Source organism: Ostrinia nubilalis, chromosome 19, assembly GCF_963855985.1.
Source record: "Ostrinia nubilalis chromosome 19, ilOstNubi1.1, whole genome shotgun sequence".
NCBI lineage: Eukaryota > Metazoa > Arthropoda > Insecta > Lepidoptera > Crambidae > Ostrinia > Ostrinia nubilalis.
The window spans coordinates 11,548,110-11,692,288 of record NC_087106.1 but is presented as its reverse complement, the minus strand read 5'-3'; the positions used below and the strand labels follow the sequence as shown (position 1 = coordinate 11,692,288).

At 36.7% G+C, this 144,179-nt stretch overlaps 2 protein-coding genes and 2 long non-coding RNA genes across 6 annotated transcripts; 3 read left to right on the top strand and 1 right to left on the bottom strand.

Moving 5' to 3' along the window:
* The first annotated feature begins 6,876 nt into the window (after positions 1 to 6,876).
* Positions 6,877 to 8,437, top strand: LOC135081307 (uncharacterized). Its single transcript, XR_010259180.1, has 3 exons — positions 6,877 to 7,465; positions 7,603 to 7,671; positions 7,772 to 8,437. It is a non-coding gene; the product is annotated as an uncharacterized LOC135081307 (long non-coding RNA).
* Positions 8,438 to 63,682: 55,245 nt separating this feature from the next.
* On the bottom strand, positions 63,683 to 108,701 carry LOC135081349 (uncharacterized). The gene is made up of 9 exons (XM_063976068.1): positions 108,278 to 108,701; positions 107,231 to 107,427; positions 106,636 to 106,674; positions 96,640 to 96,750; positions 69,010 to 69,174; positions 68,561 to 68,647; positions 67,678 to 67,769; positions 66,774 to 66,921; positions 63,683 to 65,937 (listed from the first exon to the last, which is right to left on the bottom strand). Exons 2-9 carry the CDS (start codon positions 107,340 to 107,342, stop codon positions 65,660 to 65,662), a joined length of 1,032 nt encoding a protein of 343 aa, XP_063832138.1. The 5' UTR covers positions 107,343 to 107,427; positions 108,278 to 108,701; the 3' UTR covers positions 63,683 to 65,659.
* Positions 108,702 to 109,704: 1,003 nt separating this feature from the next.
* Positions 109,705 to 112,574, top strand: LOC135081196 (uncharacterized). 3 transcript variants are annotated; one of them, XR_010259147.1, is made up of 8 exons: positions 109,705 to 109,964; positions 110,253 to 110,281; positions 110,362 to 110,453; positions 111,413 to 111,492; positions 111,777 to 111,812; positions 111,899 to 111,966; positions 112,134 to 112,257; positions 112,361 to 112,574. XR_010259147.1 is itself a non-coding variant. In XM_063975942.1 (8 exons), the coding sequence occupies exons 1-8, from the start codon at positions 109,898 to 109,900 to the stop codon at positions 112,509 to 112,511; spliced, it is 591 nt and encodes a 196-aa protein (XP_063832012.1). In that variant the 5' UTR covers positions 109,705 to 109,897; the 3' UTR covers positions 112,512 to 112,574. The 3 variants fall into 3 exon arrangements, 2 of the variants coding, with proteins under 2 accessions (XP_063832012.1, XP_063832011.1); XM_063975942.1 differs by having other exon boundaries at positions 110,362 to 110,441; positions 111,899 to 111,922; XM_063975941.1 differs by having other exon boundaries at positions 111,899 to 111,922.
* Positions 112,575 to 113,521: 947 nt separating this feature from the next.
* On the top strand, positions 113,522 to 116,218 carry LOC135081306 (uncharacterized). The gene is made up of 3 exons (XR_010259179.1): positions 113,522 to 113,671; positions 113,758 to 113,897; positions 114,180 to 116,218. It is a non-coding gene; the product is annotated as an uncharacterized LOC135081306 (long non-coding RNA).
* The last annotated feature ends 27,961 nt before the right edge of the window (positions 116,219 to 144,179 follow it).

Sequence of the window (144,179 nt, the reverse complement as noted above, 5' to 3'; positions counted from 1 at the left end):
TCTCCAGTAGCCAGATATCTGAAAAAAAAAGTATGTGCTGAATACTTGAACAATATAATAAAACTTTATATATTATAGATAACTGCTGGTTTTTGTTTCAGCCAAAACAGTAAAAGCAAGATGGAAAAATCTGAGGGCGTATTTTTTAAAGATTGTGGAAAAATTGATAAACCAAAAAGTGGAGATGGTGCTGAAAATATGTAAAAGTACATGGCAATATTATGATCAATTATTGTTTTTAAAGAGCAAGAGGATCCAGAGCGAGAGCTCCGCAAGAGATTCAAACCTAAGTAAAGATAATGATGATAATTATTCTACAACCGACACTACAATAGAGGAGTTGCAGAATCCAGGTTCTGTGCAGAATAATATTTCTGCTTCAGAAACAATTATAAGTGATATTCTAGAATCTCAAAGTTATATTCAAACCAGGGATGTTACGGAGCTTCGACTCCGGTTCCGTTAAGTCGGAACATCCGATTATTATTACACCTTCGGTTCCGACTTCGGCTCCGACACTTTTAAATCGGAGGTTTGAATCTTCATTGAAGTTAATTCAGATTCCGCAAAGTGTAAACTGTGTATGAAGACGTAGGTATTCAAGAAAGGGAGGTGCGACAACGTCGTTAAAAGGCCATTTGAAGTCTGTTCATGCCACTGAATATGAAGAACTAATAAAATTAGAAATCGAAAAAAAAAACCGTACAGCTTTCGACTTCGACGCCCCTTCAGGATGCTAAAAAACAAATAACTTTAAAAGAAACTTTGCTGAAGAATACAAAATGGTGCACTTCTAATACTAAATCTATGGAAATGGACAAATTGATTTCTGAAATGATTGCTTTGCAAGATCTAACCTTCAATTTTGTGGAAGGTATAGGATTTCGGCGACTTATGCAGTTCACTGTGCCGAATTATCACTTAAAGGGAAGACATTTTTTACTGAAAATATTTGTGGTCATTTATATGAAACATTAGCAAAAAAAATTAAGGATTTTTGCTCACACAATTTGAAAAGATCTCATTTACAACAGACATTTGGACCGAACCAAGTTCGAATGTGTCTTTATTGAGTCTGACAGCGCATGGCATAAATAGAGATTTCAAAAGGCTAAAAGTTATTTTAAAATGCCACACATTTGACGGAAGACACACAGGAGACCTAGTTCTAGAAAAAAATAAGAGTATGTTGATGGAATGGGGTATCATAAAAGAGAAAATTCATTGTTTTGGACGCGACTCTGGATCTAATATGATACGAGCAATGAAACTCGGCGACATACCTGATGTCAGTTGCACTGTACACACGGCCACACTGTTAACTATCCATTTCCGTTTCTGCTCTCGCTCTCATCAAAGGTGATTCTTTGCGATAGAACGAGACGACATGACAGGCAATGGATAGTTAACACTGTTGCCGATGGTACATCAGTTGCAACTGTGTGTGCGAACATTGTTAAGATTGTGATGAAGAAATTAAAGCCTTAATAACGAAATGCAAAAAAATTTCGACGCATTTTAATAATTCCCAAATAGCTCTGACTGAACTGTATAAAATACAAAAGGAACAACTCAACCAAGAATGTGTGAGTGTAATACAGGAGTGTAGTACGCGGTAAGTGGTATTAATTTGTGCATTTATTTTTACCTTATAAGTATCTCCTTTCAGCTTATGCGTATGCAGTACAAAAAATGAATATTAAAAGTATTACGCATAAATTTCTAATTCGCGGTCACTCTCAAATTGACGGTGACAACGTACACAATGTCATCGAGAGGCAAGTAAGACGTTTTGTTAAATCTGGTCCTGTGTATGTTCCATCCCAATACATAACATTAATTCAGGCCGCTAAAAAACAGGCAAACCCTATAGGGTGACTGAAATGAGTTACGATAAATTTTATAATCTTAAAGTTCAAGAAGAATGGGGTAACAATTTTAATATAAATGAGGATAAAAACCAAGTAAAATGGCACGACGTTAAGGTGTATCGTCTTGAAAAAGAACACCCACTATCATTTTTTTACAAAAATTCTTACGAAGATCAAAACTACCAGAAAGTTTTCGTACGTAACTTGCGACGAACTGGTAATCAGACTTTATTATTCTCAAAGGGTTTGACCCAAGAATACACAAGCAACCTTTAACTCAGGCTGGAAGACGTAGCGTGGGCAGGCCTCCTACTAGGTGGACCGACGATCTGGTAAAGGTCGCGGGAAGAACCTGGATGCGGGCAGCGCAGGACCGTTCATTGTGGAAAACCTTGGGGGTGGCCTTTGTCCAGCAGTGGACGTCATTTGGCTGAAACGAACGATACCTTTAACTCAAAATACGACTGTTATTCATCTTATTCAAATGTATAGTGTCAACCCAAGCAGAGTTTGATCAATGGATATTAGGAAATGGATAAACATACATTGTAAAAACTAAGTTAAAACCGTAGCAAAAAAATATGATTCAGACTGTAACAACACAAAATATTTCACCAATAATGATTTAACTAATGATAATGTTTCATTTTGAAAAAAGTTGATGGACGAAGAGAGTCTTAACTCAAAATTGCTAAATAATTAAACTACACTCGGCATCAAATAAATCGCACCTCCCGCGACAAGCACTTCTCAAACGTATGCATCCCCACTTCCCACCAACATTGGTTGCATTTGAAAGCCTAGTTCTAAACCTTCATTTCATTAAAGGAAAGGTTTTTATCACAAAAATGTGTTTTTAGAAGGGTCCAGAGTAGAGATGTGCCGCTGAGAAAGTTCTCGTTCCCGGCAATATTCCCAGTGAGAATATTCTCGAGAACCGAGAACGCTCCCGGGAATATTCTCAGTGTTCTCGACAGAATACATTTAGTTTTAATTTAAATTTTGTTGTTTAAATATGTGATATGATTTGTAATGTTTCGATGTTTTATTAACTGGGCGTTAAGTCTAGTCTTTATGAACAAGGCATAAAACGTGTGAGTGAGATATTGCAGTCTTGCTCACTCTTTTCGTGGCGAACGCGTGCCGCGGCTTTAGGACTCGACTACGGTATTTGAACATCAGTGTGCCTCTAAGTTTTAAGGCCCTTGCCACCCTGACGGATTGCAAGCGGATTCAAAGTGGATTTAAAGCGGATTCAAAGTGGATTTAAAGCGGAGAGGCGACGCGACGGAGAAGCCGCGTGAAAATATCGTGAAGCTTCCCGAAGGCTGCCCAGCCGAGCTGGATTCGATGATTGACCTATTTTTCGAAGTTGGACCTACCTAACTGGACTGTTTACCCCAGGTATACATTATATTCAACAACTTCGAGTATAGAGTCTCCAACTTTTAGAGGAGTGGGTGCAACACGGTTTTTAGACATGATTTTTAAATCTTGTCCTTGTTCATTTTGAGACCCACTTGTTGAGAGACTCTATTGAGACCATCGAGCATTGTGCCTAGATCTTCCACGATCTCAGCCATGACTACGATATCGTCTGCTGTCTGGGTTATGTACTTGCCGTTGATATGTATGCTGAATCCGCTCCAGCCCAGAAGCTTGAAAACATCGTCCAGGGCGGTGGTGATGACGTCTCCCTGTCTCACCCCTCTCTGCAACTGGATAGGTTTCGGGTCCTGATCTTAAAACGGACTGTCACTGTGGCGTGTTTGTACAAGCCTTTCAACACTAATGTATCAATAGTCAATTTGGCACAGTCGAAGAGACTGAAGCACTGCCCATGTCTCAATCGAATCGAAGGCTTTCTCATAGTTCACAAACGCAAAGTGGCTGATTATACTCCTTGATCTTCCGTATAATCTGCCGTAGCGTATTTATTATGGTATGTGGTACTAAAGCCTTTTCGAAAACCGGCTTATTTGGGGGGCTGAAAGTCGTCGAGCCTGCTAGCGTGACTATCGAAAACAGCTTGTAGACATGGCTCAGAAGCGAAATGGGTCTATAATTCTTCAACAAGGTTTAGGGCCTTTAGTACCGGCGTTCCGCCTGCTTTTAGAAGCTCAGACGTGATTACGGTGCCTTGTTGGTTTTCAGCTGTTTGAGAACCATTCTAATCTCGTGCAGACTAATGTACGGGATATATTCGTTAAGTTTCGGTTCAATCTAGCTAGCACGTATTTTCTATAAAAATGTGTCAAATGATCCGTCAGACAGGCTATCCACAACTTATCCAGAAGTGGCGAAACAGCCCCTTACTAAGCGATTGTGAAATATGCCCTTAATGTCAAATAAGAATAGTTTAAAAAACTAAAAACACGCTTTTAATTACTAACAACACTAAAAAGTCAAAAATCATCAGGACCTTGGACATCATCTAGCATTAAAGTGCTCGAAAAGACAAATCCAACGAACCCAAACTCGATGAGTTTCCGCCGTTTCTTTTAGGAGTTCCTATGGCTACATCCTGACTCCATCATTAGGACCCTGGACATTATCTAGCACTTAAAGATCTCGAAAAGACATCCAATCAACCCAAACTCGATGTGATTCTGCCGTTTCGTTTAGGACTTCTTTTGGCCACCTTCCAGTTCCATCAGACCAGCTGGTACCACAATATTGTATTGTCATTTCTAATCTACATATAATTGCCAAGTTTCATAATGATACAAGCCTTAGAAGTGCGTGTAATTCAGATTCTAAGATTCCATTACATAGTTAGTTACATACACGACGACCTAATAAGAGCGTGTTAAAAACGAAAAAAATTACAGTTACATTATTTAATTACGTGTAAAAAGAAATTTCTGTCATCTTTCATATCATTAAAACGACATTTCACGACGAAAAAATTAAAATATAATAAAGTTGCAGTTGCCAAGAATATTGCCGAGAAAGTTCCCGAGAATATTCTCGGGAACACTGAGAATATAGCCTTTCACTGCAAATAGCGTGTATTGTTTAATATACACTTATCTGTTGACTTAATTTAATACTATTTTACTTAAGAAAGTTTGTTTATTCCCATTTTATAAACATGATTCTCAACCTTTCTCACTTAGGAGAACGCTCCCGGGAACGCTCCCGAGAATATTCTCAGCTGAGAGAGCGTTCTCGGGAACGGCACATCAATAGTCCAGAGTCACTTCTTCAAAAAATAGGTAGTTACGTTTGAGCCAACTTTTATGGCTATAAAACTGTTAAATTGGGATTAATCGCTATCTATCTGTTAAAAAGGACACGTAAGATCATTATTTGGTTCTATAACCACAAAAACTGGTCTAACTGATCCCAGGGGTGAGCCCAAAGTGAGGCCTTTTTTCAGGTCACATTTATGGTACCTGTTAATTGTTTATAAAAAAAATTAATGTGTTTTTCTTGAAGTTTATTTATTGGGCTTTCAAATAACACCAATATTGTTAGGGCACCATGATTGTGTCAGAAGAAAATCTTTAAAGTTCGCACCGCGGAAGGTGCGATTTATTTGATGTTGAGTATATTTGTGTTTTTTTTTAATTTTTTGTAAACATATTATTTATTTCAATTCAGTTTAATGGCTCATATGGCAGTAATTCAATTTGCAACTATTAGATATAGGAAGTGAGTAATACATTTTTTGTTAATTTTGTAAAATGATCGATTTTGAGTTGATACACTATTGTATTATTAGTGCGATATGTAATAAGTATAAATATTTTTCACAGACACAAAACCAGAGAGAGAGAGAGGATTGTCAGGAGCATCAAAATTTTAACACCAAAGTGTAAAAAGATGTATAAAAAGTGTCGCGACATTATAAATTCCAAACGGCGTCTAATTCGATCATTTGAATAGAATTTGGAAAGGCCTACACATTTGAGTAAACAATATTGCTTTAAGCAATTGATACAAAATTTAACCCCTCAAGCAAAATCGTTTTTGATGATGCAAGTACGAGTAAGTAAATCAGCTAAAGCCCGGTCTGTGAGCACGTAGAATTTTGTCCAATGACCCCAAGCTACCCATCCATATCGCTCGCGCGTAATAAACTGTCAAAACGAAACTCTCCCATAGATTTTGTATGGCACTACAAGCAAGTGACGTCACTATTTTGTCAACCCAATTAAACTACTTTTTTCAATTATAATTCGAACAAAAATCAAAATTTACAGGTAATTTAAAATAAATTAGGTTTTTAAGACCAGAATGAAGTCTTTTTAAAACAGTTGTGGTTTCGAATTATTGGGGTATGGTGTCAAACTGTCTATTATATTGCTGTCGCGACTGTGCGACAAAATTTTACGTGCTCGCAGACTAGATTATCCCAACTAATATTATAAATGCGAAAGTAACTCTGTCTGTCTGTCTGTCTGTCTGTCTGTTACGCTTTCCCGCTTAAACCTCGCAACCGATTTTGATGAAATTTGGCATAGAGATAGTTTGAGTCCCGGGAAAGAACATAGGATAGTTTTTATCCCGGTTTTTGAAACAGGGACGCGCGCGATAAAGTTTTTCTGTGACAGACAAAATTCAACGCGGGCGAAGCCGCGGGCGGAAAGCTAGTAGATTATATCACAGAGCATGGAATCGTCGCGCGCCGCCCGCTTCTAGAGACGGCAGGAATAATAATAGCCGTAGCTGCAATTGCAATCAGACAGCGCCTATCAACCACAGTTCAGTCACGCATTTTAACCTTTTTTTTGCCATGTATCTCGGCGCAGTAATGACTCCATAGAGCGTCTCGTAGTGCAGGGAAAAGTTGAGGGCACCAGACCACGTGGTAGATCACCAATGAGATGGACGGACCGGATCAAGGCCGCAACTAAGTGCTCGGTTAGCGAAAGTACCCGGAAAGCTGCAGTCCGCGAGGAATGGCGCCGTATTACGAAGAACATCACTCTGAATCGTGATTCAAGATGATGACCACGACCACTCTGACAAGAGTGTACCGACTGAGAAGAAGAGCTGCAATTGTGCGTTGCGCGCAGAGGTGCGCTCAAGCGGTCGCCAGTATCTATTCGATCGTTGTGGAGTGAAAGTCAACGAAAAAAGCATTAAAAATGCCTCATTGTGCTGTTATTTGGTGTTACAATCAAAGTAAAAACGTTAATAAACATAATTCTGGCGTATCATATTACAGGTAAGTAAGAAAACCCTACTTTTAGACTTTTTTAAAACTGTAATCCAGATGACATGTGTCCAGATGGTCAAGACTCGCTGTCATCCTATCTGGCCATGCGATAGTGATGTGGTTATGGTTGGGTGGCGTCATGTCGATAATGTGTGTTGGTGAACATGCAAATATAGACTTTGAATTTTTTTTTAAATCCAGACAAATGCATGTTCTAATTAACGCATCTATAACAGAAACCTTACTTTTTTTTAGATTTCCTAATGATCCTTATATTAGCAACAGGAAAGTACAACTGGTTTCCACAAAAACATGATACGATATGCTCTGAGCACTTCGAGGCTGTAAGTTTCATAAAAAGGACTTCCAGAACTTACTTAACTTCTGATGCTATCCCAACATGAAACTCCACCCCATTATTAAAGAGGTAATAATTATTGCATATTTAATAACTAATTTTATTTTATTTTGTTGTAATAATGGAGTCGCGGATAGAAGCTATTATAAGGAAGGATTATTATTAAGCTATAATGAAATTTGTGCTAAAAAATATATATCTTTCAGATTAATTCACATTGTTCCACAAAGACTGTTGAAATTCATGACATTGCTGCACCAGCAAAACGTAGAAAGGTAATTTTAAGTAGACAAACAAGTATTTTTGAAAATTACATTATTCTAATTACTAATTTTTAGTTATTCGGAACTCTTCATTGATCTGTACTATTTTTAGATGTCTGGTGAAGATTCACTCGTAGAACCAGCCAAAGAAGCTATTCAAGATGGTATATCAAACACACAAGAAGAGACAACACCAAATATCCAAGACACACCACGCAGACGTAAATTGAAAATGTCTATATTGAGGGCTCAGCAAACCATTAAAAGGCAAACACTTCTAGTAAAACGACTGAGAGCAAACAATATAAGGTTATCAAAAAAAATTGCTAAAATGGAAAATATTATAAAATATCTACGAGAGAAATCTACTTATACATGATGAGGATATATTGACGTTACAGAGTACTAACGTAAAAAGTAATAATTTAACCTTCAATCTAAAAGGTGTTTACTCAAAGGAAGTTAAGTCTTTTGCATTAACTTTGCATTATTATTCGCCAGAGGCGTATAATTATGTGCGTGAAAAATTTAATACATGTCTGCCTCATCCAAGAACCATTCAAAAATGGTACCAAAGTGTCGATGCGAATGCTGGTTTTACTACAGAATCGTTAACGGCAATTACTTTGATACAGAAACAATCCGAACATAAGATTGTATTATGTAGTTTGACGTTAGACGAGATGGCTATCAGAAAGCGAGTTGAGTGGGAAGGGAAACAATTTCACGGCTACGTCGACATTGGTAGCAATATAAACAGTGATGACTTAAAAGAAGCAAAAGATATTTCTAGTAAATGCAATAAATGCAAATTGGAAAGTTCCCGTCGGTTTTTTCTTTGTGTGAATGGAGAACAAAGAGCAAATTTAGTTTTACAGTGCCTAAAACTGCTGCATGATACGGGCGTAGAAGTAGTTTCTCTTACATGTGATGGATGTCCAGCAAATGTCAGCATGTTGAGACAGTTGGGATGTAATTTTAATCCGGACGATATAAAAACACATTTTGAGCATCCGGAAACAAAATTAAATGTATACGCTTTCCTCGATCCCTGTCACATGTTAAAATTAATAAGGAATGCCTTCCAATTTAACGAGATAATCGTAGACAAAGAAAATAGAAAAGTAAAATGGCAACATTTGAAAAATCTTCACGAGATCCAAGAAAAAGAGCAATTACATCTGGCGAATAAATTAGGCAAGGAACACATCAACTTTGAAAAAAACAAAATGAAAGTTAAGTTAGCTAGTCAGTTATTTAGCAACAGTGTAGCGGATGCTTTGACATTTTTAAATATTAAAAATATAAAAAAAATACCACAATATTGACTACTTTTTCTTTACTTAAAATAAAAGTATCGACTCCGTACTGCAGCACTTGTAATAAACTCGTAAGACAATACGGATACGTAGTCTATGTAAGCGTAAGTGTATTGGTGTGAGTAAATGGTGACGCTCACTAAGTGCCTATTCACACGTCCCGGTTGCCGGCTAACCGGCGCCGGGTATCCGGTGGTGAAGTGTATGGGCATGGTACGTAGCTTTCACATTTTCCAGCGTAATTAATCCGGCATGCCCATACATTCAGGACCGGCTATCTCAAGACAACTTAAGGAAGTTGTACATAGTGTACAAATTTTTTGAAAGGCGAAAAAATGACCACACGTCGGCCGAATACGCAAACTACATTAATTTAGCAGAAACTGTTTCTGAAGCCACAGGTTTGTCTGAAACCAGCGTTAAAAAAATTATAAAAGAAGCTAGAACCATGGAAGCACAAGGCAGCACAGCAGTGACTTTCAAATCACAACGGAAAAACCGTTTTCCTAAAAAAAGGATTGAAATGGAAAGTTTTACGGAAGGTGTCATACGAAGAAAAATTTCACAATGGTATACTGTCAAAAAATGCATCCCGCCGTTGAGAAAGTTAAATGCGGAATTAAAACAAGAAAATATACTTCATTGCTCACGTGAATACTTAAGAAGGACAATACGTAGGCTTGGTTTCAAATATTTATCAAGCCAGTCAAAGAGGAAATTATTAATTGAACGTCACGACTTAATGCGCCTGCGATGGCATTACATCAGAGACATAGAAAATACCGCCGAGAGGGTAAGGTAATAATTTTCCTCGACGAAACCTACGTGAATCAAAATCACGTGACACAAAAACAGAGAGTGAACAGGAAAGTGATATGGAAATTGATTTATAATAAAACATTCTATCATAATTTTAGTTTTTATAATTATTTGCACTCAAGCATAATAAAAAATTATAAACAATAAAAGTAGTTCTTTCTATCTTTTTATTTACTCCTATATCACGTCACAAGCAAGCACAACTTATCGCAAGATTTATTCTGGCACACTTCTCTTCGTGTGTAGCCGTGTGCTAGAATGAAATTGCTACCTCGTCCCCGCCATCGTCTGTCACCTCGCGGGAAGGTCGCGCATGAGATTGTCGGACTATAGTAGCGGGCGGCGCGCGACGATTCCATGCTCTGTGGATTAAATACTACACTCGGCGTCAAAAAAATCGCACCTCCCGCGACCAGCTATCGTTATTAACAATAATTATCAATTCCAGGTCGAGCTTGCAAATAAACCGATAAAGCAGAGGCGGTACACCACTAAACAAAAGGTGGACTCGTTGGTTTTTTTAAAATGAAGTCCGAAAGCTTACGAGCTTTTGCGACACATATTTATTTTACCTTCTCGACGCACTTTAAATACATTCTTAAGTGTAAAAGAAGTAATTTTTCAGGCTTTTAATCCAGAAATTTAAGATTGACCGTAAAGCATAAAATGCATAAATACTCGTATGAAAAAAATAATGCATTCCCGAGGTTTCCACTCTAAGGCGTCGATATACTATTTCAAAAACAAAAAATGAAGGTACGACTTACAACGCAGCTTCTATTTAAAAATCCCAGAATTTCAAGGTGAAGTCACAATTAATTTCACAAGGTTATTAAACAGCATTTTCGATGTCTTAAACAGCCGATCAATAAGACCACCAGGGTGGAAAAGGGCTATATTTTCGGGAAACATTGGTTTGATGTATTCGGGCATATCTTCAGAATCTGATGCTGCCATCTGGGCAGAAATTCGTCGATTCCAGAAAAAGAACCGGCTTTGTAGGTCTTATTGTGGACATGACCAGTGCAATCCAATTATATAAAAATATTTGATAGATGGTACTAAACTTTAAAAACTAAACTGATTTCTGCTCCTCAATCGCGTTACAATCGCAAATCGATTGTGGGTTAAAATGGTATTCTACTATTATTTGACGTTTGTTTGACATTTGGACCAATGAACTCTCAGTGTCAATTTTGCTATTGAAGTACGATTGAGCAACAATACGTGTATAATTGTAACAATACGTGTAATATCTGTGGTGTTACCCAAGCAAATTGTTGGTGTTTGGATTAAAAAATCGACATGAGACCATCAGTGGTGTCTTTAACCTTCGGAAGGCAACAGGGGTGACCAGTCACCCCACTAGTTCAAAAAAGTCTTCATACGTTTAGTTGCAGTTGTTGTGTCTTTCTGTCGTTTGGTCTATTCTCTAATTGGAGGGAGAGCTATCAGTCGCATGCGTCAACATATCGCGTTAGGTTCATGTTTTTGATATTTTGACACTGCTGGGGTGACTCATCACCCCTGTTGCCTTTTACGTATACTTTATTTTTTCGTGTTGCTAAAGTAAATGGTTGGTTTTGGAGTAAATATGGCTTTGTTTTCGGATGATCAAATAGAAAAATACTTTCATGGACTTGCTGATGTCAATTCCTATGATAAACGTTGCTCAGATGATAATAAGATTTCTAAAATTGAAGACAATAATCTCAGTTCAGTCGGGGGAGGAATACTTTATTTCCAATAGCGAAAATTGTTACGACGATGACGTTCTACTAGCACAATTCAAACAAAATGTGCTATGTAAGAACAGACATGTTTGGTCTTCTTAGTTTCATCACCTTGGAGTCAAACACCTTGACGAAATATAGTAACTCTTGCGAGAGATGCAAGAATTATAGAGCAATTACACATGGCATTCTAAATATGAACTAGGGACCTCCTGAGGGTGCACCTTCAGCAAAGTTATAGAAGCAGGCAAGGTGAGTGCTGTGTCAAAGAAAACTGAACAAAAAAGTTATGACATCTCGTATAAAATGTCAACTACCCTCATGCCCTGAAAATCGAAAAGATATTTGCTTTAACTGTGCTTTATGTTAAAAATTAATTTATTAAAAATATATAAACTGTTAAATGAAAGCATTTTAAGTTTTATAATGAAACAAAGTAATAGATCTAATCATTAATAAGTTTGATTTTTCATTACAAAGCTATTTTATTTCAAATTATATTTGTGGGGTGACTGGTCACCCCTGTTGCCTTTTACGTATACAAAAAAAGTGTTGCCTGCCGAAGGTTAAGGTGGCGTATTTTGGCGCTAGCAAATGCCAGAGAGCGAAGATGCGCCGTAAAACGCGTGCCTATATAAGGCGTACAGTGGATGCCTTAGAAGATTTGCCCGAGACGGAATTTATAAAAACTACTGTACTCACTCCGTATCTGACACAAGCGAGGACGCGAAGGGATGCGATATCCCCCAATTTAAAGGTTAGTAAAATGCTATTATCGATTTTTTTAAAACCAAGTGAATAAGTAGATAAACAAATATAAATCTATTAAATAGAATATGCGACGTTTGTTTAATATAATATTTCGATTGCAGATACTTATTGCTCTCAGTTTCTACGGAACTGGGTCATACCAGACTCTGGTTAGCCAAAGTTTATTCCACCATATGTCACAGACCACTGTCTCAAGGGCTGTGAGACAAGTGGCTGAGGCACTGAATAAGCCTGACATATTTAAAAGATATGTTGTCTGGCCCATGCAAAGGCAAGACAGGAACAAAATCAAGGCGAAGTAAGTAGACATCTTCTATGAAGATTTACATTTATTTATTGGTGTTTGAAATAGGCACTTACTTTATACTTGATGTTATAGGTTTTATAGATTCGGGATTCCCGGAGTGTTGGGCTGCATTGACGGCACTCATATGGGTTATCCACGAGGAGAGATATTTCAACAGAAAGGGATACCATTCCCTAAATGTTATGATTGTAATAACAATAAACATTTAATTTAATTATAACTACATTCTAATTTAACAATTACTTATAGATATGTGATTCTGAATTGAATATCCTGTGTGTGGATGCAAGCAGCCCTGGGTCAGCCCACGACTCGAGTGTGTGGCAAAGCCATCCGATATATTATCACATGAAGGAGTTATGTGATGCTGGAGAGCACGTGTTTTAATTGGGTAATATATTGACATTCAAGAATGAAGAGCTTTATTTTGAAATAATTTGCCAACATTATTGATATTTTTAAAATATTTAAGGTGATAGCGGATATCCACTAAGGATGTTCATGATGACTCCGATATTAAATACCGTGGAAGGGACACCGGAGCATCACTTCTATCAGTTGCATGTGACTGCACGCAATTCAGTGGAGCGCTGCATTGGGGTGTTAAAATCTCGTTTCAGGTTTTATATTTCAATAAATTAACTTAAATAACAATTATGCAAGGTCATACAATATAACGTTATTTTGTAGATGTCTGCTAGTTGCACGAGCCTTGCACTATAACCCGGTCACTGCTGGGAAAATAGTAAATGCTTGCTGCGTGCTGCATAATATTGCAAACCGAAGCCAATTGCCGGTGACACCTCTTACACCTGAGGAAGCCCATGTAGAGAGGGTACGACAGCATCAAGTAAGTCTTCACAAGATTGTTTTATTCCCATACACAGATCACCTCCAATAGATTCCGTATAGAAGGCCGTCAATAGTCACCACACATGGTTGCATTTGCTCCTATAAGTCCCGATCGCTGAGAACGCTGTTTCAGTTGCGACCAAGTAACATTGATCTTGATTTACTGCGTTCAAGTGTACATAAATGGCAACATGTGCAATAAAATGGTGTGGAAAATCAAAAAGAACATCTCAAAAAGATGGTATCACATTCCACCGGTAAGTAAAATAATTTTATAATATGACCAGTCCCAAGCAGCTCAAGTTATAATGGACATTAAAAGTAATCGTGCGTTTTAAAACAAGCACGCGTTGATATCTTTTTGAAAAGTCTCTTTCTCTCATGTGAATTTTACAATAAGCCATATCTTTCTTACAAAATACTATGTTAACACCAGCTTTGCATTTGACAAAAGGTTCCACGCTGCTTACCTGGACACCTGAATTACTGGCTAGCCCTTGTCACTGATGCCTCAAACTCAGCCCTGAGTGCGGTCTTGCAACAACTAGTTGACAAAGAATGGCAACCTTTGGGTTTCTTTTCCAAGAAACTTAACAAGACTCAACAGCAGCTCGGCATTTCATTATATTCACTGATCACAAACCCATAACTTATGCGTTTCAGAAGAAAAATCAGCAATGTTCACCGAGACAGCTCAATCATCTGGAGTTAATTTCACAGTACACAACTGATATAAGGCACATCTCAGGAAAGGACAATATCACTGCCGATGCCTTGACACGCATAGAAGCTGTCCACGCACCACCAGATTTTGAAACAATTGCTCAATCTCAAAAACACAGTGAAGAACTACAGCAAATCCTCAAAGATCCCTCATCTTGTCAGCTAACGTGACATGTCGCTATCGTGCCGACAAACAAATGACCGACGTACCTAGCGACCCACTACCACCACTACGCAAGCCACCTTAAGTGCGGCCACCGTGTATACTATGGCCTTCACCAGTGCTGGCCCTCAACTCATAAAAACAATATGTAAGGATAGATGCACAAGAACTTGCGTGTAGTCGCACCAAAACCACAGCTATTATTAAATCTGTTACAGGAGACACTGAAAAAAAAAACCTAATTGCCGATTTAAAAATTCGAAAATTCTCTCTTCTTATTGATGAAAGTACGGACAGAGGATGTGTCAAGCTTTTATGCATTGTTGTTAGATATTATAGAAACAAAAAAAATAAAGATGCGTTCTTTGCACTAATACCTGTTCAAGATGCGACAGGCGAAAAACTTTACGAACATCTAGTAAAATTATTTACAGATAATGATATTCCATATAAAGACAATTTGGTTGGATTTGCCGCCGACGGAGCTAATGCTATGATGGGTCAGCATAATTCTGTAGCAAGCAGATTATTAGAAGATATTCCCCATTTGTATGTTGTAAAATGCATTTGCCACTCATTCGCATTATGCGCGTCCTATGCATGCACAAAATTGCCGCGTGAACCTGAAGGCCTTGTAAGGGATGTATACAATTATATCAGTACGAGTCCGAAACGAACAGTATGTCGATTGTATAAAATTATAACAAAAACTCACTTCTCGAAACAATATTCACGGTACAAAATGACCTTGATTCGGCATTCTATAAACATTTCTCAGCGCGAGTGAAGACAAGTGAACAGTGAGGTGGGCTAGAGATTGACACACGCAACAAAATGTTAGTCGAGTTTTTCGATTTAAGTTTTTTATTTAAAATATTGGGATTTTGGTTCAAATCTTGTAATGATTAAATGTATCTTTAGCTAAAATTTCATAATCTAAATAATTTAAGGCAGATTTTACGTTTAAAACCAAAAATCTTTAATTCATAGCACGAACATAATCTATGCACCTCAACAAAGATTTAAAAAACAAAATGTCAAATCAACTTGTTGATTGTTGCACAGATTGTTTGTTTACGTTTTCATTTCGTACGAATTAAGTGCCGAAAATAGTGAAATTAACATGAAGTAAGTATTTATCTGTATTTGTGAAATTTATAGATGATTTATGAAAGCTACGTAAGTAATAATCTAATTAGTCAAAAACTGTTACAGTCCAAATGAGACACGTTCCTTTCATCCATCGTCGGTCCAAGTTGAAACTGGTCGAGTTCATGGAAAGGAACCCTGGCTTGGCGAAGGGTTTCTTGAGAACTCAACATGCCAGAGAAAGAAGTAGACTACAGTGGGAGGAATTAGCCGTGCGCCTAAATAGTTTAGGTGGCACTATAAAAAGCTACAAACAATGAACCAAGGTTAGTATCGCTTTTGTATACCTGCATGTTAGATCCACTTAACATTCTTTAGCAAACCACTTGAGATATGAAACGAATGGTGGTCTGAAATGTGGTTAGATTCATGATTTCATTATTGTTTATTTTACATATTGTTTTTTTTATATCTGATTGTAGTATTGGGCTGACAAAAAAAATGCCACAAAAACGAAAGTTGCAGCACGCGCTGCTGCTAGGCGTAGGACTGGTGGAGGAGTGGAGGAGGTGGTGGAGCTCTCTGAACTTGAAGAAAGAATAGTTGCTTTGTGTGGCGGTGAAGGGTTTTCCACAGGAGATGCACATTTAGCAATAGAGCCGTTTCCGGTAAAAACATATAAATATAGTGGTAACTTTTTGCATAAATTAGCCTAAGCTAATGTAGCTTAAAGCTTAAAAATCAAACTAACCTGTGTCTTAAAAATTTACAGTGATAGTCACTTCTTGTTACTCATTTACAATCCATTAATATTTTTCAATACATTTATTCTATTTCAGGAAAGTAATACACTATCGCCATCGAATCAAAGTCAAGAAATACAAAATGTGAGAACCGACAGTGTAAGTATTTCAGTTTAGGTGTTTCTAACATGAATCTGTCCCAGCAACATACAGTAGATATATGTTATTGAATTTCTTCTTAGCTGTTTTTCTGTAAAATAAGATCACATGGGTAAAAGAAGTTTCTAATTAAAAATTGCTTATTTATATTATTATTAAAAATAATTCTTAGTTAAAAATAGCGTAAAGTATTGTGCAAATTGTAACTTTTATACTTATTTTTAGGGCTCTCAGGAGATGGCCGATAATCAACAACATAATATCAGATCTGTAGATAGTATTAATGTAGCAAGAAGGAAGAAAGGAAAGGAAGGAAGGAATTTCAAGAGTTTCTTGCACTAAAGCCCCATAAAATCATAATTTTATTTTAAATAATTATTATCTACCTAATTTGGTATGTGTAATGTAATGTATGTATATGTGAGTTACATACAGCTGAAACGTGAAGGAAATTTGTGTATAGTAAAATGTAAAGTCTGCCCAGAACATAAAGTCCATGCAAAGTTGTATGGAGTAACTTTAATAGTAGATGAACAGGAAGAGGTACCTAGTGAAATCAGTAGAATATAGCGATTGTGTGGCTTCACTGGCTTCCGTAGCGGTTGTAAACACGCCAGAGCCTTCTTATTGTGGGTCCATTGCAGGAGTGAGGAGCCATCCTGCATATCCATTCAATGCTATTGGATGAAATCCAAACTTTCAAGGGTTGGTTCTACCATTAAATCTACAGCTTAATTCAATTCTGTTTCTGAATGATATATTTAAGCGATTTATGACATACAGCCTTGGCCAAAAGTATTGAGCACCCCCTAAATACTGCTTATACATGATAACTATAAAAGATACTCAAAGATATTTGATAAAAACCTTTCTTTGACAGGTTTTGAAACATAAACTCACGGCACAACGTGCAATAAAACACGTTTCGAGATGTTTAGCTATGATATTGTAGTATTGTTAGTCTTTGAAAAATCATAAAAAAACTTCTTCTGACCTCGCTGCTGAGTTATCAGCTGAAATTAATACGCCAATTTCTGCAAGAACAACTCGCAGAAGACTCCAAGAAGCTGGGCTTAAGGGCTATACAGCCAGAAAGAAGCCATGGCTCTCAGTAAAGACCAAAACAGCTCGTTACGAGTAGGCTTTAAAATACCAAACTTTTACCGAGGAAGATTGGAAAAATATTGTGTGGTCAGATGAATCAAACTTTGAGGTAAGTTAGCCAATATCATGTAATAACAATACGCGACAATAATATTATAAAACTATATTTGTAAAAATAAATATTGGACCGAAAAACACTTAACAAAATTTCGTTACTTTACGATTGTTGGCACACCTGGTGTGACATTTGTCCGTCGTCGAGTAGACGAAGAATTTACCCCGGAGTGTATGGTACCTACCGTCAAACATGGCGGCGGCAGTGTGATGGTCTGGGGGTGCATGAGCGCCGCAGGAGTTGGGGAAATGTTTGTGTGTGAAGGACGCATGGACTCTACAAAGTACATAAACGTTCTTGAATCCGCACTTCTGCCCTCGTTTACAACACTTTTTGGTGACACCAACATGGAAAACGTCAAATTCCAGCAGGATAACGCACCTTGTCACAAACGATGGCTTGGTTTAGTGACAATAACATCGAGCTGCTTGAATGGTCTGCCCAGTCACCAGACCTGAACCCCATCGAGCATTTGTGGGGTCTATTGAAGGACAAGGTCCGGCGCCATTGAATAAAAACAAAAGAAGACCTAAAACGTCGCTTGCGGGAAGAGTGGAACGCTTTAACATGTGACGATTGTAATAAATTAGTACAATCTTTACCAAAAATAACTTCGGCAGTAATTAAGGCAAAGGGTGGTCCAACAAAGTATTAATTTTTTGTTGTTAATAAACAATATAAAACTGTTAAAAACTGTTTTGATTCAGACACATGTATAATTCCTTCAAAATAAATAAATATCATGGGTGCTCAATACTTTTGGCCAAGGCTGTAGATAAAAATATAGCAAGCACTTACATACCCTAAATTTAGCGGTACAAGACGCTTAAAAGATAAGGATTTTACCGATATTTTAAACAAAGTAAAAACGGTCGTCCGAATTTTTAAACAAAGCAACGTAGCCTGGGAAAAACTGAAAAAATATCAGGAGCAGGCCGGTAACGTACCAAAAAGATTGATCCAGGAAGTGCCAACACGATGGTACTCCACGTTCGCTATGTTCAAAAGGTTCGTGGAACTTACAGAACCACTTAAGAGTGCCATTGTAAATTTAGGTACTGGGCTAGAAACATTGAGACTATGAATGGACAGTATGCCAAGAACTGTGCATAGTCCTTCAGCCTTGCGAGGAGGTGACTCGCGAGCTGAGTGGGCAAAAATATATAAGTGGAAGCCTTGTTATTCCCCTAACCCAGAGCCTGACTAAGGCATTGGAAAACATAACGACTGTACTGATGCCATGCGTCGACTGTCTGCGCCAAGACCTCATAGGCAATAGTAAAGCGCGATTTGTACATTTGGATCGAAGCAGAACTTTCGGGAACTGTATGTTTCTGGACCCGAGATTCAAGTTTTATTTCAAAGATCAACGGGTGGCTGATGAAACAAAATGGAAAATTGGACATTTAGAAACCATTGTCAAATAACAAGTGGATGGATCTTTATACAATCGGAACCTAACAAGATTTCAATAGACTGTCATAATGCAGAATTATATGAAACAAGTATTATTGGTACAGGCTTAGTCAGTATCCCCAAGGATTGCATTGGCTATTGTAAAAGCACGACGCTAATTCCAAAATACAATGTTTTAAATATCACATCACCAATCAATCACGTACCAGATTTTAATTTAATGAACGATACTTGCTGTAACATAAATAAATTAAAAGATGTAAAGAATAATGTGTTTCACAACAATTCACCTACATGACATAGATTTAGACGATTTTAATTCCGAAAACAAAAATAAAATAAAATCTCTTCTAGACGACTTAAAAAGCATCGAACACCCGCCAAATCCACATATTGTTAAATATGGGACACACTATTCCATTATTATAATCCTAATGTTTATTGCTATAATTGCTACATTATGTTATTGTACCGCGAAGCGACTATTTTGTAAATCCGGAAGCAATCGTCCCTTTAAATTTAAAATCAACCTAAATAGACCTTCATCCCAAACACCCCCCGAAACACTAGACAGTACAGACAGACAGGACCCTAACAATTTTGATATAGAAATGACCAGCCCTGTTGCCCCGCTCAGAACCAAAATTTAACAGATACTTGGAGTCTTCAACCCCAAGTCTCCTCTAGAAGGGGGAGGTGTTATATCCGGTATATGTATCCCTTATTGCTGCCCTGGCTACCCATCCCGCCATGTCAGCAGTTTGGCATCCAAAGCCCTATCCCTTAGCCGTTCGAGTCTTCAGTCCGTGTACGATCTCGAAACCGGCGGTTGCTCTCGGATAAATAATCCAAAAATCTATTCTAAATCCAGTTCGAATTAAAAGTTGTTTTTTAAAAACTTTATTTCACCCCGCGTAACAAGACGTTCAAGCAAAAAACAAAAAAGCAAGATGCTACAAGATTTCGCGATTCGAGACCGAAACCTGCAAAAGCAACGTATCCGGTAACAACAAAAGTGCAGCCACGATGCTACAAGTGCGGTGACAAAAGCCCATTTCTAGTCCATTTTTCTCATGTGGAATCTTCTAAACCTCTATTTTCACAATCGGCAACCAAACGTCGTCTCGATACGGCAGTTGACTACGAGCCGGCCAAAAGAACTAACAGGGACGGTTCAATAAATCAATCAAATCAAGAGGTGCACAATCACCTCTTGATTGTCATTGCACCCTAAACGTATCAATCAAATCAAGAGGTGCACAATCACCTCTTGATTGTCATTGCACCCTAAACGTACAGTGACCAAGACAAAAGCCCATTCTAGTCCATGTTCTCAACGTCTATTTTCACAATCGGCAACCAAACGTCGTCTCGATACGGCAGTTGACTCCGAGCCGGCCAAAAGAACTAACACGGATGGTTCAATAACTACATCAAATCAAGAGGTGCACAATCACCTCTTGATTGTCATTGCACCCAAAACGTACAGGGACCAAGACAAAAGCCTATTTTTAGTCCATGTGTCTCATGTGGAATCTTCTTAACCTCTATTTTCACAATCGACAACCAAACGTAGTCTCGATACGGCAGTTGACTCCGAGCCGGCCAATAGAACCAACACGGATGGTTCAATAACTAAATCAAATCAAGAGGTGCACAATCACCCCTCGATTGTCATTGCACCCAAAACGTACAGTGACCAAGACAAAAGCCCATTCTAGTCCATGTTCTCAACGTCTTTTGTCACAATCGGCAACCAAACGTCGTCTCGATACGGCAGTTGACTCCGAGCCGCCCATAAGAACTAACACGGATGGTTCAATAACTACATCAAATCAAGAGGTGCACAATCACCTCTTGATTGTCATTGCACCCAAAACGTACAGTGACCAAGACAAAAGCCCATTCTAGTCCATGTTCTCAACGTCTATTTTCACAATCGGCAACCAAACGTCGTCTCGATACGGCAGTTGACTCCGAGCCGGCCAAAAGAACTAACACGGATGGTTCAATAACTACATCAAATCAAGAGGTGCACAATCACCTCTTGATTGTCATTGCACCCAAAACGTACAGGGACCAAGACAAAAGCCTATTTTTAGTCCATGTGTCTCATGTGGAATCTTCTTAACCTCTATTTTCACAATCGATAACCAAACGTAGTCTCGATACGGCAGTTGACTCCGAGCCGGCCAAAAGAACCAACACGGATGGTTCAATAACTAAATCAAATCAAGAGGTGCACAATCACCCCTCGATTGTCATTGCACCCAAAACGTACAGTGACCAAGACAAAAGCCCATTCTAGTACATGTTCTCAACGTCTATTTTCACAATCGGCAACCAAACGTCGTCTCGATACAGCAGTTGACTCCGAGCCGGCCAAAAGAACCAACACGGATGGTTCAATAAATCAATCAAATCAAGAGGTGCACAATCACCTCTTGATTGTCATTGCACCCAAAACGTACAGTGACCAAGACAAAAGCCTATTTCTAGTCCATGTGTCCACAGCATTTCATAAAAAAAAATTAATCGCAAATAAGAACTAGAAATCCTATTGAAAGAAGTTAGGGAGTATGGAAAAGAACGAAATTTTACAAAACTTAAGTCCTCCAAAAATCTTTCCCGGCCACTTTCCCATCCGCAACGAATAAAAAGCAGCCAGGTGAAAATTGTGCTATACGAAAACAGTGAATGCGTGCACCATCTATAAGTGCGAGGCGTGTGAATATTAATTTATGTATTCTTGGCTGCTTTAAAGAATACCAAAACATATTATTATGTACTTACATAAACCAAGGCGGATGTAAACATACAGTAGCATTTTTTAATATGACTTTTTAAAAGACGTGAGCAACCTGCAATGATTTAAACAACGTGCTACTGAACAATACCGGCGCTAACCAAAGTTGGAAGTACGTAAAATTTATAAAAGCAAAAGATTTTAAAAAAGATTTTAAACAAAGTAGATGACTGTAAGCTAAAGTAACGTGCAATTAATGAGTTACTTTACAGATCCAACAATAGAGATGAAAGGATCACTTCATTATCTTATTTGTAAATATAAAAATGAGAAAGATGCTTTTAGCATGAATGATTTCATAGAATTTTGCAGAAAAAATATTACGGAAGTACTAGAGAACGCAAAAAGATCAATCTGCCACCGCTTTATGGTTTGAGCTACGGTGTGGCAGGATTACTGCATCTGTAGCACATGAAACACCCAAATGTAAAACGCCTGAAGGAGTATTGACAGAAAAAAATTTAGGAGCAAATGAATTTAAAGAACCGTTAGCTGTACAGAGAATATGTAAATAAAAACAGAGAAATTTGTTTTATAGTAAAATTAAGGTAATTTTAGTGTATCCGCATCTTTAAATAAAAATACAACATACTAGTATTAAGTCTTTCAAAATCGGTTAATTAGTATAGTTTCAGGAGCAAATTGGTGTGGAAGATACAACGCGGAGTTCAATTCCGAGTAAAATGAGAACAATGCCGGGGGTTGTTCTGTCAAATGTCTAGTGAGTGATGTAGACGTTGTTACTTTAAAATCGATTTGCCCGATCGATAACCGACAATGACGAATTGACAAACTGGAACTGAAAGTGAGAATTACGTCGCATTAGAACATATTACAAGTAAAAACAGTGGTAATGTCTCTAAAAAACACAAAAGCAGAAGGATTTGATGAAATATGTACTAAAGTTCTGAAGGATTGTGTGAGTGAACTTATTACTGTTCTAACTCACCTAATTAACTTGTCTTTTTCCTCTGGCGTATTTCCAGAACAACTTAAACTCACTACTGTAAAACCTTTGCATAAAAAAGGTAACGAGGATGAAATTGATAATTATCGTCCTATTGCCATCATATCAGTTTTTTCTAAAATATTTGAAAAGTGTTTCTACAAACAGCTGGTTGAATACTGTAACAGGTTTAATTTATTACATAGAGATCAATACGGATTCCAAAAAAATAAATCCACCACTTTGGCCATACATAGGTTTTTGGAAACTGTTTTAACAGGTATAAATAATAAAAAATTGACAACTGGTATATTTATTGATCTGTCTAAGGCATTTGATCATGTATCACATCAACTACTAGCACAAAGGCTTGATATCGCCCATGACTATTAACATAGTCGGAACTGCAAAATTGCCATTTTTATTTTATTGCATAATTTGTGCGTAAATAATCAAAGCTATCATCAGGTGAAAAAAATGTATGATTTTATGCATAGTTTTTGAAATAACTACATTAAAAATGTCGGATATTGCCTAGATAGTCCGTTAACAATGCCGGATAGTTGTTTCCGACGTATTTAACGGTGCACGGAGGCGGGAGAGCGCGTGCGATCTCCCACTTCTGGCTATGTTAGCGGGATGAACGGACGTCGTGTTTTCATTTGTTTTTACGGCAGTTATATTAAATATAAATAATTTTGAATGTAATACCAACTTGCATTAACATTTCCTAACACGTAACTTAACATTGTAGGATGTACCATATCCGACATTGTTAATCTTATTTTTGTAACACTTTATGTCAGTAGTACCACATACGACGTTGTTAAGCTTTTCTTTGAATGGGATAAATGTCGGAAGTACCATATTCGACGTTATTGAATGTTTCTTAAATAATTTAAATGTCGGTAGCTCCACATCCGACATTATTATAACGTTCTACAAATGGGTTAAAATTTCGGTAGTACCTTGTTAGCCATTGTTAGTTGTTTTGTAAAATACTAAAATGTCGCTAGTATCTTGTATGACGATGATTGACTGACTGTAAAATAAAATAAGCATGTTTGGTATGAATAATTTTTGTTCGCACGCATGAATTTGCAAATGTCTTTTTATGCCTTCTTTTATTTATAAACTATACTTTTTTAATTCGGGCCATACACTATTTATTTATTTATTTGATCACCAACAAGGTTACATTGAGGCTTCACAAAAGTAACTATAAAAAAATATTATTAAAATTACTTATAGTTTTTTATACTTATTTTTAGTTCGTCAAGAGTCTCCTATACCGGCGAGTTTTTAAGATGAATTGATTCAAATGCAGGAATTACTTGGTGATGTATTCAATGACGATGACGAGATATTATCAGCAAAGGAAGCTAATGCTACTAGCGCCGTTACCGTCACCACTTCCACTACCAAAGAAACTTTTATGCTCTAAGTCACATATCAACCTCGACGTGGGGTCTATCATTTGAAATGCTCCGAATAATATACGCGGCTACGTATCTAAGCTCCATTTGCTATGGTGCACCAGTTTGGGCTGACAGAGCTACTATAGGAGCCGCTCGACTGAAACTACTCCAAAGTCAACGCCTTCCACTGATTTTTCTTTGCAAAGCTTACAGAACTGTGAGCACGGAAGCCCTGCTAGTCCTGGCTGGTGTACTGCCAGTCGACTTAGAGGTACAAAAGCGTGCGGCTATGTACTTCGCATCACGGGAAAATATAACCTCCAAGTTATTCAATAACGCGATCATTCTAAAATAAGCCTATTATTTGATTCCCGACAAGTCGTTGAAAAGGAATTACTAGTTAATGAGTAGCAAAAAAGATGGGATACATCAGTCAAAGGGCGTCAATTATATAAATTCTTCCCGAATATACGCGAACGTAAATCTAGGCGATGACTAGATATCGACCATTGCTTGTCGCAGTTCCTTACGGGGCAGGGCAACTTTAAACTTAAGTTTCACGAATTCAAACTAGTTCCGTCTCCTTTTTGTGAGTGTTCTTCTGATGAAGTCAGTCATGAGCAGTCTGCCCATCATAAATCTTGTGGGAGTGTGATCTTTGGAAACATTATACGTGACATAATGCTTAACTCAATAGCTCCGAAGCCCAGAGGTAGAGCATCACTAGGGCTATCCAAATCACCCCCATGTATGTTCCGCGATTTTTGATAGTCTTCGAGTTATGATTGTTTTAAATTTCTGTGCTTAGGCACTTTTTTGGTCACTGTGGCGCAAATAGTCAAGTTACATGCCTGATTTTTCTATTATTATTAGATGAATACTAGGCCTAGCTAATTCAGAAGTATTTACATCCATAACACGAATGAAAACTAAAATCCTGTATGTTGTAAAAAAAAACCATAACTCGAAAACTATCAAAAGTCACAGTGATTTGGGTAGCCCTAGTGATGCTCTACCTCTGGGCTTCGGCTTGACACTACTTTTTGAGACATCCTGTATATAATTTCTATACATTTTTTGTGTATTTTTCAGTATTTTTTACATACGACATACGTATAATCATAAATAAATAATAAAACAAGGACGTAAGTGGCATTTCCGACAAGTAATCACCAATTTGGTTCAAGCAACAATGTCGGTTCTGGTAGATATGACAAATCGGCATTAGTTTAACTCCGTTAAAAAGGTCACAAGTGACTTTTTTCATATTTACACATTAAATACTGGGTACTTATAATATTGTCCTAAACATAAATAACTTTCATAGTAATACTCTAAACTTTCATAACCCTGCTTAAAATAAGTACAAAAATATGAGCAATTTAGACTTTGAAACGCTCTCCTGTAAAGTTGCTGTTTTTCACATACGACATTGTTAATAGTCATGGGCGATATGATTGGTGTACGGGGACTCGTGTTGAAATGGATAATGTCATATACTAGTAATAGAAAACAATGTGTAGTTGTAGATACATTAAACAATAAAAATGAGATAATATCGTGCTCATCACAATATAAATATAACCAATGTGGTGTACCACAAGGTAGCGTATTAGGGCCAATTTTATTTATTATATACATCAATGACATTTTTAATGCAACTGGACATCATCAATGTATCGCATTTGCAGATGACATATCTATTACAGTAACCTCAAATAACATAGTGACAGAACATGAGAATGACGTAAATGCAACTATTAATGACATAATTAAATTTCTTGACATGCATAGTTTAAAAATTAATCTGACTAAAACAAAATATATACAATTTAATAAATATAAACATATTAATCTTGACATTAAATATAAAGATATAGACATTAATAAAGTAGATCAAATTAAATTTTTGGGAATAATAATTGACAAAGATCTTAATTGGAAAAACCATATAGATAGTATTTGTAGCCGTATCAATTCATTTGTATATGCTCTAAAGTGTGTCAGATCAGTCACTAATCTAGGTACGGCAATCACGGCCTACCATGCTTATGTGGGGTCTTTATTACGGTATGGACTATTGATATGGGGCAATAGCCCTCATATCAATAGAGCATTTATTGCTCAAAAAAAATGCCTTAGAGCAATGTATGGTGTTCCCCCGCGTACGTCCTGCCGTCCTCTATTTAGTCAGACGCAATTACTAACTCTGACTTCTCTTTACATATTTGACACATGTGTATTTGTTATGCAGAATAAGCACTTATTTAAACGGGCATGTGATTACTATCCAAGAAATAGTAGAGATGCAAACAGGTTGGTACTTCAGGTCACCCCAAAAACAGTGCAGTACAAAAATAGCTGTTTGATCATGTGTATTAAAATCTATAACAAAATACCCAAAGAATTTAGGACATTAAACATTTGTAATTTTAAGAAACATTTGAGTAAATGGTTGCTATCACTGACACTTTACGATTTAAAAGAGTTCTTTGACTTGCTGTAGTTTTGTTCTTCTTTAGAATCGTCGCTAATATTGTGGTGTTCTTAATTTAACTTTTGCATGCTAATAATTTTAGCTAAACATGTATAGTTCTCACTGTCTGTACCTAACATCTTTATATACCATGTTTAATTGCAAATAAATGATTATGATTATGATTATATTTCCATTTTGAATTGTTCTTCCGCCGTAAAAAAAATAATGATACGACAAGTCACATCACACTCGCGGAAAGTACAGAAGTAAATATAACAAGTATGATGACTGATGAATTTTGACTAACGTTAGTTAACAACTTATTAAGCACATCGCAGGATATGTAGTAAGAATTCTGCCAGAGATCTTCGTTTGATTCTCAGCAAATCTTAATTCTACAGAGAGACGAAGACATGTATCGTATAACATTTTCTGTAAAGCTCACTCGGACCCAGGCTGATCACCACAAAAGCCAGATACATAGCAATTTCGCTGAAACATCAATCCATTATTTGAAGAACAAAGCACTTGAACCAGTCTCAGAACCATATCTCAAAATGCTAAAGCTCGGGGTCTCTATTGGTGTAACTGCGGCAAAGTAAGCAATCACTTTCTAATGCACATGGAATATAGAATCAAATTGCCTGATCATGACTGGGTAATCGCGGAGCTGCATTCCTTTCCTCGCATTCTCTGGTGGTGTCCGTAAGTAGGCAAGGAGAGAGCCAAATTATATGATTCAGCCAATCCTGGAACTAGTAGAGATACTTCCATGGAACTAAGTAATAGCGAATGTAAGATATGACAAATTATCAACTAGTGTCGCCATAATATAAATTAGTATATTCCTTGAATCTATCATTGATTGCGTGAGAGAGAGGCGGTGTGAAAGTGTCTGGCGTGGCCGTTACTACAAGGACGGTAGAAACTCATCTGGAATTATATGTATTAGGCTAAACATCCTCAAGAACCAGGTAAGCCCGATCGCAATCCTTTGACTTTATTTTTTACCTCAAACTTTTCACCAAAACCACTAAAAAAACGACGCTGAAAAAGTATAAAACAAGATTTTCAGAACTGAACTGAACGAAGTTGCCAATGTAGTTGCATAGTAATTTTCATGTTTGGAAAACCGCAGTCACACGTTGTCAAAGTGCTACGGTAGGTAGGTTTAAGTAACGTGTGACTACGCCTTTCCAAACATGAAAATTACTATGCAACTACATTGGCAACTTCGTTCAGTTCAGTTCTGAAAATCTTGTTTTATACTTTTTCAGCGTCGTTTTTTGTCGTAGTTGGGTTTTAGTTTTTTTACTTTTTGTTATTTGTACTATTTTGGTGTTAAAGTGTATTTGTGGCGCATAATATGTACATATTAACAAAAGTTAAATTGATGAACTAATAAGTAGTAAAGAAGCTATGAACGAAAAGATCTGAATTATATGCAATCAGCCCATGAATACAGGTAAAGTCACAAGCAAATGCTAGTAATATATATATATTCGAAATGTACAAGTAAAGCGCTTTCAAATTATACCAAACACGGCATATTTATCTTAACTTTATTTTTTTACTCTGTATGTTTTGTCCGCTAGAGGGCGCCACATTCGATTTTGTGAAACCCCATATAGCCTATAACCAGCGGACAATTAAGACGCTTCTAATGATATGTCATTTGTCGAATTCTGATAAGTAGTTTAGAAGTTACGAGGGAACACATGAACATACATACATACATACATACATACATACATACATACATACATACATAGCCTGTCAAACTCATAACCCTCCTTTTGCTTTGCCGTAGTCGGGTAAAAATATACTGGAAGTCTCTCTATCGTATTACTATACAGTCCATTTATATTGGTTGGTGGGCGGAGCTCTTCGCCGACTGTGCCGAGTTACGCAAATGCGTTGAAGTTGCCCAAAGGTAAGGCGCCGATTGCTGTCTCCAACCAGGGTCCGGCAGTTATCTTTTATCCTGCGGACGAGGCCATCAAGTCGTCCGAAGAGACAAAGAAGACCCTGCAGGAGGCGGTCAAGCCGACGACCGAAGGCATCAAGATCCGCAGCGTGAGAATGGTTGGCAACTCTGGAGTTGTAGTGAGGACCGCTAACGCTGAGGCTGCCCAGAGGCTTAAGGCCCGCGGCTCCACCCACCCTCAAGGTGGCGGAGCCAAAGACCAAACAGCCGAGAGTAGCCTTACGCTACTCGGAGACCGAGATTCTGGAGCAGCTCCATCAGGCCAACTTCAGCGACGATGCAGACTGGCCGGTGGATAAGTTCAGGGCTAGTTGTAAACTGGCCTTGAAGAAGCAGGTGGGCCCAAAGTTCCTGGTGCTGTTGGAGTGCTCCATGGCTCTCCGAGACAGATTCGTGTCTCTGGAGCGCGTGTACATTGGGACGAGTTGGAGGTGAGTGACCATATCGGCGCATGTTGCTGCAATAAGTGTCACCAGTACGGTCATCCTGAAAAGTACTGCTGGTCAAAGGAGACGGTATGCAGCAAATGTGGGGAGACCGGTCACCGGTATAAGGAGTGCCAGTCGAGCACGGAGTGCTGCGCTACATGCCGAAGATTCTTTACGAGAACTTTCAATATTAATTTTTGATATTAAAATTTGCATAGCTAAAATCGTAGACTGGGCCCATAACCTATTTCTCCTTTAAAAGTGGTAGTTATTGGTCTTGAGAAAATAACAAGGGCAAAAAACTGTTTCACCAAGGTGGCAAGTAAACTTAAATTTCACATTATTGTATTTCCTGAAAAACTTCCCTGGTAAGAAATATAAATTTTAATAAGGAGGAGATGAATAGACTGCGAGTTCTTGTAGACAAACACAATAATGTGTTAATGTGCAAAAAACCGATGGAAGTAGCGCCAAACAAAAAGACCACAACAATTTATTTATATACCGTAAAATGAGTTTGGGTATCAGGAGGCCACTTGGAATATTTTTGAATAATTGTCTCTCCGACCTTCAAGGCACACGATGTTTCGTCTACTTAGATCACATTGTTGTGTACTCTCCTGACCTACCTTCACAAATTGATAACCTTAATCGTTAAAGTTTGTAGAGCAGAAAGGGGGTGAATCTTAAAACCGAAAATTATTGAAAATTAGTATCAAAATATATAAAAGTTATAGCAAAGTTAAATATGAAAGTGTAGGTTTTTGTGCTCCACCATGTGTTTTTTCAAATACTTTGCTAGCTACTTTTACCGCTTCTGTGGTCTAGTGGTAAGCCTTTAGACACAGAGGTCCAGGGTTCGATTCCCAGTGGGAGCAGTTTCTTCTGTTCGGGTTTGTTGGTGGTAGGGCTTGTTGGCGCTCCTACGCCTAAACTATTGATTTCACAAAAATGTTATGTAGACATCAAAAATAGGAAATTTTCTCTAGTTTTAGTTTCTCTAAGCATGTTTTGTCATAAAATTAATCCGATAGGAAACACTGAAGAAAAACTGCTACTAGGCAGCATTTTTCCAAAATGGCGGCGCGAGCGGCAACCATACGAGGTCGCAAAGTTGAAATTCGTAAAGAGCACATCGAAATCTATAGAAATACCAATTTTCATTACTTCCGGAAAACTTTCCAGGTAAAGCCATTATTTTGTACCAAATGACTGGACTAACAGGTGATTCTAACGCACGATTGGCTTCGATTTTTAAAATGTCCGAATCAAGCTTTTACAGAAAACTAAAAATGGGCTTAGAAGCACATTCAAGTGATTTTGTACCATCCCGTGTCGGATATGATCATATAACCAGGGAGGAAGTGGCACAGCGGAACCTCATAGTTCCAGAGCACTTGTTTGGCAACCCTGACAGTCCGATCGAAGAAAGAAAGGCGATTTCTATACTCGACGGCACTTTATATATCTACAGAAGAGCACTAATTACTTTTTTCAAAGAAAATCATACAGTAATCATAAGTTCCGAAATCTTTTAAAGCCTTTTTTAAATGTTTGTTGCGATGAAACCATAATTGCTGCAGAGTCTACAGAAGGTGCTAAGGATTTGGAGTTAAATAACATTATGGATCCTGTAATTCGCTGCATAAATTATATGCGTGCAAAAGCTCTTCAAAGCTCACAGACGTCAATTCCGACTATTATTTGAAGACGAAATCAAAGAATATGGAGAGTTACAACTGTACTGTGCGATGGCTTTCAAGGGCCAGCATGTTGAAACATTTCTTCAACTTGCGAGAACAGGTGGTGCAATTTTTAGAGCAGAAAGGGGCTTTACCTTTGAAAGTTGATTTACTGAAGAATACATCCTGGTTGATCATGATGTGGACGGCGTATTTAATTGGTTTTACCGTCCTGGTGTCATATTCATATTAGACCGTGGCTTTAAAGATGCCATAGAAAATCTGGAGTCATGTGGCTATGTGGCACAAATGCCAGAAACAAAGCACCGAAACGAAACACAGCTAACTACTGACCAAGCCAATATTTTTGTTTTTCAAATATTTTATGTTTTAAAGTCAGAAGCGATTATCGAAAATCGCATCAAAGAAAAAGACCTATTATTATCCCGATCCCAAAGAGATTGTAATTATAAAAAATCTTTTCTAAATAGTAATGACGTGTTTTTATCTTTAAATTATCATACCCTGGACCAATATCCAACGTATAATCACAGGCTTACACCTTATACGCGCTATTATACAGAAGTTCACTAATGTCCGTATACATTTTTCTCACAAAAATAATCCAGATTTAAAAATTATTGTTTACTAAAGCAAAAAAAGAAATAAGTTTATTTGGGGAATACCCATAATATGTTACGCTTTGCCTTGATTTTCTTTAATTTATCTTTAGTTTAGAAGTCACTACTAAGTGACCTCTTTTAATATTAAAAAGTTCCCCAAGTCCAGCCGATTTGTACGATAAAAGCTATAACCATAAGTGTGCCACAAACAATCTACACCCGTATTAATGGTCGATATGATCAAAACTTCCCTGATAAATAAGTCATTTGATTTTGTATTCATAGAGAAACCTCTGAAAAAAACAGAGGAGAAGAAAGAATCATTACAGTGAACGAATACAAAAAACTGCATGACCAATTCTAAAAGGCTGTTCCTGGGTAGGAAATGCAATATCGTTCTCGCGAGATCTCAACTTTTTTAGCGAGATTAATCTCGGACGAAAAAAGGGCGAGATCTCGCGAGTTTCTCTCATCAGTCGAGCTTAAAAACTAGCCAACTTCCAACTAGGTACCGTTGAATCCGAAAGGGCCTTCTTAGCGGCTGGTTATGTGGCCAACAAAATAAGAAGCTGTTTAGCAGACGATTCTTTGGACATTTTCTTAAGGAGCTATTTTCAAAATAATTCGTAATAATGACTTGTGATTTGAACTGAACGAATCATTCATTTGATAAGTATATTTTGTATATTTTGTTATGGTGTAGCTGTAGATATAGTTTTATTTAATTGATAATAATATCTCAGTTTGATAGTCAACTCAATTTTATAAGTTAATTTTCTTTTTACTGCACGTTGTATTGTTTGTTCTAAAAGAACGTTTTAATACTAAAATATATTTATTTGATATTACAAGATAAAACTCGTGCGGTTTTAAGTAATTAGTGTGAACGTGTGATAGTGAGTGAGTGTTTAGAATATGCTTAACCATGCGTACAGTGCTCGTGAGTACGTAAACATGGTTTACTGTTACGGGAGGGCAGGTGGAAACGCATCTAAAACCCAGCGGCTGTATCGGGCTGAACATCACGGCGCACCACCCTACGTATTTTTGTTCGGGCTGTACAACGTCTGTTGGACAATCAGCCGATTGCGCCAGTTTTGGAAGGCGAGCGTGACCAAATACGACCTGCGGCGGAAGAAGTTATCCTAGACCTGATGAGGGAAAACCCTCGTTTAGGCGTGCGAACGGTTAGGCTGCTTGCGTAAAAGACATGGCCATCGCGCTCGTCATGTAGTGTCCCAGTCCACTGTGCATCGAGTGCTAAGAATGGACAAGCAATAAAAAAAATATTTATTAAAAGACAACAAAACAGTCCATATTTTGTTAGTTATGGCACAATGGTTATAAGCTAGTGCTCAACCAAGATAATTTAATTTAGTGGCTACATTGTTTTTTATTTGACAATCTGCATGTGAACGTGATATCTCCCTGCTACCGCCAGAAGCATTATGGTCGAAATGGCAGAAGTGTATGAAGAGGTACTTATTGATGACACTAATCACTTGACATTTCAACTTGACGCTACCGAAAATAATACTCATGCAACAAGTACAAGTACGCAAGTTGTTACAACAGTATCAGAAGAGCGGCAAGAAATTATGGAAAATATCACTTCTCCTACCTGTCAGCAAGTGGCTACATCACCTGTTGGATTTCGTATTTTTGCGGTTTGTAAAAATAAAAATGTTGTAGGGTAAGCTTGCAAATATTTTAAATCTTATCATCTCCCATCTCATTCCAACATGTGCACTTTTGCTGTTGCCGTCTTCGTCTATCACCGCGATCTACGAATGTGCAACTCATACGGTGGACATCGTCTCTTCCTATTTTGCGCCTACGCTGAGAAAGACGTTGTTGTTTCAGCCAAATGACGTCCACTGCTGGACAAAGGCCTCCCCCAAGGTTTTCCACAATGAACGGTCCTGCGCTGCCCGCATCCAGGCTCTTCCCGCGACCTTTACCAGATCGTCGGTCCACCTAGTAGGAGGCCTGCCCACGCTACGTCTTCCAGCTCGTGGTCGCCACTCGACTTCTGTTCTGGACTGGAACGGATTTGGCTTAAATATTAACGGCGAGTACATCACCCACCTTCGATTCGCGGCTGAGACCTTGGAGGATCTAGGCACAATGCTCGATGGCCTCAGTAGAGCCTCTCAACAAGTGGGCCTCAGAATGAACATGGACAAGACAAAAATCATGTCTAATGTCCGTGTTGCACCCACCCCTCTGAAGGTTGGAGACTCTACACTCGAAGTTGTTGACAATTATGTATACCTGGGACAAACAGTCCAGTTAGGTAGGTCCAACTTCGAGAAAGAGGTCAATCGTCGAATCCAACTCAGATGGGTAGCGTTCGGGAAGCTTCGCCATATACTCACGTCCGAAATACCGCAGTGTCTCAAGTCGAAAATATTCGACCAATGTGTGTTGAGAAAGACGTGCCTTATTAATTTGTGCGTGACCTATATTTTATATCGATTTTGTGCAAGACAGCTGTCTAAAGAACACTAATTTCCAAGTGCTCGGAACCATCGTTTGTGGCTTGTGGCTAGTGAAACCTGGAGAGTGCCCGACGGAGATACTATTGGTAAGTGCGCATGTTTCCTTTCCAAATTTCCTGTCGCCATTTTTCTTCATTCTCTTCGTCCCAGTTTAGTATTTGCAAGCTTACAACTGCATTCTTTAGGCATCTGTTTAGGCATTCGCAGAAATACAGTCCACTAATATATCGAAAACCTAGCCCAATAGGTCATGAACCAAAATTTATAAATTTAACCGCCATCTTATTTCAAACCAAAAATGATGTAGGATTTAGGCTACTACACCACCTATTCCTAAAACACATGATCCGCATTCAGAAGAAGTACTTACTCCGTTAAATATAGAGGTAACCTCTCGTTGTTGCCGTTGAACGTAATTATGTTTTATTCTCCCGAATATAAGCACCAAACACGGCAAATCATTGCATATTTAACGATTGTCAATATTGAACGTAAAAAATACCCACCACGATAAATGTATCAACACAATTGTTTATTAGCACTGTTAGTGCACAGTGTTGCAGTTGTAACTGACCGTTTAGTAGCGAGAGGAACCTTCCAGTAGTTCCAGTGGAATGCCGGCAAATAGTCGATTTCACACTTTGATTGATAATACTGATTTGACAGCCTCATAACTGATTTGACAGCCTCAAATTTAAAGGAGCTATAAAACGAAATTCTCCTCGTCATAAATTATGGAAGGAAGCCAAGGCAATTCTAAAAACTATTAAATGTTTAAAAAAAGTTAAAAGTACGGGACATTTTACTCTGGCTCAGCACTTGCCAAACCACCAGCACCAGCTAGTACAAGATGTGAGTACACGCTGGAATTCTACGTATTATTATTTAATGCACCGATTATTAGAACAAAAGCGAGCTGTCTCCTTGTACACAACAGATCATGAAACTTTGACCAATCTAGCACTCATGCTCAATGGGTCACTCAAACAACTGTTTGCGCGGTATTGTGATATATGTGAATAGTGGTAAATAACGTCTGTGTCAGCGTTATCATCTCTTTCGAGGCTCGAGGAAATACCTAAATCTAGTCGCAGGAAGGCAAAAAAGCTGAACGCTTTTGAAAAATATAATGACATGCAATTCCGAGCGAAGCAACCTCGCGTGTCAAAAGAAACGGTGTTGTTTCTGGAATCAAAATTTGGAAGCTCTTTAAAACTCCTTACCAAACGTAATAGAGCTATACAACCAGTGGACCAAATATGTATAACCCTACGGTTATACGCAACAGGAAGTTATCAACTGTCCACATCGAACAGCCAACTGTTCATCGGATAGTGCACAAAGTAACAACCAAAATAGCTGCTATGAAATCGCTTTACATTAACATGTCTACTGCTGAGGAATATGTGGATATCGCAAATGGGTTTTATGTTTCAACATAATTTTTTTTTAGTTAAATAAAAAGACAAGCATTAATTTTAATAATAAAACGAGTATATTTGCATAAAAGACAATACTTAACCAAACGATGCTGCATATTGTAAACGCTATACGCAACGTAAAGTCATGATTGTACAACTGAAAACATACTTTTTGAGATTTGCATCATTTGCATTTTGGAATTTTGAAGACGCCATTTTCGTGAAGAAAATACCTCAGTACAGCAGCTTCACTAACAGAAAAGGCGTGTATTTACAAGCGGGCCAACCACAGCGCTCGATTCAAAACTTCGCGCGGCTGTAGGTCAGCGGATGCACCGAGCGAGCGCGATTCGGACAACTTCGGCGTGACTCGGCATCGCTTCGCTTCGGTGGCGCCCCCTTCAGGCCACGCTTCCCACGACGCCAATCCGCCATTTTGTGTCCACCCAAGTGTTTTTTCGTGCACGTGCAGTGTTTTTGCGTTGCAAATTAAATTATAATCCCAGTGAATAAAGATTTTATTTAAGGTGTCAGATTATAGTAATAACAATGGAAAACCCAAAGCAAGGTAATGATGATGTAAATGTAGCTGTCTTTAGGAAGCAAAGAGGGTCAATCAAGGCTTCAATAACAAAATTACACAAATCTTTCACAGAGTCAACTAACGCGATGACCAAAGAAGCTCTTCACGTTAAAGAGGACCGTATAAAATTACTCTTTGCAAAATACGAGGAATACAACTTGAAAATTCTCGCAGCGCTTGATCGCGACTCGACTAGGACACAAAATTTGTGCTTTCCTGAGAAAGCACAAATTTTGTGTCCTAGTCGAGTTGTTTATCGTAAACTTCTGAAAGTTTACGATAAAACATAAGTTGAACGGAACGAGTGGTACTGAACAGTCGAAGCTGAAGTTTGTATACGAAATTAGTTGTCAGTCATAATCCTGTGAATTAAAATCGAGGAAGTTTTCTCTCTCATCGAAATTAGAAATGAACGAGGAAGAATTTATTGTGGATTTCTTCGCCAATTTCCTCGAGGAGTTAGAGGCAGCGAGCGTGAAACTGCTGCAACCTCGGGTACTGGCAACTAGGGATCCCTTTCAATTGAGCAATGCTGAGTTTATAAAACAATTTAGGCCCAGTAAGAACCTCTATGTTTCCAGCTCCTACACTGCATATGGGTTTCCTGGCATTGTTGGTTACATTGACTGCAGTTGCACCCACATTTCAATAGTTCCACGACAAAGACCATTTGAGAAAAGAAGCTATGTGAATATAAAACTTTACCAATTCATCAAAACACAATTGGTAAATTTGTAGTAACATCTTCACATACTCCTTAACTGGAACTTATTTTACTAACTTAATAATTATGCTATTCTAGGCTAAGAATCACATATTATGTGAATGCTCAGTTCCCAGGAAGCAAGCATGATTCTTACATTAGGAACAGCTGCATACCAAGTAACTACCAAAGGTATCACTTAATTTCAAAAGTAATAATTCAGCTTAATTCTGCAGCCACAAAGTCATTGATAAATAAATAGGGGTTTGATGGCACCTTCTCAAAGTGCTTATAAACAAAAGTCAGTCTGAACATTAAAAACTGACCACTCTTCAATGTTTATGATGGATTTAGTTCCGCTTCGTTTGGTAGAATCCTACTCCATCTTCAACAAATAACTGTTGTCGTGTGTCTTTGTAGTTTTATATTTTCAAAAGAAATAAATGATTTGATCCAGAAGCAAAGTACTTCCATATTGACGAAATCTGCAATCTTGTCCCGACAAATTATACCAAATCTTGAGATACATCATGACTTGTATATGACTATGACTAGCGGCCGCCCGCGACTTCGTACGCGTGGTCCTCGTTTTACTCCATTAGGGGTGGAGTTTCGTAAAATCCGCTCTTAGCATCTATAGCGCATACATTTTAAATTTCAAGTCTCTTACTTTAAACACATAGGAATTTCATAATATAAAATTCCAACCCTCCTTTTATCTCCTTAGCCCCCGTAGTTGATTTCTAATGATACATTTTCAGTATATGTACCACCACCACCACCACCACCATTTCAGCCATAGGACGTCCACTGCTGAACATAGACCTCCCCCAATGCTTTCCATGTTGATCGATTGGAAGCTGCCTGCGTCCAGCGCTTCCCTGCTACCTTTACGATGTCGTCGGTCCACCTTGTAGGTGGAAGTCCCATGCTACGTTTTCCGGTACGCGGCCTCCATTCCAGAACCATTTTGTCCCATCGGCCATCAGTTCTGCGTACTATGTGCCCTGCTCATTGCCACTTCAGCTTGCTAATCCGTCGGGCTATGTCAACGACTTTGGTTCGTTTACGGATCTCCTCATTTCTGATTCGATCTCGCAAAGAAACACCAAGCATAGCCCTCTCCATAGCACGCTGTGCAACTGAGCTTCTGTATAAGGCCTATAGTGAGAGGCCACGTTTCTGAGCCATAAGTTCACTGGTAACACACATTGGTTATACACTCTAGTCTTCAGGCATTGAGGTATTTTGGACGAAAAGATGTTGCGTAGTTTCCCGAACGCTGCCCAGCCGAGTTGGATTCGACGATTGACCTCCTTCTCGACATTGGACCCACCTAGCTGGATCGTTTGTCCGAGGTAGACATACCTACTTGTCGATAATCTCGAGAATTGAACTCCCAACTGAAACTGGGTAGGGCGCAACATGGACATTCGACATAAGCTTCGTTTTGTCCATGTTCATCCTCAGTCCTACCTGTTGGGAAAATCGATTATGGTCTTCGAGAATTGTTCCAAGACCTTCCAACGATTCTGCCATGTCCACAATATCGTCGGCAAACCGATGTGTACACAGTACCACAGTGTACCGAACAGTATATGTACGTACACCTTCACAATATTTAGAGATCATAGTGAGCATACATTTTAACTTTCAAGTCTCTTACTTTAAAAACCGAGGACTGCAATACAAACTTCCAACCCCCTTTTTAACTCCCATAAGGGTTGAATTTTGCAAAATTTCGTCTTAGTGACTACCTACGTTCTAAAACAAATCACACCTTCTCTGAATAGTCACATGTCCAATTGTTGTACTACTTACATATTTTGTTTTGTAACATTTTTAATATTTTCTAAAAACCGCAATAAACAAATTGGACATGTATGTGACAATTCAGAGGTATGATTTATTTATAGGTGATCAAAGAACACTAAAAAAATTATTTAACTGGAGTCCACTTTGATCATCTTGGTGATCAAAGCCAGGTGGAATAGACCATTAACCCCTATGAGAACTCTTTTGAGACTTGTAGTTTCTGAGACTTCGTGATGAGTGAGTGAGTCACTTAGTCATTCAATGACCTTTCTTTCTACTAAAATTATACGTACCTATAGTAATTATCATTAAAATCAAATAAGTAAGTACCTACCAACCTAAGTAATTAAAATAAAGACGTAGGGTCTTTATTTTTTATCTAAAAACTAACAAATTACATACAGAAAATAAAAACGAAGTAATTCTTATCCTATTTAACTACAATCGCCCACGCGCCCATCCCGTTTGTCCGCCGCTGATCCGTACCCTAATATTCATCTTGGTAGATGGCGGCACATAGTAAGAATTTGCAAGGAAGTTTGTAAAAAGTCACTAATTAACACTTTGATTTGCTCGTTTAAACACAGTGAATGATTCAAATAGGTACATACAGTGAATGGTTCAATTACATAAAATATCTTTATTTATTAAATTTTCAATATTATTTACGAACAGCGCTATTCATAGTACATGTAGTATTTAGTTAGGTACTAATTTACTAATGATGTCGATAGATGGCGTTTGACAGCTTTGCCTTCATGAATATTTACGTACCTCAAAAATTTTTGTCAGGCGCAAGAAGATTTTAACCAATGACGATAGATGGCGCTTTTCCACGTCTTATGAAAATCCCAAATATTTTACGGGACCCTATTTTTTTCCACAATAAAATTTAGCCTATGTTACTCGTGAGTTATGTAGCTTTCGAATGGTGAAAGAATTTTTAAAATCGGTCCAGTAGTTTTTGAGCCTATCCATTACAACTAAACAAACAAACAAACAAACAAACAAACAAACAAACAAACAAAGTTTTCCTCTTTATAATATTAGTGTAGATTGATGAGAAAAATTCTACTGACTTCTGCTGCAGAGTTTTGAAGTAATGTATGTGGTACTCCACCAATTAAAATGATTGACTTAGACTTAGTGTCCAAACAACCTATCAGAGATGACACCTACAAATATGGTTGTCCTCGTTTCATTCATGTGGATTAGATGTATGGAATGTATTTTACATATTTCCTATAATTTTGTCTTTAAAAAGTGGACAGCTCGGAATAATGAAAAATATTCTTAAAAGAAAGCAGGAAAGAAATGAGCCAAGAAGAATTCCTGGAAAGAACTGGTCTGGTGATTGATACAGTTAAACAAGGATTTGGCATCACTAACGACGGTAATACAGCACGTAGGCTTCTGACGAATTTGAACTAGCTGCATTCACTCTAAGTTAATCAAGAGATTAGAATTTATCTTACACTTTAATCTGGGCAACTCATTGATACTAGCCTTTTAGGGATTATTGCAGAGAAACAACAATACTTTATACTAGCTTATACCCAAGGTACAAGCAACAGCTTATGAACAGTTGAAGGCATGATTCATGAATCATGGTGCAGATATTTGTGACTTTTTCATTAATTCCCATAGGCATGCTTTCTGAAGAAGCATCCGAAGCGCGAAATTAAGATTTCTGAAACGTTAGACTGTGGACACTCGAAAAATCGATAGGGATCATAGGACGTTACAAATAATAAAGTTTATGGTAACACTCGCCAAGCTTTAGTTCGAATGAATAAGCACTTTTTGGCCGTTTTTTTTAATGTTTGAAACATGTTTTGGTCAAGAATTTTATATGAAGTGGGTTAGTTTTTTGTATTGAGAACAACAATTTTTAAAAATAATATATCCTGAGATATATTGGTTTAATTATCACAAACTAAAACCGTCTCAGTCCGTTTTAGTAGTCGATAATGCATCGTACCACATCCTATCGTAGGTTGAATGCCGAGACGAAGCCCGACCTCTACCCCATACCCAGGATGCAGGATTTTAAATGTGTTAGCAGGTAAGAAAACCATTTCTTCTCGCCTAGATTTAAACAGAGCATACCATTTTATTCCAGTAAATGATGACGACTTTGAGAAGACAGCGATCATAATCCCGTTTGGACTGTTTTAATTTGCGCGTATGACCTTTGGGTTACGTAACGCAGGTCAAACATTTCAAAGATGTATGGATAGCGTTGTATTACAAGGTCTAGATTTTTTTGTGCATCTCGATGACGTTATTATAGCGAGAAAATGAGGTCCAGCACAAACAGTATTTAGATACAGATTTTAAAAGATTAAATGAGTATAGCGTTATTAGCGTTACCTTAAATGTTTCGATTTTGGAAAATCAAAGTTAGAATTTTTAAGATACGAAGTGTCGTCGGACGGAGTACGCCCTCTGGACTATAAAGTACAGGCCATCGTTGATTATCCGAAACCCGAGAACGTCGAACAGTTGCGTCGATTCTTAGGTATGTTGAATTTTTATCGCACTCATATTCCTAGAGCCGATGTGTATCAATCTGAGCTCATTGTTTATTTACACAACGCCAAAAAGAAAGATCGGACTGTTATAGAATGGAATGACAAAGCCAACGGCATTTAAGAAGTGTAAGGAGAGCTTACAAAGCGCCGCTACACTTAATTACCCGTTACCCGATGCGGACTTATCGCTTATGACCGACGCTTCAAACACATGCGTCGGCACGGTCTTACAGCAAAAGGTAAACAATGTTTGGTAACCACTTGGTTATTTTTCAAAGTGTCTCAGACTGAAATTAAATATTTGACTTAGAGAATTGTTAGCAGTTTACATAGCCATCAAATATTTTAAAATTTTGTTGGAAGGGCGCCTAACAATATTCACTGACCATAAACCATTAGTTTATGCATTTTGTAAACTCAATAATAATGACAAGGAAAGTCCGAGACAAGTTCGACATCTTTCATACATTTGCGAGTTTGTCACGGATATTCGCTATATTAGCGGACCGGATCCGGATAGTGGGATAATCGTTTGTAGTAGCCGACGCATTATCACGCATAGAGACAGTAGGTTGTCCCACAGTTCTTAATTACACAGAGATTGCAAAACAAAAAGCTAGACGTGCGGTTTAAGTGGACATTAACATAATTATGCTAGTTCAACATAGGTATTTTAAAACGTACACCCAGCTTTAGATTACGCCAGCAAGAACAATGTCTTAATTTTATCCCTGGCCCCACACACAACTCATAAAATGCAGCCCATTTCCATGCCCTCAGCATCAAGAATAGAACGTTAACATTTGGTGAAACAATGAAACAATTTGATGAAAGCAGAAACAAACTTCAAAAAGTAAAAAATCACCTAGATAGAACAAAACGACCTTACTTGGAAGCGAGATTAGAATCACTGGAAGGATTATACTTTAGTTTCAAAGAAGGACACAAAGCAATCGTGTCTGAAACTTAGGCAGGATAGGAACCACCCGTACTTTATTGAAGAGAAATATTAATGTTTTGAAGAGCTATACATACATTCAGTATAAAGGCGTTACCGACATTCAGCGCAAAATTTGTAGAGTGGCAGACATTATTTGATATGTTTTCATCATTAATACACAACAACCAACACATTACGCCAGTAGAAAAGCTTCATAAAACTTAAAAGGCACAAAGCCTCATGTCATGAGCCAAGCCAAAGTTCAATATTTATGTTGAATTTGTTCAATTCAATCAATTTGAATTAATCAGCCCTGCCTATCCCAAATATAATTTTGTACATTTTTTGTACAGATGAACAAAATTATATTTGGGTTTTAAATACAGAACCGCTGTAGTCGTTTATAACCTTCAATAACAAATATTTTCTTTGTTTTTTTTTCAGGAGTTCTCGAAGATAAACACATTGACTTCCAAAACAATGCCACCGACGATAAGTGGCCACAATCCCACAAATCTGGCGTCGAAGAGACAGTTTTTTTCTTCGGGACATGTTGCCGCTATGATGGCCGCCATGCAGCAGTCTCAAACTGAAGCTTTCGAACGCTTGCTGGAGAGAATAGTTCACCAGCCGTCATCTCCAACTTCTGCGCAGACTCCCACACTATCCGCCGGCAGCGAAATCTTCACGCACTGCACCGCTAGGTTCAGCGGTGACACCGGCGAGTCAGTCGAGGCATTCATCGACGCCATACAAAGTTATAAAGAATGCGCTAACGTGTCTGAAGAGAACGCCCTCAGGATAATTAAAAGAAAATTATTGGAATGGCCATTGGGAAGAGCACTGTTATACGCACCATTCAGCATAATGGAGATAATCCACCCTAATTATGAGACCTTTCTGAGCACAGTAAAATCACTAAAACCGCGGCTGACCGCGAGAGTACACGTAGTACCTCAAAAAAGATTACCGGCATCACCTGTCAGCTCCCATAGCATTAAAACACCGCGCCGCGAATCTCCTGCTTCAAATGAAACTCCTGGGTCAAACGAAGATCCTGCGACATTCTTAGAGATGATGGATCTGCTTGCTAAACAAACTCAGGCAATTGAAAGCGTCGCAACTCAAGTGTCAATTTATGTCGCCTCAAACTTAGAAGAGTCCTTTGAATCTGTGCTAGACAGTACTACGGATGAAGAGTTTGGAGCTCCATCTCTGAATGTATTACCGCAAGAAGACCCTATACCATCAAGTGCCTCACCGGATGCCTTAATGGAAGAAGCGATATTAACTCGATATTAACTGCACAAATCGCCGAGGCTCAGAGGAAACTGGCCGCTCTCAAGGCCCCAGCCACTGTCTCCGATTGTGACTTTTCACCTAACACTTCTGAAGCCGAACCTAAACTACTAATGCAGATCCAATCCTGGCTAATCAGGGCCGACGCACACTGGATCGAGCCCATACAAAGCGTTGGACATCGCTTCCTTACTCAGTGTTTTTAAAATAAAATGAGATTGCGTCAACGTAGTAACTTCAAATTTTTACAGTGTAAGGTTGACAAGTTTATCTTTCTAATGTGATAGATTTTACTTATTAGATGGCAATTAATATAAGTGAAAAAAATTCTTAAAATATAGTGATGAAAAACTTGTATTTATTGTTCAATTAAAAGCAAATACTCACTCATTTTGGTCTGTTTCCATATTTAAAGAGTAACATAGTCTAACAATACTCTAAATTTATTCTCATTAAGTGTTAAAATTATTAAAGAAATATTTTTGTAAACGCCTGATTTTTCATTGCACACAATCACTTTGTTCGATTTTGTCGAGCTTGATTTCATATTCTGTTAACTGTTAGATACATAATCTAACAATACTCTAAATTTATTCTCATTAAGTGTTAAAATTATGAAAGAAATGTTTTTGCAAACGCCTGATTTTTCATTGCACACAATCACTTTGTTCGATTTTGTCGAGCTTGATTTTATAATCTGTTAGCTGTTAGATACATTACTAATGCAATTTTATAGGGACTTAGCGGACTACAAAACTGACTCCAATCAACAGATTGCCTAAGCCAATCTACGTTTGTAGTTAAAAACTGGTTCTCATTATAATGACACTACTTCTTCTTGCGACAAACAGTGTCAATGAAATTATTGTTTTTTTTTTATAGTTATCTGATAAATAAAATGTGTAACTCAGTACCTACCTAACACAATCATAAATTAAGAAAAAAATACATACAAAATGTATGTATGGTATGTACTAAATTCAACGACAATCTTTTGAGATGATGACAATATGATTTTTTTACTATATCTGTTTTATAGTATTTCTTTATGTTCATAAAGTATTAACTACGTTAGTACTTACCTCTGTTTATCTGAAGAGAGTGTATGCGAAAACAGCTCTAGTATCCTAGCTAAAGAACTAGCGCGATCTTTCATCGCGGTTTTTAATAATGCATACAAATCTTTATTTGACTTGAGGTTTTTCATTTTAATGAGTATTTTTATTGAATTGCACACGATAAACAACTCATAAACCAAAATAAACATCTTTGGTTTACCTGACATTATTTTAGTGTAACGAATTTTACCTAAGTTAATTTTGCTATGCGGAAAAATGAGGCGCTTTTATTTAGTTTTTTGTGATTTTCTCGAAAATATGGATGAATAAGGGTCTAAAAACTGAGTAATAATATCGCCCACGTTGTCATCTATCATCTCTCATTCATGGTTTGTTAAAGATCGCCCAAGATGTCAACTAAAACACGCAGTTTTCATTTAAAAAAATACCTTTTAAAAATACGTCAAAATAGCCAAGCTAGAAGTTTTTTAGGCACTCATTTTAACACACAGATTAAGATAAAGGTATAAGCTAATACATTAATAAGTAATAACATAAAACCAGTGAACGAAATTGGATAAATTGACAATACAAACAGAAGTCAGAAAATCCATGATTTTGACTTTGTTCACTTTACGGTCGCACCACATAACTATGATAGTAGATCATGACTTGATATTAGTGATATTTGATAGAATGAAGTCTCATCTTTCAATTTATATGCAAATCAATCTTGTTTTAAGTAGTTGCATTTAAAGCACCATGTCCAACACCTTGTATGGGCTCGATCCACCGTGCGACGGTGCCAACGGATGAACGAAGAGGGTTGGAAGAACATACTGCAAAGTGATAAGGCCGAGAATTTACCCCTCTGGACACGTGGTCCGACTGCTTTGTCCGATCAATCGGACCACGTGAACTTTTTTTTCCTGTTGGTTCGATTAATCGGACTACAAGGAATCGCAATTCCACTTCGTCCGACTAATCGGACTTGAAATAAATTTAGGGTGGTATGCAACAAAATCGATCCATGGAAACTATTTCTCGTGTCAATTTCATATTAACTACCAATGCGATGCTCTTTGGTCATAATAATAACAAGAGCTTCCTCGTGAACGGCTTGGCATGGAAAGGTTCACTATTAAATAAATTTATAATAATAAATTTAAATCAATATTGATTTGAATAAATTAATACAAATATGTAAAGGTATAAATATTTTTAATTAAAGATTGTTTCATTCAATGTAAAACGACCTCCTTTTAGTTCAATTCAAAGTTCAACTGAATTGAACTTTCAGGAAAAAAACCGTAAAGTCAACTTTCTTCAGTAATCTTTCAAGGAAGTTGAAATACACGGTTTTTTTTATAAACATTTCCTAAATGTTTATATTATTATAGATAAGTAGGTTATGTAGGTAGGTATTCATTTGTTTTACAAATTTTCAATAGGGATGTTTCCTGGGTAAAAAGCAAGAGTTTTAATTAGTCCGTCAGTTAGCTTATCAAAAAATACTCGACACCTATTTTTCACTTTTTAAAACTAATGAGAATGTAAAGAGATAAAGCGTGCCAAAGTTCTAAAGAAAAGGCCCGTGACGTCAGTGAGTGCGTAAAAGTGCTGCACGTTGTGACGTCACGCGGAACTTCAACGCACTATAACTTTGAAATTATTTGTTTGATTGGCAATTAAATAATTCAAGTCCAATATTTTTTTATATTAAAATTGACGGACGAAAAAAATTTTTTTAGGAAACTAGCCTAAAAATCTATCAAAAATATTCAATAGATTTATTATAGTTGAATTTTTAGGAAAATATATTCCGTTTATTTCAAATTTCTAGAAAAATTATTGAAACTATGGATTTTTTTTCCTGAAAGTTCAACTCAGTTAAACTTTGGTTTGAACTAAAAGGAATAGGTCTGTTATAGTTTTTCAATCAAGAAAATGCAATTAAATAGTGTTGAGTTAATGAAATAATAAATGTATCTTTCTTTCTTTCTTTCAAATAGGTTGGGCGGTTAAATGTCGGACCATGTAACCTTAAGAACAGAAAGTCTTGATAGTCCGACTCCTTAATCGAACCAACAGGAAAAAAAAGTTCACGTGGTCCGATTAGTCGGACAAAGCAGTCGGACCACGTGTCCAGAGGGGAATTTACACCTAAAACATTTGGACCACCCACTAACTACAAGACAACGAAAATTTGCACATTTTAGACCGCTGTTATTTAATATTGTTAAGTATTTTTATCATTTTGAACACCTTACATACTGCAAAGTGATATGGCCGAGAATCACAATCAAAACTTTTAGGACAAGACCACAAAATTGTACATTTTAGACCGCTGCGCTCCAAGCTGGCTTCTGAAGTTGCTTTAGAAATATTTGTTAAGTATTAAAACTCATAAAAATCATTTATTTTTGCAAATAGTCTTTTAATAATTAACTTTTTAAAAAAATAAAACCGACTTCAAATGCGTGAACACAAAAAAAACTAAAAATTAAAAATATTGCGTATAAAAAAGTTCATCCCCAATTTTCCACCCTTAGGGGTGAAATATTTACTTCAAATTCGCATGAAACCACCCTTTTGATAATACCTATTCAACAAAAAAATAATCGTTCAAATTGATTTATAATCGGCGGAGATATTGCGTATAAAAAAGTTCATCCCCAATTTTCCACCCTTGGGGGTTGTTTTTTCTATTATTAAATTTAAATGGGACCACCCTTGAGGTATTACCTATACGCCGAAAAAAGATTTGTTCAAATCGGTTCATAATTGGCGGAGTTATCGCGTAACAAACATAGAAAAAAAAAAAAAACATACGGGTCGAATTGAGAACCTCCTCCTTTTTTGAAGTCGGTTGAAAAGCACTTTTACACGTCACAATATTTTTATCATTTGGAACACCTTACATACTGCAAAGTGATATGACCGAGTATTTACAGATAGCCAAAACTTTTGGAGCAGAACTACAAGACAAGACCACGAAAATGGACATTTTGGACCGCTACGCTCCAAACAGGCTTCTGAAGTTACTTTAGAAATATTAATATTTTTATAATTTGGAACACCTTACATACTGTAAAGAAATATGGTCGAGTATTCGCAGCCAAAACTATTGGAGCAAGACTACAAGACAAGACCACGAAAAGCACATTTTAGATTAGACCGTTGCGTTTTAAGTAGGTTTCTGAAGTTGCTTTAGATAATAATATTAAGCATTTTATCATTTGGATTGGAACACTTTACATACTGCAAAGTGACATGGCCGAGAACACAGCCAAAACTTTTGGAGCAAGACTACAATACAAGACCACGAAAATAGACATTTTGGACCGCTACGCTCCAAACAGGATTCTGAAGTTGCTTTAGAAATATTAATATTTTTATAATTTGGAACACCTTACATACTGCAAAGAAATATGGCCGAGAATTCACAGCCAAAACTTTAGGAGCAAGACTACAACATAAGACCACTAAAATGCACATTTTAGACCGATGCGCTCCAAGCAGGTTTCTGAAGTTCTTTAGAGACATTGTTAAGTATTTTATTATTTGGAACACCTTACATACTGCAGAGTGACATGGCCGAGAACACAGCCAAAACTTTTGGAGCAAGACTACAAGACAAGACCACGAAAAGCACATTTTAGATTAGACCGTTGCGTTTTAAGCAGGTTTCTGAAGTTGCTTTAGATAATAATATTAAGCATTTTATCATTCGGAACACCTTACATACTGCAAAGTGACATTGACATGGCCGAGAACACAGCCAAAAGTTTTGGAGCAAGACTACAAGACAAGACCACGAAATTGCACATTTTAGACCGCTGCGCTCCAAGCTGGCTTCTGAAGTTGCTTTAGAAATATTTGTTAAGTATTTTAATCATTTGGAACACCTTACATACTGCATGCAAAGTGACATGGCCGAGAACACAGCCAAAACTTTTGGAGCAAGACTACAAGACAAGACCACGAAATTGCACATTTTAGACCGCTGTGCTTCAAGCAGGTTTCTGAAGTTCTTTAGAGACATTGTTAAGTATTTTATTATTTGGAACACCTTACATACTGCAAAGTGACATGGCCGAGAACACAGCCAAAACTTTTGGAGCAAGACTACAAGACAAGACCACGAAAAGCACATTTTAGATTAGACCGTTGCGTTTTAAGCAGGTTTCTGAAGTTGCTTTAGATAATAATATTAAGCATTTTATCATTTGGAACACCTTACATACTGCAAAGTGACATGGCCGAGAACACAGCCAAAACTATTGGAGCAAGACTACAAGACAAGACCACGAAATTGCACATTTTAGACCGCTGTGCTTCAAGCAGGTTTCTGAAGTTGCTTTAGAAATATTGTTAAGTATTTTTGTCATTTGGAACACCTTACATACTGCAAAGTGACATGGCCGAGAATTTAAAGCCAAAACTTTTGGAGAAGGACTACAGGACAAGACCACGAAAATGCACATTTTAGATTAGACCGTCGCGTTTCAAGCAGGTTTCTGAAGTTGCTTTAGATAATAAAATGTTAAGCATTTTATCATTTGGAACACCTTACATACTGCAAAGTGACATGGCCGAGAACACAGCTAAAACTTTTGGAGCAAGACTACAAGACAAGACCACGAAATTGCACATTTTAGACCGCTGCGCTCCAAGCTGGCTTCTGAAGTTGCTTTAGAAATATTTGTTAAGTATTTTTATCATTTGGAACACCTTACATACTGCATGCAAAGTGAATGGCCGAGAACACAGCCAAAACTTTTGAAGCAATACTTTACAAGACCACGAAAATTCACATTTTAGACCGCTGCGCTCCAAGCAGGTTTCTGAAGTTGCTTTATTGTTAAACATTTTTATCATTTGGAACACCATACATACTGCAAAGAAATATGGTCGAGTATTCGCAGCCAAAACTATTGGAGCAAGACTACAAGACAAGACCACGAAAATTCACATTTTAGACCACTGTTAAATAATGTTGTTAAGTATTTTTATCATTTGGAACACCTTGCATACTACAATGTAATAAAGGTCGAGAATTCACGACCTAAGTATTGGAAGAATTGATCGAACTTTGGCCGAAACGGAAAATAGTACATTGAACACTTCAACACTCACAAATTCAAGGAAACGTCGAGCGCAGTAAATACGACAAAAATAAAACAAGAACGAAAAGTCAATGTTTCTGGTATTTTGTTTTCAATGAGGGTTTTCGCGATTGAAAAATCGGCCAGATGGCAATACGTAGACGCGAGGTCCAAATGCTGCATGATTGGTTATTTTTGACATGACATTGACAGATATGTCAAAATCCACCAATCATGCAGCATTTGGACCTCCCGTCTACGTATTGCCATCTGGCGGATTTTTCAATCGCGAAAACCCTCATTGAAAACAAAATACCAGAAACATTGACTTTACGACAAGATATGCCGGACTGGTTAGAAACCGGCTCATCAACACAGACAGAAAATAATATGTTTGGAGAACAAGAATTACAGAGTGACTCTCCCTCCCACTACCCGCACACCTCGCCGCGTTCGCCCCGTCCGGTCCGTACCAGTGTCGACGTGACGTCACGGCTGCCAGGTATGCAGTTAACTCGTTCGTTCGTTTCAGCCGAAAGACATCCACTGCTGGACAAAGGCCTCCCCCAAAGATTTCCACAAAGACCGGTCCTGCGCCGTTCGCATCCAGGCACCTCCCGCGACCTTCACTAGATCGTCGGTCCACCTAGTGGGAGGCCTGCCCACGCTACGTCTTCCGGCTCGTGGTCGCCACTCAAGAACTTTCCTGCCCCAGCTCTACGAGCTGTGCCCCGCCCACTGCCACTTGATTTTAGCGATTCTGCGGGCTATGTCAGTCACTCTGGTTCTCCTACGGATCTCCTCATTTCTGAGGTTAACTCGACCGGGTTGTAAAAATCAATGTAATACATGTAAGTCCAGACGATAGCACATCAATCTTTACATATTTGTAGCAAAATCGTCCTTATTAAAACTGCTTATAAAATGCCATGGTTGTTTAGCTTTATGTGCTGCTGTTTTCTGTACATTTTTTAAGAAAAAGGTCATAGGGCTGATTTTTTAATAGCTGGATAACTTTTAACTGAAGAAAAGGGCTGATTTTTCAATCGTCGAATAACTTTTAACTGAAGAATAAGTTTGGCATATTGACAGTTTCAGTATGGGAAATATGTCAAAATGTCAATTTTATTCTTCAGTTATAAGTTATCCGACGATTGAAAAATCAGCCCCAAGTTTGACATATTGACAGTTTCAGTATCGAAAATAAAGTCAAAATGACAATCTTATTGTTCAGTTACAAGACATCTAACAATTAAAAATTCAGCATTTAGAAAATAATGTATCATTGGGTGCATTTGGGGAAAAATAGAAATTGTAACATTTGTAAGCGCTTAAAAGCAAAATGGCGATCGCTAAGGCCTCAGCCTCGAGTTTAGCGGGCAGCGGGGCGGGAGCGGCAGGATCTTATGCGTAAAATCAAATAGACCGGTTCTCGAAAACAGCGGCGCGGGAGCGGGCAACGAGCGGGCAGCGGCGCGGGAGCGGGCAACGAGCGGGCAGCGCACTCCTTTTTTTGCCCACAATAAATCGAGTGTTAGGAATAAATTTGAATCGAAATAAAATTGTTGCCGCGTTGTTTAGACATTTCATTTGCGAATAAAAACAAATATCTCGACAACACAACCCCGAACACAACACTTCGCCGCTAAAGCGCCGCGCGAGCTGCCCGCTTATTTCGAGAACGGGTCTGCGTTGCCCGCCCCGCTCCCGCGCCGCCGCCGCTCCCGCCCCGCTGCCCGCTAAACTCGAGGCTGAGGCCTAAGCGGTAAGCTCTGTCACTGCCAAAAAAAATAAATGAAACAGCAAACTTGTCCTCGCCAAAAGCAGCCGAAGGTTTTCGGCAGTTGCCATAGCGCCACTTTGCTTTTAGGCGTTTACAATTTATATTTTTCGCCAAACGCAACCATTATTTGTTAATGCTTGTTTGACATGCATTAATAAATAATAAAGGTATGTTTTGAGTTTTATAATTTAGGGCATTTTTATTTAATTTTGATTTCGTTTGTCATAATTTTTTGACTAATTACTAAGGGCCAGTATTTTAATCCGCGGTTAACTCAACTTTAGTAGAAAAAATAGTTTTTTAAACAATTGTTGTACAGTTTTTAACTATTTGTTGTGTTAATTGCGGATGAAAAAACTGGCCAAAATAAATTATGCATAGTCATATTATACTGTAAGATTAGTTTTATAACAGGATGTAATATAAAATGTACGAAAATCTTGAAATCCCAAGAAAAATATCAACTTCCTGTATACATAAATCAGCTGTTTCTTTTTAATTTCACATGGCTCGCACAGAGAAAGTCAAACTGATGACTCTCCTCAAAATTTTCGTATTGACACGAACATAGTATGCGCCACTACAATTATTTTTTCTAAGAAATAGAAAAAAAAAATCTATTGGCGCCGAAGCCGAAGAACATTGAATTCGAGCTATCTTTTATCAAATATTTGTATTTTAGAAAACTGTCATTGCAAACTGAAGTAAATTGACTATTTCTATTGGCTATGTGCGCGCTTTCTGCGAAATTATGTTTAAGGTTCAAAATTATTGAGATTGATAGTTTTACTAAAATACAGCTTATTATAAGGCACCCATTTTAAAATAATAACTTTTTGAGTATGACATGTTTCCCATAGAATAAAAATAAATACAAAATATGTAATTTTCATAATACTAATACTGTTATTGGTTGAAATTGTTAAAATTTAACTTCACATTTGTAAGTCAATAACACTTATTTCTCATAATAAAGAACATTATTAACAAAAAGGCTTTTTAACCAATCATACAATAAAAATAAATAAAAATTAAAGTCTTACTTTTTTCATCATGGTCGCCCCACACCAAAATGAAGATTCATTAAAAGCATTACTTTTGTCTTGCAATGGCAACCCAGCTAACCATCATTCATTTAAAAAACAAATCTTATACTTTAATTAACGGATAGCGTATGTATAGCAGGTAATTATACAATCTTACTCCAAGAGATCTATATTGATAAGAATCACTCGCTGAAACTTCAGACTTTTTCAAAGTTACTAAGATGATTTTAGTCCTTTGGCTGCTGCAACAAAAAAAACCTTCATTAATTGTCAAAAATTAGCATTTATCTAATAACATTATATTATTAAAGATATTTATTACCTTTTAAATGATTTTCTTGTACTTTGATCCTGAGAAATTGGGCATCAGATCATTGCAATCATTGCCTTACCAGTCCATAGGCCAAGTAGCTTCTAAGCTAATAGATTGATATTTGTTTACACAGTAATACAAACTCATCACCTTTACACCTTTCAAGGTAAACAATATTATATCGTTTTGAGGTAACTTTTTAACTGTGTGGCGTATTCAGACCACTTCCAAAACAAGTTCTTTGTAAGTCTACTTGGCTCAGCGTTGCCAGTTTTTTTTTCCGCCAAGTCGGGACTTTGGTACTTTTTGAGTGAAAATAGCGGGACTCTTCCGTCAGAAGCGGGACATAGTAAAAAAACGTATATAATCAAAGGTTTTCAAAGATTTATCTTTTTATTTGACTTAAAATTACATTTACGTGACAATATATAGCAAAAGTAGCCATAGAAAATGTATTTTAACAAAAAAAAAATTAAATCAGATTTACTCTATCGTTAAATTCGTCTTTAGAATAAAAAAAGAAAAAAAAATGATTTATTCTTTAGAATAATATGACGTTTCAAACAATAGTCTGGTGAAGTGAGTGTCTCTCTCCGAAAAGCGGGACCGAGCATGTCCCGCGCGGGACATTTAAATTTGATTTAAAAATCGGGAAGTCCCGCCAAAATCGGGACGTCTGGCAACGCTGACTTGGCTGAACAATACTGAAAAAATTGTTCAATCTTATCTTGGTTTAATTGCCTTAAATTAAGATACGTGAATCCTTTAAATTCCCAATCAAACCAAATGTCTTTAAAAGATCTTATAGTGGTTACGTATCCTTGAACGCATCTAACTGCTTTTAACTGTATCTTGGCATCGTTTTTTAAGAATCTCATTGTTGGAATTTTATTCAAATACATATTCCACATTTCCAAGTGGTTGGTTTTCTCAGACACGTTTTCTCTTCGGTCTTTGATTACATCGTAAAAATCTTCGGGACCATTCGTGACATCAAACAGGTTGTTTAGATCACGCACGACCTCTGAAGTTTGTTCTAAATCGTAGCCATATGTCGTGCCTTCGTGTTTGAGCGCCATCATTCTTAATATTGCTGCAAAAGTATTACTCAAAGTATGCGCTGCATACTTAACATTTAATTTCATTTTTTGTTTAGGCTTAAGTAATTTTGGTGTAATTTTGTAAAAGTGTAGCATTTCTCTATTTAATTCTTCGGCCTCACGCAAATGTTTCCACCTGGCAATTTTTCCGTCCATCTCCATACCGCCCGCATCATGGAAGTTATTCCGGATGGATTTGAACAAGTGGGGAACGTCAAATATTATATAAATTTTGCTGTCGTTCACATTAAAATAATGAGCATCTGTGTGTATTTGTGAATTTTGTTTTAGTATGGCCAATGCTGCAAAATTTGTAGCCGCATGATCGCAGACTGTAGCGACAACTGTAAAAGTTGCATCCTGGAGGGATTTGATCGTTTTATGGATTAATTTTGCCATTTGTTCGGGTGAGATAGTGTCTTTGACGAAATAGTAAGCCAATGGTTGTTTGCACTTCTTCTGAATACTCTGAATCATAAAAACCAATGCTTTTTCTGCCTTTTTAAATTGTCTACTGCCATCTGCTGCTGTTGGCCCACAATCAATTAACCCTTCAAATGTATTTGTGTTTTCAGAATTTTCAGTGTTTGGAACGTTATCTTTTAAAGAAATTACATCGAAGATCAGTGTACATAGCTTGTTTTCTGGTTGCATAGTCGAAGCTTTGTGTTGCAACTGCTTTAATAATGCTGCATTGATACCAGGCTCCGTAGACAATTTTTGTAGCAGACTTAAGACTGTTTTGGCACTTGGCATTGGCATGTTATTTTGTAAATCGCGGTAAAGTTTTGGTGATCGTATAAAAATCTGCATACATGCTATTTTAGTTTTCATACTCCATCGCTTTCCAGAATTATCGCGGGTTTCATTTTTTGTTGCTTGAATTGCCATTTCCTTTACAAAATCTGATTCTAAGCTGTCTAAATTAAAATCTGAATTGGCTAATATTTCCAATAATTTTTGAGTAGCTTGCAGTTGTTTGATAAGCTTGATTTTGGGACGTGTTAATTTGATTTTTTTGTTTTTATTGACGTTTGCTGTAAAAAAAATAATTATAAGTAGTGAAATTATTAAGAACGAAGCTTGGGAAGTGTAACGACAACAACGCCAATGTCTTACGGTCTTACCAGAAGTTTTGTTAGTTTGTGCTTGGTCTTCATCTTGTAGCATGTTTTGATAACTTTCCAAAAATTTTTGCGTACCTTGCATTTGTTCGAAAAACTCCTGATTTTCAGGTGTTATTTTGATGGTCAGCTTTCCAAGGGTAACAGTATCTGTAAAGAAATAATGTAAAAATCAAATTGTAATTACAACGAAACTTGGCAAGTGTAAGATAACAATAACAATGTCCTACCAAGAGTTTCTTTAGTATGTGGCTTTGTGTTAGTTTGGTCCACAGTTTCAGGCTTGATTTCATCATGATTACTGACTTCAACTGTTGATGCTGGAAAATCTTGTGAATCATCTGAAAGAAAAAATATAATAGACCAAAGTTAGTGGTGTTGCAATGACATACTATCTATACTTCTATTCTAATATGTATTATAAATGCGAAAGTAACTCTGTCTGTCTGTCTGTCTTGCTTTCACGCCTAAACCACTGAACCGATAATGATGTTGCATAGAGATAGTTCGGGCGAAACCGCGGGCGGAAAGCTAGTTTCCAATATAAGAAAGTGTTTTCCTCCAGTTTTCTTGATTAATAAGGAGACGGTGGACAATCAGGGACACGTCTCCAAAAAATCTACAGCCTTATGAAGTTTCGTCAAAAAGCCGACCTGTAACTTATGTGTTTGAAATGTTTACCTGAATAATGTGCTGGTTCTTCTTCAAGCTGCATGTCACTATCAGCTTCTGCTACAGAAGTAGATACTGCATAGTTTAGTGAAATACCCGTAGAAATATCTGCATAAAGAGAAATATAGGTAATAGTATTTATTTATTTATTTATTTATCTTACTTTAATTAAAACAAAAAAGCGGAAGATACAACACGTTCTATTATTCGTCAACTGAAAATGGGCATGATGCCCAACTACTTGCACGTGAAATACAGATCTATACAAACCAATTAGAATTGATGATAGTGTAAGCAAGACAAGTGATGATATGAGTCTGAGTAAAATTAAGCGACAGGGACCTGATTATCTATCTTCCACTTTTTTGTTTTAATCTTAAAGTTACAATAAAGAATTTTTTTTTTTAAATAGGCACCTTGCTTTTTCTGATTTTGTGTCATATCAAGAGGGAATTCTGCAAGAACATCATCTGACAGTGATGGATTTATGAGGTTTAATGTAGGTACAGCAAACTTGCAATCTATTTCCTTTCTCATAATACGGAGACGGTGGACAATGAGGGAAACGTCAACAAAAAATCTATCGGAAAACTACAGGCTTATTGAGTTTCGTTATAAAGCCGATCTGTAACTATAACTAATGTGTTTGAAATGTTTACCTGAACAATGTGCTGGTTCTTCTGCAAGTTGCATGTCATTGTCAGCTCCTATTTCAGAAGTGGATACTGCATAGTCTAGTGAAATGCCCGTAGAAATATCTGCATAAAGAGAAATATAGGTAAAAGAACACATTACGATATAGAAGCCAACCGTTTAGTTACAACTTAGATTAAAACAAAAAAGCGGAAGATACAGCACGTCCTATTATTCGTCAACTGAAAATGGGGCTTGTTCCCAACGAGTCACATCCAAACGAGTAATCCTATTACTTGTTGGAAAAAAAATCCCATCTCTTTAAAATGTTTTATCCCAACGACGCGCAGTGTTGTGACTCGTTGGAACAAAACATTTTAAACAGATTTGTCGGCCGTTTGGTGTAGTGGTTCGAAACGGACTACTATTCCGGAGGTAGCGGGTTCGATTCCCGCACAGTACAAACATTTGTGTGCATGAACATATTTGTTTGTATTGGACTGGGTGTTTTCTATGTATAATAAGTATGTATTTACAAAAAAAAAGTATTTAAGTATGTTTATATCCGTTGTCTAATACCCATAGTACAAGCTTTGCTTAGTTTGGGACTAGAAGCGCAGTGTAAATGTCCAAGGATATTTATTTATTTATTATTATTTAATTTGTTTTGACGATAGTGTAAGCGAGACAAGCGGCTACTGATGATTTGCGTCTGAGTGAAATATCTAAAAGTTACAAGAAATAGTATTTCAAAATACGCACCTTGCCTTTTCTGATTTAGTGTCATATCAAGAGGGAATTCTGCAAGAACATCATCCGATAGTGGTGGATTTATGAGGTTTAATGTAGGTACAGCAAAGCTTTGCAATCTGTTCCCTTTCTTATTCCACATTTCCGGAGAAAAGTGATCTCCACAGACATATTTGATTGTACTTAATTTACTTAATGGTAAATACGCCAAGTCTTCATAGCCTGTCGCTTTGACCCATAAGCGGCATCTAGAATTAATAAAACAATGTATTTTAAACAATAAACAACTTTTATAACTTCACTTTTTTTATAAAACCACTTTATTATACCTAATTATTGTCATATTAAAAATAATTTAGAACTGCTGAATATAATATGACCAAGTTTAGAAAACAATTCGATATAAGATGATACATAATCCTGGGTATCAAAAATATTGATAAAAATAGTTAGTATTAAATTTATAATGGTTGTTTTACCCAATAACAATAACAGGAAATACAATGCATGCTACAAAGAAAGATATTACAATGTAGACTTGCTTATTTATTTACCTCTTCGGCTCCTTTGGGAAAGTTGCTAGGAATATTTTAGATGTGTTTTTACCTGTTCTGGCTATGCCACAAACCTCACATCTCGGCTTTTGCACCATGTCTTACAGATTAACCTGTAATACACACTTGGTTAATTTTATGTACCTGTATAGTTGTTTAAATATTACTGGACGGATATTTATTTACGAACGTGGGTCATTTTGTTATTGATTAGTTTGTATAATCCACATTCCGACAGCAACTGCAACCAACCAACCGAAAACCTACTCCGGTCCCCGACATCTTCCTTCAGGCTGAGCTTCAGGCAACAAACAAAACAACTTACTTTTATAAACGTTTCAAACTTACGTACCTTGCTACCTTGTTTTACAACCAAATCTATTGATTCATATTGTTTCTGCTTTGCTATATCAACCGCAAGGAAAACGATTGTTTGTTGATTATTTAGAATTAAAAACAACAAAAATTCGACGAACTCATCTGTCATCTGTGGTGCGAAAATCAGAAAATAACCAAGCAAGCAACGTACTTGCTCGCTTGTCTGTCTGTATTACTTTTCTCTATGGTCTGTCGTGCTTGGCGTCATAGAGATGAGTGAATTCGATTAAATTGAATGATTTATTTGATTAATAAAACCTTAACCGATTACTAGTATTTGAAATCGCAATATTGGAAAGAAATATTAATTACACTTATCTCCATCCAGTCAAGCTGGGTTCGCCACTGATTCTTTAGACATACTCTCTAATCTGTGCACTGATCGGGCGCCTTATTGCGCTCGATAAGGCCCGCTCGCGATCGGCGGCACCCGCACCGACGCAACGATCGCCAAACGGCTAGAGTACTTTCTCTTGCTGCGTTTACACTGCGGCCTGCGCGGAAATTAGCCAAGTCAAAAAAACAGTGGAGTGGGGATGAAAAAGGAATGAATTTCATCCCCACTTCTCTGTTTTTTTGACTTGACTCGGCTAATTTCCGCATAGTGTAAAAGCAGCATCTACTCGCCACTCTGCCCAGTGTGGCGAGAAACTAGACCTATTTTTATCGACAAAAAAGAGGTCAAAATTTTTTTGAGATTTTATTTAGATTTTTTATGAAATTTTTTTTCTTCCAATTACTTATTGTAAAGAAAACGTAATAACTTTTAAACTAAGCGGTATATCCTGATAAAACGATCATAGCAAATGTTGTGATAGGGATAGAGACATGCAATTTTTGGTTTTACAAAGATAATACGATAGAAAATAATACAAAGTAATAAAAACCACCTGATACAGGGGCATTTTTTGGAGAAATTTATCAAATAACCAAAAAAACACGATTTTAAAAGCAGATTTTTCTCAAAAAGTATCATTTTTTTATTATTTGTTGGCCTTTTTTGTATATTTTATGTATTTTTTTAGTATCGCCTGTTATTTAGCATTATTACTGTTTTTATTTTATCAGGATATACCGCTTAGTTTCAAAGTTATTACGGTTTCTTTACAATAAGTAATTGGAAGAAAAAAAAATCTATAAATTAAAAAAAAAAAATCTCAAAAAATTTTTGACCTCTTTTTTGTCGATAAAAATAGGTCTAGTTTCATCTATTTTCATATGTACACTTTAACGTGACTCACACTGTATAATTGGTACATAAGGCAAACTCAACACCGTTGGGTATTCTCTATCAGTTAACCTTTCTGTTTCTGTCTAAAATTGTTCTTTTCTTTCTTTGTTATTTTGTGTTTTAACGAAATCTCTTGACTTGAAAGTTACATAATATTGTTCAAACCGTTGGGAAACAATAAAGAAAGAAGTAGTAACAACTAACAACCCACCTTGATGGTATTTTTTCTAGTTAATCACACTATCACACGTTACAGTGTGACAGTACAGATCATACGTCCAGCCAGCCAGCCAAATGACGTCCACTGCTGAACTAAGACCTCCTCAAGTATTTCCATAACGACTGGTCCTGCGCTGCTGCCCGCATTCAAATTCTTTCCGCGACCTTCATCAGACTAAAGGTCCACTTAGTAGTTAGTGGGAGGCCTACCCAGCCAGATCATTTAGAGCAAAATAAATTCAATATTTAATCATTATGTTTTCTTCTAAAAACACAATACCTACAATTAAATATTAATGCAGTCCGTTATTGAGACCAATTTTCGAATAATTATCACCAAACAAAGGAAGCAATTGAATATTCACTTGAATTTAGAGATAATCGTTCATCGTTTATCACTAGTAGTACTGCTGTCAACGTGCTGGCTGTCAATTTCTCTAATTTTTAACCCGCCCAGACCGCCCAGTACCACAAGGGTCGAAAAGACCCAGATTTTGAAAGTGTTAACTGAAGTAGTTTTGGGTTTATGTAGTTAAAGTACGGCCAACGAGAAGCGATACAAAAGGTCGATTCGACTTTCGAATTGACAATCTATCTATTCTGTCTCTTATCATCTTGTGTATTTGTCGTAATGTCTCGTTCTCCCGCCAAAATATGTCAAAGTCAAACCTGTGGTCAAAATCTGTAGCTTCATGGGTCAAACCCTTAGGCTGAGTTGCACCATCTTACTTTAACTTTGACAATTACGTCAAAACTCTGTCAAATTCCATACAAAAAGCACATCGTCATAGTGACCGTTAAAGATAGGTGGTGCAAAAATGGTCAATTTTGCCTAATTTCCTTGGCACGAATTTTTTTTTAGTTTTTAACTATTTTTAGTTTCCCATTGCATTAAGTAGCAAAAACTAAGCTAATATATCTAAAAGGGGTGTCATAATTCGTTTTAGAAACAAAGTTATGATGTCATGAATTTTTGATAGCCAAGGAAATTATTATGAATATTTTTTTCTCTGAGTTTTCTTCTGTGGTTTGCTTTTTTTTGTTCGACCCATTTTTGTGTTCTTTCGCAAGCAAACATACCAATGAATATTATATCATTACGACCTTTTTACACAATTATTAAGGAAGATAAATGCAGTAGATTAAGAGCTTAGATTAATAAAACTAGTTAATAAATAGTTTTATTAATCTAAGGTTAAGAGTTAAAAACAAGTTTTTCTATATCTATTCTGATACCTATTTCTTAAAAATTAAATGTAAATTTTAAACTTATTCCAATAAAGAAATACTCAAAATTTGACTTTACGCCGAATTAAAAATGGTCTTTTATAATTTCCTAGGCCATTTTATGCCACGGAAAACAAGGAAATTAGGGCCAAAGAAATTAGATTTGGGTATTTCGCCAAAAATGGTCAATTTTGCCTAATTTCCTTGGCACGAATTTTATTTTTGTTTTTAACTATTTTTTGTTTCCCAATGCATTAAGTAGTCAAAACTAAGCTAATATATCTAGAAGGGGTGTCATAATTCGTTTTAGAAACAAAAGTTATGAGGTCATAAATTTTTGGTAGCCAAGGAAATTATTATAAATATTTTTTTCTCTAAATTTTCTTCTGTGGTTTGCTTTTTTTTGTTCGACCCATTTTTGTGTACTTTCGCAAGCAAACATGCCAATGAATATTATATCATTACGACCTTATTACACAACTAAGGAAGATAAATGCAGTTGATTGAGTTAAGAGTTAAAAAAAAGTTTTTCTGTATCTATTCTGATACCTATTTCTTAAAATGTAAATTTTAAACTTATTCCAATAAAGAAATACTCAAAATTTGACTTTACGCCGAATTATTAAAGGTCTTTTATAATTTCCCAGGTCATTTTATGCCACGGAAAACAAGGAAATTAGGACCAAAGAAATTAGATTTATGCCTAAAAGACACCACAGACAAAAACCTATTTACCCTATGCATTTACTATTTAAATCATGGATTTACCCCTACAGACACTACATTTGTGTAAATAAACAATAAAATTAATCCATTGTTTAGCTGCAAAAAACCGTCCAAAGAAATTGACTTTTTAGTAAACAAAAACCCAAGGAGGGACCTATTTATGCGATTTGTCGCGAAACTGATCAACGACGTACTGTCCTGCCTCAATGGCCTCTTGGGATGAAATGGCCGAGTGTAGTGGTGCAGTGCGTTACATTCTAAGTTTTTTCGTTTCGTTACAACAATGGTCGAAACGAAGACCCAGGGAAATTATACTTTTGACCTGGACAAGAACTTAACTTCACTTTATTTTCTTCCTATAAGTATTTGACATTTAAAGTTTTTATTTTCCGATAGCCAAACGTTTCTCAAATGTAAAGAGAGTGCTATTAGAATTAAATTACGCTTCAATTTGTTATAATGAGCCTTCATTTTGGCAAACAACAGTAATGGACATAACAAGGAAATTAGAAAAACGACTTTTGATTAAGTTTTTCTACGGTATTATTTGTAGTTTCTGCTATTGTAATAGCAAAAACAAATAAAACTTTTGATGAACTTTCCCATAAAAATAGTTTTATACAGATAGATATAAAAAAAACATGTGTTCGCCTGCCTGGACACAGAAAATTTACTGTTTCGGCGAAATACCCATTTACTTATGCCTAAAAGACACCACAGACAAAAACCTATTTACCCTATGCATTTACTATTTAAATCATGGGTTTACCCCTACAGACACTACATTTGTGTAAATAAACAATAAAATTAATCCACTGTTTATCTGCAAAAAACCGTCCAAAGGAATTGACTTTTTTTTAGTAAACAAAAACCTGTGCAAAAACCCAAGGAGGGACCTACTTTTGCAATTTGTCGCGAAACTGATCAACAACGACGTACTGTCCTGCCTCGATTCGATGGCCTCTTGTGGCCTCTTGGGACGAAATGGCCGAGTGTAGCGGTGCAGTGCGTTGCATTCTAAGTTTTTTCGTTTCGTTACTACAATGGTCGAAAAGAAGACCCAGGGGCCCAGGGAAATTATACTTTTGACTTGGACAAGAACTTAACTTCACTTTATTTCCTTCCTTTTAGTATTTGACATTTAATTTTTCTATTCTCCGAATTCAATTTAATAAAGATGTGCTTTTTACATAGAGTTATTAACCAACTCTATGGCTTTTTATTGCATATTATTTTTTCAAGAAAAGTTTCATCACTACACTGTGCACGGTTTTATAGTTCATACTTTGTGATTTAAGTCTTAAATTAGTCCAATCTCTCTCATGATCTCAAATAAAAAAGCAAACAAGTGTTTTAAAACTTCTTTATTTCAGCAAAACTTATGATGCACATACACAATATTCAATCATTAATTTATATTGCTATTTTGAAACAATTCGGACGGAGATATCTACCTAATATAATTTGATTCATTTTAATTTTTCAATGTGATCAAAGAGTAGTCTCTCAAATCACTTAAAAAATTATATCAAATAACAGAAATGGTAGTAGGTACATACAGTGTGAGTCACGTTAAAGTGTACATATGAAAATAGATGAAACTAGACCTATTTTTATCGACAAAAAAGAGGTCAAAAATTTTTTGAGATTTTTTTTTTAATTTTTTATAGAATTTTTTTTCTTCCAATTACTTATTGTAAAGAAAACGTAATAACTTTTAAACTAAGCGGTATATCCTGATAAAATAAAAACAGTAATAATGCTAAATAACAGGCGATACTAAAAAAATACATAGAATACATAAAAAAGGCCAACAAATAATAAAAAATGATACTTTTTGAAAAAAATCTGCTTTAAAATTCGTGTTTTTTTGGTTATTTGATAAATTTCTCCAAAAAATGCCTCTATAACAGGTGGTTTTTATTACTTTGTATTATTCTCTATCGTATTATCTTTGTAAAACCAAAAATCGCACGTCTCTATCCCTATCACAACATTTGCTATGATCGTTTGAACAAAGGCCTGCCACAACATTATTCTCCGCTACAGTTAGAGACAATTTTAATTTTAACTAAAATGCTTATTTTGCTTCGAAATCTTTTGTTTTTATTTGAAATCTAACTCGTCTTTATCAAAATAACAAATCTAGAGCCATTTTCAGTTTCGTTGTTAACCGCGAAGCGTTGAATGGCGCGCCCGGAGAGGCTTAGTTCAAACGGTCATTGCAAACGTTGTAATAGGGATAGAGACATGCGATTTTTGGTATTACGAAGGTAATACGATAGAGAATAATATAAAGTAATAAAAACCACCGGTTATACGGGCATTTTTTGGAGAAATTTATCAAATAACCAAAAAAACATGAATTTAAAAGCAGATTTTTTTCAAAAAGTATCATTTTTTATTATTTGTTGGCCTTTTTTATGTATTTTTTTAGTATTGCCTGTTATTTAGCATTATTACTGTTTTTATTTCATCAGGATATACCGCTTAGTTTTAAAGTTATTACGTTTTCTTTACAATAAGTAATTGGAAGAAAAAAAATTCTATAAAAAATTAAAAAAAAATCTCAAAAATTTTTTTACCTCTTTTTTGTGGATAAAAATAGGTCTAGTTTCATCTATTTTCATATGTACACTTTAACGTGACTCACACTGTATAACACATTATATTTTTATAACCACAGTAAAATTTAATATTACGTGCATTGGTGAAACTAATTGAGAATTAATTATAAATAGTTTGTTAATTATGATATAATTGATTATGTACAGTGTATAGTTTTGCCATTTATCAAATACATCAATATTCTTGACTATGGTATAGATAGAATATTACATTCCATTGGTTACATACAATGTTTTTAAATTACTCTTGTAATCCTCTTGTCAAAGAATTACCGTAATATTGTTAATATTATTATGGGTCTTCTGAATTTTAGACTATGCATAGTTAATGTTCAATAGAACATGATTAATTTTATTACTTCAATACTGAAACTTGAATAAAACTCTTAAAAAGGATAAAACATTACTCGGAGCCAAAATATAACAATAATAACAATCTGATTATCCCATATTATTCTTAAACAACTACTTAAATATCTAATTTAAGGTTTTTAATATAACCTTAAGACCAGAGTTTGGACGGATTGAAAAATAATAATAACCTAAGTATTTCTAGTGTATAACATAAATAAACTGAATAAGAAGGTTTTTAGAGATTACAAGGAGGCATAGGATAAGGCACAAGGTTAGGGTACACAAGGCAAGGCACATTACTTTCTGAATCACACTATACCAGAGGTATAAAAATTGAGAAAATTTTACGAGATATCCTGATTACACATGCTTAAAAATAGTGAGAATCACCTTCCGAGTGCCAATTGACAGGAGAGGTGTAGTTATTTAAATTGTTTTCTTATTCAATTTTGTCCCATATACAATATACAAGACTATGAATTAATAAAATATAATATGGAAACAGAAGTGTTCATACCAAAATATGGTATAATAATTCTATGATATTTTTAAATGACGGACTTGCAACAAGTCTGGTGGGCTTTTTTAAATTAGATTTATAATACCAAGTGTATTTACAATACTTATCTAAATATAGATCAGTTTATCTTATAACTATATTGCAACTAATTAAATTTGTATCTACCTGTAATGTAAATAAGTCATATTTAAAATTGCGTGATTTTATACAACAAGCTTGACGTAACAATAAAATATAGTTTATACAACACTTTGTGCTGATCTATATACAATGTGTATAATTATGTTGTATACTACATAAAATATGTAATAAGAACTTTGTTCATGTGCAATAATTTTTAAATAATTTGTAAAGAATACTTCATAAAGTCAAATATAAAATATAATTGTGAGATATGTAGATATTCATAGTTATAAATGTACATTATCCTAGTTAAAAATCTGTCTTTTCGATATAAAAACATAGATAAATGACTATGCTCTGGCATCAAAATTGCACTAGTCATCTTTTTAAAACTGTAATTAAACAAAAGTACAAGATCTGTCTCACAATACCAGTGTCAGAAATAAGTTAGAATCACCTATAGGTTACGATTTTTAATTGGAAACAAAATGTTAACACAGTAGGTATAAATAAAAAAGTAGCCATTACTTGTGGAACAACTGCAACAAACATTCTTTACATATTTTAATATTTATGATCACAAATTAAAAAAATCGTAACATTTTGTAAATTTTTAGGTAATTACCTAAAAATTACAAGTTCTCTCTATGGTTTGGCAGAATATTGGCTTTTATAAAACAAACATGTTTGTACTGATTAGCGATGAAACTGAAATACTTATTACACACATGGCAATCGTACTTTCATAAATATTTTGAATTTTATATGTATTTCAGTATCAGCGCATTGCGTACAAACTTGATCCAATTGCCTACAAAACATAGGATTTCACCGCAGTAAAAAGTTGTCCGTTCACCCACAGTAAACATACCAATAAAATTTTCATTGACGTTCCAAAGTCTTCAAAACTTCTGCTTAATCACTGATTGTAACCGAGTTCAGTCCGCACTGATTTAGAGTCACTTTCACTGCACTATTACACTTCGGTGCTATGTGTTTGTATGCGCACTTTCTTTTGGCTGCCGTTTCTGTTGAGTGGGGGAGAGTGGCCTGAATAGCCAGGGTTGTGTATGCCGAGCCCCGGCTCACCCTCCCGGGGGCGTGGCTTCTTGAGCGACGAGCGGAGCGGCGAACGGGTTATGGTGCTGGCATCGGATAGACCAGTGAGCGTAGTCGCCGTCGTGTTAACTGAGCCCACGCTGCCGTGGCCGTTCGAACTGTACGGCTTGCCCGATGCGTCTGTCATCGATATCCCTGTAAAGTTACAAAATGAAGTTAAAGTTAATATACTTTTATGTGAATGCCATTCAAAGATGGATAATTCGAGTAGGTTAAATAAAGACAGCTTTATTCTATGGCTACCAGTTACCAGATAAGTGCTTAGCACGGATCCGGGCGCGACATATTTATTTACGTTCGGATTACGTCTGGAATCTCCATGGTCGGTTACTTTGGTTCTCCTAAGGATATTTCTGATTCGATCGCATGGTAAAATCCCAGCATAGGCAAGCTCCATCGCCCTTTGGGTGACGATGGCAACACACATTGGTCCAAAAGACATTGCGGTGTTTTGAACGAGAAGTTGAACATTATCCTGCCGCGTTATATTCGACAATAAAGATGTTTCCTGGGTCAAAAAGCAAGAGTTTTAATTAGTCCGTCAGTTAACTTATCAAAAAATACTCTACACGTATTTTTCACTTTTTCAAACTAATGAAAATTTAAAGAGATAAAGCGCGCCAAAGTTCATAAGAAGAGGCCCGTGACGTCAATGCTTGCATAAAAGTGCCGCACGTTGTGACGTCGTGCGGAACTTCAACGCACCATAACTATGTAATTATTTGTTAGATTGACAAATAAAAATATATGTGTCCAATATTTTTTGATATTAAACATGACGGACCAAAAAAATTTTTTTAGTAAACTAGCCTATTGCCTATCGAAGTTAAATCTATAGGTCGCGCAGCGAGAGTTGCTCGCTGCACTGACACTTGCATATTTTGGTCAGGGTTTGGTAGTGTGTTCAATATGTGATCGCCTCAACTTTCGCTACGCTACCTATAGGCTGTATAGCTAACTGTTTAACTCACCTCTCCCTTCTTTGAAGCCGGGGTTGTTGATGGTGGTGCTGTGCGTCTCCCCCGTAGGATTGGTGGGGTCGCCGCCTTCCCGTCGCGAGAATAACACGTCGTATAAAGACATTATGAACAGCAGCGAGTTGATTACTATACACACTATCTGCAACGTAATAGAGATTAAAATTAAAGTAACATACCTAATATGCTATTAATTAATCAATAAAGAAGACGTGGTCTCACTTCGAGAACCCTTAGCCATAGTTTAAAAAAAACGCAATATGAGCGATTTTACAAAAATAATTATAGGCGAGGTGATGTCTACGTTACTGATTTATTTACTTACTTATCAATATTTAATGATACTGAATCTAAAATCGATGCAAAATAAAGCTTCGTTCAGACACACTTCTGGAAATTATTTCTGGACAGTTCTCGTACATTTGCATGAAATTAAACGATTGTGAAACCGTTCACCAACAAACGATTGATCAATGAACTGCTCACCAACAGGATCTTTAACCCATTAACTTTTTGCCCAAAGAACACTTTACCCATGAAGCGTTCGCCAAAAGAACGGCACGCCAATGAACGTTTGACCAACAGAATCTTTTGACATCTAACTTTTCGCCCAAATGACATTTGACCCATGAAATGTTCGCCAATAAAAATACATGGAATTGAACTATTACATAACCGTAACTGCACGTTTACCACCTAAATTAATTCGCCAATGAGAACAACCCAGAAACCGCGCAGTTATTGCACGTCTGAACTAGGCCTTAAGAGTCATCATGATCATTTTTGTCATAGGATGATATTAGGACGTTCACTGCTGATCCCAATTTCTAAATGGGCCGGTTGGAATCGGCCTTTCTGCGATTGTTATAAAGCAATGCGTCCACAAAATGAGTGTTACCTGAACATAGAAAGCTTCGCCCCTCTTCAGATAGTAACCTCCGTCATCGCCTTGGACAGCAAACAGGCCTGCTGCTGCTATCGACAGCAATGCTGAAACATTATACATAATTTACTTTAGTATTAGTTCTACTCGTATACCAGCCATTGCGAAAACAAAAGGTACTAAAAATAATACTGTTTTTGACTTAGGTGACAAAATACAGATTCACTAGCCGACGAGTGAATGTTTGTTTTAAGTAGCTTTTTTACAACTAAAGGGTTTTACGGACCTCTGGTAATTGCAAATGATAAAATAAAAGATAAAGCTTAGACAGCCCTGAGTTCATGTGGTGGTAGAAAAGGACCACTTTACGAAATCCACAGGAAGAGCACAATGGGTCCGTGGATGTCCTCAAAGGCGATTAGGAGATACTTATGTGAAGATTAGGTCTCTTCAAACTCCTGGTACCTGGCAAGCACCTGGATGCGTGCAGCGTTTCATTTCGTAGTTTCATCATCATGAGGTGCGTGTACTTGAAGCCGACGCGCTCCTTCGACGAGATCATGGCCAGAACACAGCATGCGGGATTCACCATTACTCTCCAGGCCCGGGGGGCTTGCTCCAGAGCGAGTCATGGCCCAGGGCTGTTCGTTCGTTTCAGCCGAAAGACGTCCACTGCTGGACAAAGGCCTCCCCCAAGGATTTCCACAAAGACCGGTCCTGCGCCGCTCGCATCCAGGCACCTCCCGCGACCTTCACCAGATCGTCGGTCACCTAGTGGGAGGCCTGCCCACGCTACGTCTTGCGGCTCGTGGTCGCCACTCAAGAACTTTCCTGCTCCAGCGACCATCAGCTCTCCGAGCTATGTGAAGTGAAGACCTAATGAATGATGCAAACTCACCGGCGAGCAACGCCAGCGCCAGCTTCATCATCATGAGGTGCGTGTACTTGAAGCCGACGCGCTCCGTCGACGAGATCATGGCCAGAACACAGTTCCGATAGTATGCAGCATGTGGGATTCACCACTACATCGAGGCCGATGGAGCTTGCTCCAGAGCGAGTGATAGCCTAGGGCTGGTGGCAAATCAATTTGCTTCCAGCAGATTAGGTTCAGACTGACCAGGTCAAAACCGCACTCAATGGTCCACTCCACGAGTGCACAAGAAAGGCTGCAGTGCGGGAGGAATGGCAACGGATTGTGAGGCTTGCCACCGGACCTGGTGTGACGACAACTCTGGTAAGAGTGTAGCTATGAAGAAGAAGAGAGGGTCACGTGCTCCTGCAGTGAAGACTTGATGAAGTTTCTATGAAGATGACCTACTCATTTGTATTTACTCTGTGCAAACTCACCGGCGAGCAACGCCAGCGCCAGCTTCATCATCATGAGGTGCGTGTACTTGAAGCCGACGCGCTCCTTCGACGAGATCATGGCCAGCTGAAGCACGGACAGTATGCAGTACACGCCCAGCACTGACACGCCTATGGCACCAACCACGCCAGCGATGTGGACTGCCGCTGGAAAAGAAGAAAGTACATTTAGATTTTGACAGTCTACGTTTCCAAAATTTCCAAGGTCTGACCATCAAAGTACCACAGCGGTGAGGAGAGATGTGTTTGAATACCAATCAGATTTCGTTATTTCCAATCACCTTTCTGCTCAACTTCGGTCCGGAAATCTGATTGGGTATTCAAACAAGAGAAGATGTATATTTATTTTCTTTGCTTTGGTGGAAAGTGGGCCTCAGTGACAGTGAGGCATATGGCTCGTAGAACTGATGGCCTTTAACGTAGACAAGTTCTTGAGTCTTCTATCACGGATCGATTGTTGTGGACAAGAAAGAACTACCTAGCATCTGAGCAAAAAGGCATCTTCGGGAAGGATGTATTTCATAGTTCAAGACCGAGGTTACAATTCCAAGTGTTCACCATCAGAATTTACGTGTGTAAGCTGGTATGCAATACAACATAATAGTAGGTATACTTATGTACGCGTAGTTACGTAATTAAATGTTACATAGTGCACTGTTCACCTTGACTGCCATCAGCCACGTGCATCAATGCACTGATCAAGATCGTTCGTATCTAACAGTTAGCTGTGTTGTATGTATCAGCAAGTTGTAATCTTATTAGATCTCAGAGGATATAATAATGAGCAAAATCATTCATAACAACTCCAACCTGAGTTTAAATTGAGGTTAATTGAACTTGTTAGTACTCCAACTTATGTAACGTGATTTTTAACGCGTTCACGTCCTCCTTAGAAAAAGAATTGTCGTGTATACGAAACTCGTGCATAAGTAATACTTAAATTCTGCTTAATATAACTTGACAATTTTATTTAATTAATTTTATTGATGCAAATGATTACTATGGATGGATTGATGAATATGTTTGTAATGTAATGTTGTGGTGGAAATAAAGAATTTATTATATATTTATGTTTGTTACTCCATCACGCTAATACTATTGAACGGATTTTTATAAGCACATAGGCAACTTTTTCAAAATCATGTGTAGTGATGCAGGCCAAGAAGACCTGATTGTGGAAATAAATCGTGAACGAAGTCGCAGGTAAAAGCTAGCCGATATTGATTTCATTATGTTATGTTCTATTTGTTTGCAACACACAGACTTTAAATAAAACTAATATAATTTAATTTCAGAACTTGTCGCTTTCTTTCACAGCGATGCAGTAAACTAATCAAATTCATATAAATAAATAACATTATTCCGTTTCAATGAATTTGAAACCTGGGGTTTAGCACGCATGAATGAGCACAGAGGAAAAATCACCACACCAATAACAATTAGGCAATGAAATGAAATTTCACAAACCGCACCTTTCTTTTCCAACAATAGAAAAGTTTCACTGCAGTCCTTTTACGTTTCACCACATAATGCACTTGCACAATTTATAATGGATTTCAAAATCGAGTTCCTGTATGTATCACTTAACTGGCATCTAGTGCAGTTTATTCACAAACATTACTATGAGGTCTCACAGTGCGCGTGGACGCATAGGGTGACACACGAACCAATCACAGAGCTCTATTCAACGCTGTGCATTCGATTTGCTGCTTCACATAAGCAAGCATGCGTGAAAACTTACTGTGGACTGTACAACTGTCGGTTTGGACACCATATGACTGACTTTGCCACAAGCACATCACGCAACTTTCCTCGTAGCCTCTTACTCATTTCACAAATGACCACATACACTGAGGACTGTGGACGTGAGACACAAAAACCCCATTGTTTTAACATTTAATGTAGTTTTTATTATGTTTTGTAATAGGCGCTTTAATAACGTTAATCGTGGTTAATGAGTCACATTCAATTACTTTTTAAGTGTTAATGTAGAGTTGCATTTGATTAATGATTTTCCCCATTTATTGTTATTAGTATTGCATTGTTCTTGCAAAAAAAATGTCTTCAGTCATCTGGCTATACTTCGGTTGATGTGAAGAATGTTAATATTTTGAAGTTATTATGTAGGTATGTAGGTTGTAGAGTTGTAGACCCTTTTTAATTCACTTAAAGATGTCCTAATATTGCTTTGCCTTGCCTTCAGGACACCATATTAGCAGGCCTCCGTCACTCGCCTATGCCGGCCGAGATAATTACCTACAGCGCGCGACAACTTCAAGTTGCAAATTAGTCCGGGCCGCCACGCGCCTGTTTGGTCGGTTGGCTTTGGCTCGGTCGATCATCGTCGCAATCAAGGTTTATTGTTCCAACAGCACTGTTATTCTTCTTTAATGAAAAATTGTAATATTTAGGAATAATAATTAACTGTAGTGATTTAAATATTAAAAAAAAACTACACTTTTTAAATAATAAATTATTTTGAAATGCTTATGACAAAAAACTATAGCAAAAAAATTATTTTAGCTAATAAAAACATTAACTTTACTTCACCGTGTCTATTTTCCGACACTACACCTTTTAAAACTGTTTGTTTAATTTCGAATTATCGCAACACTGAAGTTTATTAATAGGTACTTTAGAGATGGTACGATTATACAAACTCCACTAGATTAAAGTTTTCTAATCGTAAATACAATAAATGCTTCTTAAAATTAAGTTTTTATTTATTTTACTTTGTTCATACAACCCTGACGCTTGAGCGGTGACGTAGATCAATTCTAAACACAAAAAAAAATGCGCTCTTGTGAGCGTAGTAGTAAGGTGCGATTTCGAATGCACCATGTGCGTTGGATATTTTGCATTATTATTATTACCGTTAAAATGTCGGCATCTGATCCTACACAAAGGAGTGCAATTTCTGTTGCTACTATTATGTATTCTGTGATATTAGCTAGTGCTAAGAAGAAGTGGCGGAAGAAACTCAGTCACCAGTTTAATCTCACTGATAGTCACTTGTTTCTATGGAAACCCTACTGAAAAGTTTTAAAAACGTTTGCCAACGTTCAAAGTCTATGTACTCATGTAATTAGGCAGGATAATGCGGCATTTGCATATTTAGGTCGAATCCCAAGGCCTCACATGATTCGGGTCGCTTTGAGCTAATGGCTGTCTAGTTTGGCTAATGGTTGCGTCATTACCAGTTACAACTCCAAAATAGTATGTTCACATGACGTAAGTATTACACGATTTGACTTTTAAACTGCACGCACCGGTTACAGTATTTGTCATTCTGCACTTTTTCGATACTATTTCTACCTCTTTCCTTCCACTACATCTTCTGTAAAGCTAGATTTATCAGTCATCATTAGGTCGTTTACGCCCGTATTCACAAACGATGCTTGCTTAAGTGAAGCAGCAAATCGAACGTACGTTCGTGTGTCACCCTGTGCGTCCACGCGCACTATGAGACCTCATAGTAATGTTTGTGAATACGGGCGTCAGTCTCCACTGCAGAAGCATATTACCAGAGGCCAATGGAGGATTTGGCTTACGCTCTGGGGAGCGTACACATCTTGGGTGCTGTGTGTTGCCCCAGATGGATTATCACATAGTTCTTTTCCTTTGGTCACTTCTTATAACACGCATCCCTGAGAAGAGTGGGCAACAGGCTAGTTGAATGTCAACAAAACCCAACCTGTAAATGGTAAGTTAGTCGCAGAGTACCTACATTTTCTTAAAAGACGTTATTTGTTTTATGGCTGACAAAAAGCTAACTTACAGCAGTTTATACTTTAATTAAACATATCTAAGATATTTGGCGATTGTTTATTCATAAGCAAATAAAGTCTGTGAATTTTTTCTCTCAAAAATATTAATCTTTTTTACAGCACTTCTCACGCTAAAAAGAAGCGAAAACGAAAGTTTCTCACTTGCTAAGGAACTCTAAACGCGACAATAGATGGACATTATAAAACAACTATCACGCTATAATACAATGGCTTGGCATTGAAAGATGCATGCACTCTGTAATTATTAATAAATTGTAGTTCCAAGTATGCCAAAGTGAGCAGAGCTTATACTCTGAAGACTAGATAACAAATTAACATTATTTGTGTTAAATAAATAGATTCATACTATAAATATCCATGACGCCTAGTTTACCCATAGACCTCAACGGGTTCCGAATCGGCTACCGTAGCTGGTATTTTGTCTGGTACGCGAACCATCAAGCTAGGCCGCTCAGATGCGGTCATGTCTTTGTTCTATGTGTAGGTTACACTCAAATTGAGAACCTCCTCTTTTTTATTTAAAAATGTAGTTAAAGAAATTTAGTTAAAAAGTAAGTTAACAGAATCTATATATATCAAAATAAATTGTATAAAATCCGATTTGTATGAAAAATAAAATAATTAAAATGAAGATATCAATTTTCTGGCTTCACCATACCATTTATATAACCATGTTAACATGGGCTAGTGTCGGCTCATATACCCATTTACCTAACACCCTGTATATAAAAGAAAGTCGTGTTAGTTACACCACTTATAACTCAAGAACGGCTGAACCGATTTAGCTGAAAATTGTCAGGGAGGTAGTTTAGAGCCAGGAGAAGGACATAGGATACTTTTTATCCCGTTCGAAATTAAAAAAAAAAGTCTGCTTATTTATTGCCATTAAGGCGGAACAAAGTTCGCCGGGTCAGCTAGTAGTTTAATATTATTACACGTAATGAATTGATTTATAGAATTAAAGTAGGTATGTAACTACTGGTAATATTATAAGTAGCTATGCTAATTTATGACTCACCATGTCATGATGAACTAACTGACAGCTGAGGCTAACAATTAATTAACCATAAAACGACCCTGCACAAGGTGAATTTTATTAAAAACAGTTTTGCCAATTATTATCACTGTTAAATAACACTGGGGAACAGTCATTTTGCGGCATGGTAGTTTAGAGTCAATTCTGTATGCGACTAGTGTGCTGAATACTAGAAAAATATTAGATTTGTCAAATTGACTCTAAATCTTGAGATAAATACTATTAACTATTTAAATGAAAAAATAAAAATACCAATCTGTATAAAAAAAATATTTACACTAAGATCCTATTTAAGAACGATATAAAAATTAAAAATATATTTGCTTTTCATCAAATAATAGAAAAAAAAACTACAAAAAGCTTTTTCTGTAAGCTTTTATGTTATGGTTTTGGTCAGGAAAATTCCATAATTATGGCAACAGTAATCAGCCATCATCTGGCGGTCCCTTTGACCGTGGATATCATTCTTCCACTATCCTGATGTTCTGGTAGAACCGCTCTGCTTATTCCTCACTGTAATCACCCAGATTATGGGAGAACCTGTCCAAATGGTTATTGTAAAGAAAATAATTTAATAATACAATAAGTGTACAATTTTTAAAACAATTTAGCAACCAATTCTGAAAAGTCTGGTGCTCTATGCCTCCCCAAATATTGTTTGACTACTAAAACAAACCGACTGGACCGACGATCTGGTAAAGGTCGCGGGAAGTACCTGGATGCAAGCGGCGCAGGACCGGTCTTTGTGGAAATCCTTGGGGGAGGCCTTTGTCCAGCAGTGGACGTCTTTCGGCTGAAACGAACGAACTAAAACAAAGCTTAGCCATGCTTCAGATTCAATTTGTGTTATGTGGTTTACAAATACAGTGTCTTTTATAAGAGTACGGATTTGCGGTCAATCGAATTTCTTTTTTCCGTATTCAAACGGACGTTTCAGGACGTAAAGGACTTTAATTTGGCTGACTTTTGATCATTTTAGTGATTAGAAAGCTCAGTTCATATCTTTGGCCTTCCAAATTGAAGTCCTTTACGTCCAGCTTGGCTCCAGTATGGCAAAGAGTCTACACAAGGCTTGCAGACGATATTGGACCCCCAATATTTATTCTTTTATGGAAGTTTTATACCAAAGTATGCTTGGTAGGTTTTTATCACTACCTCCGTGATCTTATTTCTTTGCTTTTGTAAGTTTACAAGCCAAATATTAACAAAAACTGTTGGGGTTGTAAACGTAAAGTTTTCATAATGAACTCATATTTTTTGAGACAAAAAGCTCTTTAAAAATTAATTTAAAAGACACAAACTGATAATTTCAAGGTCTAGTAGCTGATTACTAAATTGTTGTAACTACAACTACACTAATACATGAGTAGAAAATAAAACTTAGTGGGGTATAATCAAATTAATATAAGTTTAGGGAGGGTCGTTTAATTTTTTCATTGATTTCTTGCGTCTCGTTTATCTCAAGAACCAGAGTCAATCCAAAGAAAGTAAATGCACACCATTCATGTCTAATACATGTGTTTACAAAAACCATTAACAAAATAGATGCCGCAGAATTTTTTATTTTTTTTGTTCCGCAGTGTAATTAATACAATGTGTACATTCTAATGTTTCATGCAATAAATGTCACTTAAGACTAGCTTTCCGCCCGCGGCTTCGCCCGCGTGGAATTTTGTCTGTCACAGAAAAACTTTATCGCGCGCGCCCCTGTTTCAAAAACCGGGATAAAAACTATCCTATGTCCTTTCCCGGGACTCAAACTATCTCTATGCCAAACTTCATCAAGATCGGTTCAGGAAAGCTAGTATTTAACTAAACAGCAAGATAGAGTTCGCTCTGACATTCGGAGATCATTCTCAAGCTGGGACGTCGCATCGATAGAATAACGATTGACCTTTCTGGCATCATGACCTTTCGTGAATCAACGTACAGACAGCACATCAAGCTTAACACTGGCATCTTATGTGGTTGTAATAGATGGCATTTTCCAACCAAAAATGTTTAACGCCCGTATTCACAAACGATGCTTGCTTAAGTGAAGCAGCACAGCGTTGAATAGAGCTCTGTGATTGGTTCGTGTGTCACCCTGTGCGTCCACTGTGAGACCGCGCTACGCGCACTGTGAGACCTCATAGTAATGTTTGTGTATACGGGCGTTCGTATAATGTGTTGTCAACACACGAATGTTTTCAAAAATAAATTCTTAACATTATCATGTCTTGTAAACAAACATGTGAAAGTTTTTATCAGTTTCACATGATTTAAAATTCGATGTCATTCTTTATTAATTTCGTGTCGTTTATGTAGACACAAACGGTAAAATAATTTTCGACGTCGACTCTACCAACAAGCGTATTACCGCAGGTGTATTTACCATAAATTATATCCTATTACTTTACGTTTAATCTCTGTTTCGTTTGATTTGTATAATGTTTTTACAAAATGCCAAGAGTTGCTTAATGCATACGAAAGTTGAGTTTTTTACATTTTAATTCACATTCTACGTTTTAATGATCAAAAAGTTATTTTGTTATGTAACAAGGGGAAACGTAATGGATTGAAACTTACGTCTAATGAAAACTTGATTATTAATTAACCAACTTTTAAGGTTAAACATACCCATTTCATGGCTGAATTTGTAAAATTACTAGAAATCAAGATTATTAAGACTGATCATCTCAAATCAGCCGTGACAATCAAGACCACCGTTACGTGCCAATCGGGCATTAAATAGAAAAAATCATCGAACTGTAATCTGCATAGTGGAAACGACAGACAGCATTTTTGCACGTCTAGCGGTGCGGTGAATCACACTTTTCTGGCGTCGAGCGATGTTGCACTTAATTTTGCACTGCAGTGTCTGCATTATATTTGGAAACGGTGCAATTTGTTGCTATATCTGACGTCACGTAACGAAGTGAAAAGTGGAGAATAGGTTTCTTTGACACAATCACAAGGATATAAAAGAAGATATTTTATTTTAAATACAACTGCTTTGAGTTATTTATTTAGCGCTTTTTTAGCAACAAAAAGGCATCATTTTCTCATTCATATTTATACATTTTTTTAGTCTCTCTCTCTCCTCCTACTAGGTGGACCGACGATCTAGTAAAGGTCACGGGAAGAGCCTGGATGCGGGCAACGCAGGACCGTGCATTGTGGTAAACCTTGGGGGAGGCCTTTGACGTCATTTGGCTGAAACGAACGAAATAACGAAGTCTCTCTCTCATAGTTAGTAGGACATAATGAACGATTAAGATTAGAGATGAAACGGATATCCGGTAACTATCCGGTAGGCCGGATATCCGGCCTAAATTTACTATTCGGCCGGATACCGGATAGTAACTTACTATCCGGCCGGATACCGGATATTAAAAAACTACGACAATTTCCTATTAATAAAATGAAATACATTAATCTTTGAGGTAAATATCAATAAAATAGCTTATAATAATGACGGCTTTTATTTAAAGTCCAAAAAGTTACAAAAAAGCCATATTAAAGCCTTTAAAAAAATTAATTTCTTTTTTTGGGCTACACTCAAATGACGAATACATAAATAGTAAATAACTGTTTGTCGATCTTTTTTTCACTGATGGTCTGATGACATGATGCAGTTATGTCAGATTACGCAGCAAGTAAAGTAATTTAATTTTGACTATTCAATCACACACGATGGCAACCGAAATCGCCCGAGTTGATCTGCTCCCTAAGACAAGTGGCAAAATTTGACATTCTTATTCGGTCGGATGGATTCGATTTTCAAAAAGTGTGACTAGCCTAGTCTACTAATAGACCCACTTGCACTGATCACATTCGAAACACCTGTGCGGCGCTAAACTCGTCACGACATGCAACGAGACAATGAGCCAACTATCCGGCCACCGGATATCCGGCTATCCGGCCTAGCAGCTGGCCGGATATCCGGTATCCGGTATCCGGCCAAACAACTATCCGTTTCATCTCTAATTAAGATGTAGATTTTATCGTTTAAATTAAGTACACTCCAGTCGCGCTTAGACTATCATTATAATCTTTGGCAGAATATTCCGCCCACCTGATTAATTGTTCTGTCTAATGCTCTATACACAACAGACACTAATGCCCGTTTTCACTATCAATCCCTAATTTTAGGTTTCAAAGGGGGACGTGCGCGAGTATTTCTATGACAGACCGATACTCAAGTACGCGGGCGAAAGCTAGTCACAAAATAAACAACCGACATTAAATATTGTGGTGGTAAACGCTAACTTCACTAGTGCTATCAACCACCCTAGTGGCGGGCTCAAAGTGGGCAGATGTGAAAAATCCGTGGGTCCGAGTTGGAGTAAGTAGTCTCATGCGCGCAGCCTTATGTTCTAATGTCATTAACCGTGTAACTTTGCATTTAATTTACTTACTAATTTTAAGGTTATTCAAACGTCTAGACTTAAAGAATCGTATCATGGTTTATTTGGTCATAGTTGTGTAATCAATCGCCTTTGTTGAAATTGGAAATATTTAAAAATTTAAAAATATCAGTGTTTATAGGATGAAGAAACTACAGTATTAAATAGGGTATCATTCCGAATGTAAATAACGTTTTTATCCAAATCATTCTCAACGAGAACGCTGCAATATACAGAAATAGTGTCTTCCTTTTAATTTAGTAAGATAAAAATTGTAAGAGATGCAGGGTCCCGATTTAGTACAACTAAAGGTAATTCTCCTGTGCCTTTAATAAAAGAGTCAAACCATTCCCAGCGCACGCGCATCCGCAGGTTAAAAGGTATAATAAGTTTCAAAGAGAAAATGTTAATATAAAATATTATGTGATTACTTATTAGCACGCGTGTAACTAGTAAAACGCGTGGGCGATCTCCGATCTCCATAATGCTAAGAACTGGTTCCGAAATCGGTGTATGATTCGCTGTACAGCAGCTGTATAGTTCGTGACACCCAAAGTGGCCATATATTTGACAACAAAACATTATTTCAAACTAGCGGCCGCCCGCGACTTCGTACGTGTGGACTGTGGATCCCATTTTACCCCCTTAGGGGTTGAATTTTGCAAAATCCCCTCTTAGTGAGAACCTACATTCTAAAAGGAATGCCCATGCAAAATTTGAGACTCCTAGCACTCGTAGTTTCTGAGATTTCGTGATGAGTGAGTCAGTCAATCAGTCTCCTTTCGCTTTTATAAATATAGAAGATGTAACAGAGACGTGTTGCGAACCTTTTGCCTACTTTGGGTGTCACTATTTGATTCTGTACAGACGCGTCTGTCTGTAGACGGCTCATCAAGGTAGACTCTGTGGCAAGGCATCTTATGTGGTTGTAATTAGAGCGATTTTCGAACGAGAATGTAAAGACTTATGTGCTGTAGATTGTACTTTATTTGAACCATGTTGTTAAGATATGAAGGAGACGTGTTAAATGTAGTCATTTGACGAAATCCCTGTGTTGGAGATGTAATTACACCCTTTCTATTAAGTTTTATTAAGTATGTACTAGCTGACCCGGCGAACTTTGTTCCGCCTTAATGGCAATAAATAAGCAGACTTTTTTTTATTTCGAACGGGATAAAAAGTATCCTATGTCCTTCTCCTGGCTCTAAACTACCTCCCTGACAATTTTCAGCTAAATCGGTTCAGCCGTTCTTGAGTTATAAGTGGAGTAACTAACACGACTTTCTTTTATATATATAGACTAGCTGTGCCCGCGACTTCGTCCGCGTGGAATAATGACTTTGGGTAGGCACTTTTAATAATTTAGTCTAATTATTTTACAAATAGCTTTTGCCCGCGACTTCGTCCGCGGAGAAGTCGAAAACGTTCTCATTCGATTTTTAAATGTTTTTAACGTTATTATCTAAATGTTTGAATACTTATAAAATATAAAAATCTTAAAGGTTAAATTAATAAACATAAAAATAAAATTTTCTTATATTTTATGAATATGCAGCTCGGCCTTTGATCGGTGGTATTATCTTTTTACAACGAAATCGAAAACTACACCTACCGCAGTATTATTGGTAAACTTTTTTTTTATTTTCCTACAGGTGCTAGAATCACCAAGCTTCTAGCATGCCACTGGCCGTGGGAGAAGGAGCTTTTCCTCAAGACTACTCCCACTACCTCAAGGGCCTCCGCCAAAACTCTCGCGCGAAAATGAGTTTATGTATACAGCGCAAGCAGGTGCCCGCGGCTTGACCGTCATGCATTACTATGCATTGTTAGGTGAGCGCACGCAGCGGGCACCAACTCCGAGGTTAAGTGGAGGCCCCTAGAGTATGATAGTCTTTAACATGTCATGATTGTAAAAAAAATGCACTAATGAGTAATTAATATCAACTTTGAAGCAAATCACCACTAAAATAACTTTCTACCCCTTTTTAACATAGTTAGGGGGTGCATTTCACTAAAATACGAAACACATCTTCCATTAATTCTGTTATAGAATGCTTATGCGAAATTTGAAGTAGATTGAACGAAGGAATCTCGTTATCCCATACAAACTTTGCCCCCCCTTTTTACCTCCTTAGGGGTAGAATTTTGGAAAATCCTTTCTTATCAGATGCTTACGTCTTACAAAGAATACACCGTCCAAGTTTCAGGTCTCTACGATCAGCGGTTTAGGCTATTATCCATAAGTGGCGCGCGCAGTACTTGATCATTATTTTGCTGCGATGATATTTTAAAACTGCGATATCTTCTAAGATATTTATTGAAATCGAATGGTGTAAAGGCCAAGTATGTTTAAAATTAAATACTTGTGATGAATAACTTACTTATTTGGATAAGGATTAATATCATGTTTATGAAAAAACCTGCGCAAATAATGCATTATTTAAAACAGATTTCTTTTTGCATAAAAAGGGTTACTATGAGCCAACCTTAAAAGATAGACATATGCTATCGCGGACTTTTTTTTAGAACTTTTAAAGGGGAGCAATTCTGTCATACATGATTTTTGCGAAACTTTAACCGTTTACGCAGCGTCAGCTCTCAAAAGGAAAAAAATCACTGATTTGAAACATTCTTCATTGGTGCTCCGCTCCTATTGGTCTTAGCGTGATGATATATAGCCTAAAGCCTTCAGGAACTAACGGGCTATCCAACACAAAAAGAATTTTTCAAATCGGTCCAGTAGTTCCTGAGATTAGCGCGTTCAACCAAACAAACAAACAAACAAACAAACAAACAAACAAACAAACAAACAAACTCTTCAGCTTTATAATATTAGTATAGATAGATTATGTAAGAAATCTTTTATTTACAGGTTTGCAGGGTTTCATCTGCTGAGCAAAGCAAGCAAGGCATTCGCGTATGTACGAAACTTTGGAGATAATAAATTAATCCATTATTGGACTAAGAAGATGCGAGTGGTGGATATTTTATATAATTCACAAAATAAAAACACATAAAACACAAGAAAGGACTAAAGTTGAATCTACTATGCTATAAAATCTTTGTGTGATATAGTTGACATCAAATTAGATTACAAGGTGGACAGACTACCTCATAAAGGTAGGAAGGAAGGCGCTGGATGCAGGCCGCTACCAACCATCGGGAGAGGCCATGTTCAGCAGTGGACATCCTGTGGCTGAAATGATGATGATGATTGTTGTAAAATTGTATCTATTAGTATTAACAACTACATAAGTGCCAGTGTCAAGTTAGACTACAATAGCCAGTACATACCGGCCTATTATACTACCGTTGTTTTAGTAAACAATATTGCATGTTACATTGCAAAAGCCGTCCAGTCGTGCTGAAATGACAAATGTTTACTACTCTGCAGGCAATTTGAAACGACAATGCAGTAAAATGATGTCATTACATTGTATCTTGTCCGTATGGGCTCTCCTGACCTTGTTGCGGATTGCAAACGTAGATTTTATGATATCGCTAAATTATACATATTTGTATTCTTCTTTCCTGAGAATAATCCTACCCAACAGAAATATAGTAGCTACATCCGAAAGTAACTGGGGAAGTTTGGTCTATTCTTGCAGTGTTTCGAGTAGGTAAACCATTTAAACAGCTTTGATTTTTTCTGGTGATAGAAATAGATGTACGTACTCGTTTAAAATGATGAACGCTTAACGGGGAGCTATTATGTCTCAAGTTAGGGATAACAAAATAATAAAATGTATTGCCATTGCCATAAGAGGAATTAAATTGTCTAAGATTGCACATAAATGAAAATCAAACAAACTAGGAAAATTGTATAAGTAGTATTATAGTTATTAATCTTTATTTTATCGTCATACTAAAATGACAAATTCATTAACCTAAGGATTATTCGGATTATCATAATGACGTGGAAATATTTCTGCGTGCCTTTTATTAAGGTCTCATCAAGGTAATGCAGATGCAGTAACTGCAACTGCAGTAAGGTTCATTATTGCTTATACTAAACTCAGTTATTGTCCAATGGATAAAACTGACTCATATTTTACTCAGGATTTCGTGTTTACCTCGAGTACTAGCAACTTGTATGAGGAAAACCTAAAGGTGTTATTGGCTCCTGTTGTTTGTATTTTTGTAAGCCATGACATAAATTTTATGGCAGTGGAAATTCCTATTGATAAATATTTACTACAGAAATATGACATTAGTAACTGTACCAAGTATAAGGTTATTCTTATTTCTCTTAAACTAAATCAAATATATCAGACAAGATAATAGATATTATGTTAGCATATCAAGCGCATCATGGCATCCCTGTATCTAGTAGTAGTACATAGAGCGGATTTTTAGAATGTTAATGAGCCATACTGTCTGTGGGCACATAGGTATATGGAAGTAAACAGTTCATTGAAGGAGACCTATGTTCATCAGTGGATGACCTGATATGACTCAAATGATGATGAATAGCTCGTAACTGATGGTTGGACAGAAGAGTCAACCAAGAGAGTCGGGATTCCCAGTCAAAACACCGAAGATGCGCGCCGTGATAAAATCTTATCGATGATCTTAGATGACAAACGTATGGGCTTATAGCGTAAAATCGATGAAATCATCCTAGGCCTACTGGTAAAGGTTGCTAGAAGCACCTGGATGCGGGGGCCGGTCGTAGTGGAAATTCATGGAGGCTTTTTTCCAGAAGGCAGAATTCGGAGTAACCAAATATGGAAGCAAACTAATCTTTTCATAAAGGTTATTAAACTTTTGTTTGTCACCTGTCATCCGCTTTGCAATGAAGGGAAGTCGAACCTTAACTTCGAACTCCTCCTATGTTCTTCTAATTTCGTTACGGGTCCAATGACAGTTTAGCTTTCCCCCAGGACAAACTTGACCTTCACTGGTTGGGTTTTTACTGGAGGTCAAGCTGTAGATCTTGGCTACACAGGAGTTGCAGCGGTGGAAACGAGAGGTGGGAATAGTCCCGTGTTAATGTAATGTAACTTTAACCCAATTGAACACCTGCCAGCCTTTTGTGCGGTTATCAAATTAAATATGTGATGCACGTCGAATGCAGTCGCAGATGGCGTAGAGCGACGTGACGTGACGTTTTTATATTGTTTATCACTAAAGCATTTAATACAGATAAGGTTACAAATGACACAATATTAATTGACGACCGTCCGGTATAGGTGTTCGCACGTTAACTATAAAGCAGGTCTCAGGTTCCAGTGCCGCTAGTAGCAAATGTATCTTTGAGGAATATGGTCAATTTTTCACCATGAGATGTGAAAAGCTGTAGGTTGAAGATTACCTTCATCGCTAAAGTATAGCTGACAAATGACACTAATTGATGATCGTCCGGTCTAGCTCTTTACGCTATGGATTATCAGTTACCGGTTCGAGCCCCATCAGTAGCAAATGTATTTGTGGGAACAATTTTGCACCATGAGATAATGTGTTTTCTGTTTTCTAATTAGGGCATGAATATCTTAAGTTGATAAAGTAGTTTCTTGGCCGAGTGACCAGAATATGATAGCTGTGATTGTTAAACAATATTTTTTTGTAGTTTTCTTTCCAATAACGGTAATTATCATGGCCTTCACCATAATAATTCATGAGAACTAAAACATCTGGCACAAGGATAGGCACATTTTAAATTTTAACCTTAATTTTATTTAGACCTACTTAAATTACAGAAAAGAAACGTTTTATTCGTATTACAAATTAACGATCTTGATCCAATAAAATCCTTGGTCGTTTCCAGTTCCACAGTACAAATGGATCAATCAATGTTGAAGCATAGTACCTATGTTTTTTTGGGACTGGAGATAAACGAGCAGACAATCCGTCTAATGCCTAATGATAAGTGATTACTGCCGCCCATAGACACCGCAACCCCGATGAGTTACAGTTTATATAAATTATGTAGGTACTTATATTTATTGTCATTGTCTACTAACATAATCCTAACAAAACACATAATGGGCTCGGCTATACTAATTGCCGTGCCTGCCTATCAGTCACATGGGACGTTTTTGACCTTGTCACAATTACTGCAAATACGAATTTCTCTTTTCAACTGAAATAAATTTCAATGAGACTAATGAATTTGGCGATTTACATAGGTAAAACATTTGAATTGCATATTTTATACAAATGGCGTGAACCAATAAAAAGTAGAATACACATATAAAAGCTAAATATAATCCGCATAGAGTATACAATTTATATGATTTCGCATGAGAACCCGATTACAAAGAAATAGATGTATCGACTGCAAGTAGGTATAAATTATTGATGTCCTTCTGATGTTTTTAGTAACTTAACGACGTTAGTAGACTAAGGCTGGGTTACACCATCTTTCTTTAACTTTAACAAACTTCAAAAGTCTGTCAAACTCCATACAAAACACCGATATTGTTATTGTTACGGTTAAAATAAGTGGTGTAACTCAGCTTTAGTTTTGGCTGTACGTTGTGTTGTATTAGGACGTTAATCATCAAGCTGTTGATGAAGATGAAGATGAAGATGAAGATCCAATGGCAGTTTTGCTTTCGTCTATCGGGTGCGAAATTAACCCATTAAAGAGTGAGAGAAAGCTATATTCATAAGCTATAAAATTCAAATTATCATTCATAGCAAAACCATTGTGTACTAGCTTCATTGGAGCCTCATCTAGTCTCACGGACGACTGCGCCGCGGTAGCAGTGTAAGGATGTTACCTAGCACATCAACCTATACATTTTTGTTTCAATATAGCATCTATTACAACCACAGAAGATGCAGCCGTGTGTAACTTGACATGCTGTAAAACAATGCGTTATACAAGTGCATTGAAGCACAATGGAATTGTTTGAGCATTACGTGGCTACTTGACGTTTGGTTACTGAGAATGCCACTCATGAATTAGTATAACCATATGACAATAGCGACTTTTACTTTTAAAAGAAAGTTTCCCAATATTGTAAATTAAGGCCGTGAATTTTAATGCTTTTAAAGTCACTGTGGAGAATTTTTATTTTAAACGATAATTTTTAAGAGATTTCGTAAGTACCTCGTATTTGCTTTCAGTAAAATTTCGTGCTAAGAAGTTTACATACAATTACATGCTTAACGCCCGTAATTACAAACATTAGTATGAGGTCTCAAAGTGCGCGTGGACGCACAGCGTGACAAACGAACCAATTACAGAGCTCTATTCAACGCTGTGTGTTCGATTTTCTGCTTTACTTAAGCAAGCATCGTTTGTGAATACAGACGTAAGACTTATATGCAGAACTGCTAAAACTGGTAGACGTTAATCCAGGCGATTTAACTCTACTGTGAGTCTCTACATCACTGTTAACATTTTCCACTTGAAATGGCAGAGGAACTGAATTAGCACATTAAACAACACACATACAGGCTGTATAATAAAACGGAGCAGTATTGGATACTACTAATCAGTTACTGACATCAACAACTCTACCAAACTCGAATTTAATGGGACTATTCCCACCTCTCGTTCCCACCGCGGTAACTCCTGTGTAGCCAGGATCTACAGCCTGACCGCTTAATAAGAACCCAACCAGTGAAGGTCAAGTTTGTCCCGGAGGAATGTTAACTGTCATTGGACCCGCAACGAAATTAATCAGAAGAACATAGGAGGAGTTCGAAGTTAAGGTCGAAGGAAGTTAAAATCGAATTTGTGACAAAAACTTTAAGGTGTTTAGTTGTACACGTTATAGTAATTTTGGCACTTAAACGTAGCATCAAGGACTGTTGCTTTATTCAGTACACCCTGTATATTAAAGCCGTGTTTCGCGAATTTGGATCTTTAATCTGTAGCTAAACTGGCGCGTGCGAGAACAGATCACGACTCTCGGGCATTGTCGTGAGTACTTTCGAATCACACGTCTTGGTATATAAGGCAACGTATATAACGATCAGACTATTTATGTTGCAAATTAGTACCTATTACAACTACTAAAGGTGCTGTATTTAGCTTGATGATCAGTCGTCTGTTCAAGCCAGAAGAACGAACGATTTACAGAACTATAAAACTACCTTGGGGCCGTTCAAGTATTACGTAAGCAGATTTCTTACCATTTTTTACCCCCCCGCCCCCCTTGTCATCAAAAGTAAGCAATGCACTTACCCCTCCCCCTATGCTTACGTAAACATTTTTAGTTATAAATGTTTTTTATATTGTAATTTTTAAAATAGGAAAATTCAATGAAAATATTAGGTTTAACTGATACACATAGAGTAAGGGACAAAAAAATATAATCAGAAATAAAGAACATAACAAACATAATTGCATCAATTATGCATCATCATAAACACAAATCTTTCAATGCTTACAATACGTTTAGTATCCAAACAAAACACGCGCGCGGGAGGCCGGCCTCGCGTATAATAAATTAATATGCGGACTACGACTCTCAAATTTCAATGGGCAGTGTCGGCACGAGAGTAAATTATTAGACAAGTGAATAGCGCACGGTAATTTCCCTAATGTTGCGGTAGTTCCCCTAATCAGTTCTCAAAGCGAGTGCCTACGCATATGTATTATTTGCGGGAATCCCCGAAAAAACGTAAATAACTAACGATGACGTAATCATCATCTAGACCCCCCTACCCCCCATGTCATTCAAAATAAGCAAAACAGAGACCCCCCACCCCCCCTTGGTGCTTACGTAATACTTGAACGGCCCCCTTACATTGATATAATATGGTCGACGACCGTATGATGTGACAAACTTAGTTAAATCTGGGACAGTTCAATCTCCATTTCCTTAAATATACCAAAAGGAGAATCCTGTGCATCAAGAATCAGCAATTACGAGAGCCTCAAAGAGTTCTATTTGCTTTTGCCAGGAATGAGTTTTAGGAAATCTGTCTTTTTCCTTAAAACAACTATTTATAATTTAGGAGAGATTGCACTGGGTTAGTTCTGCAATATCTTATTAGAATTCAAGCAATAGCACTATCCAGATACATACAACAGCTGTTATTACCTTTGCACAACCGAACTGAGTTCTTCGTCACTGCTCACTATGGAATTGTCCACATTACTATATTTATGTATAGTCATAGGAAATTTCCCGTAAACGATCGCATTCCGGAGCGACCGGCGGGACACTAAGTCCGAAGTAATTACTTAACACGTCTCGTTATCAACGCGCCGGCGGACTGTGGATACTGACGCACGCATCACGGTTAATGAGGCTAGCCCTAAAGTGTTAAGGCAAAGCAGCTTATCAAGACAAAAAAAACGATCAAATTCGAAACAAAAGAAGAAACGGTACAGATATTTTTGTATTGCAGAATTCTGCTTTTGTACACCCGCCTCAAGCTTGATGGATGAGGTCGAAGAGCTTGTCCAGATGACGCCTTTAGAAAACGCGCGACTGTATGTGGACAGAATGTATGAACCTCTAGTTAAATCTAGCTAGTATCTCACAATCGCGCGAGTCAAAAAGCATCATCTGGACAAACTCTAAAACTAATAAGAGAAAGTAGCTTATAAAACGAAATTAATAAAAAAAGGTCTAATTCCAAACAGAAGAAGAATCTGTCGTCGCTGTCAGTTCAAAAGGATGTATGATAAACCAGTGGGTTTTCAGGAGACAAAAAATGTATAATTTTTAAGTTTGGATTTGACATACATACGTCCTTTTGAACTGACAGTAACGCTGTACTAGTTTATTTGTATTGCAGAATTCTGCTCATAACGCATCAAGTTTGAAGAAGCCAGCCATATAGTGTTGAGGGAAAGCCGCTTATCGAAACAAAACAAAAAACGATCAAATTCGAAACAAAAGAAGAAACGGTACTGGTTTATTTATATTGTTGAATTACTTACACCTTTGTGTGGGCTTAACACCTGGTTTCACACTTTATGAGCTGCTTTAGGTGTCGGATACAATATACAAGGCTTAATTTTTTATGGTTTTGATATTTTTGGATTATACAGGTGACTTTGTTATCAGTATCCATTTTTTTTTAATAAGCCCGTTAGAACAATTTGACAATACAACTTTATCGTAATTATTTTTAATTGTGGTATTTTTCGCAAAAAAAAATATTGAAAGTCTAATTCGCGGGTGCCCATATCTTAAGTTTTAAAGGTTATTGCTTATTTTCGCTCACCATTATGTCTATTAAGCTTTGCAGTTAACTGTGTGTACATTTTTTTTCATGAACGAAGCAAATTTTCTACGTGAGTCAATTTGGAAACCGCGCGCAGCGGATGAAAATAATTAAATATGGAGAAAAAAGTTTTGTTATCTTTACGTAAATCAATTAAGTTACTGATTCTGAGTCGATCCCGAAAATTTGGATACTGATACAAAAATCACCCTGTATTGTCAATTATCTTTTTTACTGCATATGATCTTCCGAGGCCGAGGGGTCGATCACCATCATTTCAGCCACATTCAGGATGTCCACTGCTCAACACAAGCCTCCCCAATTAATTCTATTTCCATTGATAGGGGTTGATATTTTAAGATCCGATCAGAATTTAAAATTAAAAGTAAGATTTCATTTCAAGAGAGCTACCAAAAATGTATGGATCATGGATTCTGGGGTCATGCCAATGAACTTAAGACGTGGATATATGCAAATTATCTGATTCAGAAATCAAGTAAAGAATTTAAAGACGGCAAAGAAGTTTAAACTTGTCTTGATGACAAAGTCAGTGTGAATATTTTTTGGTTCAGTTTAGCCACTAAATATTTTTGCAGAGAGGTGAATAAAGATAATATTTGTAAGTAGGCTGTGCAGCATCATTATGAAATCAGTAATCCAGTAAAGTACACAGTTAGATCCAGCCACAGGAAGTGCATACTAGAGTCCGACATAAAAACACCCATGTCATCAAAGTAAGTAGTGAAACTTGAATATCTCCCGATACTGGTTTCATTAGAAACCTCATTATGGATGTGAACGAAGATATTTCGCTAAACCTTCTTTATAAATGTTTCATTACCGTTAAGCATTAATAAAACTCGTGACTTATTAAAATATGTAATACAGCTAATACGCATGTCTGATTGCTATTCTAAGACTAGGCGCAGACCAGCGATTTTTAGTTGGCCGATAGTTGGGCCCGTTTTTATTAGTATGAAGAATCGGCCAAATCAAATTGGTGTAATGTGCGCACTTCCATACATGCCCATCCATACTGATCAACTGCCCGACCCGACTAAACTATCGGCCGACGAAAAATCGATGGTCTAGGCCAGTCTTTCCCAAAGTGGGCGATAACGCCCCCTTGTGGGCGCTGCAGGCTTAAAGGGGGGCGGTAAGAGACCCATAAAAAAATCGGGACGTTGTGTAGAGGTTTAGGAGGCGTCATCTACTAGGAGGACTCTTAGACATCGACTGAGCTCGACTCTTGACTACAAAAATGGGGGGCGCTAAAAAATAATTAATTCTCAAAGTGGGCAGTAGACTAAATAAGTTTGGGAACCGCTGGTCTAGGCTAAGAGGGATTTAGTTTTAAATAAGAATCTGTCTTCATACTCAGCCTTCGAAGCTTTAAAATAGAGACAGTAGATTGTGGTTGCGTATGCGCACATTGACGTTTTAACCAAAACTTTACTTGTCACTTAAATCAGCATAAAAACTTTTATTACATTTGTCTGCCACAAACTTTTTAAGAACATTTTAAATTTCTGTCGAAATAACAGACATGCTGCAGCCTCAAACCAATGATGACATCATAACAACGGCATGCTAACGCCAGTCTGGATCGCGTTGTCCTTTTCTTTCACCTGTCAGGTGAGGGAGATAACGCAAAGTCAACAGGAAAGCTTACAACCTACTACAACTTACCCTTAAACCGTTAAATGTGGACGACTGTCGAAATTATTTTTTTTACACGCGAATCTACAAAACATGTTAGTGTCAAATATGTTAAGTGCTAATGAAATACACTGAGAGTCATGCAAGGTCCGACTTGTTGTTTTAATATGCAAATTGCAAATGCGTTATGTTTTTATATGTGTTTGTAGCGTTATGGTTTCTCGCAAGAATGTTCAAGCGATAATTTAGGTATCACATTTATGTGATTCGTGAGTTAGGTCACGTTTACATTTTTACATTTCTAAGACCATTATTATATTCTTTCTTAGATGATGATCGTGACTTTTATTCTCATGACACACATTCCAATAATTTGGTTATTTCGATTAATACAATTGTATACTAACCTCTATGGTTCAGTCCAGAGTCAGAGCCAGACTCTAGGATTAACTCCAGGTTAACATAACTAATTTCCAAAACTTTCCCTGTCTTCAATTTATAATTTATCTAAATCTCATCAATAGAGCCTGAATTTTACAAAATATCTAGGATAATATGTGCTACAATTCGGTCATGCTTTAATGGTGCTAAATATCCAAGTATAAAATTAGACATAAACTTTAGCTATATTTAATTAAATAACCATATGGCGCTTAGTATAAGGAGGAAGAGAGGTTTCCGAGGAAGCGATGTGTGAACCCAGTGGTTCAGAAACCGGGGTCGCTCAAAGCGAAAATAGAGGGCCAACTTGACATTAGTGTGTTTTGTGCCTGCCAAGGCATTTTAGATTTTGTTTTTATGTTTCTTGGTTCATTTTTTATTTGTGGATTATACTACAAGAACCAAGCAGTTCTACGATAAGATAGACTAGTATTCCGAGTAATTTTTATTGAAGTCTACAAAAAATACAAAATTTAAAAAAAGCCGATTCCTAAAAAAAGAACTGAAGAGTTCTACCGCTTAATGTACAGACGATGGCACATCAGACTTTAAATTTATGTTGTAAAATCGCCTCTATTACAAATTAATAAGAGCCTACAGCTACGGTGTTTCGCTTGACGTGCTGTTGTCTGTACAAAAGTATTCCTTAGAGTATTTGCGAAATATTTTCTCTCCAATACTATACATCATTTCGGGTCCAACTCTAGGCTGTTGTTTGTCAGTTTGTCACTCAATCACTCAAACAGTGTTAAAGATAAAAGAAGTCGTCTATTACTTAACCCACTTGTCAGTTACAAAAGGCATTAAAATCTATACTAATTACGAACATTTCCACAGCAATCTAAGAAAGTGCTAAAGAAATTAATCGTAAAAGTAAAACAAAGGCGCGGTGGCACGCATCGGCACAAATCAATTAGGAAATGAGCGCAGAGCCGCAGACGCAATCAAGTGTTAGATTTATCAAAGTGGGCCTAGGCTCTGAAAATACTGGCCAGTGTGCTATATCAGGTGGAAAGAAAAGTACTTATTTTCCCTACTTTTTAACAACTTCGAAAAAGGAGGTTCTATTCTATGTACCTACTGTATGTATTTATAATTATTGCTGAGAATACTGGCCAGTGTGCTATTTCAGGTGGAAAGAAAAAGTATTTATCTTACTTTTTTTAACAACTTCGAAAAAGGAGGTTTTGTTCTACTGTACGTATTTATTGCGGAGAATACTGGCCAGTGTGCTATATCAACTTCCTCCTAAGTGGAAAGAAAAAGTAGGTATTTCTCTTAATTTTTTTGATTTCGAAAAAGGAGGTTTGTTCTACTGTACGGAGACAGACTATTGATTATTTTATTACGACGTCGATTTAGAGCCATTAAAATTATGTAATGTTTACGTAACCATCATAAAAACAGTCTCTAGCAATTTGTGTTTATTATAGTTCGCAATAAATTATTGACTGACCTATATGTAGGCGTGAGAAGAAATGCCTGTATACGTCATCAAAGATTTTAACCCATAAAAGGTAGCAGCGCCAGCGCCTTAGATAAACATTAACATTCTATGAGTATTGGAATGTTAATACATTAATAGGTAATCACAATCGCAAAAAAAGTCTCGCGTATTAATTAATGAAGTCTTAGGATTATAAAGAACTGATGCATGAATGCAACAATTAACATAATTAAGGCTGGGTTGCACCATCTTATTTTGACTTTAACAAACGTCAAAAATCTGTCAAACTCCATACAAAAACCACCGGTTATCGTTATAGTCACGGTTAAGGTTAGGTGGTGCAAGTGTGCAACTCAGCCTAAGTGTTGAAGTAAAGATGGCCGCAGTTTTCATATCAATTTTATTTAACTCTTGTGGCGCTTTAGTACAAGTATAGGGTCGAAGCGATCAGTGATCTTACTCGATTATTTCTAAATTATACAAAATATCTAAAAACTGGTTACCGATCCTGAAAGTGCTTCACGAGCTCTTTCAAACGGTATCAAAGAAATCAAATTTACAGAATTTGATATATCCGAAAATTCTGTTTCCAGCTTCCACACTTCAAATGCAAACTAGCAATTTAATATTACTCGTTCGTTTCATCTCAACATTTTACAGAAATTCAGAAGCAGAGATTACGCGTAACAAACATGCGTAAATAAAGTTACTTATACAAATTATTAGCATGAAATATTACTGACAACGTGACGCCATATTTCCGAGAATTGGACGTATATTTTTATTGCAAAACATCCACTTTCTAACATTATTCACACTACAAACGAATCTAATGCGCATGAAGAAATAATTTCTTTCGATTTGCCGCTTGGTCTGACTTGTCATCGCTACCCGCTAGATAGCAGGCAAAAGGAAATCAATAAAGAACAAAGACTTCGGCTATAGGAATTGCTACAGTAAGATATCAGACTACTAGCGACCTGCCCCGACTTCGCACGGGTGCTAAGTAGACATACAAACCTTCCTCTTGAATCACTTCTATCTATTAAAAAAACCGCATCAAAATTCTTTGCGTAGTTTTAAAGATCTAAGCATATAATATAGGGACAGACAGCGGAAAGCGACTTTGTTTTATACAGTTCTATTAAACCCAACCTATTAGGGCTCTTTCTCACGGAGACATCCCTACGTGTTTTAATATTAACATTCACACGAACATCCCGTTTGCAGTCCTGCGAAAAAACGGACTGTTGGAATTTGGTATTCGAATCTCAAACACACACTTGTGCGTTCACATTACCTGGGATCCTGCATTACTGTGCAAAAAGTTATAACACCGACATTGCTAATTAAATACTTCGTCACTTTCAGGTCAAATGTAGATCTTAGTGCGATGGAAAGAGACAGAGCTATAATAATACTAATTCAATTTATTATAGGCCTACCTTTATGTCGTGGGAAAAAGGGGGAATAGTCAAGAATCACCTTAGCTAACTAGTGAAATAGTTGATGGGAAAGAAACGTGAGAGAGCAGGTTCAATTCCAACCTCAAATAGAGCGTGTCTTTGAAAAAGTTGTAATAAACTTTAGTAATATTTTCCTAGAGATCTTATTTACAAAAGTAGTTGTAATCCCTGCAGTACAGACTGGATGTCCGTAGTAAATAAGGACCTTAAAGAGGCCCAAGTAAACAGCGACCCAGGAAAGGACCGCCTGGAGACGCATGATGCGGAGGGCCGACCCCAAATAAAATGGGAATGGGCCAGGCAAAGAAGAAGAAGTAGTAATCCCCGCAGTAAACTTTTCTTATATCACAGTGACAGTGAAATAACTGATAGAGCAGTGACGATATTTTCGAGTTTCGTACCAATGACTCCATATTAAAAGAACTCGGCATCAGACAGCGCCTATCAACCACGGTTCAGTCACGCATTTTAACCTTCTTCGGCCATGTATCTCGGCGCAGTAATGACTCCATAGAGCGTCTCGTAGTGCAGGGAAAAGTTGAGGGCACCAGACCACGTGGTAGATCACCAATGAGATGGACGGACCAGATCAGGGCCGCAACTAAGTGCTCGGTTAGCGAAAGTACCCGGAAAGCTGCAGTCCGCGAGGAATGGCGCCGTATTACGAGGAACATCACTCTGAATCGTGATTCAAAATGATGACCACGACCACTCTGACAAGAGTGTAGCGACTGAGAAGAAGAAGACGATATTTCCAAAATACCAACCAAAATTTTGTACCCTACCTTGTCTTTTGAACAACAACGAAAAACCTAACTTCCTATGTGTTTAAACTAAACAGACGCACCTGTCTGCAACGTTATATCCTATTACATAAACAAAGCCGTCGCGACAATCGATTAATGATGCAGAATTAAGTCCTTTAGCTACAAGGAAATTGAATCGATATCGCGCAAACAACAGCACATCAAGCTTCATTGTGCATCTTATGCCAGTTGTAATAGGGACGATATTGCAACACAAATGTATAGTATGATGGTGTGGAAAGGACTGGTGTTTACGTTTGGTTTTTGTTGGAGAAGGCACCCCTTTGTAGCGAAATATAGTGTTACATCGATGCTTATTTTTGGAGGGTAACTTGAAAGGCTGGCACGAGTTTTGGAAAGTATCAAAACATAGAGGCTTTTAGTCATAGTCATAATGTTTTATTGCATCATGTTGGTATATTACAATTAGGTCTTAAATACAATACATCCCGAAAACATGAGCCCTGTAAGCCTTTGGCTTTGGAAAGGTTCTGTCTTTCTCAATAAACATACTTAGGCAAAATGTAGACATTTCATGGTAAGTGAATTTCGGGTATAAACTATTATTATATTTAATAATGTGCCTAGGTTTAGAACTGGATGCCTGCCTGTAGACAAAATTTCGATATGAAATTATGATCGTTACATACGTCGCCATTTCTCAAGTGAAATACCAAAACAGCAGATGTACGTGACTCTATCGAATCGACATAATAACGAATATTGCATTGTCTAGAATTCTTGATGCAGTATTTTCCTAAATCCTAAGATAAAACTATGAATCATCAGTAACCTTGTTTAGAACGATACATTGGTCTAAAACACAGACTTTCATTGTTTTTAAGTCAGTAATTTGGAGACAGTCCAACGCTTCCTGCTATTTAATTATTGGCATTTTCTGTGGAAAAAAATTCTGAAGTGTTGTGTTTATATTTTATTATGCCTTGTGGTTTATTAATTTTTTTATCCACAACGAGGAAGCTCTTGGCCTGTATCTCACCTGATGGTAAGTGATGATCAGGCCGAAGGTGGAAGCGAGCTTCACCCGGAATCCTCAACCACTGAGGAACTGGCTATCTTACCTCTAACTGCCGGAACACAACAATGCTTGTGCTTGTACCCTCAATTAGGTCTCTAGATCAATAGTTCCCTCTAGTTATACCCTAAGGGAAGTGAATCGCTTTAAATAGGTCAGTGGGTACATTTAGGGGGTCGGGAATCGGTGTGGTTGCCAGGAAACCAAACTTTTTCCAAAGTGGGAATGAAAATAAAAAAGACGTTTTGGGGTGTGTTTCGTGACACGAACACATTAGTAACAGTAATAAATTACCATAGTGGAATATATCGGAGAAGATACGTTTTTAGAAACAATATTGTAGTAAGAAATAGGGAAATGTCTTGTCTCTTGCCAAGTGTACCAACACAACTACTGTGATGAGCATTACGTAATCATAAAGTCATAAAGCCCACAAGGTGGCCGACGACCTAATAAAGGTAGCAGGAAGGCGCTGGATGCAGGCCGCTACCAACCGTGCGACGGTGCGATATGGAAGTCATTGGGAGGACTATGTTCAGCAGTGGACTTCCTATGGCTGAAAGTCTTAAAAAATATTTACTTTCTGCAAAAGGCAGTATTACCTTAACCCTACCACTGCTTCAAGACAGTAAATGGGCTCAGTGGTTATTGTTGTTAATGAATACGAGTTTTTTTTCTATTTAGCAGCTTTTAAAAGCGACAGACTACTAACATTGATCTTCAAATCTGACATAGAGCAGACAAACATCATGTAGTTGAGACTTGAATTGAGATCAAGGCCGATAGAGTGATCTATAAAGGACTATAAATATGATTTTATATTCGGCTTTCTACCGTATTATTTTAGACTCGACCTTTGCGAGAGTTTATTTTAAGTAATTTCTTTGCTTATGGGACGAACGAACTAGTCTTCCAGTGACTTGGCCCACTTTTAGCTTGGTCCACGGGCCAAGTCGCTGGTTTGAATTTTTAAATAGGTTTTCTTCCACCACCCACCCCTAAGATTCTAGAGTCGATTTTTGTTGATTTGGTGTTTCATTGATTAATAAAACATTGAAGGTGGCCCCGTCACTGGAAGAAAAACTTTAGAAATTCAAACCAACGTCTTCGCAATATGATATAGTTTGTTCAAAGTGAGATATACCTAGTGGTCAACATTGAAATTACAGAAGTTTAAGGCGCGGTTACTCCTGCATTCGTAGGTCACCGAGCTAATGTAGGATTCTAAAGAATTTTGCTTCTTTATATTAGTAGTGTAAAGCTCGCACACTCACTGCCCCCGCCCGTCGCACAGTCGCGACAGCAATATAATTATGTGCGAGCGATAAGGATGGGTAGCTTGGGGTCATTGGACGAAATTCTACGTGCTCACAGACCGGGCTTTAGAAGTAGACAATATTGGACTTACCAGACGGCCGGAACTTCGACACGTCCGGACCACACTTCTCCCTGTTGTAGAACATCTTCTTGCACATGATCCATGGCCCGAAGTATCCTTGCTCAAAGCTGGGGTTCTCCACTGGAAAAGGAAATTTCATGTTAACATCAAGTGACAAACTTGCAACCTTATTAATATAGTGATAGGGTCTTGAATGGAATAAGGTGACTAATATGGTAAGTTTTTAAATTGTAATGCTTTTGCTTAAGAGCAGGCAAGCCGTAATATTCAATGATTTCACGAAAAAAAATTTCTTCAAAGTAGGAGGTCTTATAATTTTTCTTTTTAATATTACGTCATAATAATCGATCACTGGCCATTCTGACCCAACAAAATATGCTAATCGGTCATCAGACCGGAATTTGAAAGCACGTGTTATTTTGCTGGATTGCGTGATTTTATGATTTTGTAAATTGGCATCTTGGACATTAATCAATGATATTAAAGAACTATAGATATGTTACGTTCATAGAAATTACGATTTGAATCCGTGCCGAGCTATTCCAAATTGCACACATTGACAAATGTAACTGATAAGTGAAACAAAAGATACGAAATAGCACGCAAATGAAAGAGATAGCTATAGTTTTAACGATTCTGCACTAACTAATCTATGTCCGCAGCGCACGCATCCTTATCGCTCTAACGTCAAAACAAGATCGCTTTCTCTTTCTTAACTTGAACATGGCGCATGGCGTCTTGATTGTTTGCATAAATAATTGAAAATATAAATACTAAATAATTTTACATAATCACATGTGGTAAGAGATCCCTTGTATTTTGTTTACTTTAGAGTCATAATTGGTACACTTTCGAAACACACACGATGGCATTTTTTATTTATTTTGGTAAGAACAGGAACTTACGGTGTGGTACGCACGCGATTGCGCACGACGCAGGCCACACGAAGACTAAACACAAGACGTCCCAATTGGGACGTATTTGAGTATTCACAGCGCGAGCGCTTATAACATATCTGCTTTTGTTTTTATATAATATCATTGACATTAATCATAAGACGGAAAATTGATTTTCCTGAGTAAATGAATAAGGATCTTTTTTTTTTTATGGATAACAAGGCAGTTATTTGACCACAATCGCACCTGATGTTAAGTGGGATGCAGTCTAGGATGGTACATATCGTCTGCCATTATCTGCCCTGTAAGTGCCTATTCACTCTCGCCTTGAAATTGAATTGTCTTAACTATAAAACTATTTTTCACCAACAAACTAACAAAATACCGATGGAAAAGTTTCTCTAGCATACCATTTATCACGATAAATCGATAAACGCACTTATCTAGTTACTTCCCTTGTAACCAAAGGAAGTGAAAACATGGAAAATACTATCATCAAGTTGCAGGTGAAAATGGTTCCATGCAAATGAAGATAATATACTCAGTAATATTTAACTGTTAGATTAGCACAGATAAACTTTGGAAAGCACTTTCTGTCACCACCACATCCCCATCACCAATACATTGTCGACTAACCACAAGTAATAAATACATAAAATATACAAAACATAATAACCAAAACATTTTAAACCCATATTTAACACATAATAAATAATTGAGCATTAAGTATTTATAATAAAACATTTAACAAGAGCTTAGCGTAAATCGTTAGCGCCTAGATCTCTTTTAAAATACACTTGGTAATAAATAACGAGCAATAAAAGAAAATATTTCAAGTAACTATTTTGTTAAAAAAAATAACTACCATTCCAGTCCTGACGAATAGACTACAAATAACTCAATACCATTCTACATAATCTTGAATTCGTAATCAATAACGAACAACAAACATGAAGTGGAAATCAAAAATACATTAGGTACTACAGCCAGAACAAACTGGCATTGAATTTAACTGACCTTTCCAGCGACTGACGTAGTAACAGACAATAGTAGGCAGTTGGAATTATTCATGCTCAATATGCTCATCTTAGAAATGGATTTTGAGAAAGTTTGTTTGTTACTTCAAACCTATCTACAGAATGGACTTGATTTTGTGTTACAAACTTTTTGGTGGATAATACTGGCTAGTTGCAAGTAATTTAAAAATAAATAGATTCTTATTTTGTTTCCAATGAGTACTTTTACTCATTGTTGTTTGTTTAATAACAAATGACTATCGTCTACGTATTTTTAAAGAATTCGAATTCCAAATTTCGAACGAAAACAGCAAAAATCGTTTTCGAATCCCTATTGGGGCCAATTTGCATGCAAATTGGGAATCGAATGTTTTAAAAATTCGTTTTCTGGGCATGATTATCACAATATTGGAACTTTATCTCATTTGAGAGTATTTATTTGTGACTTAATTTATTTTATTTATTTTAGTTGATTTGTAATCCGTAACTAAGATACATAATTTTTCTCTTATCTTACGTCTGCTTAAGTTTAATGTATGCGGGTTTCCACTTTACGAACGAAGTGAATGAGTCCATTCAATAAAGATTTCTTCGCTTCATCACAACCTAGTCAAGGAAAATATGCATGCAATTACGTCACCGACCTCGGAAAATGAACCTTAAGAGCGTGACATAAGGTGTGAGAACAATCCGATTTTCCTCACCTAGTTGCTTGGGGTTTTTCACCATAGATCTATGTCGCGTTACCTAATAGATTAGTATGATGTCGATGGTTCAGAACGACCTTCGATCTGCCTACTAACTTACGACATTTATGAATGACAATACTTTAATAAATAAACAAGTTTCATAGTTCGTGGGTTTCGTAACAGTTACACAGATGTTACTGGTAGCTACTATAAAGTGAGGTAAGGTATACAAACAAGGCCAAACGTATTTGTATGTCATGTCTGTGTCATCCACCCTCATTTTTAGAGTGAAATTCATCAGTGGTTGAGTGAGGATGATCAAACTTTACATCATCTTTTTGATACAGAATTTTCTGTGACTGAGTTTGTTCCGGCGTTTCTTCTCAGCCTTTGCCATTATGTTTGTCTCGAAGCGCTGGTAGGGCCCAAAAGATAAGAAGAGACATGTAAAGTGCCCTTTAAGGGCTACCTTTTTTTTACTGTAAGCATTTGACGTTCATAAGTTCCACCAGTGGTCAAAATTAAATAATGTATTTTTGATTTAGCTTTTTATCTTTATGTAAGTTTTTCTCAGTTTAGTTAACATACTGCAGGTTTGAATCAAACTGATTGAGAAGGCCTGGATTTCATTAGTCCCGTTTGAGTGATGTCAATATGATATGCCTATGGTGCCTCAGGATTAGTCAGGATGTAGAAAATATTGCTAAATAAATAAAACTTCATCATACAGTTACAGCTGTATAAGCAGCGATTTTGCAACAAAACTATGTAATTTTGTTGTCTGTTCATATTTTTCGTTCGTGCAAAATAGCTGATAATATAATTATAGTAATCAAAGAAAATGAGAATGCAGTGGGGTTAAGGGAACATATTAACACGTTTCATTATTATTTTAATTTGAAATGTTTATGTTACACTTTACAACTTGATTAAACATAAAAACTCTGTAATATTTCATCTTAACTGTAGAAAAAGAAGAGAAAATTCAAGTGACATTAGCCTAAAGGTATTCGAACTGCAGATTCGAGATTTTGAGGAACGCTAGTTCAATTCTCGACGACTCCTGGTTGATTTTTGGTGAACCAACTCAACCTAACACAAGCACTTATCAAATTCAAATTGTTTATTTATTTATGCAAGTAGTATTTCTCTCCTTAAATGCAGTGCCCGACAGGGTCCATAATCTGGGGGCACGGCAGTGCCCCCGCCAAGTCGAGCGCGAAGCAAACACTGCCGTACCATCCTTTACTGGAACCATTTCGCCGCATTTTCAGGCCTCTATTTGAGAACCTCTGGATAAGACCAGAACGCTGAAATTTTCGTTATCTAGTAAGCTATAATCACATACTTAAAATCCAAAATTTCAAGTCTGTAGGTCATTTAGTTTCAAAGTTAAGCGTAAGCAAAGTTTCGTATTTATGACACTCACTCACTGATGATCATCAAAATAGAACTAGTACTTCCCATAAACTCAGAGAGCTGAAATTTGGTACAGAGTTAGGGTTTAATGACTACATAAAGGGAAAACTATAAAAACTAGGAAAATCGAAGATCTGGAGTAACACCACATTCATAATCAATACCACCGGCACCGTGGTGTTCGCCTATACCGCTCACCGCTAGATGGCGCTTGTACTTTGAGCGTCATTTTTCTGCACCGCGGTGTCCAGATATTTTTTTCCTTTCTAGATCGCCACGTCGATTAAGTTGAATGTTGTGTAAATATTTGAATTTCGTTGATTTCGTTTATTATATGGTGAGGTTTAGGCATGGAACATTTCATGAATAGCAGGTGAAAAATCATATGAAATGAATTTCATTAATCACACCTGCTATTTTACTTCACATAGACTGCTATAATTTCACAGTCAACGAAATCACGAATCACATGAATTTCATTCATTCATTCGAGCGAAGTTCGTGAGCGCAGCTCTGCGAAGCGACCGAGCGAGTAAGAAGGAATGATTTGATCATGTGCGTGTTAGAAAAGGACAAGAGATGTGATGACGGACGAAACTGGGCATTTTAAATATGAACTTTAAACTCAAAGGTGTAAGGTTTAGATTTCCTTGTCATGATTCGTGTGATTTCATTAGATAGCAGGCAGATGAAATGAATGATTTTCATTAGTCGCGCGGTTATTAATGTGCTGTGAAACTGTTTATTTTTTGTTGTGCGACATAAATGAAACAGATATTGTTACATTTCATATTTTAGCTAATTAGCAATCCTTCATCATAATTCATACTTCATTAAAAGTAGCACATTATATGAAAGAGCTACATTAAAACACTGCGAATAAAAATCATTGCCTGTGAAATTTCGCATGTGAAATCATATGAAAAAAAATCATCATTTCATAGAATGAAAATGAATGAAAAATAGCAATCATTTCCATGCCTAGTGAGGTTGGCTAAGGTTAAGTTATTAAAACAACGTCTTCTGCTTTGTTGTCCATTTTAAAGGTCGTTTAGTTTATTTGTGTTTAATATCGTAAAAAAAATGTCGATAATTTTAAAAGAAAAGACGACGGCAAATAATTATGCCACTTTCTACAAAAAGAAGTGAAATCCCACCAAAAACATTCTGTAAAAAACTAGCCAAGTCTCGATGGAGCTGCTTATTTATCTCTAAAAAGTAATGAAATCTAGACAAAGTCGTGCCAAGTCTATGGTTCCTTACTGCAATTTCTTTATTATTATAGTTAATGTTTTGTGACTTGGCCGTTGAACAATTTTTATAAGATAATCATACATAAAGTATTATTGAAATACGCAGCTTTATCAAGCCTACTTGACTGGTTATTGAATCAACGTTTTCAAAGTGGCACTTTTCCATCGTCAATGGGTAGCGGTTCTGACGACAGATTGGTGCAATGGTGTCATGCACCTGGTTTTGTACCCTTCAACGGCCAAGTCACACAACACTAACTATAATAATAAAGAAATTGCAGTAAGGAACCATAGACTTGGCACGACTTTGTCTAGATTTCATTACTTTTTAGAGATAAATAAGCAGCTCCATCGAGACTTGGCTAGTTTTTTACAGAATGTTTTTGGTGGGATTGTATCTTACCTTACCAATAACACCTTTTGTAAACATTATGGAAGCAATAAACTATTGAGTATTGAGGCTCCCAAAGAGCACTTTTACATGAAGGGCTTAACGGGGATATTACTAATACTAGTTTAAAATAGACGTGTTGGAAATGAACGCTAATCCGACATACGGAAAGCAGACAAAGGCTGGGATATCCGAAGGTCTGACTGAAGGTCGCGATGTGCTAAGAGATCCAGGCTCTCGCCACGACTTCCTGCATGCTAATTGAATTGGTACCGCATCGCGAATTGCCCAGCTAATCGTGTAACGAGCCGACTCTCGCTTGGCATGTGACGTCGGGAAATTATTGCCACTGTCGGCAATATATCCGGAAATGTCTCTGCTCCAGCTGGGCTAGGATGCGCGGATGATAAAATGATAAAATCTTATCGACGATTTAGGACGACAAAATGTAGTGGCTTGTCGCGCAAAAATGACAGAATGCCTCGATAAAAGTTCTCATTCTAGGCTTACTGCTTAAATATGAACATTTTGTTCATGTAACAACAGCACTAATAAAGGCTTGTCAACGCCAAACTTGTACAATTTTGGGCTGACGCTGTGTAGGTTTGTTGTCGACACGACAAAAAGAAAAGCACTAATTAGAATACACCAAGAAGAAAAGAACAAACTAATGGACATGCAATGCAAAACTAATGGATTTATCTAACTGTAAAAATGTTTATTTTCAATCTGTACCTACCCATAATTGCGAAGCTTAATGTATAATAAAAATCAAGTTGTCATAATTTTTCAACTTAGCCAATCAATGATCCTCATCAACATTATAACACAACTTTCTCTTTACAACTCTAATCCGCTCAATTCAAGTTCAATTGGGAAAATTTGAATAAAGTTAAATGTTGCGACATCACGTTCATCACCCATTGATGGTTTTAACAATCGAGATCGAACGCTTGTATCGTTTCGGACAATTAAATAAACCACAAAACGGAAAAAAAACTCGGTGAAACATTGCTAATCGATGACGCTAAACTATTTATTAAACGATTCACTGTATTCTTAATGCTGTATGAGGTAATCTCAAAAGTTACCGAACTAGTTATGTTAGAAGTATGTATTTACCGTTAGGTCGTTTTAATATTTGAAGTGGAACTAGACTTTCATTATTTGGAAATTATATTAAGTGAATATGTTAAATAACTGCTTACAAATCAAACCGATATACGTAGAATAACCTCTTGAATCATATCAGTCTACCGACCAATAACATCAGTAATGCACAAATGAAAACATAAATATGAAAAAAATTGTATCGTTACGTGTTAAAGCCAAAGAAAAATGTAGGTCAAGCCATTCGAAAAACAAAGACAAGAAGTTGGCGATATGTTAACTTAAGATTTCTGTCCTGCCCTTTCACAGTTCTGTGTCTTAGGGCATGATAAATGTACTTCCAACAACGGCTGTGTTCTAAACTCTTTACAGCAGTCCTCATTAACACCTCTCTAATGACGAAATGAGTCACGCCACTGTACTGTCAATTGACTTCTTGATGACCAATGATCTTCTGGCTCACACATGATGATCAATCACATTACTGGGTCGACCACGAAAAATATGAATGACGCGTTTTCGCCGTGTAGCTAGATGATATTTTAGTATTTTCCCAGGAAAATTAGAAGCAATATAACAGCACGACTATGAATAGTAACGTTTTCAAAGACGGGAAAAAGGGTTGTCTCCATAGGAATTGGGAACAAGCCATAAGACCTCGAATTCTACATTTGTCACAAATGCGCTTTTGTGTCCATCGTTTCTTCCTTCTTAAGAAGAAGAAAACGGTTTTCCATCTCAGGATGGGATTAAATGACTCCCTTTGCATACCCACAGGCTATCGAAAAGACAAATAAATTCTGAATGCATTCGTGACTGCCGTAGCATTGCAGATTGCTGCATTTTACCGACCCATGGCCGTCTGTAGTGTTAAATCATTAAGAGCCGCAGAACAATAAGTCATAAACTATGCAACGATAAATTTTACGATTCTATACAGTCCTGTTAACCGATAGCCTAGATATGGCCAATGTTTCTTTTCCCTACGAGTCCAACGACTTAACTGATAGCACGGTGTACTTTCTAAACCAATCTAAAGCAAAAATCAATTTTCTATAAGAACTGGGTTTTGCGATAGCAATAATGTTGAAAACCCATTAGAGCTGATTGCCTTTTGTTTTCTTCTGGTTTATTACTTTAAAAAAAATAATCTGGAAGTATATTATTAGATTTTAGAATTAAGTTTAACTTTTAAATTAAACCCAATGCCGATGACGAGTGAAGCTACGAAATTATGAGGTCGAACTGTTAAAGGCCGACATTTTTTGCTCTGCCAAGATGCATTCCTAAAGGCTAACGATCTGTTAATTTTACAAGTACAAAAACAATGCACAACAGATAGCGTTACAAAATTAACTGTTAATGAATCGCCGAAGCTGACACTTCATTTAGCATCAATGTCACGGACAATGAAGACATTGAAGAGTCCGAAGACAAATCGTTAACAAAAACAAGGTAAGAAAAACGGCTCTTTCTCAAGACCTTCAACCGAGTATTGGCATTCGAGGTCGTTGGCTGTCAGTCGAAAAATAGCATTATCATGCCTGACCATTGATGGAACGCGATACGCGCAGACAAACCTCAACAACAGTTATTCTATTGTAGCTTGCACATCACATCACTTTTGTCCATTTTTTGGAGCGTTGCTTTAGAGATTTAACCGGATTGAATAATGGTAGTCATTTATATGAAAGAAAACAACGCTCGACATTTTATTTTGCATTGGATTCAAATGTAAGGATGAAAGCTTGGATTGGAACCATACAAATTTGGCGGCCGATTTATCTCTTAAAGCCATGGCCGTATGCAAATCGAAAAGAGAACTGTGAGGTCGCATAGATATTTTTAATTCTTGAATAATATCGAGGCATTATTTGATAAGATTTTAATATTCTGTACGGATCAAGTTGAATGCTCGATGTATGGGTTTAAAAATACAGTCCATAACAGCGCCTGCGCATCTCCCACAAGTTTTGTCACAAAGGTCTCGGAGGTCAACGACCCGTTTGGCAGGCGTGCCACATTTTTAAATGCACTGTGGGTTTATAGCGCTTGTAAGTGTCTTATAAAGCCTACAAGTATGATCATTAGAGGTTAACATAGTAATGAGTTTGTAAGGTTATCGTAATTAGCATTAATTAACAGACAATCAGAGTCGTTGAGAGAGTCAGTAAAGAGGAATTAGGCAGGTAAATTATTTGAAAATGTTGCTCTATAACGGTTGAGAAAATCATTCCAGCAATTAAGTAAATTCTTGAGAGTTACGATAGCTTTTTTGACACTACATTCACGTTTTTTCCGCACCAGGTTGAACGATCTCTACATTTCTGCAAGAGACAGTTTTGTCGCGATTTTTTTAGTTCTCAATAGATTCGCTGTTGCTAAGAGCGTACATTGAACTGATTCGTTATTAAGAGTATTGATGCAATGCCCTATCTCCGTGATCTAACGAGAAGGGACTTAGAAAGGCAGGTAACAGTACACCATCGCGGTTTGTCCCACTTCGCTTGAGCCGGCGCAGCCTAGGGAGTGCAACTTCCGTTGCGATAGGGTCCGGTTTTTTTAAACATTATTACGTGTTTACGGTTACCGTGTCAAACTTTGAGGTATTGAGCGCGTTTGCTAATGAATCTTCCATTGGTTATTCATTAACCCCCTTCCTAATAAGTTACACGTGTGTTGAACAATAGTTTAATTAAAGTGACGTGGAAATGTCACTTTAAACAACTACTCAATGTGTGTGTAACTTTTAATAGTACCTACAATTATTTTAAGAATGTTTTTATAATTTAATAAGGACCTAATAAAAAGGCAATTAGATAAATTAAGCGACTTAATGAGCAGAGCAGGTCGCAGTTATGCGATTGGTTAGTGACTATAGGTAATTGATCAATTTTAATTAAGTTACCTAATTATTTTAATAAGCCAATTTCAATTGCATAATGAAGCTCTTGAACGAAAAATGCTATAATAGATACTTAGGTATTAAGTAACAAGACACAAATAAAATAATGAATCATAATCACCAAAAATCATCAAAGATAACCCATTTTATTTCGTTTCATGGATAGGTTATACCACAGATGGTACAATAATTGGTTAGTTAACTTACATAATAATACAAAAAGCTACAATAAATAAATATTCTAACGATAAACCCTTCACCAAAAATAAGTCACGTATTTAATTCTATTACCACCACCGTTATTTGGATTCTAAAATGGTACTCACAGTAGTACGACTGCATAGAGATTTGTAAGTTGGAATCATCTGAAAAAACGGTGCATTGCTATTTCTATTTGGTTTTATACTAAGGTTTGTGCGGACAGAATTGCTGGTTCAGTAAGAAAGAATTTTGTACAGAAAATTAGAAACCTGGCAAAAAAGAAAAATTAATCTATGATTAAATTAAGTTTTTTTGGTCAAAAGTTTTATAATCTTCACTTTTTTAAATAAAGATTTTCTTTTTCTTATTTACCAGATTTTGATTAATTGAATTGCAATTAAAGATCAACTCCCTTAATCATAAAAACATTATATAAAATGCTTAACTTTTGTTAAAAGTTAATTTTATTCTTATGAAAAGAACAAAACAGTGTTTTATTTTAATTTATAGGACTATTTTTAGTCCCCAAAAAAGAACTATTACAAAACTTAAAGTAAATTGTGAAGTTTTTATGAAAAAGTTTATTTCTGGAAGATATTATTTTAATTTTAATAGGTATTTGATGTTACTAATCTAATGACATTTAATAAATTAACAGGTTCTGGGAACTGTACACTAATTTACACATAGTACGTAAAACTGTATGTAAATTATACTCACAGCTGAAAAAATACCCCCAATTTGGGAGTCCGACTGCGACAGCTCCAACGATGAAGCAAATGAAGCCGAAAATCACTATGAATATGGAATATACGGCCTTGTTGCAGGCCATGGCTGCATGACTCCGACAACTGTGTGGTTGGGCATCAGGAACGGCTGATCGTTGTCCGGTGAAGCCGTGATTGCGTTCCAGCCATCTGTAGGAAGGTTTTCCTTGTTAGTTACGTCAAGATCAACGTCAACAATGTCAACAATCTATGTATATTTTAAGGACCTATGACCTATGCCTGAATCTCTATTCTTAAGAAGTAATATTAATTTTAGGAAGTTAATGTAATTTCTACACTTATTAAAAACTTTTATGACAGAATTTATTAAGAATTCAAACTTTTCATTCAACTAAATAAGTTGGTATGTAACTTTACCATAAGTCTGTCTCTCTAGGATTTTTTGTGAATAACCATTTATACAGAAAGCCTGAATGATTTGTCTGTGACACTCTAATACCATGTAAATCAAAATCCCATTCAAATGATTGTATTGATAACCACAAACATGTTAAAGTGATGGGGTTTTAAAAGGGTTTATAGAAGTAAAGTGCTTGGGTAACTGAATAATATACCTAGTATAGTTCATGTAAACACATTTTAATAAAGTTCTTGTTACAGGAAAAGGAATATGTAATGCCAAAATTTTCATAAATATATTTATTAAAATTTGTAGTTTAGCATGTTTTAGGTCGCGTTATAGTTTGACTGATCAATTCTATCACGTTGTTTTACGAACTTAATGCCGTACAAAGTCATTATAAAGTTATTAACTCACTAAAACCGGTCTCAGGCCAACCGTATGCAACCGCAGTGGAATGCCAAATCAAAACATTCGCATGGATACGAACGCAAACTTTGTTGTCAAAATAATCTTATTGGAAACTCTTTTCCAACAGAAATCTTACTGGGGACCTCACACAACTATAAACCGTGGTAATTGAAGCATAGAGCGCACAAAGGCTGAAAACAGTTAGCATAGATGGTACTTTTTACTCACGTTTACTTCACTGGGACTTGTAGAAAACACGGAATATCACTCAAATAATGCAAACACAAACGATTGAATTAATCAACTTCTTTTACAGTTTCTCAACATCTCTTTTGCACACAAACTTATTGCAACAAACAAAACACCTATTTTCATGTGAATGCACAAAAGTTCACTCACGATTCGAAATTTGAACCACGACACACCTTGGAAATCACAACTGTACCGTAGTATCTTCAAAGTACGGTTTTTAATTTCCTAAATTAAACTGTGCGGAATAACTAACTGTAACTATTGAGATTTTAATCTACGTGAGAAAACATGAATAACAATTTTATAAAAACTACGGCTCGATTACGCTATTGCCGCGCGCGATGTGAATGTGATCGGTACGGAAACTGGTTTTTTGATTTCAATTTTGGGTTGAGCGGGCTTCGTGCAAACACTTCACTTTTAACTACCGACCAAGTTAATTATATCTTTCTCGCTCGCTCCCGTGCCTACTAGTTGCAGATGACAACTGCGACGAAAGGGACAAAGTACTTGCATAGGGGAGCCAACCAACTTTCCACGTCTTGCTCGAAGTTAGATGTCTCTATAAAAAATTGTTTCTTTTAGATTTTTATGAACGGTTTAATGAAAATTGGAAACAAATGATTGTGCTTTTGTTTTAAATATTGAATTTTCCAGTTATTTTCCACAATTTAACCACAAAGTGTATCATTTCATTTCTGAACGAAAAACGTTTCGTTCACCCCAATTTGACATGCCAACCTGTGCCAACCTCTTTCAAAAAGTTTTTTTTTTAACCAAATAAAAGCGCAGTCGCGAGGGTTCATGGGGATTATGAGTTGAAATTAAAACTTATTGGAAAATTAATAGATAGTTATTATGTATAGAACACACTGTATTGTACACCACACAAGACAAGAAAAGAAATAAAAAAGAAACACCGCACAATTTGGGCGGTCTTATCCTCTTGGAGTATGTCTCTTTTTTTTGGTCTTATCGCAATTAAGTGATCTCTTCCAGACAACCTGGAGGCTAGGGGTCAGTTGTTTAGAATAGGTAAAATAATGTCTGCTGCTAGAATAATAAATTATAAACTTTTAGGTTTATCACAGAAGCGTAACCTTTCGTGCGTAAATTAAATAAGGGATGATAAGTACAATACCTTTTTTTATAAAATTACGATTTGCTTTTGTTTATATTTTTATCCAAATAATTTCTATTGTCGCTGTTGCTAGGTTCATAAATCACTGAATAAAGTGTGAACCTTCTCTATCAAAACGTGCCTGAACTGTGATAAATGAACATTAGGGTAATAAGTAAAAGCCTATTTTAGTATAAAACAAGTTTTATGTAAAAGGTTCATAAGAAAAGATTAAACTTTTGCGCGGTTGATATTTGTTACATGCGATACGAGGTCATTCTATTTTAAACCTATCCCTACGCTTTAAAGCTGTCTAGTTCGAAGCTCTTGTACGAAATCATTTATTGAAGTTTTCTTTGGTTAATTTTATATTTATTGTGACTTTAATGTTCTGAATTGGTTTCTCAGTTCTAATTTTACAAAGGCGTAATGTTTATGTCGATATTAAAAGAATTAGTTCGGAGAGAAGACTGAGAATGGCTAATCAGACTGCGAATTACTGTTTGATTACGTTATTGTTCGTTTTGTTTAGTGCGATCGCGTGTAAGTTTATTTATCATCTGTTAAATTATGATATTTATGATTATAAGATTGTGTTCGCGCTCGCATGAATTCGGTAAAAATTTAAACACACTTCTCGGGTTATAATAACGTTATAGAATTAAAAAAAAATGACATTTATTACATGCAGCATAATACAGCAACATTAAGGTAGGCAGGTACATATTATTGAGATTTATAGGATCCGGGTGAAATTACAAGGTTCTAACTAACCAAGTAAGTAAGTGTGTTTGTTACTCTTATGAAGCAAACTTTTTATCCTTTTTGCAGATGCAGTTCCTCATGATGAAAACAACAAAGTACGATCATATTTCCTATTATTATTTACTGTTACTTACTAGAGTAAATCTTTTATTATGTGTATTATTTCATGTTTTAGACTGCAGCATTTAAATGTGACGAGAATGGTGACTGTCCATCCAGTTCTACGGATTGTCATGAAATATGTGGCTGCGACAGGTCTGGGTTCATGTAGGTATGTATTGCTTGGAATTGCTACTACACCTTAGTTACCTACACAGAACGAACATACAGATAACCGATTTTTTAATTCAATATTCAATGGACGTAGTAAAGTCTTTTAAACAGGGGTCCAGAAGTTCATGTTGACTCTTCAATGAAAACGATGGATTATTTTGTCAAATGAATATATTTCACATTTAAACTTTCCGTCCACAGAACTTTTGGCCACGAAAGTTTCGCACACAAGCATTGCGTGCTACTTTCAGGCTCATGTTTTTACGGGCTAGAGATTGGCAGGGGTTCTGAACTGATGGGATGCTACCAAAACGTATTATCTACACATTCCTGGCCTGAATGACTTTTAAAGACTAATATAATTTAATTATGATATGTAGTCTAGCTAGAAGACTTAAAGTAGGGAGATAATGCTACCGGGAGGGACTGTGGTAGTGAAGGCTTTGTCCGGAATCCCACGGGCCCACAGTTCCTTCCCACTTAAGGCGAATGACGGAGCACCGGGGTCTTTTTAGTCTGTGGGTATGCCTTTGTCCTTCTGACTTGTTGAGCCCCACATAACCAACCCTGAGCCCCGATTACGGTAATTTTTAACGTCAACAATCCAGACACGCTTCTCAATTCGGCGATACGATTGGTCGTTCAACAGCGTACGTCAGCTGTTTTGACCAATCGTATCGCAGAATCAGAAACGCGTCTGGATTGTAGACGTTATAAAAGTTACCGTAATCGGGGCTCTGTTCCCGCAGGGTAGGTATGCAATTCAATGCATTTTTTCCCCGAAAAAAAAAGGGGGAAAATGCTAGCTCTACAAAGAGTGATCTTGAATATAGACTTCGATTGGCTTTGATTGCTTATTATGTCAGACTTCTTACACTTAAGTACACAATTACATACTTTCACGAGATAATACTCAAATCCAATCAAATTGTTATTCACATTTTGCATTGCAGGGCGATACAATACAACGAAACTACAAAGACGTGTGTTGTAAGTTTCAGACATCTGATGATCGCTGAAATAAAAATATATGGTGAGTTCATTTAACTTTACATACAGATGATCACAAATTGATCCTAAACAGAATCCATTCAGTTTCTTAGTCCGCTCAACCTGTACAACCCGATCGTGTTAACTGCGCACCTCGCTGGAATCCGTCTCTCCCTCGCACTCACCCGCTCACCTCCCCAGTCCCCACGGCCCTGTCCGTACCAGAGCGTCGATATGACGTCACGGCTGCTAGTTGCGTAGTTAACTTGATCGGGTTGTAAAACATACCTACCTACATTAAAACATAAATTATATTTTTTTCTTCAGACAGCCAAGATAAAGATTCGGAGGATGGAGGAACCAGTAAGTTTTCAGCGATTAAAGTAGTTTCAGGGATAGATTTGCATCATTTTTACTATTTATTTTAATGAACATTTATCTTTTTACAGTTGCCGGAGGAGGTACCATGTCAAGTAAGGCAATCATTATGTAACAATAATCGCCATTTTAAAGAAAAGTAAGTAGGTACTACATACTTACGACCTTATGCTTGCCATTCCAGGCAACCTTTCGTAGATTCGATCCTTAGGCAGTTTAGTTTGAGGTGCAACTCTTAACACTAATAGAAATTATATTAATTTTTAGGAACTAGGTAGTTGTGGACTAAAATATTTTTTATTTCAGATAAAATACGACTCGAATCCGAGAAAATTTTCAACTCGATCATGATATCGGTGATATTATTTATTACTTGCTGTGCTGTTTGCGTTGTAGCAGCGTGTTGCTACTGTTGCAGAATTAGTTACAGGCAAGTAATTTAGTATTTTTTTAACAAGTTAATATGACTTGAAGTATACCTATTTACTTATAGTATAGAGATTTATGATTTCTGATTGATTCTTTTGTTTCAGTGATTATGCGCTGAAAAAGGACGTAAAGGCTTTGGCGAATAAATTAAATAGAGATGGAAAATTACGTAAGATTTCAAGAAAGCAACCGCAGACGCAAGCTAATCAAAGCTGCAATATTGTATGTGAAGATGCTGGTGTGTTTGTGGTCTAATGTTTTGTTCTTCAAATTAAAGTTATAACAGAAATGATTCTAATAAATACCCCTTTAATACTTTCACGTTTATTCTTTTCCAACATATATGGCCCATAATGGATGTTGAAGTTTATTACTATGAGTGAGAATGAAATTATATTTTTTTTAAATACACGTAATATGGTTATGGCCACATATTTTTTCAATATAATATTATCTTCTCCTTTGACCGTTGTACTCGAAGTGGAAAACTTTGACGCTTGATTTCCGAACGAGCGCTGAAATGTCATTTCTTTTTAGCCAACCAATCAGGGTGTATGACAGTCAGCATAGGGATGGGCAAACGGAAAAAAATATCGATATTTATCGTATCGATATTTTTCAAATATATCGATATATATCGCCCAAGAAATATCGATATTTCGATATATCGATATTTTTTGCCCAATTTGCAATTATTTATAAAAATGGCCAAAATTATCTAAATTTTAAAGAAAACACAGTCAGGACGCTGTTTCAACTCAAGTTGTAATATTTCAATTTATTTTTTCGAATGAGCAATTAAACATTGACAAAAAAACATTATTCAAACCAGTATTTGTCTGATATTGACATCAGGAGCACTCTTTGTTTGATGTGTTCTCCTGTAAGTCTGCTCCTATCATTTGGCACAGCCAAATTTACCACTGAAGCTACCCTTTCAGATGACACTGAAGATGCCTGACATATCAAATATTGAAGAGCAATATCCGAGAGAACCATTTAAGAGCAATAGCAGAGCTTTAAAAATATTAAAATATATCGATTTTGATATCTGAAAATAAATATCGAAAATTGATATATCGCCGGAAAAAATATCGCTAATTTATATCGATATTTTTCTGAAAAAATATCGATATTTTGATATATCGATATTTTTTACCCAATCCTAAGTCAGCAACTCTGAAAGCCTATTGGTCAATCACAACGTAAATAAATATTTTCAGCTTTCAGGAGAGTTTCCGCGGCACTGGACTTTAATTTTCCCAATATTTTCATTCATGACGCTTTTTGACAGCTTGAAATCAGAATCGTAAATAAATTTGTATTTACTACAAATCTGGACAAACTGAAGACGTTTAAAGTGAAAATAAACTAGCTTATTTCTGATGTTTACATTTACGAAAATCTAATTACATGTAAGTCTTCGTTTTCTCATGTATTTTGGAATAAACATGATTATTGATTGAGTGTGTTTATGAAGGCGCAATTTTATTAATTACAGCGATAAAGATACTTGTGTTGGCGGCTACAGACTGACAAAATGCTGGAAATGAGCTTGATGGACATGGTCCTCGCTACATTAGGTGTTTTGATCACAATGGCTATGATTTGCTGTTTATGCTGCATGTGTATGAAGTTTAGGTAAGTTGTATTATTTTGGGACTAATAAGTAGGATTAATTCTTTCCATGGTTAAATAATACGAGTGTATATCATAGTTGCGACAATCAATGGCGCGACTGCACATTAGCTCGACGAACGTTAGCAGCATTACGTACTGTCGCCACTACGTTTGTAGCACCTTTGTTTGTTGCAACTATGATATACATACACTCAAATAATCAGTCTCTCAGTCTGTGTGGAAGCCTATATCCTTATTTAGAAAAGATACTGTTTTTAAGTGTGATTCTATTTCAAATTTCAGTGACTTGAAAATGAAGTGCTATCTAATGGAGCTAGCAAGGAAAAAGGGCATCCAGGTAGATCTAGACAACTTACACGAAAAACCTCATTGCCGGTCGCCGCACGCTAACGAAAATTGCACCATCATGGTACCCGATGTCGGTATAATTCTTTAGCTCTCACTATTATTATTAACTAAAGACTTTTCATTTAAATGTTACGCTAAGTATTGTTATTTTTAGGTAAAAAAAGATCTGTTGGTCTTCGCGTTGTGGATTATTCACAATTTTTATATTATCTTGTTTACATGCCAAAGATTTATTGAAATTTATGTTTAACTATTTAAAAGTATTGATTTAAGGAAAAGTGAGATCTGAGGGAGTCTTTGCCTTGTTGATCAGTATTCATAATTATATGAAACCTGTTCATAAAATGCTGTAGCATTCTGTGTGATACGTATTGGGAATTGATCTCTATTGTAATGTGCATTTAATGATATACTTGAACGTATATTGTCTAAATAGGTTGTTAACGAGTCTGTGAACTTTAGGTAAAATATTTTTCCTAATAAAGCTTGATAAAGAGACTCAGTGTGATTTAAACGTGAAATGAGAGTGACTTTAACATCATGTAAATGTCTTTTTCTTAAATCTGAGGTGAAATAGCAGCTTATTTAGAAAAAAGTCCTTGATTACTACATATCTGCCGTGCTAGCGATATGAGCAGGAACTCCAAAATTTTGCTTTTAAAAAAAATCCTGTCAGCTTATTTGAAATATCACATAAGCTCATTATAGTTTTGCCAAAAATGGAGTTACTGCTGATATCGCTAGCACAGCAGATATGTATATATATGTCTTGGAACCTCTTAGAAATCTTTTTCTAAGTTTTTTTTAATACTTTGTATGTTTTCAGAAAAAAGTATAGTAAGGGATGTATAGTAAGGGAATGACATTCACAAATGAGAGAAACAAGGTCCATTAAGTTTACAGAATAATAAGCGTGTTACATTTGTGATAACATTATTTTCGAATACTGTTTATGAAACTTTTTATACCTTTTCATTGTCAATACTTATACTGATATACTTACTTAAAACTATAGATCTAGTTCTAGATATTTAAACTATACATAACTTTTGATTATATTAAATGAGAAAAAATGATAAAATAAGAGAAGAATACTCCATTTTGTGACTTAATTTAATGTGCTTTGTTTGTCACATATTTATCATTTATCATAGTCAAAGGTCTGTTTAACCAATAATATTTTTATACAGTCTGATATAGAAAATCCTGATCAGTCAATTTCTATAGCTACAAGCAAGCTACAAGCTGTAAAGCTTAGAAAAATTTAAAGCAAATGTAATTATCAATAGAGAGAAATATTTTAATTAACTACTACATAATTATTATGTCTACATAGTTGTCTGTCTATACAGGTTGGTCTCAATTTTTGATACTCTATGGCTAGAAACTCAAAAAATTCAATTCAATTTCAACAACAAATTGTGGCTTTTGATTTGATGAATATATTAATTTGAACCAATCACAGGCACAGGAGAGAATCTATGAGTGAGATTTAGTTACATATTGTTAATTGACGACAAACACCCTGTATTGGACCTACAGTAACAAGCAATAAAGAATGAACATCGACCTTTCAAACTACATATTAAGCTTTTTGCTCTGGATTCAATCCAAATAGATTAAATATTTTTTTACGATCATTACATAGGTACTTAGTGCCTAATAATGATACAGTATGACATTGCTAATATGTGCACTGCACACATGATCACACATCTTGTCAGAATAGTGGTTTTCAAGAATAACTTATTTTCAAAATCTCAATATTTTATACATCCTGTAATATTGACAAGTAATAGTTTTCTAGAATATAATATTAATTTATACTTTAAGTAAGCGTCTAAAAATATAGTGACATTTCTTATTACGCGTCCGCACACTGGTTAAATTTATTTGCACCAATTAGCTTTGAAATTGGCTAAGCCCCGGTTTCCACCAAGGCGGAGCGGAGCGGAGAAGTGTCGGGCCGTCAAATTTTTGGCTTATTCCACTATTCCCCGTTGACTATCCCCGTCAACGTTAACGCCAATTGGAGCTTATAATGGGGAATAATGAACTAAAAAGTTCATTAATCCCCGTTATATTAGGATTTTATTTTTAACGTTCAATCCAAATAATTAATTTTTAAGCTCCAATTGGCGTTAACTTTTTGTTCACTAATCCCCGAGTGAACAAAAAGTTCACTAATCCCCGTTGACGGGGATTGTCAACGGGGAATAGTGGAATAAGCCCCTTGAATTGTTTGAATATAATAAATTAAACCAATGTGTAGACTTGGGAAGCTCTGAAGCTGAACTAATCAATAGTAAAAATTGCCTTAAACTCTTCTTAGATTGTAGAGTACAGTATTTGATATCTAGTGAGACTTGTGCCATTTCCTCCGTAACGGAACTAAATTATATTCCTAATAACTATAGTTGTAGAATATGAGATGTAGTTTAGAAACATTGCTGAAGTAAAACAGATTTAAACCTATAATTTGTAACTCAGCGAGTCTAAACCGATATTTTAGCGCCGGTTGTTTCATGTTTGAAACATATTAATGGCAACTGGCATCATAAATAGTAGTCGTAATAATTGCGATTTTAGAATAAAATGTAATATGTAATGTAAGTACCTAGTCTTTTTTGCCGTAAACATCATGTTTTCTGAAGATAGAGAGATAAAGAATTAGAGAGAAAGAAAGAGAGACATTTAAAATCGAGAATCGAAACGCTTAATACTTTATTGTTTAACTTTTTTATTGTTGTACATTGATAATTATTTTCTGTGATATTTTTATTTTAAAATGTACCTACTTGTATTGTTGTAATGTTTGTGTTTCAAAGTACAATACATACCTACTTTTTTAAGATATCTAAGGCATCTGAAATTTTAAAATAGAATATGTAGTGAAGGCTGAAGTCTCAATTTAATAGATATTAGACTACTTACCTATATTGTAGTCTTACACATGCTTTTATTATGTAAAATATGTATTAACCTCGTAAGACCGAAGAGCAAATTTTGTCGACTTCTAAGTATCGCCGAATGTGCTTTCAGAAGAACGAACAATTTGAAGTCGTAAACGCCGAGTACTTCGAGTAAAAAATTTTCTATGTTAGAGATTTTCTTTTGCACCTATATTTTCAGGGACCCTATATAATAGGGTATAGAGCTTATTTTAGGTAAAAAATAATAAAAAAATGTTTTCTCTTAAAAGAACATTCGGTATTACAGACTTTAAAAAGAAAACGTAAATAAATTGTATTTTATACTTTAAAGTAAAACATAAATGTAACCTCCTTAATAAATTAATACTACATAAAGATACAATAATGATATAAATAAATGTAACTGAAAAGACACAAGTATTTTAATTTTATTTAATGTTTCATTATTAGTACTTTTAAAAGTACTATCGGTTTTATAACATACAATAATGATAGGTTAGAATGTATAAGAAGTAAAGTGAATATTCATGTTAATTATAATATTTATTAAACTAAAAATCAGAACGTTCTCATGGTAAATTTTCTCAATCATATCATAATTTTAAAAGTCCAATATTCAATCCATCTCAATAGAAAAAATATACAAAAATAAAACTTTCACCATCAAGACCGAATGTTCCTTGCAAAGAACTATTATTTTCAAACGAAAAAAAATCTTACAAAACTTCTTCGAATTGGTAAAAATATTTTTTTTGCTTGTTTAGCAGTATTTTAACTTAAATTGTACTGGTTAGTTTTTCAATTAAACTACGTTTACGTGAAGAAAAAAAATTCATCGTACATCACGTCCTCTCGGAAGAACCACCTTGTCAAAGAAAAATGATAATTTGACAGTGACATTTTGTTTTTTTTACATTAATAAGTCCGGATACCTGATTTTGAATACTTGAAGCCATAGACTATCACTCTTTTTATTCAATAGGCGCGAATTTTTGAACTTAAAATTATCGCTAAAGTTTTAGTTCCTCTGAGGGCACATCCGGCGATACTTACAATTCACCTCCGAAAATGTCTCGGCGTTACTGACTACAAAGTTTCAGTTCCTTCTGAGGCACATCCGGGCTTACGAGGTTAAGTCTATATGTAGGGCGTACGCTGAAATCTTATACTATACAGCAAAAATGTATGTAATGATGGTCATGTTCATGGTCAAATGGTCAAAAAGTGTATAAAAAACTGTGCAATATACTGAACCTTAACCTGGAAAATAATGGACATGGCGCACAATTTTTGTTGAAGATGCCAAAAAATACTACAAAAAATTAGAATGAATACTGTATTTTTACTTTTTTGATATCTTTATAAATGACTGAAATATTCAAGCTCAAAGTGCGCTCTTCCGCTAGGAGCGATTTTCCGCGCGGATTTTGAAAATGTGACGTAGTAACATGAAAAGCTGCATGTAAGATATTATCTGTGTACAATGGTTAGAATGGTTAGTAGGGGAGCCGAAGCGGGGATTTCGGGACTTACTAAAGAGTGGCAGACTAACATACAATGAAATACTTTGTACCTGGTTGATTACCTTTAAGTATGAATTTTTGACATAAAACGGCATTAGTTCTTATGCCTCTCACCCAAAAAATACCTCAATTAAGCCCAAATTTGAGACCGCAGCCAAACTTTGAGTGACGAGCCTAGATGGAGGACACATGAAATTGAACTTCTGCTTCTTCATTGATAAAGACTTATCTTTTACCATACCTTATCATTTTGTATTCCATTTTCAAGTCACTTTTTTTTCGCTTACTGTTTAAACAAAACGTGGGATTTTTTTAAATCTCAGGTCTTTTGAACGCACATCTGAACGATGTCTGGTTTTAATTTCTTCAGTTACTCCGTGACCATGGCCCTTGCAACAGTGCCGAAATATTGGAAACTCAAAACTAAGGTACATGGTAGCAATCCCGTCAGTAATAATAATAGGAAAATGTCTTGAAAAATAAGTAAATCGTATATTACTTTATGTAACTAATTTTATTATGTATCATACTTATAACTAATCACTTCATTCAGAACTAGAAAACGATTCCAAGGATTCCACTTTTCTTCAATAGATGATCAAGATAAAGAGGTATTTATTATAAATTGCTCTTCCACCATTTCAATTATTCTATCTTACATCTTACTTGATGAAATCTTTTTCAATTTTATTTACATGGTCATAACTTTTTCACCATTCCTCTGCACCAATTTGTGAGGTACACCTGAAACCCCCGATAAAGCAGCTATTATAAGAATAATATTAAAAAAAACCCTCCTTCTGACGCAGTTAGGTAATAAACTAAATGTATCCAATTTCACTCCAACTTACTGTCAACTCAACGACGCGCTTTAAAATCAAAGATTGACTTTGAATTATGCCTTATTTTACAATACACATTGAAAACAATATGACTTGCTTAAGCTTTTTCGACTTTTTCACAAAAATAACAAATAGGCATGAAGAGATTACAAAATTTCTGCAGCGACTGACAGTTCACTTGATTTACTTTGACAGGTGACAATAAAGCCATAGACATTTGCCATATTTATATGCTATTTGGATCAAATATGTAATTGCTCAATAATGAATAATAAATAAATAAATAAATAAATAAATAAATATGAAAGACACACTTTTCCAATATTTTTGTTTGCCATGAGATTCTGGTACACCTATACCTATCATTTAATAAAAAGATAAACTAAACTTTTTCAGCACAACGAAAATCTGCTTTGGCGCGTAGTAATGCAACGTGACAACTGCAGTTCGGACTTCTTTATGCGTCCACTACACATACAATAAAATTCGAACTATCGCACATTTTTTCTTTTTAATTCTAATTCAGTAAAAAATGATTTTGAAACCTTCATTCAAAATTCAAAAGTTATCATCATATGACAGAACTTATGACCAGACTATGTACATTGAATAAAATATTTTTCTTTTTATCATCAAGCTTAGCAGTCTAATAAATTACTATGACACTCGAGTTAATCCACATTCAGCACCATAGCCTCCCCTTCTTCAAGGCCCTCTACAAATGTCAAAACGTCACTTAACCCTTTTAGCACCACTTCTTTTGTTTTTGAGAAGATGTACCCAAATTTTTATATCAATTTAATTATAGTCCAGTCGTTTGGTACAAATTAACGTGGTTACCTGGAAAGTGTTCCGGGAGTTTTGAAAATCGGTGATTAAAATAGATTTCGCTATGCTCTCTGTTAGTTAAGTGTGATTGCCGCGCTCGTTGCGAAATTGGAAAAATGCTGCCTTAGAGAAGATTTTTGATAGTTACATTCTTTCCTATTTCGTCGTTACAGCCAAATGACGTTCACAAAGCTGCTGGACAAAGGCGAGAGGCCTTTGGGTTTTCCATAGGTTTTTCATAATGAACCAGTGTTGCCAGAAGGTTACTTTTGTAACCTTTTAGGTTACTTTTGAACTGCATTGGTTACTTTTAGGTTACACTAATGAAAAGGTTACTTTTAGGTGTTTTTTCAGAAATAGTAGAATTAACTTTTACAGGTTATTCAGTAAAAAATATTAATAGTGACAATTTAAAAACTATGTCATAAACTGCATTTAAACATGAATTTGATTTATTATTTGTTAAAGAAAATGAGTTTTAGCCAATGTTTTTCGATAATAAAACGCAAATCCATGAAACGGTTTTATACGACCGGTCACTTTTCGGTCTTCATGGAATGGTCAAAATTTCGAATTTAGGTAAACGATTTGATGATCAATTGTACCTTTTCATTTTCCATCCATGAACAACCTTACACAATCGCTCCGCACTCACTAGCTTTTGCCTGCGGCTTCACCTGCGTGAAATTTAGTGTCACAGATCGGCATAAATTATAGCCTAATTATGTTAATCTGGGTTACAAACAAAACAATAATATTGTACAGTTTCAACAAAATCCGTTGAGTACTTTTTGCGTGAAAGAGTAACAAACCTGAGACACAGGAATCTTCCTAGTTCAGGTATCAACCCACCAACATTCTTACTTTTTGTTTTTCCTGATTGTTTGTTATCATAATATTATCTGTTATGTTGGTGAGAAATAAACATTACTTTACTTTATTTTAAACTTCCAGACATCCAAACTTTCGCATTTATAATATTAGTAGGATACAATTATGTAATGTAGAAACAAACGAGACAAAAAAAAATTATACTTCAGCAACGCGAATTTTTTAATACTTCAGCATATTTAGGACACCCGGCAGCGTGTCCTGCCATGATCAAAGAAAAAATAACTCGCAATTTAGCAGGTACATTAATTTGACTGTTTCACAACTCTAAATCTATTTAACTTACATTACTAACAAATAACTGGACTATTTACTCGTTATTGAGCACAGAGACACAAACTTGGTTATTTTTCCAGAAAATTTATATTTAAGTGCATAAATGTAAAAATGGCTTCATACTGCACAAAATTGGCAATAGGTGGCATAATAATGGTTACTTTTGTATCGCCTAGTTTGAAATGTGATTGAACGATGACAACTAACAACAGTTGTCAGTTAGGTAAAATTTTATTTTAGTTGGAAAAAGACAAAAAGTGGTAAATGGGTTAACGTGCGGGGGCTGCAAAATCATGTTGTGACGTCACGCGCGAATATTGGAAATTTTTGAAAATTTTAAAATGTCCGTAAACTTCTCGAGGCTCTATCTTCGGTAATACTGGATGGATTGAGGTGAAATAAAAACTAGTGTAATGTGTGTGATCTAAACTTTAAATTAAGTCATAATTTAACTTAATATTACAACTTATGCGTGTTGTCCATTAAGACAGAAAAATTTAGGAACTTTCTAGTAAAAATCGTTTACTGCAACGCATAGTGATTACATTAAGTAGTGTATAGATTTATTCTAGTCAGACGAAGTTACAATCAATTAATAGAAAAACAGTATTTTACTAACTCTACAAACAAACGTGTCTAAAACGTGTTCAATTCGACGAACTTTCGTTTCCTATTGGAATCTTTTCGACATTGCTTCTACTTATACTTTTTATAGAATTTAGTTAAGTTTATTGAAGAAAACTAAGATGGTACTCTATTGTAATAAGTATACTTAACTAGAATATAATGTGACTATGTAATTCAATTATAATTATTCCTACAGAATCATCCATAAATTAGGTTATTTTCTATCAGGTGAGATTCAGGCTTCAGAAATAGTAAATCAGTATTAAGTACTTCGGTACTTAATTGCAGACTTTTTTCTTATCTAAAAAAATTACACAGTTTATGGATGATTTCTGTAGCGCACAACCTGTGTGATAGACGTGTAGTTACATACACACGGACGACTATGTCTTGAGAAATGATAGTGAGCTAAATTCATTCATGGCCTGCTTTAAATTTTTAGCCTAGGCGCAGACCATAGATTAGTCGGGCCGATAGTTTAGTCGGGCAGTTGATCAGTATGGGCATGTTCTCCGAATTCCGATTCTTCATACAATTTAAAATCGGGCACAACTATCGGACAACTAAAAGTCTGCGCCTAGTCTTAGTATCAATTTAACCGAGTCTCTTATGTATTTACCGCACTGTAATCTCCGCCGCGAAAACACATCAGCGAACCGATTAAATACAGTTTCAAATATGGTTTCTTGAATCCCTTATTTTGCGAGCTCTTGTTTCCCTTTAAAAAGAAAAGAGTTACAGAAATCTTAGAGTAGGCGCACACCGTTGATTTTTAGTTGGCCGATAGTTGTGCCCCATTTTAAATTGTATGAAGAATCGGCCAAATCGAATCGGCGTAGTGTGCGCACTCCCATACATGCCCATACTGATCAACTGCCCGACTAAACTATCGGCCGACGAAAAATCAACGGTGTGCGCCTACTCTTAGACATTACAAATTATTTCAAATCTTCGTACTTAAATGTAGAAAATATGTAATAGAATTTGCGACAAATTCGTCCGTGTGTGTCTTATTAGGACGGATGGGTACTGCCATTTTGCCAACAGAGTGACTGAAGGACTTATTCTAATGTGTCTACTCCCAGTTGTCTTGTAAAACTTTGAAAATAAATATTTACCCATTATACACAATTGTTTTTTTATACATTCAAAAATGATTATCAAAAAAAATGTTAAATAATAATTCAAACCAATATCGACAAAATCCGTAGGCCGTACTTAGTTGACCGTTTTGTGAATGTTGTCATTTAAGACTACGTAAACCTCTATCTCTGTTCAAATATAGATAACTAGCTTTCCGCCCGCGGCTACGCGCGCATGGACTACCATTATCTACATATTTTAAGGAACCCTATTTTTTCCAAAATAAAATTAAGTGGATAATGTAGCTTTCGAATGGTGAAAGAATTTTTAAAAACGGTCCAGTAGTTTTTGGGCCTATTCATTACAACCAAACAAACAAACAAAGTTTTCCTCTTTATAATACTAGTGTAGACTAGTGTAGATAGTGTAGACTAGTGTAGATGAGTAGGCATGCATGTTCATTAACCATTTCATTGTCATTTAATTTACCTATTCAACATAAAATAATTTATTAGAATGTAGCCGTTTTCAGATCGCTCCGCTCCTGTTAGCGCTGAAGTAAAGCTTAATTTATCACCAAGACAAAGTACAAATGAAGAAGGTAGACTGAAATCTATTTTAGTACAAGTGAATCGTTACCAAGTACCAATGGGACAGGCTGCCAAACTGTTCAAGTCCCAAACATCATTATCACGCCGTGTGTATGGTATCAAGGCGAACTTGGTCCAACACGCTAACAAGTCCGCGACGAGATTCAAGCCAGTCCAAGTTGGGTTGTGTTGAACTTGAAACTTACCTATAGCGTACCTAGTAAATTGATGCTTAGGCTGGGCACAGAGATGCATTTGAGACAGGGCCATACTGCGCTTCAGGTTCTCAGAAAAACAACATCAAAAATAGTAGCGCTCGGACACTAGTAAACATTAGTTTTGTCTTTTGGAACCTGTGCCCTTAATAAGTACCTTTCTAATTATATTGCGATCTTTATCGAATAAAAATCTAGTTTGCTTAACACAACACCTCAATGTTTAGGTTTATGTACCCGATAAAGGTAGCAGGGAGGCGCTGGATGCAGGCCGCTACCAACCGTGCGATGTAGAAGTCATTGGGGGAGGCCTATGTTCAGCAGTGGACGTCCTGTGGCTGAAATGATGACGATGAATGTTTATCATACGATAGTAATCACTGCTACGTAGAGTGCAATTTTCTTCATGGGCTTAAAATCGTTACAGTACTACATGAAATAAGTTATCTACAATACTCGTAGTAGCTTAAGCTTGTTAGTTTTTTGAGACATTCTCAACGATATTAGATCCATACTCTATTTATTGTCATAAAAACAGGTAGGTATTTCGTTCTACAATTCCACTTTAACTGCCAAATGAAATAAACAGATCCCTAACTCCAGCCCTTAAACTAAACCATTCTACATACGTGGAAGTCCTAACTTCCGACCTTTATAAAGCGGAACTTGTGGTGAACTTTGATGAAAGCACTGATTGAACTCCAATGAATGATTAAAACTAATAGGAAGTCAGTCCTATGTGGTCTTAACTTGTTAATTAAACTTTGTAAATTCAGTTCTAATAAGTATTTAACTAAGTTCCTACTTCTTTCCGTTAGTGTAGATAATATAAGTTGTAAGATTTTTTTATCATTAAACGTGCTGAAAGTTTAAAGTGAAATAAAGTTAAAGAAATCCAAGTTAACAGTAGGTAAGACAATCTAGGACCGAGCCGCCTGGAGACACATGACGCGGAGTGCCGACCCCAAATAAAATGGGAATGGCAAAGAATAAGAAACGTGCTGAAAGTTTCCTCTTACATACAGTAGGTTTTTCAATACAAAACGGAATAAATAGGTCTCGTTTCCAACCGGGCATTGCGCGCCGTGACAAAATCTTATCGATAATTTTAGACGACACATTGTCATGTGCATATCGCGTAGAGAATACAATCCCGACCATGTTTTTCAATCCAAACCCATCAAAAATCCCGTAATCCCGGGATCCCGGGACTATCCCGGGATCAGCCTTATGTGGGAATTGGGTTCGATAATTGCAAACGTTGTGATAGGGATAAAGACATGCGATTTTTGGTTTTACGAAGGTAATACGATAGAGAATAATACAAAGTAATAAAATCTACCCTTATAGGGCATTTAGTGGAGAAATTTATCAAATCAAAAAAACTGAAAAATCAAAAAAATTTCATTTTTTTATTATTTGTTTGGCATTTTCTGAGTATTTTATGTATTTTTTTATTATCACCTGTTATTTAGCATTATTACTGTTTTATTATATTAGGATACTAGCTGTGCCCGCGACTTCGTACACGTGAAAACCCGTTTTCGCAACATTTTTCATTATTGCTCTACTCCTATTGATCGTAGCATGATGTTGTATAGCCTATAGCCTTCTTCGATAAATGGGCTATCTAACACTGGAAGAATTTTTCAAATCGGACCAATAGTTCCGGAGATTAGCGCGTTCAATTAAACAAACAAACAAATAAACAAACTCTTCAGCTTTATAATATTAGTATATGTCATGTCTGACCTTCTTTATGGTTGCTTAGCAACATGCTTTTTCATTGTTATGACACAGTCATGTAAATAAACATTCAATATTTTATCAAGCATGGACCTATAAAAAAAGGCGGACGGAACTCGCGCTACAACAAAACTGTGACGCAAAATTTTGGCGTTTGTCTATTGTGTGAGTGAATTTAGGGATGCCATGTTAGCCAAAACTTTTACCCATTTATTTTAAGAAAAACATAGATCGGCAGATGTTACTTGGAAATATAGACAGAATTATTCCGTGCCATTTTAAAAGGATGAAAGGTGAATGCGTTAAGGTAGGCGCGAAATTTTCAATGTTCAAATTTTCTTACATTGTTTGCAAGTCAGTGTGTCAGGGTATGTAGGTACATAATGTTGATCAAAAATTATTCACGCAGTTACAAATTACGAATCTTGTGTACATTATAATCATAATCATAAGCATCATCAATATATTATTATTATTATCTCTGATAGATTTTTTTTAACATACAACCTGACACTGACTTGCAATCAATGTAAGAAAATTTGAGTTTCGCAGTTCTACATTTTTGGGAAGGATCAAATTTGCCTGTGAAAATATATCCCATTAAAACACAATTATTATGATAAATTATTTTATTTCCATAGTATGCGTAATAAATAACTAAAAAGTCCTAAAATTATTATTAATTTCCCATATTTCGGGTAATTTTCCTACGTAAATAACTGAGAACACTGGTCTTTGACGTATTATTTTTTCGAGTGAATGACGTTTGATTTCAATTAATTTCAATATTTTAATGTCGGGAAATAAGTGATTGGATTATTATTTTGCCTGTGAAATGTGATTCCTTAATTTTTGTTTGTTCGAACAGAACGGTTTTTACACAATTTCATCACACAAGACATGTCGTATTCGTGTTGTTTTTTCGCTGCTTAAATGTGTCAACTGTGTGAAGTTTGTACTCGAAGTGGTGTATCAGGGTGTGAATGTGTGCGTGCCGGCCTGTACGTACAGGCAAGCTGGTGTATCCTAATGTCACAGTATTTTGTTGATGAGATTCCGTCCGACTTTTTTTATAGGTCCATGTTATCAAGTATATTATTTTATGTAATAAATTGGCGACGAGGATGGCGATTTCAAATAAAAACTACACTAGAGTGCGAGCTGCACTACGAGGAACCCTTACACGAACAGAAAATTACCTAAACTTGCATGAAAACTTATGTAACGAAGAGATTGAATCACGACTACAGTCATTGGAAAATACATTACAAAAATTTCTAGAAACACAAGAAGAAATAGAATCTCAAGTGGACGAAGAATTGTTAGAACAGGAAATCCAAATAAGGTACGAAATAGAAGAATTATGCACTACTCTAAAAACGAAACTCTTGAAATTACGTACGAACAATAGATCCACCTATGAGGAATCACAAAATACAGCTCCGATTACAAACTTTGCAACTGGACATGTACCGAAATTACAATTTCAACCATTACACGAAAAAGAGTCGTTTCGAAATTTTAATAATAGATTGATGGTATATTTTCTAATAAATAAAATCGTTGAACCTAGAACAAAAATATACATTCTGCTATCTACATTACCACCAGAACTTCATGAGAGACTATATGATCTGTGTGCACCAGACGAACCACTACATAAAACTTATGAAGAACTTACCGCAATATTGGACGAATACATCGACCCTAAACCCAGCGTTTGGGCTCTACAACACAAGTTTATTTCTCGAATACAACAAGAAAATGAAACAATTGCAATGTACGCATCAGAACTTAAGAAACTTTCATCAAATTGTGAATTCAAATGCATGAATTGCAAGAAAACTACCGCAGAAAGCTTCCTATCTCTACAATTTATACGAGGACTTAAAGACGGCGAAATTCGTACGAAAATATTACAAGAACCGGACACATCTTCTTTTGCTAAATTATTACAAATAGCTTCAGCAAATGAATTGGGTAAAACAGAGAGCTTAAAAATTACATCTGATATTGAAAAACGTACTGACTGCATCAACAAGATAATCAGTGCTAATAAAAGACCAGCGATACAGAATATGAATCGAAAATCACCTAGGTCAATTAAAGACCTATCAGGTAAATGTTTTCGCTGTGGGAAGCCTGATCATCGTGCAAATGAATGCGGAGCGATCAACTCTACATGTCGAAAATGTCAAAAAGTAGGACATCTGGCAAGAGTATGCTTGAAACGGACACAGACGAATCAGATTGATGATGGTTTGAATTCTGTAAGTGATGAAAGCATAGCTGATATTAACCTCATCAAAAGTGAAGTCACAGAAAGATATATGATTACTATCACCATAGAAAATAGAACAATTAATATGGAATTTGACACGGGTGCTTCATTGTCATCGATGTCCCTTGCCGACTACAATGCCCTGAATATCAATAAAAAGATTTTCAAAACTGATATGAAACTGAGAACTTACACCGGAGAAATAATTAAACCTTATGGAGTCGTTTACATCAAAGGAATTTACAAGAACCAAAATTTCTATGGTAAATTGTATATTATTGACAAAAATGTTGATCCAATATTTGGTAGAAGCTGGATGAAAGAATTAAACATTGAACTAGCAGATGTTCGATTAGTTGAATCAGTACCTCAAAATAATAATAATATATTAGACCAATTGTTGGAGGAATTTGCATCTTCTGTATTCCGAACTGATCTTGGTAAAATTCCCAACTACAAGGCACACCTCAATTTAAAAGAGAACACACAACCAATTTTTATAAAACCTAGAAGAATCCCTTACGCTCTTAAACCGAAAGTAGATGAAGAAATCGATCGCCTTTGCAAAATAGGCGTAATTACAAAAATAGATCATTCTGATTGGGGCACGCCGATCGTTCCAATTGTAAAACCTAATGGTTCAATTCGACTTTGCGCTGACTACAAGATAACATTGAATAAAGTTATCCAAGATGAAAAATATCCGATTCCAATAATTGAAGATATATTTTCGGAGATGAATGGAGGTAAAATTTTCTGTACACTTGATATTACGCAAGCATACTTAAATATGGAAATGGACGAAGAAAGCGCCTTACTACAAACCCTTAGCACACATAAAGGAACATACAAGGTTAATAGACTAATGTTTGGAGTCAAAGTAGCACCAAGTCTTTGGCAAAGATTTATGGACCAACTGCTTCAAGGACTAAGCGGAGTAAAATGTTTCTTTGATGACATAATTATTCAAGGATCATCTGAAAGTCAATTATGTCAACGATTGAAAGAAGTTCTTTTAAAACTTAAGGAAAACAACCTGCGAGTGAATAAAGAGAAATGTCACTTCTTTAAACGCAGTATTAACTACCTAGGTCACACTATTGACGAGCATGGCTTACACAAAAACAAAGACAAAGTAAAAGCCATATGCCAAACGAAACCACCTACGAACGTTAATGAATTACGTACATTCCTCGGCATGGCAAATTACTATAATAAATTCATACCAAATCTAACGGCAATTACAAACCCTCTGAATGAATTACTGAAGAAAGGAACGGAATTTATATGGAATTCGAAATGCCAGACCAGTTTTGATAATATAAAGAAAGAAATTCTTAGCGAAAGAGTATTGACGTATTTTGATCCAGCCAGGCCACTTGTTCTAGCTACTGATGCGTCACCGCTCGGATTGGGAGCTGTTCTCTCGCATAGATACCCTGATGGGTCCGAACGGCCAATCGCGTTTGCGTCGAGATCTTTAACTTCAAGTGAAAAGAAGTATAGTCAAATTGACAAAGAAGCAACAGCTATACATTGGGGGTTAAAGAAATTCTTCCATTACTGTTACGGTCGAAAGTTTACACTGATTACTGATCACAAACCATTAACTTCGATTTTTCACCCGAACCAAACCTTGCCAGCCCTCAGCACCATGAGATTGTTTCATTATGCACATTTTTTATCTGGATTCGATTACAATATTGAATACCGAACTTCAAAGAATAACTCCAATGCAGATTACCTATCCAGATTCCCTGTAGAAAATGTTAAAGAAAATTCAATAGACCTGCATTGCGCGTACCAAATACAGCAAATTAACACACTGGAGATAGGGCCGCAAGTCATCGCTCGAGAAACTGCTAAAGATAATGAACTTAAGCCTATACTAGAAGCGCTAAAGTCAGGACGATCTCTGAAACATTATGGGTACAATGATAATGAACTTACTCTACAAAATGATTGCATTTTAAAAGGAAGTAGGGTATTTATTCCAAAAAACTTACACATGCAGATACTAAACGAATTACATGCGGGCCATATTGGTATTCTGAAAATGAAGTTACTAGCTCGTAGTTATGTTTATTGGAAGAACATAGACAAAGACATAGAAAATAAGGTCCAATCTTGCAGAGCATGTCGTTTAGAACAGAATCAACCAACTCGAGCTCCTATTCATCACTGGGAAGAACCAAACGGTCCATGGCAAAGAGTTCATATTGACTTCGCAGGTCCATCAAATGGACACTATCTATTCATCATCGTTGACGCATTTTCAAAATGGGTTGAAATTATCCCAACAAAAACCACTACAAGTTCATGGTGCATAAAAAAATTAAATGAATTATTTGTCACTTTCGGAATGCCTCATATATTAGTTTCAGACAACGGCCGCCAATTCACATCAACAGAATTTGAAAATTTTATGACAGAATGCGGAATAACGCACCGAAAAACCGCACCATACCACCCAGCGACCAACGGCCAAGCTGAAAGGTTCGTACAGACCATCAAGAGAGCACTGCGTGCAATGGCGGGGGAGAGAGGCGACTTAATGGATAAACTCTTAGTGATTAAATACCGACTGAGGCGTACCCCTGGCGCTAGTGGACACTCAGCTTACGAGCTCATGTTTGGCCGAGAAGTAAGGACTAGACTTCATACTATGCTCAAAACCCCATCAACCTCTCCATCGAGAACTAATGACACATCGGCCTCACATACAAGACATTTTGTTTGTGGAGACAGAGTGCAGGCTAGACTTTACGGAAGCTCCGCTCAGAAGTGGACATTTGCCACAGTGGTACAGCGCCTGGGCAAGCTGCACTATGTCGTGCGTACGGACGGCGGTCTGACCTGGACACGCCATCTAGACCAGCTGCTGCCGGCGCCACTGGTGCCAGCAGTGCTGTAGCCAGGAATCGCGGCGGAGGCGTGTCATGTCTGACCTTCTTTATGGTTGCTTAGCAACATGCTTTTTCATTGTTATGACACAGTCATGTAAATAAACATTCAATATTTTATCAAGTATATTATTTTATGTAATAGTATAGATACCTCTTAGTTTAAAAATTATTACGTTTTCTTTACAATAAGTAATTGGAAGAAAAAAAATCTATAACAAAATAAAAAAAAACTCAGAAATTTTTTGACCTCTTTTTTGTCGATAAAAATAGGTCGTTTCACCTAATTTTATATGTGCACTTTATCGTGACTCACACTGTATAATTTTATGCTAAGGTATAATCCAGGCAAAGTCATAGTCAAGGCGCAACGGATCGTCGAATGTAAAATAGACCTGTTTATATCAATCCCGAAAATACCGGGATTAGCCAAGTACAGTCCCGGGATTTTCGGGATCAGAAAATGGTCGGGATCCCGGGATCTCGGGAATCGGGATCCCGGGATTGTATTCTCTAATATCGCGTGAATCGATAAAATGGCACAATAAAAGCATATTATAGTAGCAGTTAGTGATCGGATGCAAGAAGACCACGTCCATTGAAAGTAAATAGCTGTACCTAAAGTACTTTAGTAAAGTACCTACTTCTACCTAGGTATTTAGAGTAGGTACCTAGGCATTCAGCTCACAGTACAGTGTGAGGTGTGAACACCTCGCGCTTTCTATTACGGCGAGATTTCTAATTTCCGTCGCCTCCGTTTTCATTGGTCGCCCAATCAACTGCCGTTGAGGGTAAATTAATATCACGCTCTGCAGGTAGGTATCGTGCAGTTATGGATTGTGGATCAAACTTAATGTGATAGGTACTTGCGTAAGAGTAGAGGTAGGTAATTTAGTTATTAATATTAAGATAATGCGATTAGGGAAAAATTGTGTTAAAGTCACAAGGATTTTTTTATCCAAAACGAAGAAGCTTTTGGCCTGCATCTCACCTGATGGAAAGTGATGATCAGGCCGTAGATAGAAGCGAGCTTCACCCGGAATTCTCAACCACAAGAACTGACTATTTTTTATCTGGTACGTAGGTATGGCAGCGCCTGCAGCCTCCTCTATTCGCAATTCCGAATGCAAGAACCAATACCTATGCTAAAAGAGGCGCCAATTACCAGAACGTTGCGTACACTTAATGTAGTACCTAGCTAGGACCGTTGACATAAGTATTCAGCTGTTCTTTGACTGAATTCACAAAAGTTAGATTATTTATTTTGTTATAGCCATAGCGGCAATTTTAATTGTTAAATATGTACTAATTAATCTACTCTATCGCATTGGGGTAACCTGTAATGTTAGAGCTAAGATTATTATTAAATAAATAAATCTTGCCTTTAACTACCTACTGGAACACAACATGTGATGCATGTATTTAATTTAGGGACGTAGCAAAGTAATGTTGATCTCAATTCCAGATCGAATGTTACAGTATCTACTGGTAAAGGATTGAAATAACAACATTTATTAGTTGACCGGGCTTAGGCTTAGGCCGCCGATAAATTATCCAGTAGATAAGACGGCAAAAAGCTCTACTAGCCTGAATGCTAATCACCCTTGCGATATAAGTATTGTCTCTGAAAACGTGAGATTACTAACTAAAGGCAAAATATTAGATGTTCTAACTAAAACAATATTATTAACAATAAATTGCTTAGTGATAGAAACATTTTTTAAGTATCAGTTCTAAATAAAAAGGGAAATGTAGTATGCCAAGAAAGTATAGCATTTCGTCGGCTTAATATGTTCATCGTTTTACATTTAGGTAAAGTTAGTTCACCTTTAATACTTAGGTTTATCTATAAGTACCTACAGTTAAAATATAAAGTTATTTTAATGGGCAATGGATGTTTGTTGTTAAGTAGTTTATTTATGTTCATAGCCGATCTTGTTAACGCGTCTATCCAAGGTTTAAGTTTGTTAATAATGCAGGTTTCTGAAAGCTTTTTGAAGTTGATGGACAAAAACATTATTTTGTAAAGAATAATAATCTCATTATGCCCAAATAAGAAACGTGACTGTTTTGTAACTGTAACACTCATGTGCTTCTACTTCAGTACGGCTAGCAAGCACGACGAGCGCCCTTGTGAAAGTGTCGTAAAGTGAACTTAGTATGAGAAATGGTTGCACGAAACTTATTTTGAGGGTCAAAATTGTCACGTTATCGTTTAATTCGAACGAAAGTTGTTCGTGCCAGAGGTACAGTTGTGTTTTAAACACCTACGTATGTATTGCAGCAATTTTGCACCTACACAAGCCTGGCATCAAAAAGTCATCATAACACAGGGCTACAGCGGATTGAATGTGTTCAATATTCGACGACACACACTACGATTAGTTGCTTTGAAATATTGGCTCATATTTTTGAGCCGGAATCCGAATGGATGTGACGTCAAATCTGTGGGATTGGATCCATATTCATTTTTGTTGGACTAATTGCGATCGTCGTAAGTACTACAAATGGTCGCGTTGGTATTAGGCACTTAATCTAATCTAATCTAGCCACTGGAGTCTAAAAATCCTTGTAAAAGTAAAAGTGTATACTTACTTAGGTACTAACCGAGATTAATCTACAGAAGTCTTAGTTTAAAAAACTGTTTTTTTTTCAAAATTGTTATTCGTTCAATACACATAGTTTTATATTAAGGGTGGATTCGACCAAACAAGAGTAAATATTAATCTCAAAATAAATCGTCAGTTTTGACATATTTCCCATACCGAAACTGTCAACGTGCCAGTTATGCCAGGAGTTATTCTCGGATAAAAGTTTGATCGAATCGGGCCTAAGTCAACTATCGACCCGCCCCGCTCCGGCTCTACCTATTGCTGAAAACTGTATTAAAATCCGTTGCTTACTTTAAAAGATCTTAGCGCACAGAAAGTGGGAGTGACTTTGTTTTATTAATAAAAAAATCAAGCTGAAGCCACTTCAGCAGGGGCAGGGCACATAGTACGCAGAACTGACGGCCGATGGGGCAGCAAGGTTCTGGAATGGAGGCCGCGTACCGGAAAGCGCATCGTGAGACGTCCACCCACAAGGTGGACCGACGACATCATAAAGGTAGCAGCGAAGCGCTGGATGCAGGCCTCTACCAATCGATCAACATGGAAAGCATTGGTGGAGGTCTATGTTCAGCAGTGGACGTCCTATGACTGAAATGATGATGATGATGATGATAAAAAAATAAACATATTTAACCACAGACTTGCCATCCCTACCATCCCTAATAGCTTACTCTTTGCATGCTTTGTTTGTCACAGAAAAGTCCATCCACCGTGCATGATTGGAAAACGGTGAAAAATTGGATTCCAGTTTGGACTGGACATGAGGTTGATATGAGAGGATATTGGCAGTTACAAAAGAGCAGCCACTAGCAGATGTTTCTAGATATTGAAGAATAATCCATTCGTCAGTCTTTGATGCCATTAATTTTGTGTTTACCTAGCTACAGTTGACACTTACATAGCTGTGTCTCACTTATATCCAAGGGATTGTAATTTTGACATTTATGGATTCTTTGCTTACATTAATGGATGGTTTTTGATCGTAACTTCACCCAATGAGCTCTAATGCCCCACATTACAACTCTCAAATGAATTTTTCTGAATAGCATTCTCAATATAACTCTATTTTTCAGCTTTGCTGTTAGAAAAAGTAGGTATTAACCTAAGCACTACTACACAACCTAACACTACTTCTTTGTTTTTTTTTTTCTCAAAAAAATATGTCATGTATTTAAAGTTAAGCAATAGGGTTTTGTGTCACCTTTTTCTTGTAAAAGATTAGTACCTACCTAATCTTTAAATATTCAAAAATTGAGGAATAATTTTCCGCCTAAGACGACATTGTAAAGTATAATTAAGTGGGTGTTCTTAATGATTTTATAATGAGCTTAGGGCACATTTAAAATTATCGGGCCTATTTCCGATAAAGATTTTAACGACTTACCTCTTTTGTACCAAAAATGTTATCAGAAACTAGCTTTCGCTCACGGTTTTCTTTGCGGGAATTTCGATAGGAATAATGTAACTTTCGTGAAATATTTTTCAAAAGTGGTTCAGTAGTTTCAAAAATTACTTCTTACAAACATACACTCAAGAACATTATCTCATTGTAAGTATTAATTGTTAAGATTGCACATGTATAATATTTTTAAGGTACCTTTGCAGCCAGGCTTGCACACACAACATAAATACCTTCCTACTTACTGCCAAAACTGCCAAGAAATGGGCTGCTAGTTCAAATGTTTAAAAATACTTGAATTGGGTCAATTTCCCAAACACATTTTTTGAGCGGCGTAGCTGAAAATCATATGTTTTTTATGACATAGAACTTTGATTTTTTTTTACACGAAAATATACAGAGGTTCCATTTTGAGGACAACATTATTAATGAGTATTTTCTTTTACAAATTCGACAAAAAATAATTGAACTAAGCGTTTCTAATTTTGGTGCAGTGTCCACATCCTTAATTTCTTACAATATGTATTTTTTTAGCTGAAGATCAAAACAGAACTTAGGGAAAAAGTATATTTTTGGATTATACAATCTATCTATTATCTAAGATTACCAAATTAAGCAAGTTTCCCAAATAACTGTGATTAAGTCACGTCCTTAAGTTTTGTCCGCGAAAAATTTATGATTTTGGTGTCAATAATGAAATAGCTCGTCAGTTTCTTTAAAGATCAAACAGGATTTAAACACTCCCATCATTCGTTAGGTTTAGTACCGCCCCCGCGAGCAGTGACGGCAGACGGGTGCAAGACCTCTGCGTCTTCCCGCCAAAAACGTAAATGTGTTGTTTTTTTTTTAAACGGACAACAATTCTGCAATTTTGGTGTCTTTTTGTATAAGATTTCTAAGCTATTCTTTTTAGTTGAATTCCTCGTATAATGTAAAGGAACTGTTTTCATACCATGTGTTAAAATGTTATTGTTATATTTAAAACAGATTTCATATAATTTAGCTTTTTCAACGAGAATCTAATTTTGGTGAGTCAATTTTGGTGTTTTTGGTGGTGCACCAAAGCATTTTTAACCGACTTAACTCCGTCAATTGTGAACCGATTTTCAAAATTCTTTTTTTGTTCTATAGGGTACACTTATGTGGTGGTCCCATTGTCACCAAGTCAGGATCTGATGATGGGATCCTAGGGAAATCGAGAGTAAACCTCAAATTTTGTAGGAATGCAATACGTTTTCTAAAGTTATTCAAGTAGTCATCATCTAATGTTGATGAGGTGATGATGGAAGGTAAAACTCCTTAACGCTTAGGAGTTGAAGGATAATTCTTTAAATATTTTAGGTAGGTATGTACATACAGTTGTATTATTTCAGGTATTTAAGATGAGCTGATGATGAAAGGTGTGAGGTGCTGCTAGATAACGGACGAGGCTCTGGCGACCGAGAAATGGCGGTATAACCACACACCTACCGGGCGACCGGGCGGAAGAGGCTTCAGCGGCCTTGAGGTCTAAATAACTTCAAAAATGCCTGGTGCAGAAAGCAACGGGAAACTACTGCACTAAATTCCCATAGAAAGTCATCATGAAAAATTCACAAGAGAAAGATAAGAAATCGCCATGTGACCCGGCTAGCAACCGGCGCCGTACTACATCCGGGGTAAACGGTGGGAAATGTGTTACCGGCCATGCGATTGTGGTAGACCAGGCATCGCAGGGAAATTCTGCTACTGGCAAAACTTTTAAACTGCGAGAAGATAAGAGGATAGGAACGTGGAACGTGCGTGGTTTACTCATGGCTGGGAAGCTTAACATCTTGGAGAACGAGATACTTAGATGTGGTGTCGAGATATGCGGTCTTAGTGAGACTCATTGGAAAGGTCAGGGCCATTTCTTGACTGATAAAAACGTCATTTATTTCTCTGGAAATGATAATGAAAGCATAAATGGAGTCGCTTTTTTGCTGCCAAGGCAGTTGAGGCATTGCGTTCTGGGTTATGAGCCCGTGAGTGACCGAATAATGAGCATAAAATTAAAGGCAACGCCCATAAACCTAAACATCGTACAGGTTTATGCACCTACGAGCTCTTCTAGTATTGACATGTTAGAAAACTTCTATTCGGATCTGGAAAGGACCATCTCAAAAATTCCAAGCAGAGAAATGCTCATGTTTATTAGAGATCTAAATGCCAAAATCGGTGAAAATGCACAAACTCTTGGCCATGTCGCGGGTCCATATGGGTTGGGCAAGCGTAATGAAAGGGGGGAACGCCTAATACAATTCGCAGCTGAAAAAAACTTGATTATCGCAAACAGTCTCTTCCGTCACCATCCCCGAAGATTATACACCTGGACATCACCAGACGGTAATTATAAAAATCAAATAGATTACATCCTAATTAAAGCAAGATGGAGGACTTCTATTAAAAATGCTCATACTCTTCCTGGAGCCGACTGCGGATCGGATCACCAACTGTTGATTGCAAGGATACAGCTTAAACTTAAAGCAGCCAGGAAAGTAAGCAATAAACGAAGGATGGAGGTGAAGGATAACACTAAATTTATAGCGGTGCTTGAGAAAAATTGGGATCAGTGGATTGATGCGAAGTCGGTTGGAAAGACTTCGGATCAACTGTGGACCAGTGCGAAAACCCTTTTGGAAAGCGCAGTTAGGGAGTGTAATACGCCTTCGACAACCGTAAAACGGCAACACTGGATGAGTGATGATACTCTGGGGCTGGTTGAGGAGAGACGAAGACTCAAATCTACGGGTGCTAACATCAGAAAATTGAATAGCCTCTCTGCAAAAATCCAAGCTGGATGCAGGCGAGATCTAAATAACAATCTGCGGAATATCTGTGCAGAAATTGAAGTACATGCAGACAAGTACGAAACCAGAGACCTCCATCAGAAGATCCGGTCACTAACTAGGACACTCTCATCGAAGACCTGGGCGATAGAGAATCATAATGGTGAGCTAATTACAGAAATGGATGGGATATCTGAAACATGGAAGATCTACTGTGAGGCTTTGTTTCAGGATCCAAACTCACAAGAATTTCCATCAACAGAACCAGGGAATGATCTAGAACCAGACATTCTTAAAGAAGAGGTACGTGCCGCTATCAAACACCTGAAAACTGGTAAAGCTACTGGTATAGATGTCATCCCGATAGAGGTAGTCAAGGCTGCGGGGGATCACGCTGTCCAAATATTTCATACTATATGCAATAAAGCATTATATCACGTTCATGTTTCCAAAGATCACACTCCCACAAGATATGATGGGCAGACTGCTCATGACTGACATCATCAGTGGAACACTCGCAAAAAGGAGACGGAACTAGTTTGAATTCGTGAAGTTTATGTTTAAAGTTGCCATGTCCCGTGAGGAACTGCGACGAGCAATGGTCGATTTCTAACCATCGCCTAGTTAGACGTTCGCGTACATTCGGGAAGAACTTATATAAGTGACGTCCTTTGACTGACGTATCCCATCTTTTTTGCCATTCATTAAGTAAATCTTCTTCAACGACTTCTCGGGAATCAAATAATCGACTTATTTTAGAACGATCGCGGCTATTTAAGAAATCGGAGGTTATATTTTCCCTTGATGCGAAGTACATAGCCGCACGCTTTTGTACCTCTAAGTCGACCGGCAGTACACCAGCCAGGACTGGCAGAGCTTCCGTGCTCACAGTTCTGTAAGCTTTGCAAAGAAAAATCAATGCAAGGCGTTGACTTTGGAGTAGTTTCCGTCGAGCGGCTCCTATAGTAGCTCTGTCAGCCCAAACTGGTGCACCATAGCAAATGGAGCTTAAATAAGTGGCTGAATATATTACTCGGAGGATTTTAAACGTTAGACCCCACGTCGAGGTTGAAATGTGACTTAAGGCATAAAAGTTCTTTTTAGCTTTTTCACCGATCTGTTTAATGTGCTCGACAAAACTAAAGTTTTTCTCTAAAATTAGTCCGAGATAGCAAACAGATTCCCGTTTTTTAACAGTTATTTCATTGAATTTAATGCGAGGCAAAACCTTAAGATTACCTTTTAATAGAAGCTGACAAGTTTTGTGAGGGGCAAACTGCAAACGATTCCTGTCTCCCCATTGAGATATTAAATTCAAGCATGTATCCGCTAGATTTTCAAGCTTTGATCTAGTGTCAGCCTCTATTAAAAGGAGACCGTCATCAGCGTACCCGGTTAACGAACAGCCTTCGGGTAATGGTAATGCTAGAAAATCATCGAAACCCAAATTCCAAAGGTAGGGCCCTAGGACCGATCCTTGGGGACAGCCGCGCGTGAGCACCTTTGATTCAGCATGATGGCCGAGTTTTAATTTAGTTGTACCGTTACAAAAGTACGAGTGCAGTAGTGAATATATATTACTATAGCATCCACGAACTTTCAGTTTTAAGAGCAGGATCGGCCACCAAGCATTGTCGAAGGCACCTGAAATATCGAGGAATATTCCTACAACGTACTTTGCCACCGAGGACGTCACTTTTTGTCTGACAGATATTACTGCATCTGCAGTAGACTTCCCGGCGGTGAAGCCAAACTGCTGCTCGTGAAAAATTGGACCACCCGGTAGCAAACGCGGCACTACTAATCGCTCTAACAGTTTACCTAATGAGGGAAGTAATGTAATAGGTCGGTACGATTTAGGATCTTCGGGCGGTTTGTCACCTCCCTTTGGTATAATTTTAATAAATCCGCGACGCCATATACTCGGAAACACGCCCTCCGAGATACAACGAGTGAAAACATTAAGAATATCCGTTCCGGCTGTTTTACACGCTGCTTTAATCATTTTATTTGATATTTTATCTTCGCCCGATGCTTTGTTTAAGGGTAAACTATTTACTATATCGTAAAACTCATCAAGGCTAGGAATAGAAGACACAGGCGACTCAGGCAGCACCGCAATAGCATTTCTGACGTCCCGATGATAATCGTTATCGTCAGACACACTATCGTCGGGTATAAGCGCGTTAAGAAGAGCACCTGTTGTTTCCTCTACACCCACCGTATGAGTGTTGTTAACTTTTATGTTAGAAATATAAGCAATATCTAATTTACGGTTAGCTTTGAATTCATGATATATCGGAGACCACGGACCCTCTTTTTCTAATCTCTCGACTGTTTTCCGCAGTAACACGCCCTTGGCTTTAGTTACAGCAGCTCGATAATGGGACCTGGCAACCCTCAAAGAACATAAAGCATTTTCATATGCATCCCCAGTAACATTTGCCTTTCGAAGTGTGTTAAGCTTACGGCGAGCCCGGCGAAACTTTTTCCTAATTTCTACCAGCGATTCATTCCACCAATCACATCTACGTACACCTCTAGTTGGAGCGCGACCAATCGCAACATCTGCACAATACGTAAAAGTATCGGACATAATTTCTGCACTATCAGTCGCGCTCAGGTCGGCACGAGTAAAATCTTTGGCATGAGACGCAAAAAGAGTACTGAAAAAAGCCCAGTCGGCCCCACGACATTTATATCTATAGTTGTTGTTGCACTCATGAACTGTGTCTTGTCGCGACATTGGTTTAATGCTAATGCGTGATATAATGCTTAATTCAATACAACATACATCTGTTTCCGCAATTTATTACACCGATCTTGTCGCGACAAGGAAAAATTTCCGTGCTTTTAAGCGATTTTGTGAAAAATATTATTGGCAGGTAGTTGCTAATTGCTCATAAGATAGGCCCCCTTAATTTAATTTATTGTCCGTGGTGCATAATCTTTTCTTGAAGGTTTTAAACCTTTGTTTGTCACCTGTCATCCGCTTTGCAATGGAGGGAAGTCGAACCTTAATTTCGAACTCCTCCTATGTTCTTCTGATTAATTTCGTTGCGGGTCCAATGACAGTTTAACTTTCCCCCGGGACAAACTTGACCTTCATTGGTTGGGTTTTTGTGGCGGTCAAGCTGTAGATCCTGGCTACACAGGAGTTGCAGTGGTGGGAACGAGAGGTGGGAATAGTCCCGTATATGCAATAAAATCTGGCATACCGGTACATGGCCAAGAGAATGGGTCCATACAATCTTCATTCCTCTTCATAAGAAGGGCTCCACAAAAGTATGCGGTAATTATAGACTCATTGCTCTAATATCCCACGCGAGTAAAATACTGCTACACATTCTGAATGAGCGCCTTAAGGCCTTCCTTTCGAAAGAAATCGCTCCTGAGCAGGCGGGTTTTGTAAAAGGAAAGGGCACCCGCGAGCAAATTTTTACAGTGCGCCAGATCATCGAGAAAGCGAGAGAGTTTAACAAGCCTACATATATCTGCTTTGTAGACTTCTCGAAAGCATTCGACTCGGTGAGGTGGCCAGTTTTATGGGGATTTTTGCTGGAAATGGGCACGCCGAAACATCTTGTCCACTTGCTCAGACGCTTGTACGAGAGCGGATTGGCATCAGTAAAAACAGATGAAACGCTGTCGAGTCATTTCCATCCGGATGCAGGAGTACGCGAGGGCTGCATTATTTCACCGCTACTTTTCAACATCTATACAGAGATGATAATGAGAATTGCCTTAGAAGATTGGACGGACGGAGTCGTAATTGGCGGTAAAAGGATCTCCAACTTGCGATATGCGGATGACACGACCTTATTCGCTACTGATGCTCGTCATATGGAAGATCTGCTGCACAAGATGGAAGCTACAAGCCGAGAATTTGGATTGAAAATAAATCGCACAAAAACCAAAATGATGATTGTCGACCGCGCCAATAACAACTTACCAGGGATTACACACATAGGGAATTGCGAGGTTGTTAAATCATACATTTATCTTGGGGCATTGATATCCAATGAAGGCGGGTGCATAGACGAAATCAAGCGACGCAACGCAGTCACTAGGTCTGCTATGGACAAAATGAGGAAGATTTGGGGCAACAGAAACATCACCAAGGCCACGAAAACCAGGCTCGTTTATTGCCTAATATTCCCCATTTTCCTCTATGCGTCGGAAACATGGACTCTTCGTGAAACCGAAAGGAAGAAGATTGACGCATTGGAGATGTGGTGCTGGAGACGGATGCTGGGAATATCGTGGACCGAGTTTCGTACCAATGACTCCATATTAAATGAACTCGGCATCAGACAGCGCCTATCAACCACGGTTCGGTCACGCATTTTAACCTTCTTCGGCCATGTATCTCGGCGCAGTAATGACTCCATAGAGCGTCTCGTAGTACAGGGAAAAGTTGAGGGCACCAGACCACGTGGTAGATCACCAATGAGATGGACGGACCAGATCAAGGCCGCAACTAAGTGCTCGGTTAGCGAAAGTACCCGGAAAGCTGCAGTCCGCGAGGAATGGCGCCGTGTTACGAGGAACATCACTCTGAATAGTGATTCAAAATGATGACCACGACCACTCTGACAAGAGTGTACCGACTGAGAAGAAGATGATGAAAGGTCAAACAACATAAGTTAGGAGTTAGATGATACTCAATACTCATTTGTTGATACATATATTGACACATGATACATTGATACTTTTTAGTTGCCGATATTTAAAGTAGGGAGCCTGTATTTTGCTAGGAAGATTATTTACACTTGGATTGTGATTAAGACTATAATTTTCCATTACAAAATGGAAAATTATAGTCTTAATCACATTAAACATAGGTTCTGTCCCTCTTCAATGACAATAACAAGGACTAATCAACTAAAAAGCATGAAAAAAAATAATTTTAACAAAAAAATTAAAACCGACGCCAACAATCACTTAAAAGTAGAAAAACCGACTCCAAAAAACCTACACTAAAACGTAGAAAAATAATTACTAATTACCTACTTATTTATTAGGACGAATTATTAATATTTATGTAGGTATACCATGATTGATACTTCTGGAGTCGGTGCCAAGATTATGAAACATGTGGTTTGCCTGCACCGACTCCAAAAGTATCAATCATGGTATACCTACATAAATATTAATAATTCGTCCTAATAAATAAGTAGGTAATTAGTAATTATTTTTCTACGTTTTAGTGTAGGTTTTTTGGAGTCGGTTTTATTTTTTTTTATAAAATTTTACTTATTTCTTGCTTTTTAGTTAACTAATTATTACCTTGATGTTACCACTGAAGGTAGGCAGTACACTGAGACCAAAAAAAATTGGTTCATAATCGGCGGAGATATTGCGTATAAAAAAGTTCATCCCCAATTTTCCACCATTGGGGGTGAAATATTTTCTTCAAATTCGCATGAAACAACCCTTTTGATAATACCTATTCAACAAAAAAATAATCGTTCAAATTGGTTTATAATCGGCGGAGATATTGCGTATAAAAAAGTTCATCCCCAATTTTCCACCCTTGGGGGTTGTTTTTTTTATTATTAAATTTAAATGGGACCACCCTTGAGGTATTACCTATACGCCGAAAAAAGATTTGTTCAAATCGGTTCATAATTGGCGGAGTTATCGCGTAACAAACATAGAAAAAAAAAAAAAAAAAAAAAACATACGGGTCGAATTGAGAACCTCCTCCTTTTTTGAAGTCGGTTGAAAATAAGTACGTCGTTATTTATTTATTAGGACAATATACCATGATTAATATTTTTGGAGTCGGTGCTGGTAAATTTAAAACCATTTCTTGAGCTTGGCACTAAGATATGACCGACTGACAGCATATTTTCTAATTTTGGTGCTTTAATATAAATTTTGGTGTTCTCTTAATTTTGGTGTAAGGAAAATCTAAAAAACTACTGGACAAAATTTAATGTCTTAATCATTTTAGAAACAGTATAAGTTTCCAATAAATTTGATCTATAATTAAAGAATAACAATAACAATTTCCACCAAAATTAGGCAAAAATATGCACTTGTTGAAATTCACCCAATTGTCATTTGATACGAAAATTGAATTTAAAGCGAGTGTCATTTTCAGTTGACGTCCAATTAACGAAATGGCAAAGGCCGTGGCAAAGGCGTTTCTTTTTCGCTACAGGAAATTGAGAAGGTTGATACTACAGCCTATAAATAGGTAAGGCTTTCTGAAACACTGATAAAAGATTTGATATTTATAAAGGTTTTCTTGGAAGACCTTTGTATTTATTTGGGTCTTAGAATAAACGGTTAACTTGGTTATAAGTTTCATATTTCAAACACAACTTTAACACGTTTATCTCAGGAATACTTATTACACCGAAGGTTTGT

What these genes read in the sequence shown, in the direction of transcription:
- LOC135081349 (XM_063976068.1), bottom strand. Translation starts at nt 107,342, where the DNA reads ATGGCCTGCAACAAGGCCGTATATTCCATATTCATAGTGATTTTCGGC. An exon ending in CTCTATGCAGTCGTACTACT is followed by an intron (nt 96,751 to 106,635) that starts GTGAGTACCATT and finishes TTCCTTTTCCAG; the next exon opens with TGGAGAACCCCAGCTTTGAG. An exon ending in GGCGCTGGCGTTGCTCGCCG is followed by an intron (nt 68,648 to 69,009) that starts GTGAGTTTGCAC and finishes ATCGGAACTGTG; the next exon opens with TTCTGGCCATGATCTCGTCG.
- LOC135081196 (XM_063975941.1), top strand. Translation starts at nt 109,898, where the DNA reads ATGGCTAATCAGACTGCGAATTACTGTTTGATTACGTTATTGTTCGTT. An exon ending in CTCATGATGAAAACAACAAA is followed by an intron (nt 110,282 to 110,361) that starts GTACGATCATAT and finishes TTCATGTTTTAG; the next exon opens with ACTGCAGCATTTAAATGTGA. An exon ending in CGCTGAAATAAAAATATATG is followed by an intron (nt 111,493 to 111,776) that starts GTGAGTTCATTT and finishes TTTTTTCTTCAG; the next exon opens with ACAGCCAAGATAAAGATTCG.